The sequence below is a fragment of the Dermacentor variabilis genome, chromosome 2 (genome assembly GCF_050947875.1).
Source record: "Dermacentor variabilis isolate Ectoservices chromosome 2, ASM5094787v1, whole genome shotgun sequence".
In the NCBI taxonomy this organism is placed as follows: domain Eukaryota; kingdom Metazoa; phylum Arthropoda; class Arachnida; order Ixodida; family Ixodidae; genus Dermacentor; species Dermacentor variabilis.
Window position 1 is genome coordinate 188,113,891 of NC_134569.1, and position 144,179 is coordinate 188,258,069.

Here is a 144,179-nt window from a genome sequence, read left to right on the forward strand (position 1 = left end):
GTGACACAAGGAGGATGTAGCCATCAAATATGTTGAAGCTACAGCACCCCATCTGCAACGGACACCTCCGTGTCCAGCCCACCCACTTAATGGATTGCAATGTAGTTGCAGCCAGCATACTAGAGATAGGGGAGGTTGCAAAGCTATCGCCGACTTTTTATAAGTCATCGTTGGTAGTTTCTGCCACAATTTCTTCACTTATTCACACACTGCGGCAATCCTGCACAGAATTACAGCAGGTGCTTAACAGTCGAAGAAAGCGGCACAACTCTCTTCAATACAGGGCGAAAAGTCACTGAAGAATTCCGACTAAAACTATCATTTCCCACTAAAGCACATGCACTTTGTTGGCATGTTGTGGTATGGCACAACATGTGGTGCACAACATACCACATGGCCTTCAAAATTTACACAGCTGCAATTTTTGTATAAAGCTGCTCTTGTGACAAGCATAGTTGAAACTTCACTAGGGAAAATTACACAACACAGCATTGCTTAAAACAAATGATGCAGGTATGTGGCAAAAATTGCATTACCTTATGAGCCATGAGCTGCACGCACAAGGCCACTCACAAGATAATCATAAATGACAAATAATTACATCAATTTTATGAGTCCCACAGTCACAAAGGAATTGGGAATTTTTTTTTTTTTAATTGCTTCCACTTCAGGGGAAGTCCCCACTATTATGGTCATAGCACAATTTTGTAAACACGTTAAACAGGCATTTTCCATGCACAGTGGCGTATGCATTGAATTTTTGCAGAGTTCAACCAAAGCACAAAACAGATGCCAACTAGAACGAACTGAAGTGCTTGGACATGGCAGCATTTCATGGCCCTTGATTTGATCTGCACTCAAGCATGCTTGCACATGCCTGTGTAACAGAGATCAATACGTAAAAAGCAGACCTCACCTCCCAGACATTCCAAGTGCAACTGCTTTTTCCCAGAGGGTCACAGCTGTAGCAGCAACGGAAATGTGCATTAGAGCTAAATCCAGTTCACTTTTTCACTTATATTTATGCACATCCTGTACATGTGGCTAGCTACAACCAACTGACCCTGCTTCAATGCAACATTGATGTGTTTAAAGCACAATGCCGACACTTCAGAGTCATGGCAATGTCAGCCATTGGAGATTTCCCGACAAAAATTTTTGTAAGCATGCACATACACAAGTGTGGCAGAGCATGGCAATTTGCAACAGCGCATGCACAATAAGTGCAGCATGGACATTTTGAATGAAGTAAATGAAATGTGTGGCAATTTCAGTGCCAAAGAGAAGCAACATGCAATAATTGCTTAAGGCAGTAACAAACACCTTTAGTCACATCATTCAAAGCATGCCAATGGCACCAACAGCTTACTTGTTTGCGAAAACACAAAAACTACTTTTCCCAAATCAGCAGATATTCTAGTAAAACAGAAAGCAAAAATACACCTTTAGCTTTGCAGAATGCATTCACTGATGGGCCAGTCAGTGCAAATTTACAATAAGGCTTACGGCGAACACGACACAAGGCATCAACAGGACAAGATGCCGTGTCCCATCTCCTTGTGTAGTGTTTGCACTAAGCCTTCTTATGAACCTACAGTTGTATCATGCTAGCCTACAATGTCTCACTGCCACATGAATTGCATGTGATGGATGCCTGTGTATTCGTGGCTCATACCACCTTGGCGTGAGTTTGCCAAGCGTGCCTCATGAGGTGTCTCAATTCCTAGCCAACTCTTAAACAGACCTTACCTTCACTTAACACTGCTTTTTCTCTCCTCCATGCACCAAGAAACAGAATGCGCTAACAAAGCACATGCAACATGCAAAGTGGCACCTAGAGGTGCGAATGCCGGCAGGCTATGTTGCACATGTCTAGAGGAGGAGGGCAATGTGCTCTCTTGACTTCATGCTCAGCGTAAGCAGATGCATGCAGCGTTATCAACGATTTATTCGCTTGTCAGTCAGTCATAAAAGAACTTTTCCCAAAATACAACATAGCAAATGATAAAGTCTTTGCATCGTAGTGTGAAGACTGCCACATGATGCTGATGAACATTTAAACACTGGTGATTCAGATAACCTTGACGACAGCATATCACAGCTATTGTCTCCTCACCAATGGTTGCGATGGCCACCACCCCAACTGCCACCTCCGCCGCCTCCTCTCCGGGAACCACCGCCTCGGCCACCACGGTCCATGCCAAAGCTACGCTCTTCCTCGGCACGGCGTTCCTTCCAAGCATCAAAGCGCTCAGCCATTGAATAGAGCTCAGTGGGGACATCTTGGCTGGCTTCCTCCAAGATGCTGATAAGCTCGCGAGCCTGCCTCCAGTTGCCACGAGTTATAAGCGTGATGGCTGTGCCTGTACGCCCAGCTCGACCCGTGCGACCCACGCGATGGACATACTCTTCCACGTTGCGAGGGAAATCGTAGTTGAAGATGTGTGTCACATCTTTGATGTCCAACCCTCGTGCGGCAACGTCGGTGGCAATCAAGATGCGCACCTTGCCATCCCGTAGATCGTCGAGTGCTTGCTCACGGTCGCACTGCTCTCTGGATCCGTGGATGGAATCGCAGTTGATGCCAGCCAGGACAAAGTCGCTTGCCAGGTGGTCCACAGTGGCCTTCCTGTCGACAAAGACAATCACTTTGTCTTGGGGCTGCATGGAGTCGAAGAAGGCCAGAAGCTGCTCCCTTTTCTCCTCTTCCTCGCACAGGATGACCTTCTGCGTCACTGTGTGCACTGCGGCAAGGTCCAAGGAGCCGATGAACACCTGGAATGGGTTCGTCATGTACTGCTGGGAAAGGCGACGCACACAGTCTGGCCAAGTGGCACTTGTCATGACTGTCTGCCGGTCAGGCCTTATGTCCAGCATCACCTTCCGGATCTGTATCTCAAAGCCCATGTCCAGCATGCGATCTGCTTCATCCAGGACCAAGAAAGTAACAAAGTTAAGGTCGATTATCCTGTTCATGACGAGGTCGTTCAGGCGGCCGGGCGTCGCGATGACGATTTCCACGCCAAGGTTGACGGTCTGTATCTGCTCTCGCCGACTGCCACCGCCGTAGATGCACACACACTTTATCCCTCGGTAGTGGTATTTCTTTGCTTCCCGCTCAATCTGCTGAGCAAGCTCGCGCGTCGGAGCGAGAATCAGGCACGAAGGACCTTTCCTCTCCTCTCTCGGAACAGGCTGGCTGTCGATGTGAATCAAGGCTGGTAGCAGGAATGTCAGAGTCTTCCCTGTACCTGTCTGTGCGATTCCAATGAGGTCTTGACCTTGCAGTAGGATTGGCCAGGCCTGGCTTTGTATTGGAGACGGCTTCGTGAACTTGTTTTTGTAGATCTCGTCCAAGATTTCTGGATAGTTTGAAAACGCCTGCTCGAATGTCTCCACAGGGTTTGTTGCTACGTCTGGTGGCGGCTCATGTTCTGGGCCTAAGTACTTGACAACTATATTATTGTTGGCTGCCCTGAAGGACGCCGCGTCCCCTGCAGACATGGACGCAACTTGACGATCTTCAACGTAAAAATTTTTAATTATCGGCGCGAGGGAGGCCCAGCGCTTCTTCGTCTCTTCGTCGCTCTTGGCAAGCAGCTTGGCCCAGTCAAGCAAAGGCGGCGGTTCTTCGCTTTTGCTGGTGCATGCTGGCTCTTCCGGCGGATGGACGATCGCGTCGATGAGCTCGCGAGCTTTGCGACGCGCCTCTTCAGCGCCCGAGAGTTCGATTTTGGTTTCAAAGTAATCTCCGTCGTCTTTCTTGACCCAGATGTGCGCACCACTTGAATCCTGAAGCTCGCGGATCCGGGAACCACCTTTGCCGATGATCCTGGCAACATCCTTTACTGGCACCGCGATCACTTCGGAATCCGGGCGAGGCGCATTGGGTCGCTCATAGTTATACTGGCCACGGCCCCTACCAGACGTCACGCCGGGGTTGCCTCCTTCGCCGTAACGCCTGGGTCCTGAAGTCGGCTGCGAAGGCGGAGGAACGTATTCGTCCTCAATCCACTCGTAATCTCCATTCTTCGAAGCGGCGTCCATAACAGGGGATACAGCGTTCTCTGGACGAACGACGGTCGTTGTGCGAGGCCCGTCAGATGTACGCCTCGTGGGCACTGGCCGCTGCCAGCAAGATACAATAGGCCCACTCAATATAAAACAGACCTGGTGACAACGAAATGTTTCCAGGAAAAAAAATTTGCTCAACAACAGCGAGCAGGTCGACACAGACGCATTCGCATAAATGAATGGAACGTGGTTTCACGAGAGCGCCGTCCGGCGCAGCACGTGCTGAGAGCGCGGGTCCGCGCCGACAAAAGGCCACCAAGAAAAAGTGGTATTCATCCGCCCGTCTAATCACCTTCGTCAGCACCTTATACGTAACATGTAGTACGCAATCATCCAGCGGACGGACTACTTTCAACACAACGACAGGTGCCTAAAGAATGGATAGTAGACCAATGTCATTGACATCAATTCACAAAATATGGGCACTTGCAGTTGTGCGCGCCGCCACCAATATGTCTTCACCAGCTCTAAATCGAAACACAAATGAGAGATTAGTTTATTTGCGTACGACAGGTGGCGTTACAATTTTTTATTTGCAATTTCTTTTTTTTTTCTCACACATGTGACAATTTGTTTCGCAACGTAGACGTTGGGCCCGCTTGCCGTTTCGCGGCTCGCATGCTCGTCTGCTACGCTGTGCGCGTCTCGAAGTGAAATAAATCATAATTCAACCCGAGGTTTCTTTCCTAATTTGTTCCGGCTACCACAGCCTCCTCCTCGAGACCGAGTATTGTGACGGAGTATCTTGGTAAAATATCTTGGGTGACTCGAGCGTCCGCTACCGGCCAGCCATTTCTCACGAACAGTGGTGAGCCGTTCAGCGTTTATTCTTCGTTGCACCATAGGTGTTGGACTCGTGGACAGTAGAGTGGAGAACGGACTCGTTGAGACAGTTTCCTGTAAGTATACATGTGCAAAATTGACGTTAAAATAAACATGTCGAAATGTGGCATGAGCTCGCAAGCAAGGAATGGATGCGCTTACTTTTGTGCTTCATAACCTCCGTGAAACTGTCGCCTGACGTGTGCCCTGCGGCATTTTCCTCTCGCCTTGTGGGCGTGCATGAACTTGCACTCCAACGTATCCCAGTTAACAGCTTTTAGTGTTCGATCTTCACATACACGCCACAGTCAAGTAGTAGCGTTGCCGCAGGAGTTTGCAATTGGCGCGCAGATTCATTTGTTTTGTTTGCTTTCTCGTTGCGTTGTAGGATGACGCCTGTCCCTGCATATGTGCATCCTTCTGTTCTGTTCGCAGTTCGAATAGCCGTTGGTAAATGCAAATGTCCACGTAGGCATGAAGCGGACTGGTGCAAGCGGTCGTAGCATTCGAAATAGATCTATAAACGATGGTTGTGTCCGGCTGTACCGGCGTCCATGTGGCGTCGACTGCCCGGGAAATTTAAAACTGCCACTTGTCTTGAGCGTGATCGATCAGTATGTTGCGGTTTCACCAAGCGCTTTGCGTATCGTATTGTAGTACGTTCTTTCTTTGAAAGTGTTCTACGCTAAAAAATAAAATCGGGGCTCTTACGTGCGCATGGGTCAAAACCACGACCTGATCATGAGACTTGCCGTAGTGAAGGGAGATTTTGACCACCTGGTGTTTCTTAGCGGGCACCTAAATCAAAGTACACGAGTGCGTTCGCATTTCTCTCTCAGTGAAATGCGGCCGCTGGGGCCGGGATCCAACCCGCGTCCTCGGACGCAGCGGCGCAAAGCCGTATCATAGAACCACGACCTACTGGAACTCCAGACCTGCACAGATATCGGGCTTCTATGGGAGCCACTTGCGCCCGCTGTCATTCAACCGTTGGCCGTTGGTGTCGCTTTTATAACCTGATCGTCTTGTTTAACTGAGGCGGGGGTGCCCTTTATCCCCGCTGTTGTTTATGATGTACATGGTGAGGATGGAGAGGGCGCTAGAAGGAAGTAATATCGGGTTTAATCACTCTTACAAACAGGCAGGTACAGTAATATAGCAGCAACTCCCAGGTTTATTTTATGCGGACGACATGGTGTTGCTCGCTAACAAGCAAAGTGATTTGCAACGTCTGTCTAATATCTGTGGACAGGAAGGCAACAATTTAGGTATGAAATTTAGTGTTAGAAAATCAGGTGTTATGGTATTCAATGAAAACAGTGAACAGACTGTGGAGAAACAGGGCCAAGAAATACCTCGGGTAACAGAATATAAATACCTTGGTATATGGATAAACGAAGGCAATGGATATATGGAAACACACGAAAAAACCATAACAGTCAAGGGGAAGAGAAGTGCAGCCATAATGAAGCACAGAGCGCTATGGGGATACAATAGGTACGAGGTCCTCCGAGGTATGTGGAAAGGGGTAATGGTTCCAGGACTTACTTTGGGAAATGCGGTTGTTTGCTTTAAATCCGGGGTACAATCAGGACTCGACGGGAACCAAAGGTCAGTGGGTCGCCTCGCATTGGGTGCTCGCGCGAAGACTACAAATGAAGCTGTGCAGAGTGATATGGGCTACACTAGTTTTGAAGTGGGGGAAGCTCGCAGTAAAATTTAGTATGAAGAATGGCTGAGGAATATGGAAGAAGGTAGATGGGCTGGGAGAGTGTTCAGGTATCTGTACACGCAAAACATTGATTCACACTGGAGGAAAAGAACTAGGAAGCTTACCAGCAAGTATGCGGCCTGTGGGGTGGGCAACACAGCAACAAAGAAGGTCAAGCGGAAAGTCAGAGAGGCTGAATTAATCTCATGGGTGGCGGCAATAGAAAAGAAACCTGCCATGAGTAACTACTTAAGAGGAAAAAACGAAATCAGGAAAGAAACTATTTATGATAACTCAAAGGAAAGCTCATTACTTTTCGAAGCGAGATCGGGATGCCTTAGAACACGCACCTATAAAGCGAGATAAAAGAAGGAAGAAGAAGCATGTGCTCGCTGCGGTAAAGCTAGGGAAACGACGGAGCACATTTTATTAGAATGTGAAGACGTCTACCCAGTGGTCAATTTAGGCACCACTGGCCTCCTTGAAGCCCTTGGGTTCAGTGGGAGCAGTGGTAAAGCAAACAGGTCCGCAATAGACATTAGTAAGAGGCGATTGGAGGATTGGTGGAAGAAAAGTACAAGATGTACAAACGCACAGTTCGCAATAGGGGATCAGAAAATTTAGACGTGGTAGTTCATAGTGTTTTTTTTTTTTTCTTTTTTCACTAGTTAACCTAGGTAGGATATTAGGCAGCATAGTAGCGAGAGCTTGGTGACGCAACCCACCGCCCCGTTCCAAAGGGGACGCTCATAACATCCATCCATCCATCATCTTGTTTAACCTAGGTAGTGCATTAGGCAGTATAATAGCAAGAGCTTGGTGACGCAACCCACCGCCCCGTTCCAAAGGGGACGCTCGTAACATCCATCCACCCATCGGTCTGCTACTCTACGGTTGATTGGTGCGACATTGTAATTAGTACGGCGGCTGTTGTGTTGTGACGAACTGCTTGCCGATTTTTGCGAACACAGTGACGGCGATGTCTCAAGGCGTTGATCGGTTACTTGGCTCCGAAATTGACTGCCCGAACCTGAAAAATGGCGGTGCACGCAGTCCACTGCTCTCTAATGTAGCGTTAAATAGCCACTCCTATTGTCTTTTTCAGGCAGTAGGAAACTGCACAGATCTTGCACATTATTATAAGTCACATTGTTTATAGAGTTTGTAAAGTACGCAACAGATTCATTGTATACATTGTAAAGTTCACTTCTGCACTCTTTAGAAATTGGGTACCACCATAACGTTCGACAATAACACGATTACCACTGATTTCAACTATTAAAAGTTATCCATGAATGCATCGAGAGTTCAAAAAGAGAATTACGCATACAGCTTCACTATGTATGTTTCTTTCGCACCACCGTTATGCTGCCGCCGTACCACGCAGAAAAACTAGCTTTGCAGTTTGAAAAGAGTTCTGAGTTTGAAAAGGCCTGCAGTGCAGCACGTTTTAAAGCACTGGGATCGCTTTTGCAAGCTTTTTACTGTGCTAGACATCCAACAAGATTAAAGACAAGCTATGCTCACCTTTCCTTGAAGCAGACTATATCAACGTATTGCACATATCGGGCACAGAACTTACTTGTGAATACTTTTGCTAGATCATCTGCCTTTCACTAAGGCACGCAGCAGTAAATACTAATGTCATCTATGACATTAAGCTATTTGTAACCAACTTAAAGAAGCTAGATCATCCTATGAATCTTTTAAAACAATTTTCCAGTCTCTTACAGTGGCTAGGAAAGGGAAATTTATGTTGTCTAGCATTGCAGCTGCCACTAACCTTACTTGCACCGCTCCTCCTCCTCTGATTTCGATATTCAAATGCAACGCGCTCACAAATTTTTGTTTTCTTTCTGTATTTGTGAATTTATTCATTTACAACCAATACAAGCGCTTTGTGCCTGCCGAAATGGCAGCACAAGTGCGAAACAGATCACAGAGGCAGACAACAGCGAACAGGTTACAACTAGTGCCACTGTGCTCGTGCGCTCTGTCCCTGGCAGCAAAAGGGGCGAATTAGACCAGGCATGCTGGAGCAGGCAGATCTATGCAGGTCTGGAGTTATCATGCAAAGAACACCTATGGGCTCCTGACACTGCTCAGGCGACACGTCGGATGGATGGATAGATGCATGGATGCTATGAGCGTCCCCTTTGGAATAGGCCAGTGGTTGCGCCACCAAGCTCTTGTTATTATATTGCCTGATGTCCTACCTATGCTAAAAAGAAAAGAAAAACCCCACAAAGAATACCCACCGCCAACTTTCTGAACCCCCTATTGGGAACTTTGTTTTTGTACGCCTCCGTTGTTTCCCATTTCTCTGCTTTTCTTTCACTAGTCGTCCTATCACCTCTTACTAATCTCTACTGCGGACATGTTTACTTTCCCCCTGCTCTCGCTGAACCCAAGGACCTAAGGACACCAGAGTTTTCTAAATCGACCGCTGGGCAGATATCTTCGCATTCTAATAAAACATGCTCCATCATTTCTCTAGCTTTACTGCAGCAAGCGCATGCTTCTTTTTCCTTCAAAACGTTTATTTAACTGCGCGAACAAGTGATCACTGAAAGAGCAGACAAGGACAGGTGCAGTCCTTGTCTGCTCTCTCTGAGATCATTTGTTTGTACAGTTAAATAAATGTTTGCCAATATGCACCAACTCACCCAACAACAAGTTCTTCTAAACTTTATTTCTTCTTCCTCGTATCTCGCTGTATAAGTTTGTGTTCTAAGGCATCCTGAGCTCTCTTCAAAAACTAATGAGCTTCCCTTTGAGTTATCATAAATTGTTTCTTTCCTGATTTCGTTTTTTCCTCTTAAGTAGTTACTCATGCCAGGTTTCTTTTCCATTGCCGCCACCCTTGATATTATCACGGCCTCTCTACTTTCAGCTTGACATTCTTTGTTGCTGCGTTGCTCACCATACAGGCCGCATACTTGCTGGTGAGCTTCCTAGTTCTTTTCCTCCACTGTGAATCAATGTTATTCCTGTACAAATACCTGAACACTCTCCTAGCCCATTTACTTTCTTCCATATTCCTCACTCATTCTTCATAATTAATTTTACTGTAAGCTTCCCTCACTTCAAAACTTGTCCAGCCCATATCACCGTGCACAGCTTCATTTGTAGTCTTTCCATGAGAGCCCCATGCGAGGCGTCCAACAGATTTTTCCTGGGACCCTATGAACGACTGCATCATGCGCCACTTCTGCAGCCCCTTCTGCAGCCGCTTCTGCAACCTGCAGCTCTTCAAAAAGCTTGCAGTGAGTAAGACTGTCGGCTTGATAAAGGCTAGATAGAGGCTTGATAAACTAGAAAAGAGCAAGAAAGAAGACTTGTGGCGATGTTATATTGAAGTTCTCGCATCAGCTTGCCGTGCTGTCATGTATTTTGAGAGCCTCAGCATGAGCCAAGTTAATTTTTTATTGATAATGATGGGCTACATTGCATTATAAGGAGTCTGAACTTGGCTAGTGTCAAAAAATTTTAATTGGCCACAGTGGCGCAAATAAGAAAAACTACTTTGATACCCATTATGTCAAACTGACATACTGGCACAGGGGCTAATTTCAGCACAAAATTTGAAAAATAGAAAAATGGAACTTCAATCTTCATTTTTTCTTGTAACTATCAATATATTATGTACCGTGAAATTAGCAAAAATAGAGTTCTGAAACAATGCTTTAGTCAATCGAAACAGATTTAGTGTGTCTCTTTAGTGTCCCTTTAACATAAAAAGAAAGTGATATATTATGGTTGATATATTGTTATTGCAGTGCCCACAGAAGGAGACACCATGAGCTACAAACCAAGCAATTCGCAGCTTTGTATATGCTGGTTTCAGACATCAACAGAAGAATGCTTCAAAGTAATTAAATATATTCAGCCATAAGCATAGGGCATTAAGGAACACGCCACGTGTTTTATCATTAAATGAGGGCCCACACTTACTCCATCTCAACTGGCACAGAAACCAAACTTTAAAAGAATCTTGAGTATAATGTCTCAAAAACACTTATCTGATTATCAGTTCTCTGCCTGAGCATGAAACTTGTCGAGCTGCTCTGCAAAATAAATGGTAAATATAATAGTGACCACTACGGCTGTGTTTGCACATGCGAAATAAATTGAGAAGACCCTTTGTGCTGTATGGAACTTGCGCTGTATGCCTGCAATTGGTTTGCAATTGTAAAGCTTGTGGGAACTAATGCTCATTCAGGCAGTGGGCATAGAAGCAGCAGCGACATCACAGCCAGGAACAAGGTAGAAGTGCAAGACAGTACTGGCCACGGACAAATTCTCCTGTGCTCAGGCCCAAGTTATCTCCACATTGAAGCCCAATGGGACACCCCAGCTAGCTTCAGAATCAATCCACAAGGCCTCCAGCGCAAAGCTGTTGGAACATCTGCTAGGGACATGGCCACGGACACTCGAGCACGGTGCGTTGCGAATCGCCAACACCAGCAGCTGCTGCTTCATTCAAGGTATTCGTGTGTCTCTTACGGAGGCCAGTGGGTGCTGCCATCTGCAGAATCACAAGGAACCACTGCTCTCCATAGACTATGGAGTTTGTTGTGCAGCTAATGTCCAACTATTTTTATTTCTTTTTGAAATGGCCAAAGTAGGGAGTGCACCAAAAATCTCCCAATTCAGCATGGCATCACATAGAAAACGTGTACTATTTATGCATTTGTTTTCTACTAACTGGCAGAAAATTTGGAATTTGCAATTTTTGTTTAATTTCAAAAAACAACACTACTCAAAAAATAAATAAAGCAAATAGTTTACATCAGATAAGTGTCAATATTGAGATTATGAAATTGAACATGCACTTGAAACTGAAGAAATGCAAGCTTTGAACATGTGGGAAGACCTGTAGCGCTGTGTGTAGGCATACGCACAGTGCATGCAGAGCCACATGCAGTGTACGTAGCCACGTGGGTATATACAAGAGTAGATTATCTGAATATTTAAGGAAAGTTGAAAGAAGCACCTCGGAAGGAGGAAATGTTGAAGGAGAAGAAAAAGATGAGCCAGAAATAGCTGGCGACTAGGCGAGGCAGAATAGTCTTATGTGGTGTTTTAAAGGAGCTTTCGTAAGAAAATCAAAGCATAAATTTATGCTAATCTCGCACTGTCTGCTAGCACAGTCAATCCCGATGGCAAAGTATTTCTAACGCAGTTACAGTGAGCGCTATGCGGGTGTATCTGCGAGACATTTTGTGTACCTCTCAAGGATGACGTCTTTAATGTATAGTGCACCCTAAGTAATTAAGCTTTGCTATGGGCACCCTCCTACAAATTTCCATTTTTTGCTAGCGCTGTTCCATTCATCTAAAGGCGCTTGGTGCCTTTTTGCTTTTTTGACAATTAGTAATTGTTTGCCATATCATGCCCCCCCCCCCCCCCCCCTTTTCTCTGCCCAGCTGCTACCCCTGAGCTCTGCACCCAAGGCAGTTCCCCCCTGCTGATGCCACTGTTGCTATTGGCTGGTAGCTCAATCAAGAAGGGTGTTTGGATCAGTGCTCTTCTTCTTACTATTACTGTGTATATTTATTGACGCATTTTATTAAACAGGCTGAAGGAAGTGAAAATTTACATTAGGATTTCGATAAGAATTGTGCACTTCCGGAAGTACAACTGCTACGCCATCCCTGGCTGTCGTTTGCCAACGCTCAGCCGTGCCCGCACATGTGGGAATGAAAATTTGGCCACACTGCTTATCAGTGTCGTAGCCATCGGTTCTCGCTAATTTCTATTAGTTTTGGACACTCAACTAGCCTCAAACCACACAAAACTTAAGGTCAGAACATGCATACGCTTGCCAGCGCACGATCACTTCTGGCCGCTCCTTGCTAGATAGCTTTGCAGACTTCATTTCGTTTTGAGCCATTGATGGCACTTCAAAATATGCAATTTGGATGAGGCTACTATCCGTTGGTCAAGCTGGTGCAGGACAAAGCCGGTACATACCATGTAGCACGACCAGATCGGAGCACATGAGCGCAAACACGCACTCCAACCCTGTCATGCAGATAATAAACATTACACTATACTAGCTATACGCATTATAGTTGCATGTAGCTGCATCTGCAGCGTGGAATACGTACCACGGCCACTGCAGCCCGCTTGCTGAGATTGGTACGACTCGCTGAGGACAACCGTGTTCAGTGAAATCTCAATATAACAAACTTCATGGTACGCCTGCAAGTTGTTCGTTATTCTGAAAGGTTACTATAGTGAAAGCCCGAAAATTAATAATTTTGCCCATCGACCTCTCAGTTCTCACTAAATGAGCTATCCCCGAAAGCGTCGCTGTTGGCTCTTGGCCTGTGCTGTTGCTATTTTCCATACATTCCGCCATCACGCATCATGGCTCAAGCAAAAAGATGCTGATGCCGAGAAAAACATGACAAAGAAGCAGCTCCATGTCGCCTATAAGGCGTTATGCTGTCTTCTTTTTTCCACATTCCTTGCCATGGACACTACAGCTGTCTTGCTTGAGGTGGCCACGGATAACAGCTATTCCAAAATGCAAGTGCGTGTAAACAACACCGTCCAGAAAGTGTGACTGTTTGGCAGCACCGCGTGCACAGAAGTTACATTACTCTGTGCGCTTAGCTGGGACAACCGAAGAAAAGGATGAGAGAAGGAAGACACACGCCTCTGTTGCTAGGTGGCACTTGTTTGGGTGGAGCATGCACTTGCAAAACCTGATACATCGTTGCCTCCGTAATAGAAAAAAAGTCCTCTTTGGACATCTTTTTCTTCTGCCGTCCTGTCGAGTTCTCCGAACCGACGCGCCACGACGTCTGCTTTCTGCACCTTGTCTTATGCTAGCCTACTGTTCCGGCTGCCATGAAGTATACACAGAATATTAGTATGTAGTACTGAGGGGTTGCTAACGTGACAGGGAAGGTAAACAGCAATCGTTATTCTGAAGTTCGTAGTACTGAAATATTTTTACATCGAAGCTATAAGCAGTCAATAGGAGATTCTGAAAAGTTTGTTAATCTGAAAATTTAGTTATTGTGGTGTTTGTAGTAAAGACAGATATCTTTGGGTGATGCGACTCCAGGCATGTGGCGAGCCGGCATGAGCACCAACATCATATGAACAGGTTGTCTACTTACCAGTGTGCACATCCTAAATGTGCCTTGACATCATGATCGAAGCTCGTTAATCTAGGAATCCTTTCAACGCAAGTACAAAATCCAGCATCCATCGATTAGCCGATGTACATGCTGCCAGTGTACTCACACGAGCAAACTTAAAGATCACATTTGTTCAACCCTCGGAAATTGTGTGATTGCTTTAGAGATAAGTGCAAAAAAAATGTGTTACACTTGGTGCAACAATACACAGCTGCGCACAGCTATCTAGTACATTGTTGCACAGCAATGTGATGAGACACCACGAACGCCGTGAACTCAACCATACGCTCAGGAACAGCTGCTGAATAGTTTGGCATGTTGTAGGCACCAAAATCAGATGTAGTGGTGCCTACTTGAAAATTCAGAATCATATCTGAACTGCATGCCACAGTGGCATTCAGCAGGCTTAAAATTGTGGGCACTGCCCCCCCCCCCCCACCATAGCCTTCACAGTGCAACCCATTAAAGAAGGAGTGGAAGCACCATGAAGGAGTTCAAAGGCGTTGTCTGATTGCCAATAACTCAACTTCTGCTTAACACGCACAGTCAAAAGCCTGTACTGCGAAATGACCTGTATAACAGTGAATTAATGATGTCCTGGCTAAATTCCTATCTTTAATGTGTTGTGAACTTCTAGAACAAAGACCTCTAAAACGAATTTGCCTGTGCAATGAAGAAAGTTAGGCCTCCCCTGCCGCTGGTTTGTTGCTTTGTAATGAATGCCACATAGCAGTGCCGCCACTGCTTTTTACAGATGCCACCAAGGTGCGCTTGCGCTGGTGGACGCATTAGTGATGCACCTGAGTGTTCCAGTTTCCTGCTGCACTGCTACACAAATTGTTCAACTCATACACTGATTGTTTTAGCGCATCAGTGGCCACCACATGTGACAAATGCGTCACAGCTGATCACATTGTGATGATCTCATCACGATTGACTGTGTCTTGAATGCCAGCTAGGGTGGAAACTACACAACACTCAACGAAGGCAACAGGTAAAAAGACCCTCTAATACACCAAGAATTTAGACGTCAAGGGAGACATTAGTGGCATTCAATGGTCTGTAGCTTTACATTGCGTAGCTCCTGTGTTTCAATGTCGAACAACCATATATACTATGCAATATGGTTGGCTGCAGTCGCACATTCTGTCAGAGAAGCTGTGCACAAAAAAAAATTAACGACTTATTTCAGTAAGTCTCTCTTGAATTCATGTTAAATAAATGTTTTCTTTTCTTGAATGTGCTTTGCCTGCTCTAGTGCAAGCGGTATGGTGCGCCACCTTTACAACAAAGTGACCTGTAGAACGAAAAATTTTGGAGGGCCTGATAACTTCTTTGTAAAGCCGTTTGACTATATTTATAGAATAGTGTATTTCAATGTCAAGTGCCTTTGTCGACTTCAATAAAATGTTGTTCAGGGCCTCTTTAAACATGGTAGGGCTGTGTGGGAATGCTTACCCGTCCAAGCAGCAGGTAGAACAGCTAGAGTGGAGTCCGAAAGAGGAGTCCCACTGCAGTACACACCTCCTACATGACTCGTTTTGACGGTCCCAATACGTTGTATCACTTTATTGATTCCGTGCTAACGCATTACCGTCGACAGCCATCGTAAGATGGGTCCTGCCGCAACTTTTTTCTCTCTCTCTCTGTTCCCTTTTTGTGTAGCCGTCATTTTCTGTGCTGATAAAAAGAATGCATCAATTTCAACTCCACCAGCTTTCCACCTTGGTGGTAATATTAACGCGGAATGCCTGTTTATTTTTTTACATGCACACCGAATAGTATTATGATCTTGTTAATATTAAATATTATTGGTCTTGTTTTTGGGGGTGACAGTCTTTGTAAGGGAATCTACCACGGCATTTGCAGCTGAAGCTTTCTGTTAAGTTTAACTCTACGTGAATTACAGAATGGTGATAGACCGCCGAGAGCTGATGCCTCTGTTGTTACTGTGGAGAAAGATGCAACTTTCCAGAATAGCCTTGGTTCACAAACAAATAAGCAAGCAGGCCAGAGATTGAGGAGACAGTGTACCGTGCCATTTCAAGCATGCTTTAATTTTCTATTATTTTGAGAATGTCCACCGCCTTTTTGCTGGTTTATTTGTTCTCCTGATTCGACTAGCACATGCCTTGCAGATCTCAAAAAAGTTCAGTGAAGTCAGCGTAATACAAATGTGCATGATATAGTGAGACAGGGATTGTTAACGCTTTTGATGTGTTATGTCTGAGAACCAATCCATAGGTCTAACCCCTGGATGAACTAATGTATATGGCACCAAGAAAGAAAGCGAAGGCGATATGCATGCATGATGTCTGGGGTTAACAGTTATTCTGCTATCTACATGTTGGCTACTACACTATACTTCCTGTTCACATAAATGTAATGCTAATGTGTCCAAATAAAACAGTTAGTTTGCCCTCTTGCATGTGTCCTGTTCTTTGTTTTACATTATAAAACAGTGCTATAACTAAGACCATACAGCATTCTGTAAACTTGTTGGTATGCTTTACATAAAACCTGTCAGGTCTTGCAGTTCAACTGTTATTTCTTTCTCTGCACGATGGTGCATATATCTTTCCCAACTTATTGTCGTAAACACAGCATCCTATTTTCACAAACGTCCATTTGACAGAATTTAGAAAAGAATTTGACGGAAAAGTATTCCAATGACTATCTTCTTACTCTCAGTGGCTTCTATAACTGTGAGTGAAATGGAAGTCACGATGTGCCTCTTCATGCATTCTGAAAGTGTGGCTATGGCAACCCAAGGAAAACATGGTTTGAATGAAAATGTAACCTGCATACTGAAGCTGATGGCTACATTGTGTACACAGAATTTGGTGAGGCCAGATTTACCTCTCTAGAGAGCGGTAGGAGGAAAGCAGAGGAGAGTATGGCGAAAGCGGGAGAAGAAAAGCGTAGTGTCGCACCAGACGGGCTTTAAGCCTCCCCCATGAGCAAGCAGCAACAGCTCAGAAGACTTGCTCAAGAGAGGCGACGATGGCTACGAGATGGCGCCAGAGTAGCAGGCGTCGTCCACCAGATCTGTCGGCTGCGGCTGCTCTAAATCGCGCCCACGCGTCACCCACGCGCTGCCTCTGGCGATCTCCGGATTAGCGAGGCAGTCGCGCTACACTTCGCTCCGTTGCAACGTGCCGCACGAGACAGATTATCTGCACCAGCCAATATATCGCGCAACGGAAAAACGTTAAAAACTGCGCTCAAATTTCGCATTAGGGAGTATCGCAATAGTCGGTGAATTTCTTCGTGAACAGCCTAATTGCCTTTCCATCCGTAGCTACGGAAGAACAAGAAATCGCTCACGTGCTATCTGGTATATCGCGCTGTCGTCTTTGTGTCGTCTGCTACGCACAGGTGATCCAGTCAACGGCTGCTGGAAGAAGTACGTCACGCAGAATCCCGGTCGAATCCGCGGATTTCGGCGAAGCGGTCTGGTATTCTCCGCCATTGGTTCTGCAGACCACGGGGCGATCTCGGGTCGAGATCAGCCAGCTCTTCATCTCTGTCATTGGAATGATTGCAACAGGCGTTTCGCGCTCCCAATCTGTCATAGGAACAGACTTGCCCCCAAAAGAACATAAAAATATGATCCGGGAGCCCTCCAGATCTGCATATTGGAATTCAGCATTATCACAACTATTCTAGCCATCATATCACAACCATACGAATAGGCAATGTAGCCAGAGAAAGCATCGGGAAAGTAAAGGGTGTGGAGGCTAAGCATCGAGGTGTCAACAATGATTACTGTGGTGTATATCTCTAAATTTACCAACAGGACATGAAAGATGTAACACGAAAACGACTATACTTCTGGGCAGTTAAAATTATGCGCCAAAAATCTCAGATGCAGTTTGCGGCGATCAGATGGCGCTACCGATTTTTTAACTTCACGCAGTGGAGTTTGCTGAGGCTCTGAGAAGGCAGTGGACTAGTAGTGCTTGCTATCCAGTAGTGCTTGCTAGCTGCGGCGCACATGGCTGGCACGGCTAATAAAAGTGTTTTGTTAGTTTCTCGATTTTCTCGTGTGTTGCGGTGCACGCTTTTCGTTAGTTCAACTATGTAGCGCCTCTAGCCCGCGTCTGAACGCGCCGTGACCGACGGTAAGCAAACCTGCAGCAATGTTGCTGAACAGTTTGAGAATCGGTGGCAGGTTGTGTTGGAAACTGGCCCGCGGTGCGTCGGCGGCGGCTCCGTCAAGGGTAACAGGGACATCTCCGACGGGTCGCTCTTCCTCGTCCAAGGCACGGCTTGCCTCCAAAAAACGCGAAACGAAGTCGCTACATGAGCAGCCCTATTCGTTGTTGCTGTCCCTCGACGATCGAGACGACGATGACTTCAACCTGATCGAGGAGCCCGAGGGCAGCCCAAGCGAGCAGTCGCGCGCCCGCATCCAGCTTTTGACAGAATCGCTCGGATGCTCTCTCGCGAGCGCCACGAGCATCGTAATGGGCAACCGAAAGATCCTCAGTATACGACGCGAGACCTTGCTGAAGAACATTGGCATGCTCAAGTCGCTGTTTCCGGTGCGTGAAATCATGCGCCACCCGGAGATCTTCAGCTTCCAGTTCGGCGCGGCTGAGCAGCGCTACCGGAACCTTGAGGAGTGCGGCATCAAAAAGGTTACGCCCGCCAGAGTCATCAGGTGAGCCTTGTTGCCTTGACTAACACCGGCGCAGGTATTGCATTCGCGTTTGTGTGCGGTGAATGGTCGGCGGTTGTCAGCCGCTGTTATGGCGCCTGTTCATCGCTGAGCGTGCGCACACGCGCACGGACACGCACGTAGACATTTACGAAACATTTATCACAGCGCGTTCTCACTAATGACTCAAGTTTTACCTCTTCAGTCGTGGGCAGTTTAGTGGATGACCCTCCCTCACACCCTCAACAACTACTTTTGCTCTCTTGTCAGGCCATTTATAAATGTGCTTCTACAACCGCCAGCGTGGAAACCTTGTTTTAAGACGACTATGCGAAGCGAGCATAGATCCACCTTATTTAACTTGTAAGGATATTTGTTTCTTTTTTCTCTTGCAACTAGATGTTTGGATAAGCAAAGAAAGCTTGAGCCACAAACATGGTTTCTTCATGGCATGCTTTTGTACACAACCTTCATTTGCACAGGACAATTGCTGACGTGCAGAACAAAAACATTGACCTCAGGTGTCATGTAGGGAGTCCGGAAGAATACATTAAGTATGCGAGCAGTTGACCAAAGGAATCATGTCCATTTGCTCCATGCACTGTTTGTTCCTGTTTGGAACTGCTTGAAAAGCCTGGCTTTACTGGCCGCTCATTCCTTGTTCTGCAAGGTTTAATGATGGTGAGTGAGCTCTTGACCAAGGACAAGCTGGTGAGAGTAGCATCAGCAGGGATGAGGCTTGTTGTGGTTGGTTCAGTTGTGCGTAGCCTACAATTGGCTTTGCCTAGGGTTTGCTGGCCAGTGTTCTATGCACAACATGCATCAGATTGCTTACATGCTTTTAACAAGTGTGTGCGTATAAGCACTTGTGTTATGTGTGTGTGCACACCTTTCAAAGTGAAGCTTTCTTTGCTTCCCTATGGTTTGGCGTTCCTCATAGTTTCCTAGCCAGATATATTTGTGGATATATATAGACAACTTGAGCCGCTCAGTCTGTGCTGGGTGCTGTCTTGTCGAGTAGATAGCTTTGGCACTGGGTATGTGAGCATTCTCGGCCAATCGCCCAGAATAGATGTGCCACTGGGCCGCTTCAGTTATCCATCCACGGCAGCCCTGGACTGCCCAAGGCGGTGCTTTCAGCCAATGAGCGTTGCAGTACAGCATCTCAGGCAGCCATAGAGAGTCCAGCATGACAAATAGAAGAGGCCCACTGTGATGCAAGGTTTACAAAGCCTTAAACATATTTACATGTGTGCCGTACCTCTCTGTGCATACACCTCTCATCAACATTCTTCCTTCAACAAGCATCGTACATCACCTTCGTCTTCGTGATGCAAACAGCTACACGCAGTGAGGCTCTGCCCATGTCATCCGCTATTGCTGCTACTTCACTAAGCTAAGCCCGAAGCAGTGGCGTAGCCAGAAATTTCGTTTGGGGGAGGGGGAGGGGAGGCATTAACGTTGCAGCTCGGCCTCCTCCTTATAGAATTTGTCGAGGGATCAAATACATGAATAATAACTGAATTGCCATTGCCAAAGATGCTGTAAATGAATTTTTGAAAACTATGCACTGTCAAGACATGTAAAATATGTATTTTTTCACAAAAGAATATATTTGCATGCCCCAAAAATTGTGCCAGAAATAACTGATATCAATGCTTCCATGTTTATTTGTCTATTTAATAAGTAAAGAAGATATCACACCAACTTTAGAACTATATCATTTCAATACCAGCAAAGCAGTGCATGCCACTGATATAAAAAACTTAAAGGCCATGAAAAGAACAAGTTGAGGACAAATATTTCAATGAAACATTGTCATTGTAAATATGGAATGGCCAGGGAAAAATCTCCATGATGCTGTCCTTCGTTGCAATGTATTGCACAGGAGCAGCTGTCATCGGTCGTATATGGTAAGTAATTGCACCGAAATTGTAGTCGCAACAGAGAGCACATATAAAAAGCAGTTCTGCAATATATAGATTAGAAATGTAAAAACAGTGGAATACACAAATGCGAAGATACAGCTTGATAAAGAGCAAAAAAGTGTCACTGGAAACAAAGTTCACTGCATGTATACACAATACCTCGCAACAAGATAGTTAAATATATGCATAAGTCTCCAGTAAATCTATGTATCTAAGCAAAAGTCACTGTATATAATACGTCAAACAAGGCAAATGACCATGTTGCACAATCAGAAATCACAGAATTTTAAGACCAGCCCACCCTCCACTCCCCTCGATACATCACGCGTGACGGAAGGTGGCACACTTCCTCCCCGCTTTTATCCTTTACGCATACAAGACTGAGCCACCATCGTCGGCCCACCCATCACATACCTCCCCCCATTATGCTTTCACTCGCACATATGACATACAGTGCGTGGTGGCAATGTTACTGTCCTTGGACTTCATACAGAACATGACGGGGACGGCAGGAATGCACCTGAAGTGTCCCTATAATTGCTATCGCAATAATATGATAAAAGTATCCGGCAACTGAAGAGTCCCATGGTGCATTACTTCCAGAAAAAAGTAGTACCAAAATCTAACTTTAACCATGGGACAATTTGCTGCGCCACAACAATGTCTTTTCTTCTTTTGTGGGACGGGGCCACCGATATAAAAAGAAATGCAAAGGAAAGCATGTTGGCCACAATCGAATGCCTACTTTGGGCACCTAATGTGGCAACCGAAGGAACGTCGAAGGAAACTTGAGACACTTGGTCCGCAAAGAACCTTATGTATACTGCTCATATCCTACACCAGCGAGACAAAAGGCTCTCCGGAGAGGTTGCGATAACATCAAAGTTAAGGTGATTCCCTCAAATGAACGCACTGCAATCCATCGAGTCCCCACAGTGATGGCGGCGAGCAACCATTGTTTCTTTTTCTCCTCTGCTAGCCAGAAAGCATCCAAAACTCTGCCAGACCAAAATCCACTCGGCCAGAGAAAAATTAATGTGCACCGAAGTGCACTGTGTGGTGGTCGGGGCAACACAACAAAAACGCATGCGCTCTGGCTGGCTCTGGCAGCCTGCGAGTAGCGAGAAGAAAATAAAAGAGGCTCAATGTGTCCTCGTGAATAAAAGTCAAAGGAGAAAAAATAAATAAGCACGTAGTTACCTTTGCTGGCTTTAGTGTCTTGACATGGATTTAGTGTCTTTGGCACATGCACATGCTTTGGCATGAGTGAAAAAAATGTTGATGTTCTTTTCTGTGCCATGACGGCACAAATGAACCACCATAACGCTTCGTCTCATCAGAACTCGCTGCATGCTTTGTCTACTTGTCTGATAGTGAGTTGATTTGGCTTGTCTCGTTGTATGGTCCGATGTACGACTTTAGAAAAGTCAATGCACCGCTGGTGTCAAATGTTTATAAGAACATTAAACTCAAAGTTTCGGAATAGAAAATTTCAAGCACGACTTTGGAAATGTTAATGCACCTTTCGCATCTAAAGTATATGAGAACTTTATACCCTTAAGGATTTGGAATTGAAATCCATGCGCTCCGTAGATTCTGCGGCCTCGCAAGATGCCGTGACAAGCCGGCTCACCATCAAAATGCCTTGAAACTTTGTGATCAGGTGGGGCTCATTGGGCACTATGTGACTCCAGATGCATGGGGGTTGCCATGAAATCCAGCCAGAGTTTGCAATGATTGTGCCAAAATGTCTTTTCGAGTGTGAAAAAGACATTCTAGACAAAACCTGGAATGATTTTCGGTGCCGGGAGTTGTTTTGGTTGGTAGTGCATGAAAGCACGAAAAAGTATGTGGGGGGGGGGGAGACCCATAAGACCCCTCCACGCCATTTGCTACGCCCCTGGCCCAAAGGCGCGGATTCGAATTCCGGCCACCACTGCTGCATTTTGACGGGGCAAAAATGCCTATGTAGCGTGCATTGGGCGCACATTAAAGAACCCCAGGTGGTCGAAAATAATCCGGATTTCCCGCCACGGTGTGCCTCATAATTATATTGTGGCTTAGGGACATGAACCTCCAGAATTGATTTTTTTTTACCTCAATAACTCAAAAAACCCTTGCGTCATGTAGATTCTAACATTGCATTGGATCTGTATTTTTTTCTTGTAAAAAGTTTTCAGCACGCTACTACTCCTGTTTTGGTGCCACGATGTTTGACAGTGCAAACATAAACAAAGGACAACTAAAGATGCGGCAAACGAAGACAAGTGTTTGTCTTTGTCTACGTTCACGCTGTCAAACATCGTGGATCAATGCCAACTAGCCCGCTCACATACCTTACTGTTGCCACTATAGTTTCCGCTACCTGCCAACTTTGCACATTCTAGAAAGGCCACACTATTGATATAAAATTGTTAACCGAATAACCTTGGTTTGATGCCAGCACTTGGTAAGTCCTTTTCTTCTTTAAGTACACATCCTTCTTTACGCTGTTTATTTATCATCATGCAAACTTACCACATTTATCACGGTAGTGTATATAATTTTGTTGTGAATGAATGAGTGATTGAATGAATGAATGAATGAATGAATGAATGAATGAATGAATGAATGAATGAATGAATGAATGGTGGGATTTTACATGCCAAAACCATGATTTGATTATGAAGTATGCTGGGGCCGTATTCTGAAATGTTCACCTTCTGCGATAGTCACGTTCAATAGATCAAGCGATTGCTTAACCGTGACACCAGCATGCACTACCAACACGCGCTGTCGAACGCTTCACATCGCATGAGAAAGTGCACCGTGCGAGTGCAGAGTGGCTCGGGTGTGTTGTTTTCGAGTGTAGTGGCCGCAGTACGGGCTCAGCGCACTGACTGCGGTTGGTTACGGCTGCTTTAGGTAAAATAAATAGCAAAAGGAAGTCTGAAATGTTTTATTTTAAATTAATCAAGAAATATCGCCGTGAAACAATGCGTGTAAGACGACACCAAAAACTACCACAATCTTATCTCTAGTACACTCCACCACCAACCGAACGCCAAAAGACGCCAAAGGATGTGTTCGTTTATTCAGTATATGTCGAGAGCACCCATCGACACCATGATGTTAAAATGACGTAGGCCGGAACTACTAGATGGCGTGTTTTATTTTCCGGTTTTGCTAAAACAACCAATCACTGTTGGTGGCAGCGTGGCCAAGGCAATAGTCTCGCGGAAGGCAAACGTTTCAGAATACGGGCCCTGTAGCGAGATACTCCGGATTATTTTCAATCACCTGGGGTTCTTTAATGTGCACCGAATGCACGGTACACAGGTGCTTTTTCATTCTGTCCCCATCGAAATGCAGTGGTGGCAACCAAGATGCGATCCTGTGCTTAGCAGCACAACACCATAGCCGCTAAGACACCGCAGCAGTTGTCATTTCATTGTAGCAGTATTATTGTGCACATCTGTTGTCTGTTTCATGAATACTAACACCTGATTGCTTAACTTTTCTGCTGAGCTGTTTCTTGTGGATGCTTTTAGTTCACCTATGTAGCCAACGTATGCGAGCATAAAATTGGACTGATATCCAGCTGTACAGCTAACAATCCAGATATATTATGGCGTTAGAGTGGTACTGAAAATTGGAAGAAGTGTGCTTAATCTGATTTGAGTCACTAAAGGGGAAAAGAGCCCAGGGTAAATGGAGTGTATATTCATTGCATGGGAACATTAGGGCTATTTTAAAATTTTCACTATAGTTTGAGAGGAGATGAACGTAGAAGAAAGGATGGCACCAAACATGTGGTAGGCACCAAAGCTTCAGCTTCTCCTTATTGCACTGCATCTAGCCATCCTGTTGGATGTCGCTGTTAATGCCCTTCATTTGTACTTCTTTTGCAGGCCATGTAAACAGCATTGCACTTTTTAACTCGAAGCTTTCTTTATTTTTTGATGCTGTGGTCGGTGGTTCAGCTTGGGAAGGAACACGCAGTATTGAGGAGGCCGTGTTGCACATGCTTGCATGCACAAGCATGCATGCCATCGTCCATTGCATCATAGAGTAGACTTGTGTGACCAGTTGGCAGCAGAAAAAATGTGCTTGGTGCTGCATGTTCCATAACACTCATATAGGCAAGCTGTGTGTTCGAAAATGAGAACCCTATGATGTCATTAGTGCACAGGCACCTGTGCAGAAAGAAAGACAAATCTCCTGTTATTCCTGGTCAGGCCACTTCAATTCGTGGCTGCTATAATCTGCAGATTAGTCATTGTATATATACGATGATAAAGTGCTCATAACCAACAGAATCCTGCAGGCCTGCCAAAACCAGCATGTGCAAGGTAGGCATGCTAGGCACCCAGCTGTACAGTGTCATGGCTTTGGGGAGGTCGACACACAACCAAAGCGAGACAGAGGTGTTTCCCAAACATTCCAGAATGCAGACAATGGAGTGGCCTATTATCTTGCAAGGAGTGACGCAGCATGCGAAGCCGCTTAAGCCAAAAGACTTGATTCACTTGCTTTGACGACCATCTTCGATGCAAATTTTTTGTTTTGCTTTCTGCTTATATAGATACGTGGAGCTGATGACTAAGCCCGCCTACTCCCTGAAGCTGCAAGGTGAGGTGGCGATTGGGACTGACCCTGCAGCTCACATGCTTTCCTACCTGGACTGTCCCGCCAGGGTGCGTGCTGACATTCTGTCAGAGCTGCCACTCCACTATCCGTTCACCCTGAGCATAGCAGAGGTGAAGCAGGCTGTGCTGCGTGCATATCTGGCCTGGCGGCTTGGATGCTCCCGTGAACAAGTGCGTGTTGCTGGATTTTTCTCTTGGATGTGTGTTATGGGCACTTGATGTGGTTCTAATTGTGTGCCTGGCTTTGTTATCCTGCAAAGATCCTATTCCATGTGCTACTATATTGGTATTACTTTGAAAGACACTGCTATAAAGAAACACCAAGTCAATTTAGACTGGTATATTATCCTTTCAAAACCATCATTTGCTTTTCTTTGATGGCAAAAGGTTCACCATTCGTGGAGGAAATGAACATGAAATTTCATCCCATTTTTCTTTTGTGCTTGAAAAAGGTGGATCACTATAAAAGAAAATGAACCCCGACTTCCTTTATTATATTGCCCGCATAAGCAGCAGATCTGATGATGTCAACGTAACACCTAGTGTGCTGAGTAATGGACACTGATCGCCTCATGACTTTTGATATCCCGTAGTGCACATACAGATGGCTGGGAAAGATGTTCAACAGGACTGTCACATGCCTTGGTGAACTAGCACACCAAATGAGAAAACAAGCCCCACATTCCTTTATGTGGCAGTTCAGGCGGTTTAGTGGCTTTAACTTGAAAGAGATAGGAGTAGACATACAAGTAATAAAGACAGAAGTAAAAAAAAGAGAGAGTGAGAAAGGGAGATCGGGGGCTATGCAGAAGACATTACATATGTCTTGCACTTTCAATTTATTTCTCAAATATATATGCTTATACGTATTTTTTTAGCTCTTTGATCCTGCTTGTGTCTGAAAGTCAACATTAATTCTGGGCTAACATTTTAAAAGTGACACTTGCGAGGCATGCATTTACTTATTTTTCTGATGTTATGCCCAGTGGCAGCGACAACAGCCATGTTTCACTAGACAGCAATCAGGTATAAATCAATCACTCAAAGAGAACTTTATTAGACACATTTATCTTTAAATATGCAGAAGTAAAGCTGGATCAATTGCATGTTTGCCTTAAGAGTAGTCCAACATGACTTTTAGGTTAGCCACAAAAACTTGCAAATGTATGGATTTGAAACAGCAACATTTTTTAGCCGAATGAGAGCATACAAATGTAGCACATAAGGAAGAACAATAAGTAGGTACCATGTTATTTTATTACTACTTCTATTCTTAACTGATCATACCAGAAGCACTTCATCAGTGCCACAATGGTTCTTTAGAGCAAGCAAGTGTTCTGAAACTAAGCTAGCTCCAATATGTGTAATGAAGCCTGTTATCTCCCTTATGGCATGTTCACACTGGTGAATTCGGCGTCTACAGCAAACGGAATTATCCTGCTGCCGAAATTCGTGTCGTGCACACTGCTTGCCCACCGCGCCGCCAGAACGCGATACAGAGCCATTTGTCATGTAGGACACTCACCTTCAAGCAAGTGCGGAATATCCCGGATGTTCCCGCAGCACGAAACTAGAGGGTACTGGAATTGGGGAAGTGGGTCCAGCGGATGGTTTGGCAAGCGCCGAGGGTGTTGCAAAAAACGCTGAAATTGCGGCAGTGCAGCTGTCACCTTCTCCTGAAGTTCAGCCTGTTTCGGCAGCGCCCATTGGCTAACTAAGGCGTGCTTACGGGCTGAGTCGCTGTCGTCTGCTCAACGTACCATCATTGTCGTGTCGTTAGCATTGTTTCCGTCGGCGGAGAAGAAAATCACTGTTTCCGTCACCAAGTGTCAGAACTAGATGCAGCAGAGTGAAACGCCTGTCAAAGCTCCACGCAGCTGCGGTAGGGTCTCGGATGCGACAAGCGTCCGACCGGCTTGCGGAGCCCCTCATTCATGTGAAGGCAACGGTGGTGCCACTAATTTTTCAATAAAAAAATCCTCAGCAGAGAGTCCGCCGTGGACCCACTCCCCCTTTCTAGTACGCCGTACCGAAACTGCGCAGTTATCTCCGCTTGTGTAGAGTTTGTGTGTTATTATTTTGGCTGCTTCATCACTGCTTACAATGACAATAATAAACCCTGAGCAAGAAGAGGCAGCACTGCTGGGCCTGCTGGTAAGCACCTTTCTGGCGATGCATGACGCGCAGAAGCATTTGCTGAAGAAACAACGTCAGCGGCGTTGGTGGTTCCTACTGCTTTGCAAGAGCGCAAGAAGCTTGGTCACAACGCCTTGTCAGGTCGCTTAGTCTTCGTGCCTCACGTGGTACTTGCCAAAAGGGATAATGTGGTTACGCACCAATTCGATGAGCATTTCCTATGTTGCGACGTGTTCGAAGACGGCGATATGACGAGCATGTTGGGCTTGGCCGCCATCTTTCAAATTGCTGAATTGTGCTCCGATTGGTGCGCAGTGAGGGAATTCGGTGGCAGCTGCCGCAAAAGTCAGTCTGGGAGCTACGACGCAGAAGGAACTATTCCGGCAGATCTTGCTGCCGCCAAAGTGGGTTCCGCACTGCTCCAGACACCGAATGCCTCAGTGTGAACGGGCCATTAGAGCCTGCTTGATTTCTAAGTACTGCGTTAATGCTGTCACGAGTGACTTCATGCCTGTCAGAGCATTCTGGAATGACCATCAAAAGTGCCATATGATGGTACTGCTTTTATATGCAGACTTACGTAAACAGGAATGCCAGGTATGCATTAATGCTCTTGCTAAACCACTGGCTTGTTTGGCCTCAAATCGTGCATAGAGGTGGCCTTTTGCTATTGTGGATGCATTTTAATCAGACTATAAATGAGCCTTTACAATGAGAGACTTTTTCATTCTTGAAAATTCTGCATCTTATCCTTGGTATCACAGTAGGCAATGCCTACTTCCAATTTACAGTAGAACCTCATTGATACATTCCCATTACATACGTCTACCGGAGCCAACATTCGCTATCGAGAACACAAAAAATGACCCAGTAGAGTTACGCTAATGTTTTACCGGTTCATACGTTCCCGGAAAACACGATTTTTCGGCACCTATCTTCTGTACGTTGTCAAACTGCCATCGTATGATATGTTTTCTGGCCGCTAGATCTCGTGTAAAAAAGAGAATGCGCTGGGCACGCGGGATCGAGAACAGTGTATAGCTGCCCGCCGCCACAGCTTCACCGCGATACTTGCCAGCCCCTCTCACATGAAAACGCCAGCGTGCACTCAGTTTATCATTTTATTACCAGCAAATCTTCTCCGGAGTCGTCGCATGCGGCATTGACAGCTATCACCACCAATCCTATTGCGATAACCCGCCGTGGTTGCTCAGTGGCTATGGTGTTGGGCTGCTGAGCACGAGGTCGCGGGATCGAATCCCAGCCACGGCGGCCGCATTTTGGTGGGGGCGAAATGCGAAAACACCCGTGTGCTTAGATTTAGGTGCACGTTAAAGAACCCCAGGTGGTCGAAATTTCCGGAGTCCTCCACTACGGCGTGCCTCATAATCAGAAAGTGGTTTTGGCACGTAAAACCCCAAATATTATTATTAATCCTATTGCGATAAGTATCTTCGCCTATCTGTTTCACGGCACATGGTGCCGTCAAAAGCGTACCGCATGCTTTTAATAGGCGATAACTGAAGCGCACCGCCGCTTCCTGCTGCAGACTGTGATCGATCGTATACGTTTTCCACCCGCTAGATTCCATGTGAACAAGAAAAGGCGCAAGGCGCGCGCTATCGAGAACAGTGTATACCGTAAAAACCGGACTATAGGTCGGACTGGAATATAGGTCGATCACCCCCCCCCCCCCCTAACGAATTCTAAAAATGAAAAAAATCTTTTTCTACAGCAAAAGTACCAAAAGACACCCTTACCTTGAAACAAATGCGACTCAGCCGGTTGCACAATGGTGACAGTATTTATTTAAACGCTGCTCACTTGTGCACCTGGCCAAGGTCTTAACAGTGTCGCGCAACCCTTGACCCGCATGCTTGTCAGCACCTTATTGACAGCGCTGAGTGGCGAAACAAACGAGATACACGCATGTGTACACATGCGCTTACTTTCGCTATTTCGCCACTCCGTGCCGTGATGACAAGGTGCTGACAAACACGCGGGTCGGTGGTTGTGCGATACTGTTATAAATTGGCCGGGTGTACAGTGCACAGAAGGGCACGAAGTGCGCAAGCGCTACTCCGAATCAGAGCAATGCCTTTGGTCAGAGTCGTCTGAACTAGAGTCGGATGATGAGTGCTTCTCGCTGCCCAGTGCATAGGCGTGCGCAATCTCTACCACTTTCAAACGGATGCATTCGGCAGTCATAGGCAGCCATCTTACACGCAGCTCCCAGACGAACTCCGCAACTTTGTCTTCCAGTTCTGCGGTCCGCGCTGCGATCTGCCCAAGAAATGACATTTTATTTTGGTTGCTGCAAGTTGTAATACGTTGCTTTTGCCTCCACCACTACCGAATGCTCTTTTCGGATATTCCAAACTCGCGCTGTGCCCCCAGGTTGCCGTGGGCTTCCACATACTCAATCGCCTTTTTCTTGAAGGCGACGGTGAATTGACGTCGGCTTCTGCTCATTTTGAAACAATATGTGAAAAAGCAGCCTTTAACCAATATAACTGTGACAATGGAAACGCAAAATGTCGGTGCCACAATGTCGCCACGCCGAACTGCTGCTGATGGCAATAGCGAAGGCAGCTGTTTACTTCATCCGCCCATTGTTGCAAGACTTCCATAGTTTTTCCGCCAATGTCCGATATATAAGACGAGGGTCAACTTTTCGCAATGGTTTTTTGAAAAAAAGTTAGACTTACATTCCAGTTTTTACGGTAGCCACCCGTCTCACATGAAAACGGCGGCATGCACAGCTTCTTATTCCGGTACCTGCAAACCTCCACTCAGGTAGTCACATGTCGCATTCACAGCTATTGCCGCCAAACCTATTGCGATAAGCATCTTTACCTATCTGTTTTGCAGCGTGTGGTGTGAAGTGCCATTGTTAGCATGCTGCAGGCGTCGCGATGCAGGTATCATGTTTTGCTTCGGCAGCATCCGGGGTTGCCCACCAGCTAGATTTCGTTTCGGCTTCCCGTCGCCCTCTTAACACCACACAATAGGAAAACAACAAAATGCATCTCGGGCCGCAGGAGCATCACCAGCTCAACGTGTGTCGGGTGTCTTGTGCAGCAACGATCCGCGCGACGCTTCGCATTATGCAGATGCCAACAATAGCTGAGTCTGTTGAAATTTCTTAGTTACTTCGGATCGTGCGTTTTCCTGGTTAGTATGCCTTTCTCGCAGTTTTTTCCAGAACAAGGTTCTGCTGTACTTTGGACGAAATAGGCAGGTAATGCACCTAAACATGATATTCAAATGGAACCACCGTGAAATGCCACCTGTGGGTAAACCTTGAGTGGGAAAGAGCTGGCTATTTAGACTCTCATGTAATATCTACCGTATTTACTTGCATAATTGAATTTTGTCGTCAGAGTTCGATTTTTTTCCATTCCCGTATAATGATCGCACTCCGAACTTGCCACATCGATATGTCATGTGCCAAGTGTAGCTAACGAAGATCGCTCTTACCATCTGTCGAATGCTATGTGAACGACTCTTCAAGACAAACCAAGCGGTCTGCATGCACCAAACATTCTTAAGCAGATGCCCCATTTCATTCCTTTTATCACTTTCCGCACTTCCATGAAAAAAAAAGCTACAACCAAACTTGCCTTGGCTTTATTATTTGTAGGCTTTATAATGGTTGTGGTCAACAGCAACAAAAAAAGCGTTTTTCGATTCTTCTCGTCTGCCCTTGTGGGCACGCAACAAATCGCGAGCGGCAACGATAGTGGCCACATTTACACTGATACATTAGATGTGTACCCTATTCATACGCTGACACTTGTAACACAGCTAAGATATTCGCCCACCCAAAGCGGAAGCGTGCCGTATTAGGATAGTAGTGAACGCAAACGCCGCAGTTTCCGCAATGTGCCCGCAATGTTTTTCCATGTCACTGGCAGCTAAGCACACCCATCTCTGTTTCTGTCCCCTCAAAGTTGTCATGGCTACGTTATTGCTGCAAAGCTGCCGATAGTAACGATATTATTGATTACTGATGCGGAAGGAACTGTTTCAATGCCGGTAATGTGTTTACGAGAAGAAACAAATCATGTTCGGCTTGCTCCACCGGCTGCCATTTTCGTTTTGGTGTCCCGCACTGTTATAGCGGCAGCCGCCTATTTGTTGACCTGTTGTCATCCCGCAGCGAACACAGGAAGAAAAAAAGTTTTGTTTTCACAGGAAATTTAACCCACGTGCTGATCGCACCCCTGAGTTTGCTTCAATTTTTTTTGACAAAAAAGCATTCATTATGTGAGTAAATACAGTATCTGCCTTGTAGCTTTTGGTACATGGCATTAAGTATTCTGTAAAGTGGTGTTTGTAGTCCAGACATTTCATGGGCAGGGCGGTGATTTGTCTTGTTCTTGCATGCCCTGTTGCCAGATAGCCTTGCTGGTGCGAAAGTATCCATCTGTGGAAAATCGGAGCCTGCAGTTCCTCCGGCACACCATAGAGCTGCTGACCAACCACTTCCACATGCCCACTGACAAGGCAAGCTTTTTATTCCTTGAGCGGCTGGTGGTGTCTTGCATATTCTAGCTACACGGTAAAGTAGTTTAACCATACCAGGCAGCACAACCACGCATATTCTGATGTACTGTTTGCTTGAGCTTTAACTGGAGTCGAAGCACAGATAGTAGTATTATCGGTCCTTTTTTCTTGTTTTTGTTGCATCTTCTGGATGTTAATGTATTTGAACACCAATCCCAATATTACGAACTTCAGTATAACGAAATTCTCAATATAATAAAGTATCTAACTTTTATAACTTCTTTTCCATAGACGATCAATTATTTAGAAACTTAATGTAACAAAGTGCATCTATACATGATTTCAATGTAACGAAAATTTACTGCTGCTGTGAAGAAATACCAGGACAATAATAACGACTTCTGCAGATGCAGGGGATCAACTAGTTGAATTACAAGTGGCTGCTTGCAAATGCACCTCTCAAATTGCGCACTGCACGACCAATAGCGACCGCCAAAGCGGAGCAGTGTCATGTTCCACGTAAAAGTGGAATAAGGTCCTGTCACACCCCACACACTGTATGCTTTGTGTGCAAGGGAAAGTGCGTGAGGGCGAGCTGAGAACGATGGTAGCTTGGATGAGTTCAGTTGGCTCGCACGAGCAAGAGGGAAAGGGGGAGCGAGCTCGTGGCAACGTAATAAAGTAATGGGAGGAAGGGGTCAGGTTGGCGTGGGCCACCTTTTGTATAATGAATGCGCATGGTTGTCACTGTGGCGGAGTGCATATGCCACCGCTCACCCTAATTTAGAGGTAATCTGCCACATGTGCTAAGAGTGGGCCAACCCTTTTCGAGATAATGTCGTGCCACTGGGGAGCACGATCTGCCATGGGGGACAGAGTAGACGTGGAAGCACAGCTTGCTTCGCTTCGTACCGCAGAGGTGAAGATATTGTCGGCACTGCCATGGAACCATACCCTTCATCGCCGACTCGCAAATTGAAGGAACAAAATTTTTTTCTCATTCCGATTTGCTTTCTTTAATTGGCCAGTAATTCAAAAAAATTTGCGGCTCCTTCCATGTAAGAAAAAGCTACTGATGACTCTACTTATTTACATAAAAGGTCAAATTTTAATATAACAATATTTCTATATAACGAAGCAAAGTGACAATTTTGCCGACTGTTATGTCGAAGTGTAACTATACTTGCATGATACCTTTGCTTTGTTCATACTTGTGCAATTGTTGGTCCATCCCTGTCTTGTCCTGTCTACTTCGTTTCTTTTTTACGTGCATGTCTTCTTCAATTTTGCACTACAAATATTAATGCATTCCTGATGTCGTGATTTGTTCCCTGTGGTGTTTCGCTGTATTAAAGAACTCTAATGGTAAACACATTGACAGTCATTTCTGTGAACCGGCACAGTACTTCTAGTGCCTGGTCTGTGCATTAGAAAACTTGGGCATTGTATTGACTAGAACTCGACATCACTAATAAATAACAAAATATATCTGTAAGTCAATCAGTCATCAACAGTGGGTCAACAAGGGAAGCCTCGGGCTGGAGCCTACATTTTGACAAGCTTGAAACTTACCTTGTTCGTGCACCGTTGAATACATCAACTCTTCATCTTCCTGTAAACCCTTAGCTTTGTATGAATCAATCAGTCAGAGGAACCACCCTATCAGCTACAGCGACATAAACCCTTGGCATGCCTCCATGTGCAGATACTGCGCAACGGCTTTGTACTTCTGGCGCATCCGGGCAACCTGGAGAGCCAGCTGTCGCAGGTCCGTCACCTGGCGGGGCTGGAGATGCGCGAGCTGGCGGTGCTCTGCCCCCGCCTGCTGACTGTGCCGGCAGAGAACCTGATCCGTGTCGAGCGGCTGCTACAGGCGCACGGCATCACACCGGCTCAAGTGCAACGCTGCATCAGGATATACAGTCTCAGCCCGGAGACCATAGAAAAGCGCCTAAAGGAGATCACCAGGGTGCGCATGGTTTTCCTTTTCACGTGTAAACTGTGTGTTGGGGGACATCGTGGCTGATGTGCTGGCAGTCAGTAGCCAGAAAGTACCTCTGCCTGTGTCTGCGAAAGATTTAATGTGAAGCATTCATTGCCTTAGTCTTACTCTTTGCACATAGGTACCTTTTCTTGTGTTTATTCTCAGTGCACTGCCTTCTACATTATGAGACATTCATTTGAGGGATTGCCATCCATTTGTGTGCAGGCGCCAGTAAGAGTGGGTGCGAGAGAGAAAATCTGGGGCTTTTGCTCCTTGAATATATGATTCTGCCTAAGCACTATGGAGGACGTTTCTTAGCTCGTGTTGTAGGCGTTTGTCCCTAGGCGTGCCGGCATTGCAGAGTGGAGTCGAGTTTGTTTACGCTCAGACGCTGCTGCCAGCGCGGTAAAATAGATGAAGCAGTGAGCACTGACGCCCGATTTGGCGACCGCTGTGTCGGACAGACTGTCTTGCACCTGTGGCGCTCATGCTAAGTCAGTTGTGTCAGATCATAGCTTTCTGGCGCCTTACAGCGATGTACCTTGTAAGTAACATCACAGATGTTTCTCTGGGAGCAGTAGCGACCGTAGTAGAGCCCGGGCCGCATATGTTGAAAATGTAGAAGCCAGCGCCTTGGCAAGAAGCCGCGGTAGAACGCAAGTGGCTGAAAGGCTGCCAGTGACAATGACTGACTCAGCACCAGCGCCGCAGGCACGAGAAAGTCTTTCCAACTTACCTTCAGAGCCAAAGTTCTGACTGGTGCTGCAGAAGTCGCGGGGCATGGTAGTGCTGAACTTAGCGTCTGAACTTAGCATCACAAGTTGGCAGCTGGAAGTAGTTATATTTATTCAATCGTGTTTTTAACTAATTGAAACAACCTGTCATAATTTCGCATTATTGGCAGCACCTCCAGAACACCAAAGCAGCAACGTGGACACCAAAGCTAGAACCCAGACTGGTCCATCGGTTGGGGCTCGCCAAGGCCTGCGAGCAGGCCTTGGCGAGCCCCAACCAAGGGGCGTCACCAAGGGGCGTCCGCACCCACTGCCTCACCGCACGGGCAACCAGCGGCAGAGCGTACTATCGCGGACAGACAATTTTTTATGCGAACACCTCCTGGCACGCTTCAGCCTCCACGGCCCCATCCCACAGGCCGCCCTGCTTCCACCTTTGATCCTCCCACTACCCCTTGGGTACCCTGGAGATCCTGCACCGCCTGCTTTATTATAACCTCAGGTGCTCTCCTGAGTGCTCCGTTTGCCGGTTACATGTGCCGTCCTGGAGCAGTGCTTGTAAGAGATTCAATCTATCGTCGCGACGAAAAAAACTGACCCGCGACTCACACAACACCAGTCGGAACCTCGCCCCTTCAGACACAGCGATCACCAAGGGGCGTCCACGCCCACTGCCTCACCGCACGGGCAACCAGCGGCGGAGCGTAAATTAACTCAACCGCCCTCTGCAATGCAGGCATGCATAGGGTACAAATTCATACAACACGCGCTAAGAAACCTCCTCTGTAGTGTCTAGGCAGAGTCATATGTTCAAGGAGCAAAAGTCCCCAGATTTGCTCTCTCATGCATGCTCTTACTCGTGCCTGTGCATAAACAGCTGGTGATCCCTCAAATGAACGTCTCGTTTCAAGATTGGTTTCCACCATGCTGCCTTTAACGTTAAGAGACAGGAAGGCAGTGGTGCAGATTAGGGAGCAAAGGTGGTGGTGGGTATTCTCGTTGACATTAAAGGCTAAACCCCATGAGAGCGATTTTATGCATGACGGCGACGAGTGACGGCTTTGAGCGACAAAACAGGCAGTCGCTTGAACAGATCGCTCATTCTAGTAACTCGATCGCTCGGTTCTAGAAACGTAGAATTCGTCGCCCGTCGCCCGGAAGTGCTATGAGCGACTAGCCAATAGCACGAAGCTGGAACTGGATGCACATCACTGAAATTCTACTGATTGTCGCACGGAAGGAGCAAATGATTGAATTTTTATACGTGCAAGGATAAGAACGTACTGCAAGACCCTCAGAAATGTTCTATGCGGCTTTTTATAGTAAAATACATCAACTTAAATTAATAAAAAGCACACGTCACGCTAGTTTTGGCACGTAGATTGCTGCCCTCATGCCAGCAACACCAGGAAGACGATGCTTAAAATCTTCGCTCGCATGGGGTACGACTTGTAGGCGACGAGCAAATGCGACAGCCATCTCCATCGCATCGCTTGTCGCTGTCGCGCTCAAGATCGCTCACATGAGGGTCATGACCTTACCTGTCAGTGGTGACCGAATGTTTGAAATAAATGTGCCTTCGGGTTGCGAAGCGCCAGCTAGCATTGTATCAGAGGTGGTTCTGCAACCTTCTGTGACTCCTAAAAAAAGAATTCTTATTGGGCTGCCGCCCCTCAGCTTTCACCAAAACTGATCTTTTGCTTTGCGCTATGGGGGCTGGCACTACAGTAGTTTGGGAGTACAGTTAAACCTCTATGTAACGGAAGTGCATAAAATCAGCAATTTGTTTCGTTATATTGAAATTTCGTTGTATTGAAATTCAACCTTTTATGCACTCAAGTACAGTGACTGATCGATTTTTCATACACAGAAAGGGGCTGCAGCATTTTCCTAATCGTTGGGCAATCGAAAAAAGCAAATTTGAAGGAAAAAGCAATTCATTTCGATCAATTTGGGGAGTCGGCAAAGAATGACCCGGTTTCATACCACGTCGACGATATCTTCACATCAGCGGTATGAATTAAGCGAAGCCAGTCATGCTTTCGCATGCACTCCGCCCCCGCAGCAGATAGCATCGCCCGCAGTGGGACGACGCTATGAGGAAAGGCGCTGAGAGCGGGGAGCGAATGCTTTTGTCTGCCTCTCACTCCAGCGAGTCACCGAAACTCGAGATTACACAACCTCCAATACTAAACACGTGGGAAGACAGCTTACATAATGCCACACCATCTCAGCACGCCCACTCTTTGCACACGTGGCAGATTACCTCTAAATTAGGGTGTGTGGTAACGTATGCGCTCAACTGCGCTTACAACCATGCACAGCCAGGGCCGAGGTGCCTGCCAGAAGTCGTTAACAAGTCAACATACCCCTCTCACCCCCCCCCCCCTCAACCCCTCATGCTTGCTCGATCGTGTTACTGCGAGCTCGCGCCTTTCCCCCTCTTTCTCTTTGCTCATGTGGAAAGGCGTCACTTGTAAAGCCACCATATTTCTTGTCTCGCCTTCGTTCACTTTCACTGACACCTGTAGCACAAGTGCGCGGGACGCAATAGGACCTTATCGCACTTGAACTTTATACAGAACATGATGCGACTCCATTTTGGCGGTCGTTCTTGATGCAGGGCGCGCGATTTCAGAGGTGCGTTTGCAAGCAGCTGCTTGTAATTAATTCGTTTGACCATCTGCATCTGTAGAAGTTTCCATTTATTGTCTCAGCACTCCTTTGCGGTAGAAGTGAAATTTCGTTACATTGAAATCACACACACACACACACACTTCGTTATACAGTTAAACCTCGATATAACGAACTTCACGGTAACGAAATTCTCGATATAACAAAGTATTTAACTTTTCATAACCTCTTGTCCATAGAACACCATGTAATTAGAACCTCAGTATGATGAAGTGTGTTTGTATATAATTTCAATATCACGAAATTTGGCTTCCGCAGCAAAGGAATGTCGAGACAAATGGAAACTTCCGCAGACACAGATGGTCAAATGATTGAATTACAAGCTTCTGCTTGTGAATGCACCTCTCAGATCGTGCGCGGCGCCACCAGAGTGACCGCCAAAGTGAAGCCGCATCATGTCGCATATATAAATTCCAAGGGCGATAGAATCCTATTGTACCCCTCACACTTTGTCCTTTACGTGCGAGTGAAAGTGTGCGAGGGTAACAAAGAAATATAGTGGCGTCGTTCACGATTGTGAGCAAGCAAAGGAAAAGAGGGGGAGGGGAGCTCACTTGCGGTAACACGATCAAGTGCGTGCTAAGAGCAAGAGGGTAAGTTGGTGTGTGTCGCAATTTCTGGCATGCGTCTCAGCTGTGGCTGCGCATAGATGTAAGCACGGCTGAGCGCATACACAGCTTTTCACCCTGCTTGAGAGGTAATCTGCCGCGTGGGCAAAGAGTGGGCATGCCGATGCGCCGTAGCATCATGTAAGCTGTCTTCCCAAGCATCTAATATTGAAAGTTGCGTAATCTTGAATTTCGGTGACCCGTTGTAGCAAGAGGCACATGAAGCATTCGCTCCCTGCTGTCGGTGCTTTTCATGATAGTGTCGTCCCGTTGCGGGCAACGCTATCAGCCGCAGGGGCGGAGTGCACGCGAAAGCGTGGCTGGCTTAGCTTAATTCGTACCACCTATGTGAAAATATTGTCGACGTGGCCTGAAAGCGTATCCTTTGTCGCCGACTCCCAAATTCATCAAAATAAGTATTTTTCTCATTCAAATTTGCTTTTTATTCTTATTGCCCGATAATTTGGAAAATTCTGCAGCTTCTTCCCATGTAAGAAAAAAATCTATCGGCGACTGTACTTATTTGCATAAAAGGTTGAATTTCAATACAACTAAATGTCAATATAACGAAGCAAATTGCCGATTTTCCTACTCTGTTATATCGAGGTTTAACTGTATATCATAAGGAGCTAACAAACAAATACACCAAGGACAACATAGGGGAAATTACTTGTACTTACTGATGTACTCCCACCTGCAGCCAGTTCTTCTTTCATACACTTTCATTTCTATTAATTTTTCTTTTTTGTCGCATTTGTGAAGCTGCAGGGCAAGTCATGACATTCTTGCCTTCTCAGCTTGACTATTTATGAATGGCTAAATGGCTAAATAGATTTCGTTCCGGCCGCGAAGGTCTCTACATCTCAGTAAGGTGCCTCGCGGTGGTCTCGTGCTGAAGATGCCCTCTCGGTGAGCGCATATTTCCCCCCTCATCTTTTAAGAGATTGAATACATACAAGCATTTGTCTCGCAAACCAGATTTATTTCAAGGGAATTTCCCACGTCTCAATAATTTCTCTCGTCGTATACGAGTGCTGATTGCCGTGTTATAGTTTGTTAACGAAGCTTCCCCTCAAGTCTAAATATTTTAAGGCAGTTTTCCTAGTCTATAAAGCCGCTCGAGTTCACGCTGCTCCTCTGGCGGCCATTTTTCAAAGAAATTATGCCTTCCAACCACTCAGAATGCCGGTGACAACTTCACGTTTGATCAATTCTGGATATTGTAAATAGTAAACAGCTACTTTTGCTTACATGATCGGCCATGACATTGAAATTGCTGATACAACGGAAAGCATTGCACCGGATGCACGTATATAGAACTGTGTATGTTGAGCGAGATAAGAGCTGCACTATAGGCATCGCAGGCAGTTTTAATTGGAGGCAAACTTGGCAAGTGCGCCTCGAATGATAAATTGTTTTGTCTAAACCGAAACAGCGCGAATTGGTAGGCTGCATGAAAGAGAGACATTCTTATTGAATGACAGGAAGTTATTCGGCATATATCTGGCGATCACTCAGGAAATGGTTGTTGTGGAACGACGAGTCGGTTCTGAAGTACTTCGCTATAAAAACGCGCGAGATAGTGTCGAGCAGCCTATATTGGCTTTTGTGTGTGTATATATATATCAATTCTAAATATTGTAAGGCAGTTTGTCGTGTGCGTATCATGGACACGCATGCTTATATCGCCTTCCGTTTCCCTACCACGGTTGCGCTTTAAAACCAACAGCGCGCGCATGCGATCCCATAGATGAGATGAATACATATATATAGAAAAGTATCAGTCATAGCTCTCGTAGTATAGCCTTCTGAGCCGTTTCCCTTTTCTTTTTCTTCTCTTTTTTTTTTCGTTGAAGGAAGTCCTATTAGGGTTATTATAATTACACGAAGGTATTTCGCCCTCGCCAGCAGCAGTACTTGAGATAGCTATTCCGGCGGCTAGCTTCCCACGCTATGCGTGCCGCCCCCGCACCTGTTTAAGCTTTTTCCTAGACGCTAGAGCTATACAATATCCGCGCAACCTTGAGCGATCGGAAAGCGCGTTTTCCACCCTGGGCCGGCGGAGAGGGGAGATTTCGTTCCGGCCGCGAAGCTCTCTACATCTCAGTAAGGTGCCTCGCGGTGGTCTCGTGCTGAAGATGCCCTCTCGGTGAGCGCATATTTCCCCCCTCATCTTTTAAGAGATTGAATACATACAAGCATTTGTCTCGCAAACCAGATTTATTTCAAGGGAATTTCCCACGTCTCAATAATTTCTCTCGTCGTATACGAGTGCTGATTGCAGTGTTATAGTTTGTTAACGAAGCTTCCCCTCAAGTCTAAATATTTTAAGGCAGTTTTCCTAGTCTATAAAGCCGCTCGAGTTCACGCTGCTCCTCTGGCGGCCATTTTTCAAAGAAATTATGCCTTCCAACCACTCAGAATCAGCAAAAATCGACTGCCGCGGACAACATCAGTCCCTTTCCACATAAGTATGAGGCTCGGAGCAGGAGCTTTGGCGCTTGAAAGTAACCGTTGGCTTGACGAACCAACCGACTGAGCTACCTTTCCAGGCAACATTGAAGGATCACGAGTTCAAATCACATGTTATGTTCCTTTTTTTTTCCTTTTTTTTTCTTTTAATGTATTTTCCTTCCTTTTATCACTGTACGGAAACCCTCCTAAAAAAAAAAAATTATATATCCTCAATTATGTGTGGCCACACATGTGCAGGTCATAAATACCAGGTTCTCTAGCCGAGTGCCATCCATGCGGTATAACCGAGCTCAGATTGGTCCACCTTGACTGATCAAATAGGGCACCACTGTAGGTTAAATGAGGCGTACAACTCCTGCGGGACCCGCCGTGGTTGCTCAGTGATCATGGTGTTAGACTGCTGAGCACGAGGTCGGGGGATCGGACCCCGGCCACGGCGGCAGCATTTCGATGGGGGCGAAATGCGAAAACACCCGTGTACTTAGAATTAGGTGCACGTTAAAGAACCCCAGGTGGTCGAAATTTTCGGAGTCCTCCACTACGGCGTGCATAATCAGAAAGTGGTTTTGTCACGCAAAACACCATAATTCAATTTTTAATTTAACTCCTGCGGGGACGGTAGAGTATCCGTCTCCAGTGCAAGAGGACCGTGATTCAAATCCCGGTGCCGCGCAATTCTCCACCGGGAAATACAAAAAAAAAAAAAACCGTGTGTTGAGAAAATTGCACAAACAGGCCTCGAGTGCGGCCTGATCCCGGTGACCAGAACCGGTAACGCACTCTCTCACCAGAGCAGGATTGGCCACCCTGGTGCAGTACTTGGCCACAACCTCCTATATGAATACAACAATCAAACCCCGGCCCTCAGTCCCCAGCAGCCGCGAAGCAACTGACCACGGCGGCGGTCAGATCTGTAACGCTGCAGAGGGTGCTAAGAATACCTGGCTCCGGACAGGCCGCCATTGGAATCTGAACCTGGCAACGTTTAACGTTAGAACGCTATCTAGTGAGGCGAGTCTAGCAGTGTTATTGGAGGAATTAGAGGGTAGTAAATGGTATATAATAGGGCTCAGTGAGGTTAGGAGGACAAAAGAAGCATATACAGTGCTAAAAAGCGGGCATGTACTGTGTTACCGGGGCTTAGCGGAGAGACGAGAACTAGGAGTCGGATTCCTGATTAATAAGGAAATAGCTGGTAACATACAGGAATTCTATAGCATTAACGAGAGGGTGGCAGGTCTTGTTGTGAAACTTAATAAGAGGTACAAATTGAAGGTGGTACAAGTCTATGCCCCTACATGCAGTCATGATGACCAGGAAGTCGAAAGCTTTTATGAAGACGTGGAATCGGCGATGGGTAAAGTCAAAACAAAATACACTATACTGATGGGCGACATCAATGCCAGGGTAGGCAAGAAGCAGGCTGGAGACAAGTCAGTGGGGGAGTATGGCATAGGCTCTAGGAATAGCAGAGGAGAATTATTAGTAGAGTTTGCAGAACAGAATAATATGCGGATAATGAACACCTTTTTCCGCAAGCGGGTTAGTCGAAAGTGGACGTGGAGGAGCCCGAATGGTGAGACTAGAAATGAAATCGACTTCATACTCTGCGCGAACCCTGGCATCATACAAGATGTAGACGTACTCGGCAAGGTACACTGCAGTGACCATAGGATGGTAAGAACTCGAATTAGCCTAGACTTGAGGAGGGAACGGCAGAAACTGGTACACAAGAAGCCAATCAATGAGTTAGCGGTAAGAGGGAAACTAGAGGAATTCCGGATCAAGCTACAGAACAGGTATTCGGCTTTAACTCAGGAAGAGAACCTTAGTGTTGAAGCAATGAACGACTATCTCATGGGAACCATTAAGGAGTGCGCAATAGAAGTCGGTGGTAACTCCGTTAGACAGGAAACCAGTAAGCTATCGCAGGAGACGAAATATCTGATCAAGAAACGCCAATGTATGAAAGCCTCTAACCCTACAGCTAGAATAGAACTGGCAGAACTTTCTAAGTTAATCAACAAGCGTAAGACAGCGGACATCAGGAACTATAATATGGATAGAATTGAACAGGCTCTCAGGAACGGAGGAAGCCTAAAAACAGTGAAGAAGAAACTAGGAATAGGCAAGAATCAGATGTGTGCGTTAAGAGACAAAGCCGGCAATATCGTTACTAATATGGATGAGATAGTTCAAGTGGCTGAGGAGTTCTATAGAGATTTATACAGTACCAATGGCACCCACGACGATAGTGGAAGAGAGAATAGCCTAGAGGAATTCGAAATCCCACAGGTAACGCCAGAAGAAGTAAAGAAAGCCTTAGGAGCTATGCAAAGGGGGAAGGCAGCTGGGGAGGATCAGGTGACAGCAGATTTGTTGAAGGATGGTGGTCAGATTGTTCTAGAGAAACTGGCCACCCTGTATACGCAATGCCTCATAACCTCGAGCGTACCGGAATCTTGGAAGAACGCTAACATAATCCTAATCCATAAGAAAGGGGACGCCAAAGACTTGAAAAATTATAGACCGATCAGCTTACTGTCCGTTGCCTACAAAGTATTTACTAAGGTAATCGCAAATAGAATCAGGAACACCTTACACTTCTGTCAACAAAAGGACCAGGCAGGATTCCGTAAAGGCTACTCAACAATAGACCATATTCACACTATCAATCAAGTGATAGAGAAATGTGCAGAATATAACCAACCGTTATATATAGCTTTCATTGATTACGAGAAAGCGTTTGATTCAGTCGAAACCTCAGCAGTCATGGAGGCATTACGGAATCAGGGTGTAGATGAGCCATATGTAAAGATACTGGAAGATATCTATAGCGGCTCCACAGCCACCGTAGTCCTCCACAAAGAAAGCAACAAAATCCCTATAAAGAAAGGCGTCAGACAGGGAGATACAATATCTCCAATGCTATTCACAGCATGTTTACAGGAGGTATTCAGAGGCCTGGAGTGGGAAGAATTGGGGATAAAAGTTGATGGAGAATACCTTAGCAACTTGCGATTCGCTGATGATATTGCCTTGCTTAGTAACTCAGGGGATCAATTGCAATGCATGCTCACTGACCTGGAGAGGCAAAGCAGAAGAGTGGGTCCGAAAATTAATCTGCAGAAAACTAAAGTAATGTTTAACAGGCTCGGAAGAGAACAGCAGTTTACGATAGGTAGCGAAGCACTGGAAGGGGTAAGGGACTACATCTACTTAGGGCAGGTAGTGACCACGGATCCGGATCATGAGGCTGAAATAACCAGAAGAATAAGAATGGGCTAGGGTGCGTTTGGCAGGCATTCTCAAATCATGAACAGCAGGATGCCACTATCCCTCAAAAGGAAAGTGTATAACAGCTGTGTGTTACCAGTGCTCACATATGGGGCAGAAACCTGGAGACTTACGAAAAGGGTTCTGCTGAAATTGAGGACGACGCAACGAGCTATGGAAAGAAGAATGATGGGTGTGACATTAAGGGATAAGAAAAGAGCAGATTGGGTGAGGCAACAAACGCGGGTAAACGACATCTTAGTTGAAATCAAGAAAAAGAAATGGGCATGGGCCGGACATGTAATGAGGAGCGAAGATAACCGATGGTCACTAAGGGTTACGGACTGGATTCCAAGGGAAGGGATGCGTAGCAGGGGGCGGCAGAAAGTTAGGTGGGCGGATGACATTAAGACGTTTGCAGGGACAACATGGCCACAATTAGTACATGACCGGGGTAGTTGGAGAAGTATGGGAGAGGCCTTTGCCCTGCAGTGGGCGTAACTAGGCTGATGATGATGATGATGAATTGTTCATGCCCAGAGTGTGCCCGACAGGAAGGTGACATATAAAATGAAAGCTGAAAATTTTTGTGTATGAATATTACGACTTTCAACATAAATTTTATTTTGACTGCAATATTCATCGAAGCTTTTACTGCAATTCTAAACTCTACAGGCCCTCCACAAAGTTTAATTAACCAAAAGGTTACGCAATAAAATAGCTCTCAAGATGTCAGTTTGATATTTTATGAAAGCATCAGGGAAGAATCCCTAACGTGTGTGCCAGTTTTCGTAGACAACCATCAAGGAGCAAAGAAGTCGGTTTGCCACGTACCCCTTCAAAGAGATGAAATTTCAGATGCTTCTCTCGTGACAGTGAAGCACTCCTCGTCAGGAAGAAATCCCTCTTTGTCTTAAGTTTCTGGTTTGAATTTTTCAACTGTGTTGGTATGCTCAATCTTCCTAGTCATCGCCTTCCAGAAGATATGCATGCCTCAGGGGAGGTGTAGAACCAGGTGAAATGTCAGTTCAGACATTGCGTTTCGCCATTGTGCAACTGATCAAGTGAAGCTGTAGTCTTGTGATAATATTTTTTCAAGTCATTCATTGAATGAAGGTCCATAGTTCACACATGCTGCGGCATTTCATTTCACAGGTGGCCGAGTTCGAGGTGCGTCGCGAGTGTCCCCGCCTGCTGAACCTGGTCTACTACGCGTCCAAGGCGCGACATCGGCTCGAGCTGCTCTCGCAGTTGGGGCACCCCGCCAGCGGGGTATCCATCAACGTGCTCAGCATGGCCGCCTCTGACTTTGCTCGAGTGTTCTACAGCGGTAGCGACCGTGGCCGACCCCGTGAGACTGCTGAATACCTTGCGCACCTGCTTAGGAAGCCGGAGGCTGAGGTGAGGAAAATGATAGGTCGTCTTGAAAGAGGATGTCTGTGTACTTTGGATCGGTTCTGTTTTGCTCTGCAGGTCAATTCTTGTCCAGCAGGTGCATGTTCTCATTGGGGTGTGACTGCTGTGCTAACTGCGCCAAGCTGCACACCAAGAGCTGAAACTTGCTGCTACATTTGTGCAAAAATTGTGTTTCATGCTGCGTGTGCACCAAGATGACAATTTTGCTGTATGTCAGCCGAAAAAGACAGTGAGCGTTTGAGATCCCTCATTTAGTCCACCACGACTCTAGTGCCATTGTAAGGGGGGACGCAGCTTTCGCATTGTGAAAAATGGGCAAAAAAATTATTTTTTAGAAATTTTGTTTTGAGTTTCTGTACCTCTTTTTTCTAATTCCAAAATATCATCACTGTAAATCACGTAGAAGTGCTCCAAAAATTTTGTTTCATCAGCCAAGGTTGCGAAACATTTCGCAACCTTGGCGAAATCAAGAAGCCTTTCGCAAAATCAAGGAAGAACAACGTTTTTCAAGTGACAATATCTCCATAATGGCGCAACCGAGCGCCGCCATCTTGGTCTCATTAGAAAACGCATTTCTCCACCTTCAAATTTGCCGCTTCAGCTATCTCCTCCAAAAAGAAACAAGCACACAAGGAGCAAATGATTGAAGGCTGTGCCAGAGTCTGCGATTGGCCACGCCCTCCACGTGGCTCCAGCGCGGTTCGCCATTGGTCCGGCACTCGCGTCGTCTGCTCGGCTCTTTGCACCTCGCGAGTCTGGATGTCTCCACTCACCGTAATCTTGATGTGTGAAAACGGGCGCAACGCGGACGTTGCAGTAGCGTGACCATTCCCTACGTTTGTGGACATCTCAGACCCGTGGCTAAGCATTCCAAGCATCTGTGAAGTGGACTTCGCAACCAAGATTCGCGTGCGAAATCCTCGGACATGCAGCTAAGCCTTTCAGCACTCTATATTTCAGAATTCGTGACCATGCACATCACGCATGCAATCCTCGGACCCGTGGCTAAGCATTTCGTGCATAGGAGTCTCCGGCGATCAAGCACATTGCGCACGGGCGTATCGGACCCTCGCCCAAGCATTTTGTGCATCGGCACCTCCGACTGTGCAACTAAGTGCATTGAGCGTCGACTCCTTGAGCCCACATCTAGGCATTTTGCGCATTGGCACCAGAAACTGCGCGACTAAGCATATCGAGTGTTGACTCCTTGAGCCCGCGTCTAGGCATTTCGTGCGTTGGCACCTCGGACTGCACAAATAAGCACATCAAGCGTCAACTCCTCGAGCACGAGACTAGGTATTTCGCGCGTCAGCACCTCGGACCAGCAGCTAAGCATATTGTGCATTCACTCTGTTATCATATTGTCACGCTAGCTTGTAACAATATCTATCATACCACCCCTTCATGAAGAGAACCTCATCATGAGATCTGTTCACTAGGCCCCTCAATTGGGCTGGCACAGACACCTGGCTGCAGAAGTGATCGCGGCATCATACAAAAGTACAATTCTGGAAAGCACCTAGCAGCTGTATATCTATCACTGGCTCTCTGATCCTAAGTTTCACAGCCACTGTCTGGTGAAGATTACTTGGAAAGCTACTGACACTCAGAGCTTTCATTCAGTAACATGGTCAATTATAAACAAAAGAAAAAGAATGCCTCACTGATTGTACTGGAGACTGCTATCAATAAGGCAACCTGCAGGTACAACACTGGAAGTACATTCATGCCCACACATAGTTCTGCACCTCTCTTGGTTAGAAATCCAGGCACCATGCTCTTTGTAAGGCAGCAGCAAAGAATGTCGTACAAAAAGGGGGATGGGAGGGGGAACGAAGGCACACCAGACCAGAGGCCACATCACAAAATGCCCCAAAGACTACAAATTTGGTGCCCTTTAGAGAACTGAAGAGAAGGTTAAACTTTGAGAGCCGTTTTCTCAAAACTATTTTTTTTTCTTTTTTTGCCTTTCTGCTCAGTTTCTGGAGCTGATTTCTTTGTTACCGTTTAACATATTCTGACACCGTCCTTTTTTTTTTTTTTTTTTTTTTTTTTTGTCACGTTTCTTGGGCTACAGTGCAGCTCGTGACATCCTTGCTTTCTTGACCTTTTGTAAGTTTACGATATGGCTCTTCGTCTACCCCGAAAGTGTGCTTGATGTGAAGGTAACAAAAAAAATGACACTCCAAAACATTTGTGTTGTGAAAAAAAAAAAAAGAGCGAGGATGTCACGACCTTCAGCACATATTTAGCTATGCAGTCAGTACTTAACAAGCCTTCTATGACGTTTTTTAAATTCCCCAGGCTCTCCAGAAAGTTCGAGGGAGAACAATTCTGCTCAATAAGATTCAGTAAAATGTTCTCAAGATATTGCTCTGAAACTTCTATGGAAACATCAGGGAGACATTCTAAACATTTGTGCCAATTTTCATCAAAATCTACGAAGAAATAAGGAAGGTGATTTTCAAAGCCACGTCCCCCCTTAAGTGGTTTGAGGGTTAAAAAAAGGAGGAAACAGTAAAGGCCGTGGACCACTAACGGACCAAACACAGTCTTCACTGTCCCTGGAAATGTGCGGCACAGTGACAACCAAGTACCTGAAAAACTACTTTCATTGATTTCGTGATACATTCGAATCCACTTATAACGATCTATTGGTTGTAGCGACCACACTTTAGTGCATTTACGATTTTCCGATCCTGATATTGAATCTGCTTCCAAATGTAATGATCGTTTATTACTGTGCCTTACTGTTACAAAGAAGGCTTCAAACCCAGTCACAGTAATAAGGGAGCACACACAAAGTACCTAAGCACAGAAGCCCAATCAACCAAACTGGGCGTGTGGCAATGCTTGCCCTGCTCCGATTCAATCGCGACAACGACATGGCCTTCGGGATGAGCAACTGACCACCGTGCATGGATTTTGGAAGCCGCGAAGAGGGTCATCATACGTGGTCACACACTTTCAGGGCACGCCTCCAGGGCGGAGGCATGCCTTGGAGACATTACACGAGAATGCTGCACCACGTGCTGCTGCCGCACAATGTTGCAAAGGATCAGCGGGTACTACAGTCGAACCCGACTATATTGAACTCGTTTACATCGAATTATCCCGTATGTCGAACAATTTCTGAACACCGTAATGTTACAATAAAAATATATAGCAAAAAGTACGGTTAAATTGAACAAAAAAAGCAACCACACTCTGTATATTGAACTTCAAGCACCGTAAAATTGCCCCAGAAGGTGACTTTCCCGTGCGGCAGCCGAGCCAGCTGCCAACACGTCCCTCCCAGACAAAGTGGTTTAGCCGAACTGCGCGTGTCTGGCACTGCTCTCGCTCCCTCAGACAGCCACCCCCCTAGAAAAAGTGGTTCGACACGCCTCTCGCTCTCTCACAGCCACATGCGCCTCAACTGCCTCAGTGTTCAGTTGGTTCAGTTGCAAGATTGTGTGCGGAACGCTGTGCTTGTCTGCTCCGTTAAGGGATGGCTGCCGTGAAACCGCAAATATCCGCAAAGATAGAGATGATTGGAAGAGTTGAACACGAAGAAAAGAAGTTGGATGTTGCCACAGCGTACAACATCCCAAGAAGCACGCTGGGTACGGTATTAAAAAATAAGCCGAACGTTAGGGCTAAGACGGACAAGAAGCCTGGTGCTACCAGTGCCCAACGAGTACGCATGGCTGCATATTAACACGTGGAGGCAGCAGTGTATAAGTGGTTTCATCATGTTAAGTCATGAAACATCCCTGTTTCTGGCCCCATAATTGAGCAGAGAGCGAAGGATCTCACTTTCATTCTCAACAGACCCGACTTCAAAGGTGATTCAAGTTGGCCGTACCATTTCAAAGAGCGCCACAGCAGGCTGGGCTGTCACCGGTGAAAGCCGTGCAGTGGACGCAGCAGCGTGCACAAACGGATTGAAGAAAATTGGAATGACATCACGACAAGGATGATATATTTATTATTTTTATATATTTAATTCTAATGAGACAGGTTTGTTATGGCAAATGCTCCCAAACAAAATGCTGTCGTGTTGTGATGACAAATCCCACAGCGGGAAAGTTAATGAAGCCCAGATATCGGTGTTGCTCGCCACCGACATTGATGGGCCAACCAAGCTTCGACCACTCCTGAATCGAAAGAGCAAATCACCGCGGTTCCTAAAAAATGCACTCTCTGTCCCGGTGACCTACAGGTCCAACGGAAAAGCTTGGACGAAAAGCAAACTTTTTGACAAGTGGCTGAAATCCTGGAACGCCGACCTGCTAAGCAAAGGTAGAAAGGTCTGCTTTCTCGTTGATAATTGTTCTGCTCACCACTGTAAGGTCAGCGTCAGCAACATCAAGCTTCGCTTCCTGCCACCGAACACAATGTCGGTGGTGCAGCCTTTAGACCAAGCTGTGATTCATGCATTGAAGGCAGGCTACAGAAAGTGCCTTGTGCAACGGCTATTGCTAAACCTTCACAATAACCGGGAGTTGAAAATTAATCTCCTGGGTGCAATAACGATGTCGAATTCATTGTGAAATGATGTCAAAAAAGAAACAATTCAAAATTGTTTCCATCATTGTAGACTCAGTGTTTCCGGCGAGGCTGGCACCAGCTCATCTGAAAATAGCCATGAACCTCTCGACATTGATGAACCACTAGAGGAACTTGACAATTTGTTAAGCCAGCTGTCTGAGTTCTCGGGTGCCATTTGTGATGGGACTGCAGCTACAGACTACAGACAGCTACAGTCTCCATTGACGACCACGTTAAGACTACCGGAGAGCTCGCTGACGAAGACATTGTTGCCAATCTGGCTAGGGATCTCGCCAGCGAAAGTAACTCCAAGGAACCAATGAGTTCCGACCCGCTCACATGTTCCAAAGCACTTTATGTGCTGAGCGTTGTTCACTGCCACTGCACGTCCATAGAAGGCTGTGGGCTCAGCTGTTCTTAGTCACTCGACAGCGTTAAAAAGTTTATGCCAAACAATGCTTTCAAAGTGAAAAAGCAGAAGAAGATCGGATACTGTTTTTCATGCCAATGTGCCCGCAGTACATCTATTTAGAAAGTAAAGAACATTTTTTAATGAGGTGCGTTTAGTACATTGTCAATTTCTTTAAAAGTTCTATATCGAATTACACAATATAACAAACTAATTCCAGTTTCTTTGCGAGTTCGATATATGTGAGTTTGACTGTATGTGTTATCAGGAGATCACGGTTTTGCAGTGCTTCGTTTGTGCGTTGCCGATTGCTGATAACAGTTCGTGATGGTGTTTTTATGTTTGAAACGTCGCTTTTCTTTCTTTCTTTTTCTGCCTTAAGGGCCCTTCACCAGGTCTGGCAATTTTGAGCTGATAAGCGCAGAGCATAAAATGTGCTAACAATCGTGTTTGCAAAAAATTGCATCGCTACATGCCGTGGAAAGGTGTGAAATTTCAGTCCAAATGCCATTTTCCCTTTACCTCGCGGCGGCTGCGCGCCAAGCCAAACAGTGACGTCCTCGTGTCCCTGCACCTACGTACTTGTGTCCATAGTGTGACGTCGCACATGGTGACACGTGACTTCGAGAATTATTCAAGGCAACATCCGTTATTTCTGTGATCTGTTGCTTGAATTGACGAATTGATGTTTAGAGAAATAATAAAACACACAAGCTGAATGTCAGCATTTTTTTTTTTTACTTCGAACCAAAGCAAGAGAGATGTACTTCCGTATCCTCTGCGTATTCCCATTGTCGTGCAGTCATGTGCGCAGGTACCAAAACTATGCCATATTGTACTGTGTTCCAGCGCGTGATCATGCTCTGCGATTTGCTTGTTCTGCCTCAGTATTCGTGTAGCACTGAATTATAGCATTAGTTATGTGTCCTCGTGCACAGTGTGCAAAATCGTGTGCTGCACGAATTGAGACAATAACCGCTTGCGTGCAACGCCGTCAGTGGGAAAGCGCAGTGCCACGGGGGGGGGGGGGGGGGGGGAGGTAGAAAAAAAGGGAAAAAGTGAGGAGAAAAAAAATGAAGGCGGGGCCCGTGACGTATGTGTCACGCAATCCTCGAGGTCCTGTATGGGAGAATGCAGGGAAGGAATTTCACTTGCGGAGGCTGGACGGGGCGAGTGGAGCGAGTGTCTTGCTATGCAGTGGAGCTCGCCTCCTGAAATCATGGGTTCGCGGCACTGAAATATTTCTATCTCGGCTATTAATAAGCCGATTTGAAAAACTTTTGCAGCAGAACTCTCCCTACGGGACACTTAACAACTTCCAGCGTATAACCAAAATTTGCTGTGGGGCCTGGTGAGGGGCCCTTTAAGCGATATAGATAACAATATATTATGGCTCTTGTGAGGCTGACGCACAGTCATAATGCTGTGGCCACGATGTTCGAGACCTTCACAGAATAGCACATGCCACTCTAGTTTCCGAAGTTTATGCTTCCAGCCAACTAGAACGCTTCGCTCGCTTGTGCACTATACAGGCATGTCCCGCTGATAGTAGAGTATATCACAAGGTCTCGAATAAGAAATGGCAGCTGTCCTTCCAGTTTAGAAATGACAGGTGATCAGAACCAGGCGCCGTTTCGAAACAGCTTAATGACAATGCATTTCATTCTTTAGATGGACGTCTCTAATCAAAGTTTGCAGCTAGGTGCAGGAACGCACTGGGAACACAAATGACGTTGAAAATCTGGTTTTCGTACCAAAGTGCTGCCGAATTGTAACTGCTGACACCAGCTTCAGTGTGGTTCATTTTTAAAGGTGAGCCCACACATAACAAAGTGGTGATATAATGACCACTTTATTCAGAAGTTGCGAGGTCATTATAAACTGGTTCAGCTGTTATAGGTTGATTTTTAGAAGAGAAAATGGAGGTCATTCACTTTTGAATTTCATGACAAAACCCTTGGGCCAGACGTCAGTGTGATGTCACGGATTGCAAAGCATTCCTTTGCATTTCGGCCGTTGTAGTTTGTTAAAAGTTTTTGAAACTGTCAAGTTCAATCCTTCATTCTTATAGAATACGATGTAGTAAATTTTTTCCAATAAATGTTTAACTAGACCTGAGCAGATGGCACTAAAAAACCGATGTCACGGCAAGCTGGTGCGGGAATTTCAGTGTGGCGGCATCACCCATGTTTTGTTTTTGCATTTCTTTCTGGCGTACCAAGTGGCTTCTACTGCCAAGAGTGGCTTTCTTTGGTATTATGGAAGGCTAATTTATTAACACCGCTGAAATAATTTTTCCATTCAACGTCTAAATACAAGGGGGACCCAAAGATAACCAGTATTTCCTGATAAAAAGCATGGACATTTTTTTTTTTTTTTTTTTTCAAATACAACTTTAGTCACCCTCAAAGTAGTCTTCATTAGTACTAATGCACTTGTCCAAACGTTCTATCCATTGTTGGAAGCACCTTGCAAATTTGGCCTCTTTTATAGCTGCTAGTGACGTCGTGACATTACATGTGTTTGATTTCATCGACATTGGCAAAACGCTTGGCTTTCAAGTCCTTTTTCATCTGTCAGAACAGGAAGAAATCTGCGGGAGCCAAATCTAGCGAATGGGGTGTGCGGGTCAAGGTAGTCATCTGCGTTGAGGTCAAAGACCAGCGAACACTGAGAGCAGTGTGCGCGGGAGCATTGTCAAGCTGCAGGAATCACTCACAAGAATTCCACAAGGCCAGACGTTTTTGCTCCACTTCTGCGTAGCTCTTTCAACATTTCAAAATAAAATTGTTGGTTAGCTGTCTGGTTTTGAGGGACGAATTCTGAGTGTACGATGCCTTTAAAAGGCAGAACAGCATCATCTTCAAATTCAATTTAACTTTACAAGCTTTTTTTGGATGAGGCAAGCCAAGTTACTACCATTGACCTCTTGTTTACTTGCGGGACCGCACCCAAACCACCATGACTAGTCGCCTTGATGATTTTGTTGAGAAACTCTGGATCATCTGTGACTGCATCTTTCATTGCACGACAGGCTTCCACACGAAGTGATCGCGGCATCATACAAAAGTACAATTTTGGAAAGCACCTAGCAGCTGTATATCTATCACTGGCTCTCTGATCCTAAGTTTCACAGCCACTGTCTGGTGAAGATTACTTGGAAAGCTACTGACACTCAGAGCTTTCATTCAGTAACATGGTCAATTATAAACAAAAGAAAAAGAATGCCTCACTGATTGTACTGGAGACTGCTATCAATAAGGCAACCTGCAGGTACAACACTGGAAGTACATTCATGCCCACACATAGTTCTGCACCTCTCTTGGTTAGAAATCCAGGCACCATGCTCTTTGTAAGGCAGCAGCAAAGAATGTCGTACAAAAAGGGGGATGGGAGGAGGAACGAAGGCACACCAGACCAGAGGCCACATCACAAAATGCCCCAAAGACTACAAATTTGGTGCCCTTTAGAGAACTGAAGAGAAGGTTAAACTTTGAGAGCCGTTTTCTCAAAACTATTTTTTTTTCTTTTTTTGCCTTTCTGCTCAGTTTCTGGAGCTGATTTCTTTGTTACCGTTTAACATATTCTGACACCGTCCTTTTTTTTTTTTTTTTTTTTTTTGTCACGTTTCTTGGGCTACAGTGCAGCTCGTGACATCCTTGCTTTCTTGACCTTTTGTAAGTTTACGATATGGCTCTTCGTCTACCCCGAAAGTGTGCTTGATGTGAAGGTAACAAAAAAAATGACACTCCAAAACATTTGTGTTGTGAAAAAAAAAAAAAGAGCGAGGATGTCACGACCTTCAGCATATATTTAGCTATGCAGTCAGTACTTAACAAGCCTTCTATGGCGTTTTTTAAATTCCCCAGGCTCTCCAGAAAGTTCGAGGGAGAACAATTCTGCTCAATAAGATTCAGTAAAATGTTCTCAAGATATTGCTCTGAAACTTCTATGGAAACATCAGGGAGACATTCTAAACATTTGTGCCAATTTTCATCAAAATCTACGAAGAAATAAGGAAGTTGATTTTCAAAGCCACGTCCCCCCTTAAGTGGTTTGAGGGTTAAAAAAGGAGGAAACAGTAAAGGCCGTGGACCACTAACGGACCAAACACAGTCTTCACTGTCCCTGGAAATGTGCGGCACAGTGACAACCAAGTACCTGAAAAACTACTTTCATTGATTTCGTGACACATTCGAATCCACCTATAACGATCTATTGGTTGTAGCGACCACATTTTAGTGCATTTATGATTTTCCGATCCCGATATTGAATCTGCTTCCAAATCTATTGATCATTTATTACTGTGCCGTACTGTTACAAAGAACGCTTCAAACCCAGTCACAGTAATAAGGGAGCACACACAAAGTACCTAAGCACAGAAGCGCAACCAAACTGAGCGTGTAGCGATGCTTGCCCTGCTCCAATTCAATCTCGATAGCGATATGGCCTTCGAGATGAGCGACTGACCACCGTGCATGGATTTTGGAAGCCGTGAAGAGGGTCATACGTGGTCACACACTTTCAGGGCACGCCTCCAGGGCGGAGGCATGCCTTGGAGACATTACACGAGAATGCTGCACCACGTGCTGCTGCCGCACAATGTTGCAAAGGATCAGCGGGTACTACAGTCGAACCCGACTATATTGAACTCGTTTACATCGAATTATCCCGTATGTCGAACAATTTCTGAACACCGTAATGTTACAATGAGAATATATAGCAAAAAGTACGGTTAAATTGAACAAATATAGCAACCGCACTCTGTATATTGAACTTCAAGCACCGTAAAATTGCCCCAGAAGGTGACTTTCCCGTGCGGCAGCCGAGCCAGCTGCCAACACGTCCCTCCCAGACAAAGTGGTTTAGCCGAACTGCGCGTGTCTGGCACTGCTCTCGCTCCCTCAGACAGCCACCCCCCTAGAAAAAGTGGTTCGACACGCCTCTCGCTCTCTCTCACAGCCACATGCGCCTCAACTGCCTCAGTGTTCAGTTGGTTCAGTTGCAAGATTGTGTGCGGAATGCTGTGCTTGTCCGCTCCGTTAAGGGATGGCTGCCATGAAACCGCAAATATCCGCAAAGATAGAGATGATTGGAAGAGTTGAACACGAAGAAATGAAGTTGGATGTTGCCACAGCGTACAACATCCCAAGAAGCACGCTGGGTACTGTATTAAAAAATAAGCCAAACATTAGGGCTAAGACGGACAAGAAGCCTGGTGCTACCAGTGCCCAACGAGTACGCATGGCTGCATATGAACACGTGGAGGCAGCAGTGTATAAGTGGTTTCATCATGTTAAGTCATGAAACATCCCTGTTTCTGGCCCCATAATTGAGCAGAGAGCGAAGGATCTCACTTTCATTCTCAACAGACCCGACTTCAAAGGTGATTCAAGTTGGCCGTAGCATTTCAAAGAGCGCCACAGCAGGCTGGGCTGTCACCGGTGAAAGCCGTGCAGTGGACGCAGCAGCGTGCACAAACGGATTGAAGAAAATTGGAATGACATCACGGCAAGGATGATATATTTATTATTTTTATATATTTAATTCTAATGAGACAGGTTTGTTATGGCAAATGCTCCCAAACAAAATGCCGTCGTGTTGTGATGACAAATCACAGCGGGAAAGTTAATGAAGCCCAGATATCGGTGTTGCTCGCCACCGACATTGATGGGCCAACCAAGCTTCGACCACTCCTGAATCGAAAGAGCAAATCGCCGCGGTTCCTAAAAAATGCACTCTCTGTCCCGGTGACCTACAGGTCCAATGGAAAAGCTTGGATGAAAAGCAAACTTTTTGACAAGTGGCTGAAATCCTGGAACGCCGACCTGCTAAGCAAAGGTAGAAAGGTCTGCTTTCTCGTTGATAATTGTTCTCCTCACCACTGTAAGGTCAGCGTCAGCAACATCGAGCTTCGCTTCCTGCCACCGAACACAACGTCGGTGGTGCAGCCTTTAGACCAAGCTGTGATTCATGCATTGAAGGCAGGCTACAGAAAGTGCCTTGTGCAACGGCTATTGCTAAACCTTCACAATAACCGGGAGTTGAAAATTAATCTCCTGGGTGCAATAACGATGTCGAATGCATTGTGAAATGATGTCAAAAAAGAAACAATTCAAAGTTGTTTCCGTCATTGTAGACTCAGTGTTTCCGGCGAGGCTGGCACCAGCTCATCTGAAAATCGCGATGAACCTCTCGACATTGATGAACCACTAGAGGAACTTGACAATTTGTTAAGCCAGCTGTCTGAGTTCTCGGATGCCATTTGTGATGGGACTGCAGCTACAGACTACAGACAGCTACTGTCTCCATTGACGACCACGTTAAGACTACCGGAGAGCTCGTTGACGAAGACATTGTTGCTGATCTGGCTAGGGATCTCGCCAGCGAAAGTAACACCAAGGAACCAATGAGTTCCGACCCGCTCACATGTTCCAAAGCACTTCATGCGTTGAGCGTTGTTCACTGCCACTGCACGTCCATAGAAGGCTGTGGGCTCAGCTGTTCTTAGTCACTCGACAGCGTTAAAAAGTTCATGCCAAACAATGCTTTCAAAGTGAAAAAGCAGAAGAAGATCGGATACTGTTTCTCGCGCCAATGTGCCAGCAGTACATCTATTTAGAAAGTAAAGAACATTTTTAATGAGGTGCGTTTTGTACATTGTCAATTTCTTTAAAAGTTCTATATCGAATTACACGATATAACAAACTAATTCCAGTTTCTTTGCGAGTTCGATATATGTGAGTTTGACTGTACGTGTTATCAGGAGATCACGGATCAAAAAAAAGAAAAAGTGAGGAGAAAAAAAATGAAGGCGGGGCCCGTGACGTATGTGTTACGCAATCCTCGAGGTCCTGTATGGGAGAACGCAGGGAAGGAATTTCACTTGCGGAGGCTGGACGGGGCGAGTGGAGCGAGTGTCTCGCTATGCAGTGGAGCTCGCCTCCTGAAATCATGGGTTCGCGGCACTGAAATATTTCTATCTCGGCTATTAATAAGCCGATTTAAAAAACTTTTGCAGCAGAACTCTCCCTACGGGACACTTAACTTCCAGCGTATAACCAAAATTTGCTGTGGGGCCTGGTGAGGGGCCCTTTAAGCGACATAGATAACAATATATTATGGCTCTTGTGAGGCTGACGCACAGTCATAATGCTGTGGCCATGATGTTCGAGACCTTCACAGAATAGCACATGCCACTCTAGTTTCTGAAGTTTATGCTTCTAGCCAACTAGAACACTTCGCTCGCTTGTGCACTATACAGGCATGTCCCACTGGTAGTAGAGTATATCACAAGGTCTCGAATAAGAAATGGCAGCTGTCCTTCGAGTTTAGAAATGACAGGTGATCGGAACCAGGCGCCGTTTCGAAACAGCTTAATGACAATGCATTTAATTCTTTAGATGGACGTCTCTAATCAAAGTTTGCAGCTAGGTGCAGGAACGCACTGGGAACACAAATGACGTTGAAAATCTGGTTTTCATACCAAAGTGCTGCCGAATTGTAACTGCTGACACCAGCTTCAGTGTGGTTCATTTTTAAGGGTGAGCCCACACATAACAAAGTGGTGATATAATGACCACTTTATTCAGAAGTTGCGAGGTCATTATGAACTGGTTCAGCTGTTATAGGTTGATTTTTAGAAGAGAAAATGGAGGTCAAAGATTCACTTTTGAATTTCATGCCAAAACCCTTGGGCCGGACGTCAGTGTGATGTCACAGATTGCAAAGCATTCCTTTGCATTTCAGCCGTTGTAGTTTGTTAAAAGCTCTTGAAACTGTCAAGTTCAATCCTTGATTCTTTTATAATACGATGTAGTAAATTTTTTCCAATAAATGTTTAACTAGACCTGAGCAGGTGGCGCTAAAAAACCGATGTCACGGCAAGCTGGTGCGGGAATTTCAATGTGGGGGCATCACCCATGTTTTGTTTTTGCATTTCTTTCTGCTGTACCAAGTGGCTTCTACTGCCAAGAGTGGCTTTCTTTGGTATTATGGAAGGCTAATTTATTAACACCGCTGAAATAATTTTTCCCTTCAATATCTAAATATAAGGGGGACCCAAAAATAACCAGTATTTCCTGATAAAAAGCATGGACTTTTTTTTTTTTTTTTTCAAATACAACTTTAGTCACCCTCAAAGTATTCTTCATTAGTACTAATGCACTTGTCCAAACGTTCTATCCATTGTTGGAAACACCTTGCAAATTTGGCCTCTTTTATAGCTGCTAGTGACGTCGTGACATTACATGTGTTTGATTTCATCGACATTGGCAAAACGCTTGGCTTTCAAGTCCTTTTTCATCTGTCAGAACAGGAAGAAATCTGCGGGAACCAAATCTAGCAAATGGGGTGTACGGGTCAAGGTAGTCATCTGCGTTGAGGTCAAAGACCAGCGAACACTGAGAGCTGTATGCGCGGGAGCATTGTCAAGCTGCAGGAATCACTCACAAGAATTCCACAAGGCCAGACGTTTTTGCTCCACTTCTCCATAGCTCTTTCAACATTTCAAAATAAAATTGTTGGCTAGTGGTCTGGTTTTAAGGGACGAATTCTGAGTTTACGATGCCTTTAAAAGGCAGATCAGCATGATCTTCAAATTCAATTTAATTTACGAGCTTTTTTTGGATGAGGCAAGCCAGGTTACTACCATTGAATTCTCTTGTTTACTTGCGGAACCGCACCCAAACCACCATGACTATTCACCTTGATGATTTTGTTGAGAAACTCTGGATCATCTGTGACTGCATCTTTCATTGCACGACTGGCTTCCACGCGACGATCCCTTTGCTCTTCGGTGAGAAGTCTTGGCACAAACTTAGCAGTCGCTCGTCGCATTTCCGAATCATGCAAAATGCGCTTAGTGGAGCTCCAGGATAGCCCAGAGAAGTCTTAGAGTTGGTCGATTGTTCTGCATCGATTTTCTGTGGTGAGACCACAGATTTTGGCTGTGTCGTCGGTAGTTCGCGCTCTTCAAGGACAACAGTAACGTGACTGATCTTCATTGGTCATTTCCCCCCTTTTACACCAAGCAAACTACTCATGCACTTTCCTTTTACTGAGAGCATGTTCTTTCTAAGCTGTTTGCATCATCACAACAGTTCCTGCTGCATTCTTGTCAATTAAAAACTAAGCTTCAGAGCTGCATGTTATTGGTGAGAATCTGCCATTTCTTTGTGTTGGGAACGCACTACAGGCAGACACACAGAAATACCAAAGAAACCACACACATGGTTGTCGGTTGATGCCACTTCCCATACTGACTCAGGAGGGGTCCTCCCGCAGTGCCCAAGTGGTGCAACGTCATACTAATGTGCACAATGTGAAGGAGTACGACTCCGGTTATTTTTGGGTCCCCCCTCACATGGCACAAGTTTGATTACATACAGCAGTGTTAGATCATGACCACTGATGTATCCGTTGTGCAAAGCCAGAGACTGAGGCTGTGTACGTACCATAACAGCTTGCTTATATATTTCGAGGGAATCCATTTATATTCTACTGAAAATACATGTAAAAAATTATTTTGAACAGACAAGGCAATGAAAGTGTGGGACGGCGTGATAAATACTCTCCAAATGATTACAGATGATTTTTCTTGCACTCGCGCGGCGGTGTTGTTGTGGGAGTTTTACACTGGTGCATGAGACAAAACCGAATTGGCTTTTGCTTTGCTTTTGAATGGTTTCCACAGTGTTTGTCACATGTTCCTTCTTTTTTTTAATGATATTAGTCTGGGTTCCGTATGTATGTGACAGGTGCTTTTGAGTTGCACCTACATATTTTGTTGTATTCTGTGATCACAGGGCTTGTCTTAAAGGGACACTAAAGGCACATATTAATTGAAGCTAAAATGATAGATTAGTGCTTGAGAATCTCTAAAGCATCAACACTATCGTGAACTGAGCCTTAATAATCGAGAAATTGAGGTAAATGCAGGACATGATTAGAGACTCACCCGGAACATTCAAGTACTTGCCCGATGAAAAAAGCACTCCTCAGTTAAATTCTGTCACTAGTACTCAACCACTCGTTCTACAAAACATCGTTGTATTGTACCATAAGACGAAATTAAATTCTACTTGTCCAGTTCTGTGCCACTTTTAGAAAAAAGAATCCATTGAAATTTCCCTCGACAACGACGCGGGCGGTCGAAAGGTTTCGTTTTCGCTCTACTCTGCGCTGCGTACGCTTTCGCGTTTCAGTAGTTATTGCGTAGTGCTGCACTGGTTTTGCTGGCTCGCGAAACTCTGACAAACTGCAAGTAGCAGAGAATTCAACTTCCATGCAATGTCGTGGGATGCCCGAAAGGTCTGCGCCACTTGACCGAATAGAAGCTGCAGCGGGGAATCCGCTGCTCTGTCGTGGCTCGGTGCCGCCGTCTGTCGGGCGACGTTTCACTCACCGACGGCAGCAAAGGGCGGCAATGGCGTATGCAACGTCACCACTCCCCTGATTGGGTGGTGGGAGATTTGAATTTCGAAAAAGGTATTCGAACCCTTCAGATGCAATTTTCTCGTAAACTAAATCTCTTCTTTGCAAGAAACAAGCGTTGCGGGGTTTCTGGAGTAATGCTCAAACAGTCCGCGTCGACTTAGTATTCGCCTTTAGTGTCCCTTTAACGGGTGCACGACCATATATCCTTCCACGTAAATCAATGCTTAAACCATGCTAGGAATAAAAGGGGTGGGTGAATATGAGGAGTTCTAATTACAGTTAAACCTGCCTATAACGAACCTCCATACAACAAATTCCTCGATATTCTGAAGTTTTTCTTTCCCCACCGTTACTTCATAGAAGCACACGTATTTGTGTCCTCTATGTAACAAAGTGGCAGCAGGAGACACCTTTGTAATAACAAATTCCCTGCACTGACCACCTAGTGATTTTGCCTCCAATTTTTTTGTTTTAACGCGAGCACCCACTGCATGCATCTCCTGTGGTTGTCCTGCCGCCGCCGACATGCGACCTGCTGCTCTGCAATTTTTTATATGTGGACGACTGCTCCATCATTACTGAAGAGATGTCGGATGAGGCGCTGGTTGAAAGTGTCCAATGTCACAGGGACCACGATGGATCTTCGGAGGTTTATTCATCATCTGCCTTGCCCCCTGCGCAAGGAAGTGCTGGGTACCAGTGATGTTTTGCGTCACATTGCAGGCTCGCTAAATGATGATGAGCAGTGTTGTGTTCATTGATGTCTTAACGTTCAATGTTGCCGTCCTTCACGACCAAGCAACAGAGCAAAATAAGTTTTTTGCCACTAAATAAACATGTTTTGGCTGAGGTCGACCTCCAGTTCCTCCTTTGTTTAATTCGTGCATTTCTTTTTTGGATTTTCATGTTGAAACTGCATATACCGAAAACCTCTTTGTAATGAAAATTTTCGAGCACTTGGCAACCTTCTTATATCCAGGTTTAACGGTATTTCTCTTACTGTATCAATTTTGCAGCTTTATGCACACTGTGAATGTAGTAATTATGGGAAGCGGGGAAAAAATGCAACGAAGAAATTATACTGCGAGTTCTTTTTGACAAATCAAGATAAATGTAGGCTTTTAATTAATATGTTCTGAGACGTGTAGTATTATTCCATCACCTAGCAATCATTATGTTCTGAAACACAATGCTCAGCGAGTGTAATGGAGGAAAGGAAAATCCTTGAAATTTCATTGAGTGAAATAATTTTTTATAACTGCCGAACACTTATAAATTAGCTTAGCTTTTTCTCCTCTAGTAATCGGCATCTTGTAAGTTCAGCACTGTAACAGCATGAAACTTCTGATGGTTAGCCGTTAGATGATGTTTCAGTACCTGTATTGGCCTGCACAAGCCATAGATATTACTGTTGACATAGCAAGGTAATACTGTGATGGTGCACGTCTGCAGTTGCTGCTCCGTCATGTTGTGGTGGTCTACTGAGCATTGTCTTGACAACAAGCAGACTGTTTGTGAGGGTGCTGCTATTTGGCAGCACCAGTAAAGAGAACAGTCGCTGTGTGGTGTGTGACTGTTCGTGTTGCTGCCACTTAGAGAACGTAAACATACACCATTCACCATGAAGAAGAAAGAAGAATACAATGTTTTCTTCCTTTTTTTTTTTCTCACTGCTGATAGGAGCAGTTAAACATTGAAGGCACTCTCTTGAGTGATATCCGGAAGAGGCAAATCATTGGCTGCTTCTGTTGGCACTTACGAAACAAGTGACTGATCTGGTGAAGGCTATGGTGAAGGTGGTCCACAAGAGCTGTACTATCAGTGTGCCACGTGGCGCCTGAGAGTTGCTATGCAAGGTGTTTCAGTTATTAGAGAAGAAGAGACAAGTCGTAGAAGGCACATATTTGTGTGACTGTCACCTTTTTAGGTGATCCACATCGAGATTGCTGACCAGTGACCGTACCTTGACATTTGCAGGTGCGCCAGCGGCTGGCCAGCCATCCATCAGCCAAGCGGATTTCCCTGCTGAACACCCGCCGTGTTGTTGACTGGCTGTTGCCACGAGGAGTCACCCATGAGCAACTTTGGTACGGACTTCAGGTGAGCACAGCTTGCACTGGCCATCTTTTAGAAGTTTACAAGTCTCATGTATCACAGTAAGTGCCAAGTTGACACTGATAGCTTGAATGATATAACATTAACACTGGGAACTGGGCTGCATGCTGCAAACTGGCAAGTGGTTTAGGAAGGTTACAAAATACATCCAGAATGTAAATTTGAATTAGAGTTAGAGAACAAATGTGGAAATTTATTTTGTTCGCTTGTCTGTGGAATCAACACACACTGTCCATGGCTGGTTGTCTGCATCCTGTCTTGTCCACATTATTTTGCTTTGTCATGTCAATTCTGCTGAGTAAGGTTGCGTGGAGTTGTGTGGGCCTCAGTGTCAAGCTAGCATGCTGTTTGGGTTTCATGCCTGCAATAAACGACTCTTTTGTCTGCTGACATGCTAAGGCCTCACACTTGCAAAAAATTCCCAAAGGTTTACGTTGGGCATACATGCGCTAGATGCTTGTACAGTCGGACCGACTCCTTACAATACCCGTTTTAGCAATATATAGGTAGGTTATAACAATGAAAACCTGCTGCACCATCAACTTTTGTATGTTTTCTACGGGGAAATAACCCGCTTACTACAATGTCCCCATGCGACATAATCGGTTATAACGATGCAGTCTGGCTGCGGAGTGTCCGTGCCGAAAGGTAATGGAATGCAAAATCCTTGAAAAGAAAAAAGAAGTGAAATGCAAGCCGCTGCACGATTGCCCGCCACGCCAACTGCTGCCGCACGCTTCTCTCTACGAGAGATACAGGCCAGCGTCGCGCGCATCTCTCTCGTCGCCCTGCCACCTGTCCAAACACAAATGGGCTGTGCCCGTAGCTCAGCGCCGCGCCGCCCTTCGAAACACGAGTGGACTGCACCAACTACTCTGACAATGCTACGGGCTCTGCTCCCAGATTGCTCGCTGGGCCCTCACAGTTGGTTCCTTATTCTATGGCCTTTATTCTGCGCAATTCTGCTAACAGATGAAATCGCTCGTGCTCATCTTTCTTGGTTGCGTCGAAGTCGTTCTTGGCCACATTGTTTGTCAGCCTTGTTTGACTCTCCGCCAAAACGGAAGATGACTGATCCGCCCACTGACCATTAGTGATACACAATGTTGCCAGTGAAAAGAAAGCGCACTGCTATAGATTTGAAAACTAAGTGCTTCTAACTGATCAAGCAAACGTTGCAAATGTGCTTGCATCGGATAATGACAGCAGCAATGACACGGTAGGGTAGGCTGCCTCAACGTTGTCCTTGAAGGAGTTCCTCATGGCCTTGTTTTTGTGACGGACCTTCCGCTTCACTACGTGAAGCACCCGGATGCCTTGGAGAAGCTATGCTCTCCAAGGCATCCAGAACAGCTATGCCATCCCCTATTTAAATTTTTTTTTTTCATGCAACCCGGTTATAACAATGGAACATTTGTGGCACTTGAATATTGTTATAAATTGGTTCCACTGTATGTACTGAACACAAAACTGCACAAGTTTGATGTGCACATTCCAGGCACTATTGTCTTGGGGTCACTGGCATCTTTGGCAGCTGTAGTATGTGGCCTAGCAATTTAATTTTCATACTTCTGACCTGTGGGTGTTGGAGACAAGAGTGATATTAGCAACAATGCCAATAACAGCACTCTCGAAGGGGACATTATTGGTGATGGCAGTACAAAAGTGGGAAGGCAGCGGCAGTCACTAATAGTTTGTGGGATAAAATATTCAGAATAGCACTAGTGTGACATGTGGTAATATAGTGGAATTCTGTTGATACATTCCTCGTAGTTGCGTTTTCCCGGCTGCTACACAGAATTTTTGTGGTGCCCACCAGAATCCCATTGACTCCCATGTATTATATTCCCATTTGATATGTTGCCCTTTCTGCAATGTTCCCACATCTTGCGTTGCATTTGACTCCAGCGCAGAGGCGAATTCGCTCTCACATGTTGCTATGAAGACGATAAATGTATGAGTTGCAACAAACGACCAGTACGTTGCATCTAGCAACCAAAATAGCACAAGCATATTGGGAGAAAGTGTGTGCAGAGCGGTTGGCAAAGCACCTGAAGTAGTGTGCATCCATTAAAGCCTAACGAGAACCACACACGCCAGGCCAATCCCACTGAGCGTAGGGCGACATTTTTTGGCACCTGGAAACGTCTAATATGCATTGCATCAAGGCATAACCACATACATGTGATTATCGAGCAGCATGTGACGGCAACGAGCGACAGGCTTTGTCTATGGAGAGTGATCTATCGTTTTAAGTTATCGCATTGTCAGTTTTCTGCCATTCAAAAAATTTTGCTTGTCAAGCCCGCACGGCAACTTCCACCAGGGAAAGCATGATTGCACAAAAAATGGCAGCAACCAGACTGCCCACATTGATCTGAATTCGTTCTTGCAATTTACTCTCTTCTGTGACATTAAAAAAAAATAGTAAAATCAGCCATTGCTATGCTGATCCGAAGCTGCAGACACAGTATGAGCGTCATCTTCTCGTTATTTAGATCAGTTGTTTGTGTTGACCCTGTTAGGCCTGAGATGCCACTGAGAGCCAAGAAAGTTTTACAGTTTTGCTCACCAGATGGCACAAATCTTGAAGTGATGATTATGCCAGAATAAAACATAAGGTGGAGTAAGCAAAAGGTTGTTTCGTTTGATCACAAGAGTGCTAATCACTATGGGTTTGGGCTTCTTGAGCCGCAGGTATGCTCAAACCGCAAATGACGCTGAGCGCTGCGTCACAAGAAACATAGTGTTGCTGTAACTTAATGAAAACAGGTTCATTTGCCTCTGGCAACCCTAAAAACTGCACCAACACCCAGTTACAGAGCGCGCAGAAAGGTAAGAGGTCCCCTCGCAAAAGAGAGAAGGGTCGTTGCCAGCACATCACTGCAGGAGGGTGGCACCTTATGACATGCTGCTAAGGGAAAAGCGTCCCTTTGGGTATGCCGCACACTATCGCGCTGACCAATGGGCCAATTCATGAGAACGTAGGGTAGTCTTTATCAGCTTGAGCTTCCAGTAAAAGCGACTTGGCATTGTATGACCATGCACGAGCATCGGGCACCGCTACTTTGGCTTAGTACTTGAAAAAGGAGCAGCACAAGGTACACGCTCATTCTAGGTGCAAGCCACCATAGTTTAGCTCAAGTGCAAGTGATAAGTAGAGGAGCTGGTGGACGAGAGGAGAAACGTGCATACACCTTATGCTGTCCTGGCAAGGTCTCTGTTTGTGCTCTGCCAGTTGCACCACCGCGGCTGCAAGTGCAACGCACATCTTAGACTACTTATAAGCAGAGGCATGTGAATATGAAATATCACTGCATCGAATCGAATAGGGAGCATCAGAATAATTTGGCTCGTGAATCGAATGTCTGCTATACGATATTTCGAGTATTCAGTATAGGAACTCGTGCAGTACCGCATGTCACGTGTGCCCCGGGAACCCCTGTGCGGACTGGCATGGATCTATTCAGAGCAGACGTGCGACATTCGGAAAGCCGACCAACCGCCTCGCAAACGAAAGCGAGTGCACAGGATGGCAACAAAGTTTTTAACGCGCACTTTTTTTTTTTTTTTTTTTTTTGTAGCTTCAAGCAGTCGTCACAAGACTAGCTTTGGGTTTACATGGCAGGCTTGAAAGTGTATATGCATACCACTTATAGTGCAGCTGCGCAATATGCAAGGCTGCTTACAATGCAGCTTCCGCGGAAAACTCCCGCACTCAAGCGCAGTAGTGAGCGTGCTTCTCGATGAGGTGTGTCAGCTGATGAGAGCACAGAGCGACGAAGATGATGTGGAGGAGCAGAAGGAGGCGACGCAGGCCAGACAAGCAAGAAACGAAAAAGAAAGAACGATGGCTGCGTGATGTGGGTGTGTGGCACTTGCCTATATACCAGCACGCCGCTTGTCGGTGGCGTGCCTTCTTCAGTGACGGCCTGTGCGCTGTTGCTATTTTGCTCTTTAGTTTTTGTGTGGTCATGACGCTGCACATCATCGTAAAGTGCAGATATCGCATGTGTGACCTTAACTGCTGTCAGCTTAAGAGGTGCTCCGCAAATTTAGTTATGAGCTTTTAGGCTTTGTGCCCCCAGGCAAGCTTCCGCCGTTCCTACCAGTACATGCACAAACTTGGTATATGTTCTTAGTAGTTGCTACGGCTTATTGCCTGAGAAACTAAACTCCGCATCACATGCGCTGCTGTCAGTTCGGCCTGTACACGTGATCGCATGCCCAATCTTCTACGGCTACGAACGTATCAAGGGCAAGCTTCCCATGACGGCATGCTGCCCAGCACCGCCGCTGGCTACAGCGTGCCATATTGAGAGTAGTGGACCAAAGTTGCGGTTTCGCACCAAGTCAATGAAATGCATCGCAGTGACTGTACGGCGCTTGGAAAGGGGAGAAACCACTTCAACAATGTAAGTAGGGGCACAGACGCAGCATGGGCAACACTCAAATGGCTGCATCTTGGTTTGCGATCTCCATGTTTTTGACACTGCGGATCGTGGCAAGCAGATCCATTCGAGAAGTCGAATGAGACACTGTACGACATCGAAAATTTCAGTTGCTGTTTTAGACTAGTTTTGTGGAGTTGGTGGTGGTGCCATATGAAATTTCAAATCAGCAAGCGGGTCTAAAAAGTTTTTCAGCGACTTACTTTCCTCTATGAAGTCCTTTCTTTAATTTCTGTGTTACTTTGTCTGCTTCATGTGAGAACCGCAGGTTCCCGGACTTTCAACTTTTGTAAACTTAAATGGATGCAAACATCCCAGTTGCTTGCTTCTATTCTCAGATACGCGCGGCTGCTTGGTCTACATGTTTTGCACGTGTGCAGCCATTGAAAAATGTTTCGGTTATAGTGCCCTACCGCTTATAGTGCAGATATTCGTGATGCCGGTGACCATGCTGTAAGTGTTCTATGCTGTATTTTGGACAACCAGTCAGTGAAAAACTACTTATTGGATCATTCTGTGGCGGAGCAGCAGGTGAGTAACAGCCCAGTTGTTGCTTTGTCTTGTTCAACGTGTAAAAGGCAGAGGTGCAGGGACGGTAGGAAGCAGCCACACGCAAATGCCCATGCAAAGGTAATGGGGCGCTGGATGGGGCGAGGAAGTGCTGGCGGGGCATTTCCTAAGTAAATATGAATCTCTTGCATCATTGTCTGTGATTGCAGAGCTCAAGATGTTGTTGTTGCAAGCTATGAGAATGAGTTTGTTTCTTGTAGAGATGGCTCACTGGACCACAACTTGAGTGCGACCATTCACTAGTAGTTGGGGTGGATATTTTCAGAAACTAACTTGGCTCAACTGCCATTTCATGCAGGTGGTACTGTACGACTCGGAGCTGGTGGCATCCCATTTCTTGCGCCTCCCAGAGCGAGACGAGCTGCAGCCGTACTCGGAGTGGCGTGACTGTCCCGAGCTCCTTGAGGTGTTGCTGTACTACATAGAGCGAGAGGCACGTTTCACGGGGCACACCCAGCTGGGCTTGTTCAGCAAGGTGGAGGCCTCGGACAGCACCAGCCACGAGAAGGCCAACCAGGCAGCTTCGCTGCAGAACCCTTACTTCCACCCAGCCACTCTTCCAGCTGTGCAAAAGGAAGAGGAGCAGACGGAGGAGGATGACTCGTCATCATCGTGACCCATCCGAGCCGGCAGAGTGTAACGCTAGTACTGTTGAATGCTCAGTGTCTCAGAAGTTTTTAGCACCCTGTTGATACTGGTTGCAGCACTGTTGACTTGTGGTGCTAACTTGTAGCACTGCCGTATGAGACGAAGAGGAAAGAAGCAAATTGGAGAAGTCCTGTTCTGGCTCACCACTTCCTACACGCAACATATGCAGCACTACCAGCATGCAGGGCCCCGAGCACCTTGTGTATTGAGTTGTATTGAAAAGGCTGTTTTGGTGAGGCTCTGGTGCTGTTACAAAGGAAAAAGGTCAGGCAGACCCATCGTGACGGCCGACTGCACTAATACAACGATGCGACATCGAAGGTGCCTCGGAGATTGACGCAACCTAGTCATTGACACTGTGACACAGAAAAGGCATGTGCAGGCTTGTCCTGACACAGCCGTGATGGTGGAATATGACGTTATCACTTAGTGCTCCAAGTGCCTTAGTAGTGTGATTCAGCTCTGCTGGTGACACAGTGGTGCTGTAAGTACGCAGGCCTTGCTTCGTTCAGGGCTCGGAAGTGGTGTGGGAATGCCAGTGTATTTATGGCACTGAAAGACACTCAAACTGGACCTTGTGCAGCAGGAGTACAAATGTGAAGTGACCAATGTGAAGTGGCATCTTCAAGCAAGGCTGCACCATACATCCTGCTCATACATAATCTACTGTGCAGTACTCTAAAAAAAGTAACTGAAAACAGGACCTACATTAGCAGCTGTGGGCAGGACAGTGCAGATTTGTTTGTGATAAAGGCACCCTTTTTAAATAATGGAAATAGTTGCTTGCTGTGAAGACAGAACATTTTAATGTGCAATGTGCAATAATTTAATGGTGGTTCTGGCATGTATTCATAAGAAAAGCCTATGAACTTTTGTAACATTGGCAGGGAAAGCCACTTTGCAGTTCTTGAAATGACAATGCCTGGAATTGTAGTCACTATTTGTTACCAGAATATGGACAACTCTTCTGAAGAAGTAAAGTGCTGCTTGATAGCAGTAGCACACACCTGTGTACCGTGCATTCAGTGGATGTTAACTTTATCAGTACAGCGCCACGGGCCATCAAACACGGAGTTCCAATGACTGAATCTCCCACAAAATTTAATACTGGTGCATTACGGATAGCTAGTGCCATCTGGCTTACTCACTGAGAACTCTTCTTTAGGTTTTGTTTTTCTTTTCTCTTTTTGTATTTATTTTTTTTTTTTTGCGTGTGGAGGCGTCGCCACAAGTGAAATTTCAACCGAAAGTGCTTTCGAGTTTGGCGAGAATGCTGTCCCTTTGGTGCCGCGCGCCGCTACAGCTGACTCCTGTAGCAAGCACTTCGGCCCCTTCAACCCAAGCAGCAGTGATGGCTCAAGTAACAATGTAAGATCATTAGATTTTAGTTCTGACGGAGATGGCTCAAGTGTCTCATACGTCAACAGGTGCATGCAGGTAAGTTTCGTTTTTAACTTCGCGCTGTATTTATAGAAAAACGTGCTTCTTATTTGGTGATTGCAGCTTTATTTTTGTGTTTAGGGTTTCAACAACCTACAACCAGGATATTTAGCCAAATACACCGTGCCGTATCCAGTTTTCCTCCACGAGACAGCCCGGTGCCCATTTCGGAGCAGCGCTGTGGAGCAACGCACATCGATTTTCAAGAGTGCTGGATTTCTTTGTTTTGTGTTTTACTGCCGAAGTGATAAAGACTTTGTGTATGAACACAAATAAATAAGCCTGCATGCGTATCTTGGACTGACAGGCATAGATGTGATGGCTCCTGGGAGGAAGTCTCTCCACTGAAGATGCTGAGGCTTATTAGGATCATTATCTACATGGGAGTTGTCGAAGTGCCGCAACTGCACTTATACTGGCGAACAGGAATATTCAGTGGTCATCTCCCAGGAAATATTATGTCGAGGGACCCTTCTTTTTCACACTGCTGGCGTTCCTAAGTGTAGGGGGTCCGGAAGACTTGGCGACGGCAGCTTCTGTTGGCAAAACTTGGAGGGTATCCTGGCTTATGAACCACATCAGTCAAGAGCCTAAATTTGTTACAATCACAGCGCGACCTTGCCATTGGCGAACGCATGGTAAAATCTAAAGCCCGATCAGGAACAAGACAATACATCCGAGACAAGGTGACAAAACTTGAATGTAAACTCTGGGTGCTGGTAGATTCAAGAACTGGATACGCCCTTCAATTTTCTGTGTACACTGGCAGGCGTGAGGCATCAGGACCACATGGTATAGCCTATGACGTGGTCAACAAGCTTTGCACAGAATGCCTTGATCAAGGGTACGAAATCTACGTGGGTAACTTCTACACTTCAAAAAACTTCTCAAACACCTCCTCGAGCACAAGGCTCTTGCATGTAGGACAACTCGCAAAGATTGTAGCTGCTTTACGGATAAGTTGAAAGACTCTTTATGGAAAAGAACTGGTTCAACAGATATTTGAGTATGATGAAGGCGCACAAAGTCATGCTCCCTTCTCACCCGCCTTTTCACCCCTGGACTGTGTTCAGCACCAACTAAAGAGAATGGAGAATAGGAGAAATTGCAAGGTCTGCTATTAAAAAGACAAAGGCACATAACAGGACAAATGTCTTCTGCTCCACTTGCAAAATGTTGCCTTCATGTGACTGCTTTGCGGAGTGGCATAGCCGCCAAGGCAGTAGATTGACGGGCCCCAACAAATCCAAAACGTGGTCTATAGTTTGGATATTTCAGAATTCTGAAAATAATTTTTGGCTAACTACAGTTACCTGTTTCTCTTTGTTTATACTTTCCTGTGAATATTTTTATTTATTTGACAAATAATATCTGAATAATTGTAACTTTTGCAGTACTGCCCTTTTTTCTATGAAAAGCCACACCAATAAACTACAATTTGATGTACACCACCACGTTAACTGCATTTAGTTCAAGAAAAATAAATTGTTTTCTTGAAGCACTCTAAATTAGCCATTTTTCTGCAGTAATGAAAGAGTTAAAGAACCCCAGGGGATCAAAATTAATCCGTAGTCCCCCCCCCCCCCCCACTACACGTGCCTCATAATTGTATCGTGGTTTTTCACATAAAATCACATAATTTAATTTTAATGTTTAGCATTCTTTGGCTAGGTGCCCGGGGTGATCTTATGCTCCATTCCATTCGTCCATCTGGTTTCATGTCCCAGAAAACCCGTAGCGCCCTGGGCTTGAATAGGTGAATACACAATCTTCTGTACGCTTACCGCCACCTACTTGCAGGCGTACGAACATCTGACGCAAAATTTTGTCAGACAGCCGCCGACACACATCCACGCAAAGCATGTAGAAGGGTCGACATTTGGGCGAGTTGGTACTGGCTGAACTTCTTGAAGGGGCAGCGCAATGAGATGAAGGTAGAATCCGAAGACACAGACAGAATCCTGTGTGTGCCTGCCCTCTGTCTTCGTCTCATTGCGCTGCCCCTTCAAGAAGTTCCACGCAAAGCATATAGCGTAGTGTTTTATACAATAAATACTAGTGGGAACTCTGGCACTAATGTCTGCGGGAGCTGAAAGCAGGGCCTTTCAGCCAGCATAGAAATGATGGGATAGTACATGGATTTGCCTAAACTTCGTCAGTCTGGCTTGAAATTCGTTTGGTGACTTTGTGAACTCGTCATTTTAAACAATGTACTTTCTTATAAGTAATTAATTAAATGGCATTAAAATTGTCCAACAGCAGGATTCGAACACGGGACGTTTGGCAATGGAGCCCGATATCGAAATCATTGCACCACGGGCGCATGGATCGACACGCGACGTAGAACATCCTTATGAATTTCTCACAGGCAAGCGAGCGCATTTCAATTTGGCCACCTCAGCAGGCTTAACCGCTGCAATTAGTAATGATTACGCGTGTTCGTAGGGTCCTCTACATTTGTGCAAGTATAGATTGCTTTGAAATTTGGGACAATGAAGGCAGATAAAAAACAATAAATGAAGCCACAAGAATGTCTGGAGCCACAGGCAGGAAGACAAGCCCATGTACAAACCATCATTCTCATGGTTGTTGAACGATCACAGCGCCACAGTTCCCTCTAATAATTATTGTAAGAGACTCTCTCGCCCAAACTAATGTTAAAATTTCCTCGACTCACGACCGGCACACTCAGATTCAGATTCAGATTTATTGGCTCCAAAAAAACGAAGTAATTACATGACAAGTATACAGACGAGGGTCCCAAAGTGAAAGAACTGTAGTGGGACCCTCGGTTAATTATAACAACATTGATGGTGATATCAATAGCCAGCAAATTAGCGTATTATAAACAACATCTACAGATAAAATACATCATTAGACATGTCACTTACAATGAAACACGAAAAAGCACGTTATAAAAGAAAGTCTGAAAAAAGCATGGATGAAATACAAGAAATGACATGTGAAATAAAAGTCAAAGGTACACCGCCTGATCGTAGTTAAGTTATCTTAGGAAATGATGCTTAAGGTGATATTTAAAAATTGCAAGAGAAGTACAGGATTTTATGGTTGATGGTAATTCATTCCAAAGAGAAATTGCAGCGAAGGAAGATGTTTTTTTGCTGTAATTGGTGTGAACCATTGGCAACAAGAAATTGTTGTTAGCCGCAAATCTGGTCATATTTTTATTCTGCAAAAGGTCAGTCGCAATGAACGGAAACGTAAGGTTATTATGAAGCAACTTTTGAAGTAAGACGAGTATGTTAAACTGGAACAAATTATTAATAGGCAAGATATTATACGCGCGAAGTAATAAAGAGGCATCGGATTGCATGGAGCTAGAAGTGATAATGCGCATTGACTGATTTTGGATATGTTGAATTGATGATAAGTGACAAGCGTACGTGTTGCCCCATGAAACAATGCCGTAATTAATGTGACTATGAATGAACGCATAATACAACACTAGCAGAGCCTCACGAGAAAAAAAAGGGCGAGCTTTAATTAATGCACGTATACCAAACGCAGTCTTGTGCTTGAGATTTGGAAGTGAGAGCGAAATGTAAGGTTAGGGTCAAGATGTATGCCAAGAAAAGTGACGTCGGTGCTAACGGGAATTGAATGAATTCCAAGCTTTACTTCAGGAATAGAAGTTAAGGCCCTTTGAGCACTTTTGAATAACATAAATTTAGTTTTTAAAGGATTAAGAAATAAGTAATTGTTGCTACGCCATTTTATAATGTTACCTAATGCAATATTTAACTTAGAAGTAAGAGTAGTAACAGATTTGTCAGATGAAGATATGGTTGTGTCATCTGCGTATAAAATGCAATGAACACAGTTGGTGGAGTTAAGAGAATCCGGAAGGTCATTAATATATAAAAGGAAAAGCAAAGGGCCCAGAACTGATCCCTGTGGTACACCTTGGTTAATACATTTAGTTACTGAGAAAGTATTTGCTGCATGTACTGTGTATGGCCGGTCAAGTAAATAATTTTTTAAGAATGTTAGCGCAGGACCGGTTACACCATAAAAGTCAAGTTTATTAAACAGGACTTGATGGTTAACTGTGTCATAAGCTTTACTGAAGTCTAAAAATACAGATCCGACTTAGTTTCCCGAGTCAATACATTTTTTTATGTAGTCAGCTAGAGAAAGAACAGCTAGATTCGTGGAACTTCCTGGGCGGAAACCAAATTGATTGTTCTTTAGCAATTTAAACTTTGTTGAGTAGTTATTAAGACGTTTAACAAATAATTTCTCAATGAGTTTACTAAGACAGGAAAGAATTGCAATTGATCGGTAATTATTAATTGTGTGTTTGTCGCCTTTTTTAAAAACAGGAATAATCTTGGCATTTTTTAAAAATGAAGGGAATGCACCTTCTTTGAACATAAGGTTGATAATATTACAGAGCGTATCGCAAACTAAATGCGCAACCAGTTTTAAATGTCTGACACAAATATTGTCTAAGCCAGGCCCTGTATTCTTAAGGTTAGCAATCGTGGAGCATACTTCATTTGGTGTAGCTGGTAACAAGAAGAATGATTGTGTCGTACGGCTCAAAGTATTATGCAACTGCGCATGTATGTTGTTATTAGTGTAAACAGAAGAAAAGTAGTCCGAAAAAGCATTAGCAATTTCGTTGGGCTCAGAAACAGTGAGACCATTGTAATTTATTTTGGTTATAGAGGCATCAACAGATGATTTGTTAAGAAAAGAGTTTAATAACTGCCATTGCTTTTTGGGGTTGTCCTTATTCTGATCAAATTTATTTTCGTTGTACTTCTTTTTGGCCTGTTCAAGTAAAACATTCAGTAATTTACAGTACCTACTATAGCGTCTAGCTAGTCTAGTATTAAAGGGCTGACGTTTAGTTTTCTTGTACATGTTTTCCTTCTTTCTTAAACTTTCTAGAAGACCGTTCGTCATCCGTGGGTTGCGCGGATAATTATACTTTTTCCCACATTTAACATTGCGTGTGTTCATCGAAACGGCCAATAAAAATAAAGTGCAGAATTTGTTTAGTGCTTCTTCGGGATCAGACATAGAATTAATTGGCGACCAATCAGTTTAACTGATTGCTTCAATAAAGCTATCTGCACTAAATACGGAAGTAAAGTAGCTATTATCGTTCTCATGTATTTCATTGTTAAATGTAAGAAAAACAGGATAATGATCGGTTATGTCAGTATTAATAACCCCGGAGCAAGGCGATGGTGATATGTTAGATAACACGTGATCAATAAGCGTACTGCTCCCACGAGAGGCTACCCTAGTTGGGCAGTCAATGAGTGATTCAAAACCGAATCCAGCAAAACAATCTGTGTAAGTTGTGTACAAGGTAGCTCCAGTGTCAAGTAAGTTAATATTAATATCACCTACAATCACCACACTCTTATTTTCAAAAGCTAGCTTGGACAATACTGCATCAAGAGAGAGCAAGAAATCGTTAAGGGAAGATGACGGTGAGCGATAAATGCAACCAAGGATCAAGTTCTTATTGTTATTAAGGAATGACCGGAATCCACACTGACTCACAATGATGCACGTTAACTGCCAGATCAAATCTGCGAGCGTAGGTGACAGCTTGTGAAACAAAAATGGCGGCGCCACCATGATTGTTAGTTGGACGATGACAATACTCCGGTTGATAAGATGGAAAACCGCTCATGTTGTTGTCAGAATCAGAAAGCCAAGTCTCCGATATGCAGATAAAAGTGAAGACATGGTGAAGTGGGGCAATGAAGTTATTAATTCCATCTATGTTCTTACGAAGGCTACGAGCATTGAAGTGAATGAGTGATCGTTTATTTGCGGTAAGACAAGATTTTACATCAACGGGGTAGAGCAAGGCCATGGAAAAAAGGGGAAAAGAAATATTTACAGTGAATCACGTGAAGATTCGAAGGTCGGACTCAGTGAAAATGCAATAGACCCTGCTATCATCAGTTTTGCGGGCTTTTATCTGGCAGTTTTCTGTCCATAAGTATTTCCACTTATTTTCTTTTTTGAGTGCCAGCGCCTTCGAGAACATCTTCTTGTTATCAATGGTCAAGTGGTCATTTACGTAGACAGGCGTGCTAGTGCCAGCTGTGAAACCAATGTTGTCAGTGCGAAGCCTAGCTCTTCTTGCCTTCCTGATGAACTCGTTTTTCTTATCGCGTGAGCAGAAGCGAGCATTGATGCTCTTCTCATTTGACTTAGAGGCCACACGGTGAGCCGTGTCGATATCACTGGGTAAGAGAGGGTACTCGATAGCATCACCAATTCGCTTCAGAATGACTCCGCAGTCTTCACCCTGCTATATAGGGATTCCCTTAATTTCCACATTATTCATTCTCGAATATTGCTCTAAATCAGCCACTATTCTTTCGAGTGCTTCGTTACGCGACAAGAGCGCCTTGTTTGAGGTTACGAGTTCTTCCTGTTTTAGTTTTATTGTGTCTAGTTCCTTGTTCATGAACTGAACACTTTTACATAGGGAAGCGTGCTCACCTAGTCCCACATTCTGTAGCTTGATGTTAATTCGTGACACTAAATCATCGATCAGTGTATCCAACTTCTCGTTCAGCAGTGCTTCAAGAGATGCAATTTTTTTCGCCAGTTCCACTTTGGTAGGCATAGTGAAGTATTTACAACTATGAACAGTGAAACAAGAAGTTTGGGCAGCAGTTGTGGCAGAATTAATTTTAAATAGTGTACAGAAGTAATAAACCAACCTGTTGGCAAGAAGAATTTTCTTAGAAGGAGGACATGCCGCTGCAACTGCTGCCGCCAAATTGAATTAGTGCCGTTGTGTGCGTCCTTATATGGTCCTTGTTGCAGTCCGCGCAGACGCAGCAGGCAGAACTGGGCTCCGACGCTTGAAAGCACTCGCAGCGAGTGCAAGCGCACGTGGAAATGAAACCACGGTGGCCACAGACGACGCAGGAACCAAGGACGAGCAGGAACACAGGCCACTGGTCAACCTGTTGGCAAGAAGAATTTTCTTAGAAGGAGGACATGCCGCCACAACTGCTGCCGCCAAATGCTGCCGTCTCGACATTGGGAAACCTGCGCCGCATCATAGACCAAAAAATAACAATTTTTTTACGAGATCATTGCTTGTTTTACATAGAATACGACAATGCTACAACTATTCAGCGCCCTAAGAAACTGCTCAGCAACAAGGAACAGAGTTGTCGGAATGCGCCGAGGAAATGTATAAGAAACGCAGCCCTTATAATGCAGGCGAGAGCTTGTGCAGGCAAGGTATGCATGGAAAATGCTAATAATGAGAGAATTCTCTGCTACAACAGAGAGAAGCTTGTAAAGAGGACACGCTTTAATGCACACCAGTGGAAAAGTTGTGCAAGAAAAAGCACAACATTTCTTTCATTTGCCAAACACAAGATACGTGGTAAAAACGACTTTACTGCGGAGATTGTCGTGGTGCGCATGGTAATCTTTGGCGTTGCTTACCTCTTACAATACAGCAGTCTTGATTTCAAGGCTTGAGTATGAGCCGAGGAATGTCGCACACTATATGACAATTCCCCAGTGGGGCGTTTCTCCCCCAATTTTTCTTTCTTTTAATAGGGTGGCTTACTGTTGTGCTCGTTGCACGTGTAACATTACAAGCAAGAACACACCACATGAAATGGGCATTACGCTTATCGAGCTAAATTTTAAAAAGCAGCAGAACAGGCTCTTTAATGGTTTGGTAATGCATGCTTAATTGGCTATGCAATGCTGGAAACAGAACACAGAAACAAATGCATAGAGAAATAAGTGCTGTGTGTTACTTGCTTCTTTGTCCCATTTTCTGCTCTGTCTACCCATGTACGAAATGTTTATGAAGGACTCCATTGTGAGAAAACGAGGCTAGTGGGTGTGCAGAATCATTGCGAGAAGTGCTAGATGCATGCCCTTTGAAGTAGTCAATGAGGGCGCAGCTACAAATCGTCGTATTGTTGGTCAGGCAAATCAAATTTTGACATGACGGAAAGAAAAGCGGCGTCCTCTTCAAGATGTCTGGAATTTGGGGGTGGGGGGGTTGAACGATGGTGACATCAAATTCTTGCAAGCAAAGACTCCATTGTCCTAACTGGCCTCAAGGATCTTAGACTTAAGAGCCAACTGAGCGAATAGTGGTTGCTTACCACTCTAAATGGGCAGCTGTACAAGTATGGTTGAAACTTCATTATTGACCAGACAATTGCTAAGCATTCTTTTACTGTAGCAGAATAATTTTTCTGAGCAAATGATGTAGTAAAGTTTGCATAGGCAATGACACGCTCAATGCCCTCTTTTCACTTTACGAACACGGAACCAAGACTAACGTAGCTGGCATGTGTGTATGATTCCGTCTCGACATCCTCGTCAAAATGACCGACTACAGTTAGAACCAGCAGGCACTTTCAGTGTTCCTTGACCCAAACAAAAATTGCACCCTCTCTCGTAAGCTAGTTGTCAGTTATTCAGCGATTTTTGAAAAGTTATAGACGAAGCACCTTGGAAAAGGGCTTGTTGCTGGCAAGTTGGTGCCATTTACTGTACATTGTTTTGAACGGCATGAAGAGCAGACACCACACAGAGAATAATGCATGTGTATGTTGCATTCTCTGCATGGCAACTGGTTTTTGAGCCGTTAAAAAGAATGCATGGTGAAAAGCCTGTAGTATGCGTAGAGCATGGCTTCCGAGATGGAGCGCGCTGGCATGTTTAACTCCAGCCATCCTATTCAGACGGGGACAGTGCTAGTTCTGTGGTGGGTGTGGCCGGCTCATTCTCTGCACCACAGTGTGCAGAACTGAGGTCTTTTCATGCATCAGGGAGGCTTTTAGGCACTCCAGCACTGTTGCTGTGGCTTGGATAAGTAGAGAAAACGTTTTTGTGCTGCTATGTGATCCCTCTCTGTAATTTGTCAGTGACGGCCGACAGCGCAATAGGGGCAGAGTGCATGCTGTCGCCTATTCTGAAGTGCATATATATGGAGACTCCGGGCGCATTGCTGCTGTCAGCATCACTGTGAGGCTCTGTGTAAAGCCCATGGGCGATAAAATCGTCGCTGTACACCGTATGCTGTATGTGCGAGGGTGAGCCGGTGACAGCGGCTCAATCTCACGCACGCAACGAACGAAAGCGGGGAGGAAGCACGCCGCCTTCCGTCGTGCGCAAGGCTTCGGGGAGAGGTTAGGGAAGGGGGCGCGCTCTACTCTGGGAAGCCCGTGCGGCCGCACATGCCCGGCCAGGTGTCTGTATCTTGAAAGCCATCTGCGACGAGTAGGGAGATTGTGGTGCGCTGTGTTTTCGTGACTTAGTTCGCGTTGATGCGAGTAGGTGCATGTACGTCAATTCACTCATTGCTGCTGCCGCGTTTCCTCACTGCAGCGTCTTGACAGTCAGTTTCTGCAGTCATTGAGTGAGATGTATTCATGTTTGCTTGTGTGTACATGACACCATGCTTGTTGACTTATTTAGTATGCCGATGGTTACAAGTTCATACAGCCAATAAAACTATCTTTACGTCATCTAACTAGCTGTCCATTAAATTGCTATCGCAATCGATGCTTCACCTTTCGCACGAAACTGCAACATCTTATTTTTACACACACATACTCCCACTACATTCATGTTGGCATGTAGAAGTGTAATATATCAGCAAGAGTTCGTTGTGCCGGAAATGCACTATACTTGACGATCTGAGAGTTTATATATATATATATATATGTAGTTTTGTGATATGGTTTCAATTTTTTAATCAGTCGCACGCTGGTGTACGCACTTGCTTTTGTCAGTGCATTTCGCCGTTGTAATAGGGCGTGAAGCAGGACGCACCATGATCCACCCACAGAAGCATGGTGCAATCGCTCGAGTACTTAAATTTAAGTGACGTTAGAGAACTACCGGTGGTTAAAATTAATTCAGAGCTTCACATTATGGCGTGCCTTCATAATTGTGTAGCGCTTTTGGCACGTACACCCCAGAATGATTTAATTTAATTTTATTTTATTTTATTTTTATTTTTCCTATTTTTTTTGCTGCAATCGCCATAGTTGCACATCATTTTGCTAAGTCACCAACTGAAAAAGAGGTCACTGTGCCATTTGATTCAGAAATTTCTAATCTTGTTTACTGGCAGGAACCAGTGTTGTGCATATTGACATGTATCAACTCACAAACTGAATCATTCAAAATTATTTTATACGATAGTGCAGAAAGAGAAACATTTACGTGTTCTACGTATCTTGTGTTGCCTTTGTCAGGAATCAGGCAAACCTATGTCGCAGGATTATACAAGTCCAAAGGCAACTATTCAAGGTGAAGTATCACTGAAATGTGCGAACGCACCAATAATGTTTCAGGTAAGGCACAGCAAGCTTTAAAAAAGCTTTTTCTTTTTCTTTTTTTTTCTGATTGAAGAAAGCTCGTGTGTTCTGCTGGGTGAGTTTGTGTGTCATTACCTGCTGTGTACTGCAGTCTTGAGGCTCGATGGAACAATAAATTGTGCACCAAGTGTGAAATGATAAATTATGCAAATATATGCTCATTTATTAGTATATGTAGTTGCCAACCGAGCAAGTATATTACCATAAGTAAAAGCAATGATTAAAACATTAATTACACTGAATACAGACATACTAGTCGCGTTTCTGTGTGTGCTTACAGCTTGTTTATTTAATTTCTTTTTAAATATATTTCATTATAAAGCATCACATAAGAAACTCATTATTTGCGCAACACAATAGCAAACAGCATCAAACTAAAAGAAAAAAAGTGCGCACGGCAAGATACAAGCAATTATTACATGAACATCATCGAATTACAGTGTAGGTGTACCGATACGAAAATTGCTGTGTCTTCTGCTGGATCACTGCAATACAAAGTGGGGGAAAAAAAAAAGCTAGACAGACAACAATTAAACTCTGCCATCAACGATGAGCTACCAGTTCAGAGACAATGAATGGCGTGTGAACCTGCACATGATTTGTTCAGAAAAATAAGTTAATAAACATAAGTATGCAATATAGATACTTCAAAGTCAGTGGATTAGATATAGAAAGGACTAAACACTTTAGATGGCAAAATGTTTGAGGCAGAGCTGAAAAATTGCCTGAGGTACGTCCTGTGAAAAGCTGCAACAAGTGAAAAAAGAGGCAATGCGAATGTTGAGATCTTCCATGGTCTGCCTTCTACGGGAGCCACAGCGAGCACCTCAAGGCAAACGAGACAGCCTGAGCAAAACCTGCCAGTGCATGCAATTTTGGAGGCTATGCACAGAGTTCCAGAAATTGGCGTACTTAGCCCTTGTTGGTCTAGAAGCACTGCCTGTTGGGTGTGTTGCTAATCCATACTCAAGGAAGAATGGCACCGATGAACAAGGGTGAGATAGCAAGCACGGACGAGCGTAGTTTGTGTTTTCTATCTCATCCCTGTTCGTTTGCACCATTCTTCCTTGAACCTTGTTGGTTGGTGTTGGAAATGTGGCAATAGCTGTGATTTTGTCCATGTCTGGGCAAATACCGGAAGTGGCATTGCACATTATGTGACCAAGGAAGTTCTCCGTACCCAAAGTGGCATTTCTCCGACTTCAGAGAAAGTCCAACAATTCGGATGACTTGAAGAACTGGCTGGAGGCACTGGATGTGCTCCTCGAACACATCAGAAAAGACCACCACATTGTCTAAGCATGCCAGACATGATTGCCATTTAAAATCACAGCAGAACAGTGTCCATTGCTCTTAGAAATACATATAGCTGGCACTGAACACAAGCCGAAAGGAAGAACCTTAAACATCAGAGTAATAGACTGTTTTCTTGCGGTCGTGTTCATCTACTACTATTTGTCAGTAACCACTGTGCAAATCTATGGAAGTAAAGTACCAGACCTGTCGAATATCATTCAAGGAGTCATCTGCTCATGATGAAGGATTAACATCTTTCTTGGTGATATTGTTTAGATTCCAATAGTCCATGCGTAAGTGCAAAGTGCCATCTTCATTTTTCATTAATACAACCAGTGAAGCTAAGGCTGGATAACATCGTCTTTAATAAGCATTTGTTGAATATGGTGATGAATAGCGTCAAGATTTCTCTTTCCATGACACCCTATGGGCATGTTGGCAGTTGGGTCCTTTGGTGGGCTCCATTATAATTCAATGTTTCGCAGTGTCTGGTTGACCTTGCTCATCTTGGCAAATTAATCTCTGATGGTAGGCTCAAGTTGACATCCCTATTTAACACTTTGGTGGGATGATCAGGCAACGAAAGCACGGGTGATGTTGAGGGGCTTGGATAATCTGCAGTCTCCCTAAAGTAGGTGATGGCAGTGTGTTTTTTGAGATGCCAGTATTCCTCACTGAAGCTGATGACCAATAGGTACGTTTGCCTCTTGCCAAGCTGAACAACCCTTCAGGCAGTATGAATGTTGTAGAGCGATGCATTTTGGTGTGACAGCATAATTCGTAGCCACGTGATGCTCATTAGAGGTATAAGTTCACATATAGGCAAGTCATACAGGCATCATGGAGGTTAGTTTGACCCTCAGTCTGAGCAGTTGAACCCATCTATTCTCTTCAGCAGGGGCTTTATACATTTGGCTTGGTAAACGAACAGTTGAAGCTTAGATATGCTTAAAATGTGTGCATCTCTAGTCTCCTGTACGAGAGAAGGTTCATTGGAAATCGCCAAAGCAAAGCACCCATTGCTAGCTTTATTGCCAAGGTACCTTCAAAGTGTTTGGTGTTGAGTAAAACAATCACGGTACTTTCATTATTAATACACTTGCTCTTCACGCATGTGTAAGTGTGCTAAAGGACTTACTAAAAGGGCATATTAAACCTACAGTTTTAACTTTTGCGAGAGACTGAAGCTTTCTTCTGTCTTGTGCTTGCTTGCATTGTAAAACTACATGTACAAACATTAATGTGAGAAATGTAATTGTACAGTGCAGTGTTTACCTTGACATGAAATAAACTGCATGTGTTCAGTGAATGAAGACTGCAGAAAGTACTCGTCTGTTTTACCTTGGAACCAGCAGTGGAACCAGCAGTGTTGAGCTGGGTAATAATAAACACAGAAAAAACACGAACATTGTGAGGCAAGGGTGTTCTTTCTTTGACACTTTTTTTTTCACTTTAGTTATCTTGAGCCGGGACTCATTATAATGCAAAAAGTCCTGTGGTCAACTTTAATCCACCGTAGGACGAAGGTGTCCCAGAAAATCTCCAGTCACCATTGTCTTTCATTCACCTAGTGCATTGTAAACCTGAGCAAATTTTCTGATCTTATCTTTTTGTTGTGCAATGCTTCCTGAGTCCTTGAATAGCACCCTGCTGAGGGACAGCAAGGCTGTTCAGGATGATCTAAAAGTTTATGATGAAGTTTTTACTTTTACTATTAGTGTACACAGTGGCACATTCTGGTTTCCACAGAAGGAAGGTACTGCGGAATTTTTTTCTTCTAGTATCAAAAATTTCATTTGCCACCAAGAAGTGGTAAATGCGACTCTGTTCACTAACTTGTACAGCGATGTTACAGTGCTACTTGTCATTGACACAGGCAACTGTTCATTTCCTTTAGTAAAGGAAAAACATGGCTTTCTTATTTCTATAAGAACTGCACCACTGTCTATATTCTTTGAATTAGATTATTACATTGTCACATTTAGATCACCCCATATGCGTTGCAGTACTATACAGAGGCTTTCAGTGTTTCAGAAAAAAAAAAAAAACTGCTTTCGCACTACAAGATGTAGCCTGTTAGAGATGAATGGCAGAGAGGATCTTTGTCCACCATACACTGTAGTTAGTCTGCTTATTCAGCCACTAGCTAAGTCGACTGCAAAGTTTTGGTGCCAGTTGTAGCTCTTGTAAACAAACTAAGAGGAAGGCAGCACAAAAAGGAGAAAAGTGGACGGGACACAGAACTAGACTTCATCTGATGCTTTGCAGCAAAAATACATGCTTGAACCACAGATGTGCTAGTAAACTGTCACTGGAAGTGGCAAGAGAAGAGATTGTGTATCTTGAAAAAAAAATAAAGCATAGGCTACGATGCTTCATTGAAGCTCGTAACTTTAGCAAAAAGTGTTGGTAGTTCATGTATACTATGCTTGTCACACATGTTTTAGGTATAGCGCCAATGAAAGTTTATAGTGTTGTTTTGTCCACTTCGTTCCCATCCTTCTCGTTTTCTTTTCCAGCTTATTTGGTGCCAGGTACAATATCATCATCTTCTTCACATTTTATGTCTACTGCAGGACTAAAGCTCACTGTAGAAAGACGAATGCTTCTCCCAATTTTTTCCAGTTTCCTTATCTCGATACTGTATGAATCGATCCTATGCCTGCAAATTTCTTCATTTCATCACGCTACCTAATTCTCTGCTGTCCTTGACTGCACTTCCCTTTCCTTAGCACTCCTGTAACTCTAATAGAGCACCGGTTGTGTGCTCTACGTATTACATACAAACACCAAATCAGGCAAACGCACAGTGTTAGATGTCGATGCAGCAATGTCACAAAGGACAGAGGCAATGTATGATGCTTTTCTAGGAATGGTGATGACAGGCATGTGCACAGAGAAGTATGGCACATGTCTAGCTACAGTACTGTTGTTTAAGGATTGTGACGCACGTGTCATAGCGGCACATACCCATCCTGGAGGCTTGGTCAAGAATGGGTGCATACACACCGTAGTGAATGACTAAATAAAATCAAGCAAATCAAAACTTCCGGTGCATACATCACACTATTCCTGCACCTCCAAACTTCTTTTTTTATTTCTGGGGTAGATGTTGATGAAACTTGTTTATGAGTTTATGTATTTCCATACATTCAGTTTTCTTGCAGAGTAAATAATGTACTAGAAATTTTAAATATTCAGTAAGTACTTGCTTGGAGGTGGGCTATTGACTAATTACTGGCATGGTGTTATAAAGAATGACATGTAAAAATGATGTCGAACGACCAGAGTATGCAGTGCTACAAGAATGACTGTTCTAGAATGATTTGTCAAACTTTCTAAAGTATGAACCCATAGTAACACCCAGGACAAAGTATTACTTTTTAAAAACTTATATTTGTTTATACTATGGGCCTACTGCACTATACAATTATCTTCCTTTTAGACAAAAAGTAATTACAGTTAAACCTCGACATAACGAAGTCGGTAAAATCGGCAATTACCTTCGTTATATCGAAATTTTGTTGTATTGAAATTCGACCTTTTATGCAAATAAGTACTGTCGCCGATCGATTTTTCTTACACGGAAAGGGGCAGCAGAATATTCCGAATTATCGGGCAATCGAAAAAAAAAGCAAATTTGAGAAAAAAGTTCATTTTGATTAATTCAGGAGTCGGCGACGAATGATACGTACGTTTTCATGCCACGTCAACAATATTTTCACATGGACGGCACGAATTAAGCGAAGCCAGCCACGCTTTCGCGTGCACTCTTTTTCGCGTGCACGCAAAAGCGTCTCGTGAAAAGCACCGGCAGCGGGGCCCGAATGCTTCGTCTGCTTCTCGCTCCAACAGGTCACCGAAACTCGAGATCACGCAACTTTCAATACTAAACGCGCGGGAAGATTGCTTACGCGTTGCCACGCCGTCTCGGCATGCCCACTCTTCGCACACGCGGCAGCCTGTAAAGCAGGGTGTGCGGCTGCGTATACGCTCAGCCGCGCTGACAGCCATGCGCGGTCGAGACGCGCGCCAGAAATCGCGACGCGTGCCAACTTATCACCCCGCCCTGCCCCTGGCGCGCGCTTGATCGCGTTACCGCGAGCTCACCCACATCCCCCTCTTTCCCTTTGCTGGCGCCGGGAGGCGGCACTCGCGCGTGAAGCCCCCGTCCTTCTTTCTCACCCTCGCACGCTTTCGCTCGCACCTAAAGCACAAAGTGCGCGAGGAGCGATAGGATCTTATCGCACTTGGACTTTACATGGAGCGTGATGCGGCTTCACTTCGGCGATCGCTCTTGTCGCGCCGCGCGCGATTTGAGAGGCGCGTTTGCAAGCAGCCGCCTGTAATTCAGTCATTCGACCATTCCCGTCCGCGGAAGTTTACATTTATTGCCTCGGCATTTCTTAGCTGCGGAAGCAAAATTTCGTTATATTGAAATCGCATACAAGCACATTGCCTTATATTGAGATTCTAATTATTCTAATTAGAATTCTAGATTCTAATTATGGACAAGGTTTGAAAAGTTAAATACTTCTTATATCGAGCATTTCGTTATATTGAAGTTCGTTATATCGAGGTTTAACTGTAATGCAATAGTATAAGGAGAAGCAGAGATACCACTTCAAGAAACGGTCACGCAGCCATAAATGCAGTTTTGGAAAAACAAGGAAAAAGAAGTTGACAGTCACTTTAGCATGTGCTAAGAGGATGAATGCGAAAGCCTGCACACTCATGAGACATACATTACTTGATATTTTCATTCGAATGTGTTGTCACTACCTATTACTGGTTTTCTCCCACCAAAGGTCGTGTGTTCGAGTGCCTTAAATGACTCTGCCTTAACTTTGCCGTAACACCAAAGGTCATGGGTTCGTCCCCCACCAAAGACTGTGGGTACAAGTGCCTTAATTAACTATCCGTTAATTAACGGTACCTTAATTAACACCAAAGGTCGTGGGTTCGACTCTTGACTTTCGCGATATGAATCGGAATCAAACTTGGAGATATGGCTGGTTGGCCCATATCTTGGAGCTTGGAGTCAACTTGGAGCTTGAATTTTGGAGCCATACCTCCGGGCGACAGATTTTTTTTACCCATGAGTCATCTAAGGTTTTTGCCTTAATACAATATGTCACAACATGTTCATGGTTATTACGGTAAAGGCTAAATCAGTCAAGGATGATGCAGAGCAAGATGCTTTGCTGAGCTAGTTGTCGTGTAGGCATGATGGAAAGTAATACAAGAAATGAAGAAAACAAGGGCAATAGGACAGAGCGCTTTGTCTTACAGCGGCCTCCTTTCCTATGCAACTTCTGGCCGATATAGGACAAAGCACTCTGTCCTATTGCCTCCATTTTCTTCATTTCTTGCGCTACTTTCTATCGTGATACAGGAATACAATCAAGCAAGAATCAACGCACTACACCAACCCGGAGCAAAGGAATGAGAAAAGATGTTCGGGCCAATTTTCATTTCCAAAAAGCAGAGTCTCCCGTTCTGTTAAGTGCTCAGTGTGCTTCACGGATACTTATGAGCCGACATTATATATGTTCAGGTTTTATGTAGGATTCTTTTTATTATTACACAGGACAGAGGTGCATTTCTCGGCATTACTTTGTCAGTCAGCACACAGGGAAGAGGATAGAAAAAGCTGGTTGGGGTTGGTATGGGTTTGTGGCTTAGTGGGTAGGATGCCTGGCTTGGCTGTGGGAGGTTCATGGTTCGATTCCCACCACTAGACAACCGCCGGTTTATGAGGCAGGTGCAAGCAGCCTCCTGGCTAGGTGTCTGGATTTCTGGGGCTGCATTGCTTTGGAAGTATCTGCACAGACCACTACACTTCCTGTAAAAGAACAAAGTGAAATAAAAACCACAGCACACACTAAAATAAACAATTGAGCAGTACCAGATTGTGTGAGCCTGCATTCTGTGAGCCTGCTGGAAAAATTTAGTTTCTTTTTTTTAGATTACACAAGTTGGCAAGTCTGGCAGCACACTGCTTTTGATTGCTTTGTAACAGCTTTTCTTTATTCCATTTATTTATTGCATAATAACTTATCCAACCATGATCCTGTGTCATGTTTCATTGCCGCACATGCCCAGTTGAAGTGTATACTTGTTTCTTTGATAAATTTTTCAATTGATAGTCAGCACTTGTGTTATGTTGACAACTTTGTTTTTAATGTGCTGTTGTTATTAGCCAAGCCCAGTTGTTTGTATTTGGGTTCAGCACACATATAACCTTTGTATTATGGGAGCACTGGAATGACGAGTGGCATCCAAGCTAGCTGTGGAAGACGACGAACGCACGAGCAGTGGGTGCGAGCGGTGGCGTGAGACGCGGCAGGGCGCTCTTGGCTGCGGCTGGCCAGAACTGGGCCCTACTGGCGTGGGCTGTGGGACTGCGCTGTTCCCACAGTATATAGTACCTATATTATATATTAGTACTTAACAAATATATCCATCGAGATAGATACTCACTGACCCAGCAGCAGCAGCTATGCGAAACCCCAAGAGATTGGGCAAAGAAAGCTTCGCTGTAAAAGAATAGGCAGGCTCCAGCAATTTCTTTGGCTCTGAAGTGATTCACTCCAACATTAGTGGGCTGCTATCATAGGGAACACCACCACCTTGACGTCGAGTGCTCTCAAGATAAATTTATTTGCAGTGCACACGACATCATGTTTGTCCGACACAGTGCTGCTTGATGTAGACTCTGAAATACACTATCAAAAAAGGCATTTTACTTTGTTATATCGAAATTTCATTATATTGAAATTCAACCTTTATGCTATTCCAATGGGTTTTTCCTGTACGAAAGGGGCCATAACATTTTCCAAGTTATGGGGCAATCAGGAAAGACTAACTTCAATGAGAAACAAAATTATTTTGTTGAATGTGAGAGTCGGCAACCAAAGATTCGGTTTCATATGCGGTGTCGACGAAGCCTTCACATAAACGGTACGAAGCGAAGCCTGCGGAGCTTTTGTGTCCACTCTGCCGCTGCGAATGATGGAGTCGCCCAAGCATGATAAGTGCAGGCATAGGGTAGCAAACACTTTGTCTGCTTCTCGCTTCAATGCATATGCAAAACTCGAGATTACGTGACCTCCAGCGCTAAACACGCTCGGGAAGACAGCGCACATAATGCCATGGCCATCTTGGCTGGCCCAGCTTTTGCATCCACTGCAGATTACCTCCAACAGAGGCCTCGCCATCCGCGTACTGTGTCAACAGCCATGTGGCTAGTCTAGAAGAGACTAAAGCTCACCTGCCATTTTCCCTTTAGCGTGCACTTGACCATGTTAGCCTGTGCGTTTGTCCCTTCCCCTTACCTGCTCGCACAGAAAGACGGTGCGCATCAAACCACTAGCGTTTTCGGCTCACCCTCGCACCCAGAGGATACGGTGCGCAATACTAGATCTTAATGCAAGGCGAGAGGGACTTCTCAGCATCAGCACTCCCTGTCGTGCAGCACTCTATTTGAAGGTGCATTCGCAAGCGGCCGCAACATTTCACCATCTGCGTCCACGGCATTTGCCTCGGTGTACCTTATACCTTACTGTCTCGGCATACCTTCTTGGCGGCAGTGAGATCTCGTTATATTGAAATCATGTATAAACATGTAAACACACTTCATTATAACTGAAGTTAAAAATACATCTTGTCCTATTAACAAGAAATTATAAAGGGTAGAATATTTGGTCATATTGAAGTTCGTTATATCAAAGTTTAACTGAACATACACCCATGCCACAACTGTCGATCCGAGTCTGCAGTGTGCACAAAACAATGCACACGTTTACAAGCGCCAAATCTGAGGGATGGTGCTGCAGTTAGCTAATCCAGCTCCCAACTGCACAATGCCAAAGATGCAGGAGTGTAAACTCTATACTCCATTTCATACATATGGAAATAGATAGGTCAATGAAAGTGTGACTCTGCACATTTCGCAGTTGTTGTTCTTGGCCTGTCGCTCTTTCTAGAAAATAGCTACTTCACACATTACAACTACAACTTATGGATGTAAGGTTACGTTTAATCACATGTTATTTGTGAACCTTTGTGCTTCCAATTTTACACATACAACTATGTTTTGGTCGTGAACACAAATAGTGCCCTGTGTGCAGTGCTCGTAGATACATGTCACTCTGCTCGTTAGGTGGTAAATAGGCTCAAATCTGCGACATAACCCATGCTATAAATTACTTCACATTTTGTGACTTAAGAGTATGAGACCTAACATAACGTCATATTACAAGGCACACACCTAAATCCTTTTGTATGAAGCTCATTTTTGTATGTAGTGCACTAGCCTTCCTGGTGTCGTCTGCTATGCATGAAACAGTTAATTTTCCGCATCCTATGCTGAAGGTGAAGCTGAAGATGTCAAGGTAGAACGAGCCCAAATTCGTAAACATTAACAAAAGTTTGGAAGAGTTGTCGGGTCATGGCAATGACCAGAGTTGACAGCGACAGAAGTTGCAACTGTCAGCACAATGAGAACGACGGATAGACAGACACATTACTAATTCCTGTCTCGAGCTCTCCATTTGCTGTCGCAGCAAAATAAGATCAGCACATGCAGCCGAAAGACTTGTCTTTTTAAGCGCTCACAGTCCATTCAATGATGTTGAAATGTCTTTATTCAGTATTTACATGGGGCCATGTGGATGGAAAGAGAGTGATGCCTGGCTGCCTCTGCTGCTAGATGAGGGTCGACAGACGAGGGAACGCACTTTGCTTGCTGACAACCAGCTTCTGGTGCTGCAGCGAGATGTAACCCTTTATCTTGCCCTGCGAAGTGGCAGTGAAGCAAAAAACGAAAACTGAATTACAAGTTCAGCACAATCCAAGCATGCCTACAACTTCACTCCACCAGTGAAGTGCATGATGAAGTAACAACAATGTCTCTTTGCAAAGGACGCGTAGACACAAGCACATCAGTAATGCTTTCAGCTGCTTCTCATAGGGCAATGCAACCTTCATGTTCTGCATCATTGTGGCCCATGTTAGCATTAGCAGTTCAACAGTTCCAGGCTTAGAAAATCTGTAGAAAATCACATACATAATGCAACCTGCGACAAAGATTCTCAACCTGACAGCTCATGCACAATCAAGGATGAAAATCTGTTGGGACAAAATTGTGAAAAGTAAAAGCATTTTCTGACGCACAACTTGCAGGCATCGCAGAGCACAAATAAGTTTGTGGCCGTGCACCTAAGAAACAAGAAATCATGCAGAAGTATACACATTTAGGTTGGTTGGTTGATTGGTTGGTTCATTGAGCTGGTTGTTGGACACAGTACAAAAGAATGAGATATAAGAAAGGGACAGGAAATGGCACTGACTAAAAAGCAAATGTTTGTTCTTTTAAGCAGCGTATATAGCACACCACTCAACAAGAAAAGACTGAACAGGGGAGGTATTCTGTAAGAGTCCACCCAGTGGACATGCCCATTTCGTCTGCTGTTGTAGTTCTGATTGGCTGTGGCACCTGGCTGCTGCAGACACGCAGAGCAGCCAATCAGAACTTCAACAGCAGACGAAATGGACATGTCCACTGGGTGGACTCTTACAGAATAACCCCCCAGGAGCGTGCGTGGAACAAATATGGAATGAAATCATTCCGATAGGAATGATGTCTCCTTTGGAACGAGTGAAATGGAAGGGTAGCTTACACGTGCATCGACACTTTGGAGGTGGAAGGCTCCGGATATCAGTTGTGCGCACTCATTGTGATATTTTGATATTATGGTGCAATCTTTAAAAAGTGGTTCGCAGCCACAATATGATTATGAGGCAAACCGTAGTGGGGAACTCCAGATTACATTTGACCAACTGGGGTTCTTTAACATGCTAGCTTGCTTACCTACCTTGAGTGCTTGATTCACACTCTTTTAAGATTTAGACACAAAGCTATATTTTTGCTCTATTAGGGAAGAAAAGCTGGTAGTACTCTCCCTGCATGCTAACAGCACTTTAGCTTTTTTTTTTTACAGTTCTAGCGGCTGAGTGTATTTGCTACATGGCCAATTATATGTAGCAGGACTTCGCAGAGAAGACAAGGTCAAATTTATGGCTGTCTTTAGACATAAGGAAGAAAGATCAAGAGGAAGCCACAAGTAGAGTCTGTTCTGCCACCTGTTTGCAAACAGTTTAGAATGATAAAGCATTCATTCAAAGCTATATTCATGCACCCTGTGGAAAATATTGTTTTTTCACTGAAACCTTAGCACCAGTAAGCGTGTTTGACACCTCGGATTTCTAATTATCTTCTTGTATTTTGGTGGTTTTCGAGCAAGAGATGGTTATTACCGTATATAATCACGTAATTAATGCACTTTTTTTACCAGAAGAACTGAAGCAATGTTGAGGGGTGCATTTATTATGACGGATAAATTTTATGGGAACTTTTTCGAAACAGCAAAAATTGAAAAGTAAGACGGTAATGATTTGAAAATGCATTAGATAACTTACTTTTGCAGTAAAATACATGTATACTACTTGCAAACTGTAACAATGTGCTTGTTACACTTCACTCCGAACCGAAACCACCATAACTGTCATCGTCCGCTTCCATCTACATCGTGTTTCGATAACAGCTCATCCTCACAGCCGCTTCCAGCCGTCTGCTGTTAACCACATGCATTACGTTGAAGCGCTGCTTTCCAGAATCTGTTCTTTTGATGAGCACTCTGTGTGCATCTTTTTCCTCCACTGTCCTGCTCATTGGCATGCCAAAGTTTATCCATGTCTGATCAGCATTTCCGTTTTGTGAGCAGGTAAACTCTTTGTCCCGCAACAGGCGTATAGCTCGACTTAGGGCCAATTGCATCCAGCGAAACCAAACACGAACAGAAAAGCGAGAAACAGACGTACGAATTCGACACTACGCCCGACGATGTCCACTATGCCAACGAAGCACCAGCCAACCCTTGCGCCTTGCCCAGCCATGCATCGTGCCTGTGTGCTGTCCTATAATGTTAGAGTATAGTTGCTGTTGCAGAGAGCAGTCGCGCATTTTTTGCTCTCTCGAGTCTGCCAGGTCCCTCTGTGCTGGCACTGGCATCAAACATGCGGTAAGAGCAAGCCGAGCGTTATCGCGATCGCTTTTTCTGTAAGGTACCGAGCAACTGTGATAACGCACAGCCTGTTGTTGCCACATGCTTGCCGCTAGTGTTATCTTGTCATGGCTTGCTGTGAGTTTTTCCATCATCAAACCTACCACCCCTGCCAGTATGCCGCCATGGCATTTCTGGTGCTAGTGTGGATGTTCAGTCTACATAAGTTAGATGTAGAATTTTGTTTACGTGATGTCGACGTTTCTCAAATGACATTGCTAATTATTTCCAACGCAGAGACTGGCATTGAGATTAAAGGGACACTAAAGGCAAATAAGTCGATGTGGACTGTTTAAATTCCATTCCAGAAAGCTCGCAACGCTTCTTTTGTGCAAAAAAAAAAGACTTAGCTTTTCTTTCCTTTTTCCTTTTTCGAAATTCAAATCTCCCACCACCCAACTGGGGTTTGCACAGTTACAGGTTTGTAAAGGGTGCAGCACCTCCACCATACGTTGGGAGGCCATTCAGGTTTTATGAAGTTCCCAAATAGCAGAGCACCATAGTAAGAGCTCGCACAGCTCAGACAATTCAGGCACAAGACTTCAACCAACTCATTCTTGTCTTCTTCCTTAAATCGATGCACACTGCTCCTTCTTCTTGAGCACACTACTTATTAATAGATGCGGAGTTCTCAGAGCGAGGGGGTGTGGGCAGGCTCTCTTTCGCCACCACGGGGAAAACTTGGATGAACTGCAAGTTGTGTGCTTGCTTTGTTGCCAAGAAACACAAACGCAGTGTAGCTATTGAGAAATGTTGCATAGACCTGCCAAATGCCTCAGATCAGGTGCAACTTCGCACTTGGTAAATAAGCGGGCAAATTTTGTTCTGCATGCCAACAAGGACATCCATGGAGTGGCTAGGCAGAGTATCTAATCCAGATTATGAAGCCAGATTTCCTGGATTACAGTGAATGAGAGAGCACTATCGGGACTGCCCTTCATTCAATCCGTAAAACGTAGGTTCCTGCGTCCCACAACAAGTGACGTATGTCGAGGCTGTGCTCCCCTGAGCTACAATGTAGACTGAGAACAGAAATATTACCTGCCATGAATGTTTGTACTCAGTGAGGCCTACTGAAGTTTCACATGAATTACCTGAATGCACTCTTTATTTTACTCAGTGAATTGAGACCCTTAGTTTTTATGTTTTTTATGCCTAGAGAAAGATCAGAAAACAAGATTCAGTTTTATTCCGAGCCTTCATCTCTCTAACTATCAACCATGCACAGATGAGCACACCCCTTCTTGAAACCAACGTGTGTGCTTACTGAATGGAACTGGAGTTCTGCTTACTTCGTAGATAAGATTGGCAATGATGCAGTGCAATTCATCCATGTCCACTTCGTCTACCTGAAAAAGTGACGAATGGTCAGCAAACAGCGTTGAGCAGAAGCTGTTTTAAGTTAATCCCACACCACACGTACGCTTGCAGATGCGTGCAAGCTTGCATTTGCGTGCCCACGCATGCAAAGACGGTGCGGCATGGCTCGTACGCGTCGAAACGCGGCGTGATCTCGAGGAAGAGCTCCTCCCTGTTATCGCACGCTTGGGTTGCCTCGTGTCAGTGCGCCTGGCTACGCAGCTAAGGTGCGGAACGTTCAACTCTCAGCAAAGCAGATTAATATCATGCAAGAAAGTGCTTCTTCTTTCCTTTATGTGCTGATTTAACAGCTATAAAAATATAACAATTACGTTTATATGTATCGAAGCATTTTGAAACACTGTCAATAACAAAGTACGAAGTGGTGTCTGCCAAGGTGTCTGTGAGTGAGCCCAGTGAGCGCGCGCTGTCGCGTGTCTTTGTGGATGCAAACTTGCAAACTAGCATTCCTCGCGAGGCGCGGCAGGCGCTAGATGCGAGCTTGCACGCATCTGCAAGTGTACGTGTGCTCTCGGCTTTAGTGCTAGTTTCTTCAGGGGAACCATCAGATTACACATGAATGCAGGCACATGACGAGTGGTACCTAAAGGAATCTGCTACACGACACTTTAGCACTGAAATTTTTCATCTCGCAATGCTCTTAGCATGGCAAATGACCAATCTGTGATAGTTTCGTCAGATGACCTAGTTTTAACAAAACAATATTATTAAACTGTGGCCATCTGGGCAGCCTGCCAACTTTTGAGCAATGCCGATTGGTGTCGTAAATGACAATGCACTGCTTGTCATTTGCTGTAGTTGATTGTTCAGCTTTGTTCATACCGCTTTGATGACAAGGTCACCATTTGCCACTTGGTATCGAATGCAAGCACTTAGTTGAAAATCAGACGTGTAAACTTAGTGAAGCCTGCAAATTCACTGATGTGTTTAGCCTCATGTAGTTCAAAGAGACAACGTTGAGTGTGAGTGGCCAAATTTGATGACAGTCAAAGCATAGTACACAAGCCTTTATGGCAACATTTATTAGCATGTATTGCAGACATGCTAGCAGGCTGCCGTTTGTGGCACCAAACACAGAATGTCAACGCGGTCGATGCTCTTGATGAGTTAATGCTAGGTTAACGGAATCATAAGCGTTTTTCTGTTAAGTAAAGCCAATACATTAACTGACCACATCAACCTCCCCATAAATGTTAGTCTAAGCAAGAAAGTTCTGTGAAAATCTTACTGGAAGTACTATAAAATGGGTATTACACTGAAAGTACCATATAAACAGAGTGCAACAGCTAACTGCATATTCATCCTGATCTACTTTGTCTTGAACTCTCGCAGAGCCAGTTGACTAGATTTCTGTATATACAGTCAACTTCTGATAATTTGACACTGCTGGAACCGCCGAAATTGTCTAATTATCCAACTGTACGAATTAATAAAGAGGCAGAAAAAACATAAGAACACACCACTCATTCATTTGGCAGTATATTCCCTAATTCCAACATGCCCCTGAAGTGAACACCCCCCACGTGTTATGGGTTTAAAGTAGAAAGCCAACATAAAAATGACTTTTTAGATCCTAAATGAAGTAGAAATTGAGCATGCCTTCGATTCTGGCAATAAGAAAAAGACAAAACCAACAAGCTTCACCTTCACAGAATGGAAACTTATTTGCTTAATGTCCATCATCACCACTCCCGGATAGCCCTTTATCTCTATGTATAAAGAACCACAACCTGTCATCCTCTGTACAAGTCGCAGCACGTTTGATATGCATTTATTAAACAATTCTGCAACAATCACAAATGGGATGGCGGCTCACGGCTACACTTAACAAGTTCACTAGTTCATTCTGTGGCGCATTCCATTCTCCAGAAAGCCAAGAACATGTGACGTGACTTGTTGCTGCTAACTTAAATTGTAAAACAATGTATTGTTTGAATGTGCATTTCTAATCAAGACTGAAAGCGGTGGGTTGTCTTCGTCATGCTATGCGAGAATTCATTCTGTGGCATGGAGGAAGTTCTGTAACCATTCATGGTTGCTATCTTGAGATGGCCATGGCGATGACGCTGGCTAGGCTGACTCCGATACGGACTGCACCACCTAAGCAATTCTTGAATATTCTTCGCCAAAAAAATATCCATGCATTAGAATAGGGTAAATATTGCTATAATTGATTGTGAGCTACCATTCTCATTTTGAAATCTTCCTGGGGCAGGCCGAAAAAATACTCTTTTTCAATCGGAGATGACATGTAATCGAAACATTTACGGTACCCTAAGCATCGCCAAGATGGACACTGCTGCAAGTGGAGTCACCACTGCGGTCACCATTGAGGCTGGGTGTGTGTGTGTGATGACCAGCCAAGTTCAATTTATCCAGGCAACGCTAATTCCAGGATGGAAATAAACTTTGGTCCCCTAGAGATGCATGGTCGCCGGCCTGGACTTTTGTTCGGGATCAAATTAACTGAAAAATCGAATTAACTGGAGTCAAATTAACGAAAGTCTACTGCAGTATAGCATTATGGAGCACTGAATGAGTAAATGCGACAAGAAAATAACCATAAAAAAATCCAAATACATACACCAATAAATTGCTATGCTTCAATGTTCTATGACATTTCACTAGATGCAGCGGTATGCAGTGGCCGAATACCTTCACATGAAACATGTGAACGCCTTTTTTCTTTTGTGCATGGTAGCATTTTTTAAGGTCAGACCAACCAACCAAACAAAGCAAGGCGCTGTGCCAAGCCCTGCTTGCAAACTGTGAAAAGTATCTAGCCATTAAGATAAAGTAAAAGATAAAGGATAAATTAAAAAAAAATGGAGGGTGCGATTTTAAAATGAAGCCGCACCTTCATGAACTTCATTGCCGCCAGGAACGCCTCCACAGGGATCTGGTGTGTCTTCAGCAGCAGATACCTGTGCAAGATGGAAATGGGTAGCACAGATCAACAACACAGATATGTATTGTTCTGGCTAACTGCAGGGAAGCGGCAATCGCAACGAAATCCAGCTGTATCTGACCATCATGCTCTGTAAACATCGTGATGTCTGGAACACTCACAAAAATCGACCTGCGATTACCAGGATGAACAAGCATATAATGCAAGTAAACCATGAGTTAAGTACAACGTAACATCATTGCTGCTATCACGTTTTATACTTCAGTTCTAACTGTCGAGTGCTCTGCACTTTTATTCTGATGTCCCCATCAGGCATTCTCAATGCCTGATGCTGTGCCTGCAACATGTTTTTCAAACAAACAAACAAACAAATAAATAAATGGCAATAATACACAATCACTTTTATAGAGGTATATTAGAGGTTATTATATATAAATTATATGGACATCTCAGTGCAAAGGCTAAGAGAACTATGAAATAATTTTGCCCAGCAGGAGATACCGCTGGTTACTGCTTCCAGAGATTGATACACAAGCCGTTTTGCATTTCATCGCCACTGGCATGTGACCGCCACAGCTGCGAACCAAGTCTGTTATGTCGTACTCAGCAGCAAAGTACTACAACCACTGAGCTGCTGTGACCGGCATACAGCTTGGGGATATGCTTACAAAAGAGAATTTTCGTTTAATCAATAAAAGGCTGTAAGGGTGCCAATGAATACTAAGCATGAGTAAACATTATACACTAAGAGGACGCAAAAACCAAGCAGAGTACTCAGCCAAATTCGGTGCAGTCTCATTCTTTGGACTCTCTAGGGGCCACAAAAACACCAGAAAAATTCAATGCATGCTTTCTACTGCCCCCAATCGAGGGCTCAAATCATCACAGGCACGTCCGAAATAGGTCTGAATGCCTGCCAGCACAATTATTAGGTGTATTTGTGCTCATACAGTGACAGGAGAAAGCGGATGCATGCGCATATAATTACATAATACATACTGTGTCCTGCAACAGTGGACTCTTTTGGTTCGCCGTATAACACAGCTGTATTGTGGTAAAGCTGACTTTTTAAAATTGGCATTAAACAGTGCTTTATGTATTTATATATAAAAGAAGGAAAGCTACTAAGGGGCTTTATTTTTGTTAATCATGACCATATAAAGCCAACAGACCATATACAGACAGACATTATATGGTCATATATAGAGTGTCCCACGTAACTTGAGCCAAACCTTAAAATATGCAAATATTTGACGCCGCTTGGAGATTCCGTCTTATTACACAATTAGCTTCAATTGGTTAATCAGCTTCTAAATTAGTATAATTATATGATATCATGAGAAGCCAACAAACACTGCCACCAAGGACAACATAGGGTAAATTACTTGCACTTAATAAATGAAATAAAGAAACGATATATTAATGGAAATTAAAGTGGATGAAAAAACAACTTGCCGCAGGTGGGAACCGAACCCACAACCTTCGCATTTCGCGTGCGATGCTCTACCAATTGAGCTACCACGGCACTGTTTCCCCATCCACTTTCTCGGGTATTTATGTGTTCTGGTAGAAATGCGAAGGTTGTGGGTTCGGTTCCCACCTGCGGCAAGTTGTTTTTTCATCCACTTTAATTTCCATTAATTTATCGTTTCTTTATTTTATTTATGAAGCACAAGTAATCTCCCCTATGTTGTCCTTGGTGTCAGTGTTTGTTGGCTTCTCATGATATGACTAATAATAATCGGGACCCTCGGTTAACCCCTTCTCTTCTCGATAATTAGATGAAATTAGACGAAAAGTGAAATACACAATAAACTGCCGCGTGATTGGCCGCTCGAGGCACTTTGCATATATATTCGTGGGCTTCTCTCATGCTTGGAGAAACACTTTTATGTAGCACGTATTGAGTAAGTGAAAGCTGTATCGAGAGCATTTCACGTTGCTCTACAATTTCCTGATCGACACTTTTCACACACAGACACAATAACAGATAACACTATAACACGACACAAATACCAGATGGTGCCTTGAATAATTCTCAAAGTCACGTGTCACTATGAGCAACGTCGCACTGTGGACTCGAGTACGTAGGCGCAGGGACGCGAGTAGTACATCATCCTCCGGCTTGGAGAAAGCTGGCCGCGAGGAGAAGGAAAAACGGCGTTCGGTTTGAAATTTCAGATCTTTCAGCGGCACGTAGCGATATAATACTTTGCAAACATGATCGTTATCACGCAATGTATGCTCTGCGTTTGTCAGCTCAAAATGGCCAGACCTGGAGAGGGGCCCTTTAAAAGGAACCTGAAACACTTTTTGAACGTACATAGTAGGAAAACGATGCTGATCTGTGGAATAGGCTCCTGTGAACATTCGAGCTAATTACTACTGCACTGCATGCTACAGGAAATTTACTATCTCTTGCCAAAACAGCGAGAAATTGCTTGCTCTTGACTTTGCAGTGTTTTCATCGCAAGCAGTGAAGCCCGCCAACAGCTATTGGTCGATTTAGTGATCGCGAGAAAATGTTCCCTATGCTATCACTGCTAATTTTGAAATAAATAAATGAAAAATATGTCTGCAATCTTGAAAAGAAGGAAAAACCATTTCATCTTTGCAGTACCGGTCTACATGCGACAGTTCCTTGCAGCTGCGTGGCCTTTAGATAGCAGTGAGGTACTGCGTGGCGTATATGTTGCAGCCGCTACGGGGTGCCGTGTCAAGCCTTGCCCCTTTGCCAGCTTCCCTGTGCAGCTTCCAGTGCACTAGTGGAGTCAAAAAAAGAAAGCTGCTCATCGATGCAATAGCCACGTTTAACTCCACTTATACTTGAAGTACCTAAAAAATTTAACAATGAGGCGATTCTATTATAGTTAGAAAGGTGTTTCAGGGGCTCTTCAATATAAAGAGGTGGAAGGGACGTACACTTTTTTGAACAGGTTCCGGTACGTGATGACCTTGAGCCGCTCCAGGATGAGATAGATACCACTCTTGATGAAGAAGTCCTCGTTGGCTGCCAGCGCTTTGTCTAAGCGCGTAAGGTTGCCCTGCCTGTATCGTGGCAACGAGACACGGCAACAGTCACAATGACCATTATTAAATCACCTCGATTTACAGACCTAGAATTAAATTTTTCTCCTGGAATTGTCATGAAATCGACTATGGATATGACATCAATCAGTGGTGGAATGACCGCCTGACCTTTAGGCACATGTCCTGGCGCAAGCAAAATGCTGATTTGGTCCAGCGAAAAGCATTTCTGGCGCAGTGGTGAACGTACATCTATACAAAAGATTGTCTCCATTTTGACTGAAATAGTCAATAGATATAACGAAGCCCGCTTCATGCGGATCAAAGAGGCATTTGAAATAAGAATTACCATCCTAGTTTCTATAATATGTAATTGAGTTAATTTCCCTGTGTGTATATCAGGGTATAAAGTTGCTTGTGCCATGTTTACTAGCAATAGGCGTTTGCATATTTGCGCCGCTTTTCTTCTTTAAAGAACATTGTGGAGGAATTAGTGCATGTAAGGAAGACGATGCCCTTTGGTGTGCGCTACTAAACCAAAGTTATAGTTAAGATGGTTTTCTTCAAACCTAACATTCAAAATCTCTTCCATGGTGTAAGCTGTTCAAAGTACAACCATGGAATCTGCTCTTCTGATCAAGCAGGGTTGGAAGAAAAGTGGCTGAAGAAAATATGCAAATTATGTGTCAGCAGTTGAGCATGCGTACTACGAGGTATTCATAAAGTGACACCACATCAACAACTATGCTAAACAATGCGTGACCGGACATTATCCGAGGCTTCTTTCCGATCCAGCGACCTTCTTCAGCGAGCTCCATGCCATGCTAGTACAAGCAGTACCCACCCAACTGCATCACAAAGGCACAAGTTACAACCTAATAGCGGCAGTGCATTGCAAGCTGTGCTGAAGCTAAACGCAACAAAAAAGCGAAAAGTTGGCAAAACAGCAAATGGAAGAACGACATCGGCTATATCCAGTGGCTATGACCACTTCACTGACTTCCAAGATGATGATGATAGCATACTTTAGGACTTTAGGTTTTGATTTCAGTTCTACCAGTACAACAGGATCAATAGAAAGAGTCCTTTGTTATATGCTTTCTTTGACACAGGCTCGGTGGAATTTTCCACTAAAATGCCATTTTGGAGCAGGATCCACTAAATGCTGTCTTGGCACTATTTGGCACAATTGGTGCAGCTGTTCTGCTACTGTATCAATTCTTCATGGTTTATACAAGCATCGTATAAACTGAGCATTAAACCAAAAAGTTTTCGGGTTCAGTTCGGCTTCAGGTTTTAGCATATTTTTCCGGTTTGGTCCAGGTTCAGCTCTGAAACACTAACGGTTCGAACTGGTTCACTGAAGTTCATAATGCTTCTAAGTTAAGGAGGATGGAAAGTTTTAGAAACTATTTCAGCCGCATCTACAAACTTATTTGAGTGAATTTATTTGCTGTGACACTGAATCAATGGCGAGCCGATGGCTCACTGATTCAGTAGGTCTGTTGACCATGTGGTCAGCATCGCCATTACAACTATTCGTGTGTACTTTTATTTTGTGGGCATAAATTTGCCCAGCAGTCTCTATATTTGAAGTTCATCCTAGCCTGACTGCCTGCTTGCACACACCACTTTCTTACGATATTGTGAACAGGTCCCTTGATATTTTCCTGCTTCATTTTTCTCAAAATGCAGAAGGTACTAAAATGTGCATGCACCTCAGGATGCTAATATACATGTATACCGTTCAACTTAAACAGAAGTTATATTCAAAACAAAGTCAATAAAGGTTATTACAAAAGAATTTAAGAAGTAAGGGTGTACGAGTACCGTATAAGAGATTTCAAATCAAATATAGAATCGAATAAACAAAAAACGCCGAATATCGAACTGAATATCAAATGTCAGAAAATTTAATGCAAGTTTTTATGCTTCCAATTCTTGTGAAAAAACACAGCTGCACACTATCACGAGGCTACCCCCTTACATAACAAGAATCTTGCTTGCTATCAATAACTTTGATACCTATGAATAAAGATGCATAGTATGCTGCACTCTTAATAAAGGGAACACAAAATTAGCATGCCAGCACTGATAACAACTCAGTTCGTATACAAATGTCTGGAAAATATTTTTTATCAATGGAATGTCTGTCAAATAGAACTAGGTGCTTTCTTCCCACTGAAACTGAAGAAAAAATCCTAAATAACAATGGTGTTTTCATCAGTTTAATAGTGGGCATACTGTGCATAAGGCAATCCTCTATTGCTTAGAAAGTGTTGCTTTCCAGTTTTCTTCAAGAAAACAGGAGGGCTTTTCCATATTTATGGCAGGTGGTTTCTGTGGGTTATTGTCTGCTCGTTGTAGGGCAAATCTGTGTGACAGACATAAGTGGGGAATGCACATCATGTCACTCTGCACCGTTCCGCGCAGTCGGCGTTGATGGTAAAGAGTTGTCGGATCGGGAGGCCCATGACAAGTTTGCGAGACGTCGCCACCTCCCCCTCCCCTTTTTTGTCCGCATCCATCAGCCGTCCGTATAAATGTGTCTGAGAGCCGTGCTGTCGCATGATATTTCTGAGCCCACCATGCAAATCCAAAGCTAGTATTGTGAAGGGCTGCTCGTAGCTACGAAAAGAGACTGTTGCGCGCCTACGAATAACGTTTGTAACAAAGGTCCACCATACGGTATTTTGCAAAGATGGCAGCCATGAAGATGCAACAGTCATACTGTGCATCCACTCTTGTTGGTGAGGCATTTGTTGGCTTTCTGGGGGTCGTGCAACCACTGAGACAAGATCTGCGTTTATTTGGTAACTTTAGTAACCAACAACCGGCGACACAGCTCCAATTAGGCCTAACGTATTAATGGTGTGACGATGACAAAAATTCACCACCGGCTGATGTGATCATGGGCTGCAAACTGTCACAGAAAGCTCCCCGCAAATATGTTTCTACGGGCGGCTCATCAGTGATCGATGGCGAAATCACACGTGCGGGTTTGACTGACGGCCGCTGAAGAGGCGTTAGGGTCTGCGGCCAACCGGCCGGCAACTGCAGCGAGCACGCTTGCCAAGTTCACCTCTGTGCTCTGATTTGGGTAGAAAGCTCCCAGCTGCATGAATCTGCATGTGTGAACACTGAACTCGCCTATTCGATGCGGTCAGCGCGCCTTCTGGTGGCTAATCAGACCGATCTTGGCACAAGCTCTCGTGCTTCTCGCATGTGCTGTTCTTGTAGTTTCCTATGTCTGCACCACGTTAATCGTTTTGATCATTATCGTTGACCTGGATGAACCTTGTGCCAATAGAGATTGTGCGCCGTAGGAACGCTGCACGCATCAAGGCCAGGTCATGGCCAGGTCATTCACCAAAGGTACAATATTAAAAATATTGAATATTACATATATGATGCACAAATCAAATTATTCGAATGATCACTATTCGATTTGAAATGGAATAATTGTGTACTTGCACACTCCTATGAAAAACGCGTCCTTGCAAGCAACCAAAGCAACTATGCAGTCCACTCTCTCACTTTGAGTCCTGTGATAGCATACAATATTTTTCTGCAGTGCTTGCAAAGCACACAAACCTATTCGCTATTTGTTGTTGTCAACCGTAGACTGCCTGCAGCCTTCTGCCCTCACCACCAGGCGAAAATTTGCAAGTAACCTACGTCGATTCATCGACAAAACTGACGGTGCAAAGTGGTGAACAGCTGCTGTGCATGCACTGTTGTAAAACTTCTGGGAATGCTTAGCTGGAATGCGGCATTCAGAATATTTTACACAAGATCCTGCTACTGAAGACAGTGTATGTATAAGAAACTTATTTCTGTCATTTGGTGTTGATTCAACCGAAATCACTGCACTTTTAGTCCTAGTGGAAAACAGCATTCCGAAAGCTGGGAAATTTCTCTACCAGGAAAAACATAGCCAGTTATGTTCTTTACCCTACATAGTGGTATACAGACTGTAGTGCATGCAAATTTTGTAAAAAAAAAAAGTATTACACGAGAAGCCCTGCAGTGTCAAAACTTTATGTTGCCTATACACACTGGCCAAGGGGCGAGGCTCTTCTTAAAAGGCCGAAAAATGGCACAAAATCACATTTTTAGTATTGCCATTTATGCATATCCAACACTTTGAAGTTTCATAAGATTCATTCTATAATATTCCAAAACCCTTCATTTCCACAGGAATTTATAAATTAGGTCCCAGTAAAGATGCTTCGAAATATTTTCCCTTGATTTCTCAAAACAACAATTTTGACAGGTTTGCAATTTTGGAGAGAAAATAGCTTCCATTCTATCTTAGCTATTGTAGTAATTCTTTCTTTACTGAAAAGATAAATGCATGTAGTGTGCACTAAGTCCAATTGTAGCATAATAATTTCTTCAGAAGACTTTTCGTTAATCACATGCTTCGCATGTCACCATCACATTTTTATTTTTCAGGCAACTTTGATGGGCTCCAACTGTAGTTAAAATTGATCTGTGATATTGGTTTATACCTTAGCGCACAACTTAGACGTTCTAGATTATTTCTATACTTTAACCACTGTGTTTGGTTTCTTTGTCTATATGCTAATCTTCCTCCAAACGAAAACACTGTTTCTATGATACGTCAGGCATAACTTGCCCTAGGACAAACATGATCACATTTTTGGTATCAGCATGCCAAAATACTCGAGGTGTGCAAATTTGGTTAAGATTTATCCAGAAATAACAAAGTTGGCATCCTCCACGTAGCCTCCTCCCTTAAGAGCTTCTGCATAAAGAATAACAACTGAGATTGTAAAAAATCCATGTCAGAAAAATCAGTCAGCTACTGCAAAGCATTCCTGGCAACACCAGGAAACGGAGGAAAGTGCTGCAAACAGGCAGCGTGACTCACGTGACGGCGGACACCACCTCTGCAAACTGCATCAAGTCGTACTTGCGCAGCAGGGCCTCGCTTGGCATGTGACCCTGCACACAAGGTGCGCCAGCAGCAGCTAAGACAGCCACACGTGCTTGTACACGTAGGTACACGCACACTCAAGGAAGCCAAGCGTTTCCAACAGGAGTGCACGCATAAAGGCCAGCCTTTATGGAGTGAATGTTGGGCCTCAAAGCGGTGACATTTGCCCTGTGGCAAAAACCACATGCCTGGCTTTGAAAAAGTTGGCGCCGCCCACCGATCTATCCTGACATATTTTTGTCAGGTGGACACCGCTGCTGGAAGCGACAAGCGCGCAGTGGAACATGTAAGCCAATCAGGAGCCGCCTGACAGGAATAGCTGCCCCCGACGCTTCTCCGACTTCACTCCCATGGTGTCGTTTTTCGTACTGTCACAGGCTGTCACCTACATTTTATCATCTGATGTTCCATCTGTGAGATGGCGCATACCGAACCAGGAATGAGCGCCAAACAGGTCTAAAGGCAGCAAGCACAAGGGCGAAAGAAGCGGTCAGTGAAGGCCGCATGTCCAGATCACATAAAGCAGTGATCTCTGGCATGCAGCTGGTGCTTTGGCCGATGTGAAACAGGCTTACTGATTGAAGGTACACATAAATAAACATTATATGTGACAGTGTTTCACACGTACGTTTAACACTACTCAGCCAACTGTCAACCAAGCTATTCAGCTGTGCATACAAGCAAGCATTTACAAGATGTGTGCTGCTGCACTTCTTTTCGACCACAAACATCAACACAGTGATCACCCGCAGTTTTGAAAAGAAAGGAGCTTTCAGCACTGACCACAGGTCATGCATTTGTTCGGGAGCCAATTTTTTTGCATAATTTGCCAGGAATGGTAGTGCAAAAATGTTTTAACAAGCCGAGTATCAAAGCGTCCGTGAGAACACTGCTAACCCAGCCTGTGCTTTTAGTGCAGCAGTACCATCTTCACCTCCCGCATGAAAGGCTTAAGTTGGACATTAAATTCTATTTTTCTATTTTTTTCTTTATTCTAGACTAGAGGAAACATTATACATAGCCCGTTTCACCGCATTATATTGAACTAGGCGTGCTGAAAGTTAGCAGCACCTTTAGCTTAGCCATACAGATGGCAGCACTTGCTTTTTCCTGCTTTAAGCACAACTTTACTATACTAATGAACTTGTACAGATATTGTTTTCTAGTACAACAGGCACAAACCTTTTTCTGATTATTTTCCAAAACCATGAAAGTCCCACCTCACGCCTAGCAACAATTACAGCGGCGTGACGATGTTCGCTGACAAAATGTCACATTAGGGGCGATGCAGCAAAAATATGGTGGCATGTAGGGTGAGATTTTCTTATGTAAGAACTTTCGCTCCATGAGGGCCTGCCTTAACAAGAACTGTTAGTTATGGACAGAGAACCTTTTAATCTGGACAATGCACCGTGGCTAGTACCTGTATAGAAGGCTTCTGGGATGGGTGAAAGGACACTAAATAAAGATTTCATGTCAAGCTAAAATGACATATCAGTTCTCAAATAAGTCCAAAGTGTTACTTTGTAAACAATACAGCCTTTGTTGGTAAGAAAATGAGAAATACAGGACAGCACTAGTACTGCCACTGGGTACAACACCAACTCTTATGACGTAACATGAACAGCTTGTTTATGATTGCCAAATGGCAGCCAATCGCTGACAAGAAAAAAATGAAGCTGCATTTCAACTTGAAAAAAAGAAAAGAGAAAGAAAAGTCTAGCCATTTTCATTCGATTTTCATGCAGAAGAACTCTTCTGATTCTTTACAACGCTCTCCTGTGGCTCTTTACAGGAATTCCCTGCCTTCTCTGCACTTGACGGAGTGTGACCGCAGAGGTCACAGGTGCAGCTACATAAAGAAGCCTGTTTGTTGTGGGCGGTTTTAATTGTGAAAGAATCGCCCGGCCTTGCAAGGTCACCAGAACTGCAGATCACATCCTGGCACGAAACAAATGTTGCAAGGGAAACTTGGTTTTCACTGACTGTTTACCTCGTGCGCCCCTTAAGGCTGAACACACTTTTACCGTACTTTCGCCTCACATGGAACCTGTTATGTATTCACTGCATTGAAGATGTCATTTCCTTAAAGAAAAAGCCCCAATGATCAGGAAATCATCTCCCTTGGTGCTCACACGAGAGAGAAGAAGGGCATAACAGACACAGGTGCTGCTTCCAACTACATTTCATTAAAAAACTTCAATGGAAGTACAGTCGCCGACCAACAATTCGGACTGAGTGGGGATGGCCTAAATGTCTAAAAATAATTTGGAGGCCGAAATAGTGGATTTGCAAGAAAAGCTTCTGAATGCACTGATGCACGAACATGTGCTTGCGTGCAACCTGGTCGTCTTGTATTTCAACCGCTAATATGTTGTCACTACAATTGAATCCACTTATAACAATAGCAGTTTTAACAATATATCGGTTATAACAATGAGAAGCTGCTGCACCGTCAACTTTTGTATGTTTTCCATGGTGAAATAACCCGCTTAGTGCAATGCCCCAATGCCGCATTATCGGTTATAACGACTAAGTCTGGCTGCTGGGTGTCCGAGCCAAAAGGTTCAATTCATTCCCTCCCTCAGGGGTTTCGTTTTCATGAGGGACCTTCTGTGGAGCACCCAGATGGCTTGGAGAAGAATGTTGGCAAGCTTCGCACAAAGCAAGCATGGCTGACAGACATAGGGTTTTCTCGTGTAAGCCAGTGAGAAGTATGTGGCGAGATGCTTGTGGCAATCTCATCTCAGCGTTTCTTCTGATTTCTAAAATTGACAGGCTGCCGTGGCAACCTCCTCGCATTTTTTTAAAACGCCCTTTTTGGGGCCACCAAAGCAATGTCTTGGTGGAGCTCACATATCGCTTGCTGCCTGTGAGCCCTCTTTGCAGTTGTTATAGCAGCGCCATTCTGTAACACTGACAGCCACGGCTTGCTACACACGATCAGAGCGCCCAGGAAGCAGTTAAACGAGTGAACATGTTCAGCAGCCAGATGGAGGAAGGTGGTGGGGAGGGGCACTGGCCTCCCAGCCGTTAGTTTTCTCCGCCATCCCTCTATTTTGATTTTTTCATGCAACCTGGTTATAACGATTATCGGTTATAACAATCGAATTTTCGTGGTACTTGAATATTGTTATAAGTGGGTTAGACTGCATAGATAAATGAAAGTACAGTAAAAGCATGCAACAATTTCCATCTCCAGGCAAATTAAAGAAAGCCCATTCATGCTTCAATAGCTGAATGATTCCGGTTTCTTTGCAACAGCCATTGTCCAGCACGAACCTCACTTATTTTGCCGCTCTCGTTGATACAGACACTGCGAGTGGAGTTGGCACTGCCTGAAGCTGCTTGACAATTCCGTGCGACAAGAATTTGTAATACAGTCGATCCCAGATATATAAAACTTGAATATATCAAATGACTGTTTATATTGAACAGTTGTAAAATCCGCTTGGAAATCCCACGCAAAAGTATAGCGATGTACTACATGTATATTGAACTCCTGTTTACAGCCACATTTGATATATCGAACACCCCACCCCTACAAGTGCGTTTCTCCTAAAGGCATAATCACTGTTGTGTCGTCGGAAATATTTAATGCAGACGAATTTGAAACAGCACCCTCTCGGCTGCTGCTGTTAAACAGGATATTGAGTCCAAAAGGCAGTACATGCCACGAAGGAAAAATTAGCAGGGTGCTCTCAGCTTTGGTCGCTGTGCATATGGAAGCATGGCTTGTGCAAACTGTGGCTATTCATTATTGGCAAGAGCACATTTCCAGTCTGCCTCAAGAACGTGAAAGACATCCCATTCCGAAACACGCTTCTCAAGAAAACACACATGACACTTTATTTTTTTCATTGAGTGAGGCTGGGTATGGGACGTCTGTGTCGTCAGGTTTGTCTTATTGTAGACAAAAGATTTCCGCAGAGAGCATTTTGGGGTCCCACGAGCGGCCAACACGAATACAACTGCAACTACCACTTGGACGCATCTTTACATTACAGTGCGAATTTAACCACTGCACGCCACATCCACACTTTGTGGAAAAACCATTGTGGCATCAACGTGTGACGACTCATCGCTGTGTGATTTGTGGGTCCATGCTGAACGTATTTCATTTGTACTTGCACGGTTACACATGAGTGGGAATGGATTCAAATGTTCTGCAAACTGAAGGCTGCTTGTGTGGGCAGTCACCGACACAGCGGCTGGAGGGGAATGGCCGAGAACAAAGGGATCGCGAGGCGTCGGAGTGCGGATCAGCACACAAGAAGAGACGCATGGACTTTTTAGGGTGGAGCGACTGTTTACAACAGGAAGGTGGTTCCAAAATTTGGCACAACAGTCTACCTGGATCATTGCCCACGTATGACGATCGGCCGATTAAATGGCATATTTTTGGTCTTGTAATGGACAAGCAGCCGGGCATGTTCCTGCCCGATTCACGGTACAAGTGCACTGATGGCGGCAAAGCACATATCCAGAGAGGCTGGTTTACTTCTGTGGTGCGTCCATTTTTAAATTATCTTGAATAAAAAAATGCAAGCACTTCGACACGTGCCAGGCGCATTGTACTCATGCGTCCATGTAATGCAGGCTTTTAGGATTATAGAATTGCAATCAGTACCATTGAAAACCATTCTACAGCGCGAGTGACTTGCAACATTTGTGAGTAAAAATAACTTGACTTTTGTGGATTCAACACAGCCTTGGGAAGTAAAATGGTCATGTACTGCTTTTCATAATCTCGAGAAACTGTCCAAGATGTGCAGATGTCTAAGATAAGCTTCAGATAGGCGTATTTTATATTTCGAATTATCAATATATTGAACAATTTCGCAATCACTTTCAAGTTCAATACATTCAAAGTCAACTGTAACAGTCAAGGAAGTCACCCGTGATCATGTCATTATTTAACATGTCAAGAAACAAAAAATACACACACAACCGAAACAGCATAACGCAAATGCAGCCTTTACTAAGCGCCTTGCCTTGTCCGGTAGTTTGAGCATGCTGTCAATGCTAGATCAACTACTGGACTGTTGTGGAGCTAATTATCTTAATTATCAGTCCGCTACTGCATTTTGTATTAAACAAACAGAAATCACAAGGGACCCAAGCGCTTACCAGGAGCATTTTGACAGGAATGAGGTAGATCAGGATGAGCCGCTTGTTGTGCACAGAGTCCTTGTCACATCGCAGGAAGGCAAATGTCAGGTACTCCTCAGCTGCGCCAACACAGAAAGTAATGAAAACATTCAGAAATGCATAAGCTAGCACCATGGCATTGACAAAAACTTTTGCCCAATACAGTTCAAGTTTGTGCTTGTCTCCCTCAAACTGTAATTGATGCTGCAGTGTAAAAGTCGCTTCTAATACAGGAAAATATTGCAAGCTAAAAGGGGGTTCACCCTGCATCAGTTTCTGCACATGAGACAGCCACATGAAATTTGTTGCAACACAAGAATTTCTTCCAGCTTTTGGTATCTTTTTCTGGTAGGTTTCAATCGATGCTCACTACACTGGATGCTTTCATTAACCACTCCATGCATGTTTTCTCCTAATATGCTTGGCCAACTTCGGTTGCTCATTGCAACAAATACATTTATCGTGTTCATAGCAATGTGCGAGAGAAAATTTGCCTGTGAACTGCTAAATTTACATGACCGCCACATTCAAATGTAACGTAAGATGGAAACATTACAAAATGGTGACACATCAAATGATAAATGGTACATGAGAGTCCATAGGATTTAGGTCAGGACTGCAAGAACCCTATGTAGCAGTCAGGAAAACACACCAGCAAGGACTTTATCAACAGGGCCCCACCACTCCACACAGAGAAACACCATGGCAACCAAATGCCATGTGACCTTTTGCCATATGACCAAATACTCTTTCATTTGTGCAAATCTGTTGCAACGTGCATTTTCCCCCCTTAAATAACAATGTGCCAGGCATCATGCCTGTTTTTTCCATTACATTCCCAGCAGTTCATTTACTGCAGTGTCACAGCTTTGATAGAGAGAGAGAGAGAGAGAGAGAGAGAGAGAGAGAGAGAGAGAGAGAGAGAGAGAGAGAGAGAGAGAGAGAGAGAGAGACTCTTTATTAGAAAAACAGAGAATTTTGCCGGCGCGTATATAACCACAGCCATGCTACTCTGTATATGGATGGGGAATGGGATTAAATGATTCCAGAAAAGAGTGGGAGAAAAACAGGATAAAAAGAAATATGAAATGTCCGAGTTGACCTGTAACTAATATTTACAGGTGACATGGCGGGTAAATTTAGGCTTTTGTATAGGAAGGATGCAATTTTTAAAGCTTTCCTATTTGACCAATTTCTGTCAGGTATTTGAACAATAAATCCAAAACCCGTCGCTGTTTTGAAGGGCCGGGCATTGGACCTAAGATGCTCGGTAACGTTAACGGTTCGTGGCAAATCATGTCCATTTGGTGCTCAAAAAATTGTCTCTCGTCGCGGTACGCGGGGCCACAGGGCTAAGATTGCTGGGCATTGCATAAAGTTCCAGTGGATACCTGGCCATGCCGGCATGTCGGGAAATGAAAGAGCGGACAAAGCTGCCAGAAATGGACTCCAATACCGCAAGTTCAAAATAACATATTTTACAAAAGCCGAAGCTTCAAACATGGCAAAAAAATATGCCTATCAAGAAAAAGACCGCATCTTGAATCTGCCGCTTCACCAAGATAACTTCCTACGTTACATTGACCCAGAAATGAGACCGAAAATTCCACGACCACTTCCTCGACACTTAGAGACATTGTACCATCGTCTTCGACTGAACGTGGCGTACACGAACAATTATCTGTACCGCATAGGATTCACCACTAACCCATACTGTGATAACTGTCGCAACTTAGAGACAATTGAGCACATATTACAGCTTTGATCATCTCCATTCAGTGGGTATGTTATACACACTGGGGCCTTTTTGTACATGGCCTGAGGAGCAACACACCTTTTCTTGATGCTAGGATAAATTTTCATGCTCAAATCAGCACCGACTTATAGCTCCAACAAAGACATCTGTCTTTATTCAGGCTGCTTGATTGAGTGCAGCAGGATTTCACTGTTGTGTTCTCTGAACAAGAACACAAAACTGTCATTCTTGTCGCAATCGAGGTGCCTTCCCGCGCCTTGTCCCCCAGCCTGTGCATTTTAGCTCGATCTCGGGGAAACGCCGCACCAGCGGCAAAAAGGTGAAAATGGCTCCATACCTAATTTCTTGTGCAAAGCATGCTTCGCCCTCCCGGAATCGAGTCATCGCGCAAACATACATCACCAGGACATGCCCTGATTGACCTCCCGAGTGGCGGCCCTCTTCACCCGAGCTTTCTTACACTGAGCAGTTCATCGCCGAGGCAGTGTTCACAGGCCCGCAACGAGTCGGTTACGTGGCACCTTTGCTCTCGCCACTTGTTATTCTCACGCTTGGTGGACTGCTACCCAGTTAGCCCAAGCACAGTGGGCGTGCATAGTTGATCGATCTTGTGGTGAGCCTTTGCCCGTAAATGCCGTGACTATAGCATTGTGTTGCAACTTGGGTTAATAAATGCATGTTTGTTGGTGATCTGGCTCGGAGCTATCTCTGCACCATGTCAGAGAGTTGACAAACCCTACCATGGCGTCTTTGTGCAATGTGGAGTGAAGGAGCGTCGTACCCTTTCCTGATCATCGCTCATAGGGTGAGCCTTGTGCAAACTCATCTCCACATGCCGAAGAGGTTCTGCATACATTCTCAAAAGCCCATGTATTTTCCTTGTTGCTTGTATAGAGATAAAAAAAAATGTTGTGTCCGTTCTGCATCTTTTCAGTACGAACAATACAGAAACAGAAAATTATGTCACTGCATACAGATTTTTTAAATTGGGTGGGCTAAGACCTACCTAGTCTACAAGCTATTTAAAAGTTGGAGCACAGACATGTGAAAAAGTTTAGAAATGGAGTGCTGGGAGGTGAGCTCACCATTCTTGAAGTCACTGTCAAACATTGCTTTCTGCCCTACATAGTATCTGAAAGACAAATAAGTAAGTGAATAATTAAATAAAGCAAATGCAAGGCAAGGCAGAAGTAGTGTAGAAGGTAGAAGTAGTGTGTTGGTGGTATCAGCACAGAAGTGAGAGTGCTCATTACCATTGTGCCCTGCACCATAAGATACGGTTTCCTTCCACCAGTGATCACGGCACGTCTTTAATAACTGCAGTCTAACAAACTAATAATGGCACATTTTTATACAGATTATGACAGTCCCTTGTACTTGGCATAACCACGGGTGAAAAAAATGTATGACGAGTAAGAGTGAAGGAAAAATTTCCGCAGAAACCATGTTAGAGTGACTGCCGACATTAATGCGGTTAGCAGTGAAGCAATGTACCAGCGACACACCATATTACCGCTACTCAAATTCGTCATGTATGATGTGTATATGTGTGTGTGAGGGGGGGGGGGGGGTGTACGGCAGCCGAGCTCCTCTTGTGCTTCCCTCTAGACATGCCGTGCCATCTAGCCGATGTGCGAGCATATATTCAGACAAGACTGTCTGAACATACAGACAGTCATATTGAGGGCGCTGCCATTTTACGATCACAGCGCCATCTATAGTCCAGCGCCATGCTGGTACCTGAGATTGTGCTGGAGCATGCGTGGCAAACGTGCTATTGATACCGAGTGGCAAGTTTTCGTGTTTTCCTTAGAGGTGTCAACAAGCTTTTGCGATAGGGAAACTTCTGAGCATGTTGTTACTAAGCTTTGAGCTTCAATATAGTAGCCACAATATCAAGCAGCGACAAGCTTAGAGGTGCTGCCACAGCCCTGCCCACAATCGAAATTTGTCGAGTCAGGTCTGAACATTGATGATACGTAACATAGGTTCAACATGTTATCATTGTATGTCTAGCCTTGAACTGTATTAAGGTATCACCCAGGTGGCAACAATCAGAGATGTCTCCATGTGCTATGCGGTGTGCCACACCAGCGTACATCACAATCCAAGTAACTGGCGAAGCTCTGAGGAAAGACATTGCGCTAGCTTTCGTGCTCCTAAAATTTTCACTGTATGATTTTTTAAGCATTGTCTACCTGGCACCCGGTCATCAAGTCTTAAAAAATAAAGAACTGTAAAATAACTCGAATGGAAGGGCCGTACTCAACAAAACGTCCTCGTGATAGCGGCCACAAATATGCCACGATCAACCAGATGCACGCAACACATTGAAAGAATATGTGCATTCCTAGGTATCGAGTGGCGCCTGTATGCAGGTTCTTTTCTTTAATTGTTGCAGACGGTTCCCTGAGGCGGGGCCTCCTAGAACTCAATTGAGGACAAAGCCGTTCCTTCCAAAATGGACACAAAGCTTTTAATGTAACTAACAAAAATAGAAACACATAATATAAACACTTAATGAAAACTCATAACCAGAAATAAAATACAGTAAGAACTATAACAGTCACCACAGCACTCAAATTAGGGGCAGACTATGAGTGTGAGCGTGCACGCAACAGTTCGACGCAGAGGGACGGAGACGAGGTGGCGAAAGCAGTGGTGTTGGTCTCACCACAATGTCGATGTAGTTGATTGATGAGCCAACGACCACAGTGCAGTTCGGGGTTGGAGAAAGGACACAGGTGGCTTGGTGGCCTGGGCAGATGGAGGCGGCGTCTTGGCCAGGCAGCTGGGTGCAAACTCGGGCCCGTAGCCTGACTGCTCACACTCTGCCTGTGGGCACAGACATTCACCAACCTCGGGTAACAGATCGTGCGTCGGTTGAAAACCTGGAGTCTCGGGTCCGGAACCCGACGGCCCGTCTTCAGCTCCCGGTCTGGTGGCCGATCTTCACCCTTGCATCGCTTCTTCAAGCTCCCTTTCTCTTCCACCAGCGCGCCTTGTTTTTCTGCCACTCTGGCTGATTTGTCCTTTCCTGACTGGCCCCTGTCAACTCCATGCACTTTTCCGATTGAGTCATTTTCCTTTTTGTTTTCTCTTGCTTCGTCGCATGTGCTTGACGCTCCTTGACGTCGTCGTCTTTCATTCAGCACTGAATTCACCTCTGCGCAAGCAGTCTGTTGTCCTCTTCTTTCTCTTCTTTCACCACGGCACTGTTTCATGCACTTCACACATCACACTGTGCAAGGACACACTGCTGAATCAAGAGAGCTGAAAAATGAACTGCTCTTTGCAACAGCAATTTTGTTTTCTGAAGTAACACAGCGCTAGAAGCGTGGCGTCGGCTAGACAGCTTGCTGGTGAGATTGGGAAGCACAGTAGGCATGGATCTTGTCACAGAACAAAAATTAACATGCCTTTATTTTCTTAGTCAGCACGTACGTACTGTTTTCATAATACGTCCTCGGTCAACTTCCACCAGAATGTTGGTTGCCAAGCATGATAATCTTAGAACATATTTGAACAGAATAACTTTAATGAGCGGCCATGCAGAGATAATTGATTTTATCCATTTTCAATAGTTGACCTACTTGAATCTATGCCTTTTGTTCACATCCCAGTCTGATGATGGGTGCTGAGTTCGTTGCCGTGTGCACACTGGAAACAAAATCTTTGGAACATACACGCGATGAATCTGTTGCCATCAAGTCCTTTTGCTTATGCTGGCAATCCAACGCGGATGCTTGCTTGCAAGTGCAACGAAGGAGTACACGGAGTCGTCGCGGCTAAAGATGCACTTCACATTCACTTAAAGTTATTTTCGCAACTGAATACATCACAGTGGTAGTCCATTGACCTCGAGTCATCTGGCATCGAAGCAATCACAGAAGGAACACATTAGAATCACACTAATTTGCAATGAGACCGCTACTATTCCAAGTTGCCACTGGGAGAAACGGCAATCCGCACATACCAGTGTGAGAAGGAGAGCAACGCGCTGGTTCGAGGCTATGTTCCCCCTCGCCCATAAAACAATCTATATGACAGGGGTTTGATTCCATTCAGAACAAAAGAAATTTTAAAAGATTTCATTTGTCACTGAAGAATGGCACGTACTTATTGAGCCAAGTTGGCATCAAAGAGGTTAGATACAAACATATATACCACGAACTGGGTGATGTTCCCAAAGAATTTTAATCGTATTGAAATTAATTTTACTTGTACTAGTAGTATGTGCATAACGTAATGAACCTTTTATACAACATAGCGAGAAATTCACTGTGCCAACATGTACGCATGCAGAAGTGCTTTGACTGGGGCTAGTTGGCACTTTAGTACTTTTGCCAGTACTATAAAGCTGCTGCGTGAAAGTGCTGACAGCACCGACAATGGTTGTCTGCAGGGTACGGCCCTTATCTGGCAAAACATGACGGCAGGTGCCACAAGATATGAAGAGGGCTTTCTTAGATGTTGCACTGTTCATTACTTACCTAACATTTGCCAAAGGAGCATTCATACACACACAGTATGGCTCTGGACTTCAAACTAATCCTATCTAACCAGGTTTCCAAGTTATTTAGATATTAAGTCCATAATCTGACTTTAGGAGAACCACTGCAAAGGCACGTGCTTAATATGCATTGCAGGGCCACATCAGGGAAGGCCACTGCTTATGCGTAAACACTTCAACTCCTCTAAATCTAATACAATATATGAGCATGCCACACGAACAGCTGCCACATTCGAAGTAACAGATAACGGCTTCTCTTGTGATCATTAATCGTGATTGCGAAAGAAGTATTAAGTTTCAGTAGACTGCTTTCAATAGACAGCTTCAGCCGAGAGTTGCTTACGGTCTGCTCCGCCCACATTTCATGCACTCACGCACTGCAGAGACCTGTCATTTGGATAAGCGCGCCCCCCAGAGATGCGAGCAATGTGCAGTCATCTTGGCTGCAAAACAACAAAGCCAAGTGTTCACTTTGTGGCAGTGAACTGAAGGCTGTGTTCTGCCTTCTGGAGTTGGCATGAAGAATGAGTCCAAGTTCACAAGCATTCACACAGAGTAGATGCGCACCATTTGTAGGGATACACAGGTCTGAGTGGAGCAAGCAGTAAGCGTCAAGCTAAAGCTGTCTAATTCGCGCCACTGCTCTAGACCTCTCGGCCTAATGCCTCAGCTCCGTTTTCCTGCTGAAATGCCCCAGAAGCTGCCTTTCGCACAATGCCCCTTTCTCACTGACTCACGCACCCCAGTGGCCATTGTCCTTACCTGTATGTGACCAGCTGGGATATGCTGAAATGGTCCTTCAGTGCTGAACTCTCGATGGCCCGGATCAGGGGTTTGCACAGGTGTAGCTTGTTGATCTGGAGGCGTGTGTGCAAGACTGTCACTACATTTCTGTCATTTCACTTCTTGATACTCAACAAGCGCACACCAAGAAGCGCGAGGAAACTAGTTTCGTGATCGCATACAGGTATGGCACAGGAAAGTATGCAGGGGCTGCTTTAGTAAACATTCTTATCTTTTTTTGAGTATCTTACGATTCATCTCACTGAGTGGTTGATTCCAGTGATAGCGAGGGCATGGCTTCAAGCAAGCCAATGACGATCAAAAACAACAAAATATTTAAAGAATAGTTACAGAGTATGGCCATTTCTTCCATTTAACTTCTTCATACTCGTGAACAAAGTGAGCTGATGAAAAATACATAAGGAGAAATAATATCCATGGCATCAGTTTCACACACCACTTTTGCAAGTGGATAGGCGTGGTACATACAATAACAGTACAATGTCTGAAGGATTTCGAGAAAGAAAAGTTAGAATTAATGCATGAAAAAAAAATGTCCATCAGGCATAAACTTTCGAAGTCCCAGTGGAAGGCAGTGCTTCCTATTGAAGTAAATAAAAAATAAAAATGAATTCATGAATTTGCTCACTTGCATTTGGCTGCTGCTGCACTTTGGTGTGAAGTGGTGTGGAATGTTTTCTACTAGATATTTCAGCAAGAGAAATGCATGGTCTTGACCATGGCCTCCAACAACAGGCCGCATGCAATCCTAGAGGCCATACACCGACAAGCAAACTAAAGAAACGACAGGTTCCATCTCTTGATCTTTTTTTTATCCCTGAAGGGAAAGTTTGTGGAAACAAACAGTTTTAAGTTAAAATAACACTCACTTACCGTATTTACTCGCATAATGATCACACTTGCGTAATGATGGCACCCCTGCATTTTGCCAAAATTCAATTTTTTTTTCTTTCCCGTGTAATGATTGCACCCTGAACTTGTCGCAGCGATATCTTGTGTGCCCAGTCTAGTTAATGATGATCGCACTTACCATCTGTCCAATGCTACGTGGAAAACTCTTGAAGACATACCAAGCAGTCTGCATGCACCCAATACTCTTAAGCAGATGCCCCATTTCATTCCTTTCATCACTTTCCGCACTTCCACGAATAAAAAAGCTACAACCAAATTTGCCTCGGCTTTATTACTTGTAGGCTTCATAATGGTTTTAGTCAACAACATAAAGGGCACCTTTCGATTCTTGTCGTCTGAACTCGTGGGCACGCAACAAATCGGGAGCGGCAACAATAGTGGCCACATTTACATTGAAACGTTAGAAGTGTACCCTATTCATACGCCGATGCTTGTAACGCAGCTAAGATATTCGCCCACCCTTAGCGGAAATGTGCCGTATTAGGATAGCAGTGAAGACGAATGCCGCAGTTTCCGCAGCATGCCCGCCATGTGTTTCTATGTCACTGGCAGCTAAGCACACCTATCTCTGTTTCTATCCCCTCAAAGTGGACATGGCTACAATATTGTTGCAAGCTTGCCGATATTAACGATATTATTCATTACTGATATGGAAGAAACTGCTTCAATGCATGTAATGTACTCACGAGAAGAAAAGTAATCACATTCGGCGCCTTCGGCTTGCTCCGCCGGCCGCCATTTTTTTTTTTTTATGTCTCGCACTGACAGCGGCAGCTGCCTGCTTGTCATCCCGCAGCAAATGTGGGATGAAAAAAGAAAATGTTTCTTTTCGTGGGATATTTAACCCGCATAACGATCGCACCCCTGAATTTGCGTCAATTTTTCGACAAAAGAAGTGTGATCATTATGCGAGTAAATACGGTAATCTATTTTGGTGGTTTCTTCCCTGTTACTTTCGTTTCTTTGGTTGCACAAAAAAAAAAAATTAAACAGGTTCCAACTGTATCAAATTCTCAAATCAAACACTTTGATTCGGTACAAAAGTATTGAGTTCATATTAAAGTATTCTGACAGCCTTCCCAAAAACACTTACCCAGTCATTTACAAACTCAGCCATTTTGAGCTCACCTTGAAGTAGATCTTGAACAGCTGGTTGACTAAGTTGAGCATGCCACGCCGTTTGGAGTTCTCCAAGGATGACCGGCTAGGATGAGGAGGAACTGGTTAAGAACTACCACCTTGATTTCATACATAGATTAGAAAAGCAGGCATTAAGTACATATAACAATGCATTCAAGAAACGATAATATATATTACCATTACATCTCTAGTGTCACTTAATAATAGCTTTTAACATAAGTAGAGTCATGGGGTTCAATAGCGATTTTCATGTAAGCATATTCTGGCGTTCATCTCAAACAGCTAGAAGAAGGAACTATCCCAACCACACCTTTTCTCCAATCTACAAAGTGTAAATTGAGTGTTGGTTCACAACTACTGGACAAATAGTAAGGAACAATATATACCTCAGCATTAAAACAGCAACAGGTGAGTTTAATTGTGATAACATGACTTTGCTCACTATTGTTTTCTTGCATAATGTTGCCTCATTTCACACCCCTCGTCGTCTTTCAGTCAATCACTCATACTTGTTCTTTATAGCACATATCTTTTTCTTATAACGCATAGTTTTCTTATAAAATGTAGTTTCTGGTCTTTATAACCTTGCAAAAGGATAGAAAGTTGGGCGAGTCGGTACAGTAACATGATCTTGGATTGTAGCGCGAAGTGACACAGACACAACACTCGTCCTGTCTGCTTCTAGTCTGTGTCCGTGTCACTTTGCGCTACAATCCAAGATCATGTTACTTTATAACCTTGTTGCCACTGTTTGCGTATTCAGTTGTCCTGCTTGAATTTATTACTCCGGAGCTAGTACAAGTCACTGGCTATGAGTTCAAAAATTGTTTGGACGTGCTTTTATGACTTCCAGAAGACAAGCAAAGTTCACACTTAAGCAGTGCTCAAAAAATGACACTGCAAGACCATGACCTCATTGCAAGCTGACAGCCTGCCTTGGCAAGGAAAGGACGGCACAAAAAAAGCATACCTGCTCTTGTCAGGTAGATAAGCACCAACCAAGGCAATAATGTACCAGCGTGCACAAACCAATCGGTGTGCCTTACTACGGTTCCTTCCGGCTTCCCGCTATTGTTGCCACCCCTCCCTCCCTACTCACCGCCCGCACTTTCCTCTGCCCAAGTCGAACCACCACATCAACCACATCCCCGTGAAGCCAACAGACAATGAAGCCAAGGAAAGCATAGGGGGGAAACGAACTGTGGTTTCTAATTGAAATTTAGAAATTATAAAGAAAGGGACAAGTTGCGGGATCTGTACCCACATCTTTTGCAATATGTGTGCGATGCTCTACCAATTGCGCTACAGCTGTGGCTATCGTCCCGTACGCTTTCTTCAATGTTTGTGTATGTAGGAGTGGTAGCCAGCATCCCCCACGGTCATGGTAGCAGATGTAGCACATTAACTACAGGTGTCATGTAGTCTGTGAACGTTACACACAGGCGGCTTACCAATAGACCCTCGTATGCTACCCTGAAGGCATCAAAGCTGCTCAAGTCGAGATCCTCGTGATGTGTAAATGAGAAAAGGGGAACAAAAAGCACTAAAACCTGTATAGCACCACAAAAAAAGCTTCACATAAATATAGTAAACAGGACTTGCAAGGAAAATGTCTGGCTAGCATTCCAGAATAACATTCCTGACATAATGCTGCAATGTAATAAAGCTGTGACTCATGTTCAGCTATTCACATAACAAACATAATTGAATGTCAGTGATACGATCACTGTTGATGCAGATTATGGCATACAGGGACATGCCTATTTCGCTTAAAATGTTCGGAAAAAGATTTAGCGCTTACTGCGGCACTGTTCATGCTCAAATTTCGCAGAAAGATCAAATTTTGGATTCTTCGTCATTTAATAGAACTCCTGGCACAATTAATTGCCTCATTTTAAAGAAAAATGAGCAAAGTTTCCTTCGTTTATGGGGATGACAGCTGCCGCTGCCATGACAGCACAAGCGTAAACTTGTATCACTGCCTGTGGGCACTGCAGAAAAACCTACGTGAAATGCTACGGAAAGCAGTGTTTCAGGGAGGGTTGCCGTGTGTTTCAGAGGAGCAGGCAACACGCGGTAACTCTCTCTAACCAGCTGCCTTGTGGAGCTGCCAGCAGGTGGCGACACAAGTATACTTCTGCCACCACAGCAGCAGTTTGCGTCCCTATAAACAGGGCAACTTTGCACTTTCTTCTTAAGAACCAGGCAATTAACTGTGCCAAGTGCTGCACTGAACAATGTAGACTCCGGAATGCAATCTTTCTGCAAAATTCGAGCAAGAACTGTGCAGCAGTAAGTGCAAAATATTTTTTCGAACACTTTACGCGATACATGCACTTCCTTGTGCGAATTTGTACTGTTTCTTGGCAATGGCATTGTGTACGAGATTTGAAGTTTTTGGTGACTTGTACATTGTTGCACATGATTGTGGATGTCAAAAATCAACTCGCCACAACATGTTCAGAGGTACACTCCAAAACGTACTCAGTCTGTCCTTTCATTGTTGCTGAAGTGCTCAAAACCCCTTGAGTAAGGCTGGTGCTTTAACTGCACAGCCTGGCCAACTTTCCAGCTCGGTGGTTTGGTGAGTGATTTGTCTTGATTAACCTTGGAAACACACTGGAAACGTTGACTGCCATTCAAACATTCCGCATTGAGTTGCAAAAGCCTCTATGCTTCTGGCACACCCGCTGGTGTGTCAGAGAGACAGTGGCGGCTTACGCCACCACTCCTCACAACTTAATGACCTTTCCTTGCTGCACGTCATTCATCCCAATGCTCTTAGCAGAGTGACAGTAAGCTCAAGTATACTTAATATATGCTGCTGTGAAACGAGTCGTGGTTACTAAAACACAAAAACTGCTCCCAGGCAAGTCCACGCAGGGACGTGTCTGTATGGCAGGCTTACTGGGCTCACGTGACTTCAACCAACTGACCAGTACAGGCTTGTTGCAATTGTAGATAAATAAATTGCCCCGTCAAGCTTACCAAGTGCTGGGTAACTAAGGCAGTGATTTCTAAATGGCTGTTTCAGCAAAACCACTGGCTCATTCACACTCAGACTTTGCGCCAGAGGTGGCATTTCACATATGTATATACACGGTAGTCTATCTTGTTTCACCCAGAGTAAGCCACAAATGTAAGTCACAAATGCAAGCCATCTGCTGTGACATGGCAATGGACGAGCAACTTCCTTTATGATAGGTATGGCGGAGCCATCCATGACTGTTACACAGCATAGCTTGCCATGTTTCACTGCAACATCGACAGATGGCCACTGCCAAGAAGAACTGCACTTCTTGTGGGGCATCACCGTGGATGAAGCATACTTTCGGTTCATTCTTGACGAAACTCAAGATTACTGTGTCCGAAAATGGCATTAAACACACTGCTCAGCAAAATTACACCTCTGCCCAAATTTCAGTGAAAACAAGCCAGAGGCCAGTATGAAAGAGCTGTTCATACAGGGCTCCTTTATATGTGCAACAGATTATCTAATCATTTTGTAGCTTTAGCTTGCTGTTTGAAAATCTTTAGCATCCATGGAAGAATGACTGAACAGCCCACGCATGCACAGAATGCGGCTGCAACTTTCACTGACTTGTCACTGGCGCAGACTCTGAAGCAGCCCATCAGGAATTCTGCTGCCTTCTCCAACGTCTCCCCAGGTTTGCCTTTGCTCTTTTTGGACAGCTGCATGTCGGCCTGGAGAAAGTAATATACAGTGGAGTTTGCAATTAATTAATGAGTGAATGTATTTTTGAATGAAGGTTAGAATTATTTATTTTCCGTACAGCGAAAAGATGAGATCAATTATTCACAACTGACTTTTTTTTTTGCTGTTTGTAGAGGTATATTTCTTTCTGGACAAAAGGTACTGTTTTTACAATTCAGTAAGGTTGCTTTATTTTCCAAACTGTGTTAAATATAAATTTGAAGACCTCTGCATCACACTGACATGTTATGGAACAGCACGTTGTGGGGCTCGATACACTATGAAAAACCAAAGTACCAGAAGAGAAATTAGAGGGTCTCTTAAGATCTCTCTTAAGAGGTGAATGGCAAAAGCCTACTCTTCCTCCTCTTATCATTCACCTCTTTTTCTTTGTCTCTTCTCTTTCTTCTTTTAGTCATTACTGCTCACTACTAAGCCTTTTTAGTCAGTTGTAATAAATTGTGGTCATTACAAGCCGTCGTTAGACATGTTGGTCATATCAGTCATTAGTAGTCATTACAAGTCATTTCAATCATTATTAGTCATTACTGGTCATTACTAAGCATTCTTAGTCATTTCTAATCAATTGTAGTCGTTACAATTTGTCGTTAGTCATATTGCTCATTACTGCTCACTAGTAAGCATTTTTAGTAATTTGTAATCAATTGCAGTTATTACAAGCTGCCGTTAGACATATTGGACATTTCTTGGTCATTAGTAGTTATTACAAGTCATTAGCAGTCGTTACTACTCATTACTAGACATTTCGAGTCATTTCTGATCAGTTGTGGTCATTACAAGCCGTCGTTAAACATATTGGTCATTTCGGAGTCATTAGTAGTCATTACTAGACATTATAAACCTCTACCAATCTCTATTATAATATTATCATTCACTAACTGTCACTATCAATCACTTTTCATTCTTCAATCTGTCTTTAATCTGTCTTCATATGGCGTGATGACGCTTTGGCAGATACTGCCATAGGTCAGGTCTGCTGACACAAACTTCACCATGAGCCTAGAAAGACTTTTGCCTGGATATCTAAAAAAAAAGCAAAACACATGTACATGAACAGTGGCTATTTTTCTGCAGCTCTGAAGGCACAGTTAGTCGGTGGCGGAAATGCTCACACGCAGCAACGGGAACCTCCGGTCGATCTACAGAATTGTCATTAGAGTTTTCAGAGAAGAACAAATCACTTTCTCTTTCCAAGCGAAGCTCTACATAGCTGTCTTCTGATGAGCAGTCATCAAAATACTTCTTTTCCCGCACCCTTTTATTCCCATGTGGCAGCAAGGCTGCCGTGCTCTCCGAGCAGGCGCCAGAAGGACATGCCAATGAAGACGAAGGTGCGACACAATGACACAACATGGCAGGTGCAGCCATCCAGTGTCAAAAATTGCAACTAGATGCATTTTGATAACTATATTCACCGGATGGCCGTCGTAATGCACCAATGGCGTGCTGGCAAACACCGCCACGAACGGCAGCAGTGAAAGCAATGGCACGTGAAGCAGACAACGGGGTGAAGGCACACACAGAGCTTCCCGATTTCACACTGTGGTTTTTAAGATTTGACATACAGGTGAACCCATTTTCCTTGTGTTTGCTCTTGATAAACGTTGCTGCTTGTACAAGGCTGGTCACATTTATCGCATCAGGTAGAATATAAAGTAAAGAAAAACGAGTGCAAATTGCGATGAAAATGCAACCCACAAACAGAGCTCATCGCGGCAAGCTAAGACAAGGAAAGCAGCTGCTTTCCAGATGTTATTCTGATAGGCATGCTAACATTGTCATGTATTTAATCATATAAAGTGGCGAAGAAGCAAAAAAATTATGAAAAAAAAAAGGTGACATAAGCTTTCCTTTTTTTGTGCCCTGCGCTGCTTCGCTGAATACAGATGTGTTGTTATGTTTCCTCTCTTTGTCTATTGTGATTGTTTTCTTTGAGATGCTTCGCCAATCTTAACATCTGCAATACTAGGCCAATCTTCAATCTGGTCTATTTCACACAGCTTAGCACAACGAGGGCCATCAGTGGCTGCTGGTACGTGTGTAAGGCTGGCATTGATGGCGAGTGTGAAGGCACCGCTGCGTTTCTGTTCGCCATCGATGCACAGCAAACAGTCATGTGCCAGATGCAACCAGAATTTGGAAGTGCAAGGAAGGAATATATACCTAAAAAAAACAAAACGACTGAGCCGCTGAGAGGATCGCAAAATAACAACTACAAATTGTTGTTTAGAAGTGCCTGCTTGCAAAATGTGACGAGAGTCGTACAAGTTATCATTGCATCTACATCTGTGGACATGGCAATGAATTAGCACTGTCAACTGCATTAGAAAAAGCAGTCATCTTGCTGGTGAAGATGCTGCATAAAAAAATCTTTCACAGTTCTTTTGCATGGGCTTCGGCTTATCGAGTGGCGACTTGCTGCCTGCATCACATGCCTCCTCGCTTCCTGAATAGGCAATGTTACCGTATATCGCCAATTATAAGTCGATATTTTTTCATAAAATTACCTTCCAAAGTTTGGGGGTCGACCTATAAGTGGAGTCAACCTATATGCGGAATCATAAGGTCGACTTCTGTTGGGTCGAAAGTAGTTTCAATCGAGCTGCGAGTAGTATCACACGCCGTGAACACATAATTCCCCAATAACTATCAGACACTGTGCAAGGGTGGGCTGATTAAAGAACAGGAATTTGTCTTACGATACGCCTTAAAGTTTTGTTTTCCGTACGATAGAAATGCTTTGTTGACAAACTGTGGGCATTCCACGGAAAAGCTGGCAACGCTTCGCAGGGAACTAAACCACGTGTCTAGTCACCTGCACCCACAAGTGTCTTTGTGCGTTTTTCAAGCGATGGGTCAACGATGCCTGGTATGGACTGCCAACCGACAATTGTCGGTGTGGTGTTTTCCACATGCGGCATCTCGATACTGCCAGCACCACTTCCAACGGCGAGCAGAAGCAGTGGCTCCCATGATGGCAATGACTGCAACGGCGTCCTTCTGTCAAGTGATGACGAGTCGTAAGCGATGTCTCATGGACAAATAAATGTTTCTTTGCATGACTCGCACTTCTGAAAAACTTATTGGTGAGCTAGGGCGGTAGCTTGAGGCTGTGCTCAGAGTCAACTTTTTTTGCCTAGAAGGGGTTGCAAGTTGTGGGGCTCAACTTGTTATCGGAGCCGACTTATAATCGGCAATATACAGTAACCATAAACGCGGGCACTGGTTATTACAATACAATGGATATGCGAATCATAAGAAGCCAACAAACACTGACACCAAAGAAAACAAAGGGGAAATTCCTTGTGCTTAATAAATGAAACAAAGAAACGATAAATTAATGGAAATTAAAGTGGATGAAAAAACAACTTGCCGCAGGTGGAAACCGAACCCACAACCTTCGCATTTCGCGTGCGATGCTCTACCAATTGAGCTACAGCGGCGCCGTTTCCCCATCCACTTTCTTGGGTATTTATGTGCCCTAGTAGAACCCTGGGAGTGTTAGCCAGCGCCAGAGAAATGCGAAGGTTGTGGGTTCGGTTCCCACCTGTGGCAAGTTGTTTTTTCATCCACTTTAATTTCCATTAACTTATCGTTTCTTTATTTCATTTATTAAGCACAAGGAATTTCCCCTATGTTTTCCTTGGTGTCAGTGTTTGTTGGCTTCTTATGATATGACTAATAAAAATCGGGCCCGTCCGTTAACCCCCTTTCTTCTCAATGGATATGCAAAGTAATTTTCAGCTCTCCCTTCAACTTCGTTATATTGATGATTCACTGCACTCAATTGTACCATATGATCTCCCAACCATTTTTCATGCTAAAGCAGTGGCCAATTCATGTTCTGGCAAGGGTTAACTAGAGAGTGCTGGGAAATGCTTTTGTAGCGGTACAAACATCAGCTGCATGGTGCCCGAGAAGACAATGGTGAAGAACTCAGAGCCAGGCTTAAGCCTTGGTGCCATGTTCAGCTCACAGTACAGTGGACATTAGATAGGCTGATAACGATGAATGACAGGCAAATGTTCATACCTGAGAGGCAAATAACCGGAGGTCAAGGCAGACTGTGTACATGATGGGCAGGGCCCAGTTTTCTTCCTTGAGGGACTGGAAGATCTTGGTGAAAAGCTTACGGCCAGAGAGAGCAGGCTGCAGTCAAGGGCAATCTACGCAATCAGGAGCATCTGCTTGCTTGGCAGCTCAAGCCATCTATATGATTATACATGTATAAAAGCTGTAAATGTGCAAGCTACCTAAAGGAAACATGTATTTCCAACCCTTTAACCCACAAGCTTGAGAGACGCAGCCGTAAGAAGTTTGCGCTGCTGTTGATAAAGGTGAACCCTACTGTGTCTTGCAAGTTCTACTCGCTCACAGCATACTTTGCTTTTTTCTGTGGTAATGAGTCACACATGTCAGTTTGTTTTGCTGATAACTGCTGGCTTTTTATCGCTCATGCACATCATGTAGGCAGTTCACATTTGTTTTGCTGACATGAGTGCTGAGAATATCATCGCAGACATTTATGTACTATGAGAAAAATTCTGTGGTGATGTCTTACTCAATGTTCTTTTTGCAAAAAAATTGAAAGATTATACAACATATTATAAATTTGAATGTCCTGTGAAACAAAATTGGCAAAGTAAAACAATTTTGGAATGTCATGCACTTCTTCAGGAAAGAGATAGAGGGTTAATTAGCTTTGAGCTTTACTGTTTGCTTTATTAGTACATCACATATTTTATTTTATCTAATGCACAGGCTCAAGTTTTTAAGGTTTCTTTCATTGTAGTGGGGCTTCAGATAGCCTAGGCTGTAACACAACCAAAAGCTTACAGTACTGACGAAGAGGAAGTTGTTTTTATGGGATTTGTAACGTGTATTTGCTGACCATGAGAAATATTTTATCAATAAAAGAACTAAGCGCGACTCTAGATGCATGTGCCCATTTTCTCATTAAAAGGCTATTTCTACAGCCCTGCCCATACGCTGCATTTTACAGTTTCTGATATTCTGCATACAAAAGGAAGAAATTGTTGTTGTTGTTATTTCTCAGCATCACCTGAACTTTTCCAATTTGTTTCTTGTAATAGAAACCAACCTCCCAATGGCTGTGAATGACAACACTGTAAGGTTTCACAGGTCAGTAGAAGGCAAGCACACACAATCATAAGTGGTTTGACTGCAATACGTTTGAACACCTGTTCTGATTTTCTTTGCAGATCACAGCCGAACTTTCACACGAGGCCATTTTTTTTTCACCCTGGTTTCAAGATTCCCACACATTTCTTTAGGAATGTGTATCCAACCAGGATATACGACATGAATGCCCACAAACGGAAAAGGCACAGCTTACATTGTTCTAACACGCTGTCTTTACAAACATGCAAGAATACTACAAAATATGAAGCAAGACGTCAAGGAAGGAACAGCACTAGCATAGGCCATTGCCTTTATGCGTCCACACACAGTAACAGGAGCAGTCAAAAACCAATCGATTTTTTAAAAACTATTGTAGCCTTTCAGCAAGATCGCCTGTGGCAGCCTGCACAATGCTGTCACTTGTGCTGGCTTACAGAAAGAGGTGACAAACATGTACTTGTGAGACAAATGAAAATGTGCAATTAGACAGTAAAACTACACTAATTCATAGCAATTACTTTAACGCACATGTTAGACTATATTGACCTTAAGCCTGCTCAGAGGCGTGTCGTTTTTGGTAGGCATTCCATGACCAACACCAGTTTCCGAGATGCTGGTCTCGAAGCCAGTGCATCAACAGCCAATGAAATTGTGGCCCACGGTGCATTCACAATTAAACCTTCCTTACACAATATCAGCCTGCCAGGCAAGTAATAAAGGCAATGCCAATGGGTTTACTGAAACTTTAACAACAAATCTTTTGAAACTGGCAGAAACGTTTGAATTCCTACTTAAGTAAGCGCTGACTCACTTAAGTTCTGTAATTACAACATGGGTCCCAATCTAAATCGAACAAGTTAGTAAATATTTGTTAATTCATTAATTGTGATTCGTCCTTTAAGCGAAGTCAGCCTCTTCATGTAGCCCAAGTGGCCGAACTGCACTATCTTGAAAAGGTGATTTTTCAATATTCTCTTTAAAAAAGATTCTTACGTGTAGAAAGACACAAATGAAAGAGACTATTTACACTGTATTTACAAGAGTAGCGCAGCCAGACACCAATATGGTAAACAGCTCGTGCCAAGCCCAGATGCCAGTCTCGGTCTTCCTTTCCGCCATGTCTCAAAAGCGCCTGCTGTATTGCAACAATATGGTCGGACATAGGAGCCATTGGTCCACAAAGAGAAGGAAATATGGTATGCTTATCGCAGTGCTTTGTATGAAATGCTGTCCACATATTGTTACTGCAAGCACAATGTTTACGTTTGTTTTAATCACTTGTTGGACAGATGACTTGAGAAGGAAGTGCTTGTTCAGAAGAGTGCGCAACGACAAACAAACTGTGCTGAGCTTGTCGTTTTCTGTCACAGAAGTAACATATAAACTGTGAACAAATTTTAGAGCACAGTATATTAACTGCATTCTTTATAGCACAATGCCAGAAATGTTCACTATCACTCAAGAACGAATGAAAATTAGAAGCAAGAGAGAGAGACAGAGAGACAACAGGACTCTTCGGCTGCCCCACAGAAGTCACAGGTACTATAAGCAAAGGATATTGAACCAGGACAGCTTGCTCCTTGTAGGCATCCACGAAGTTGTAGTTGTTCATGTGGTACAAACACCTGAAGCAAGTGAACATGGATCACGCTCAAGTGAATACGGCTGGGAACAAGGACGATAACAAGAAACAACTGCACTAAAGCAAACAATTTCAAAAAAGTGTCTGCACTATACACAACAAAAGTGGCCATGGTTCCAGACACTGTCCATCATCAAGTTACCCGTTTGATTTCGACATATAATAAATTACATATCATAAATGAGTGAAATAGATCTGCAACCAAGCCCACATGTCCACTAGGCACAACACAAACACTTGTTGCTTAAATGGGTTTTAGCCAAAATGAGACAAGCTTAGAAGTGATGCAAGTGTTTTCTTCATGTTTCTGTTTTTGTTGATAATCGCGTCTATATATAAAATGATGTTGCCACCAGAAGGGCAACAAATTTCAGGCAGCTTTTATCTCAGGTCTATTATTGATCTTGTTAAATTAAGTTGTGGGCTGGAAATTCTCGGAACTGCACAGTGAGCTATGAGAGCTGTACAGAAGGGCTCTGGAATAATTTTAACCGCTTGGGTTTTTTTTAACGTGAGCCTAAATCTAAGTACACAAACATTTTTTGGTTTCTACCCCTACTAAAGTGGCTGCCTTCACCAGGAAGTGAACCCACGACTTCACACTTATCAGCAGAATGCCATAGTCTCTAAGCCACCGCTCACCTTGTTCAATATTTATTTGAGGTAGTTTCGCTTGTTTTCAAATGCTGCAGCAGGACTCCACTTTCGTGCTTCCTTACGAACACTTGTCGCCATCTAGCACTGCTGCCGTAAAGCCTGCGCGTGGCCTCCGAAATGCATTTGCATGCCAACGCGTGCAAATGCCGAGAAACGCATCTAGCGGCAACCGGACTCCTCTCTCGCACTTCTTTCCAGACATGCTTTGCCATCTAGTGGCACTGTGGCCTCCTAGACAAGAAGCTAGGTGTGCAGGTGCCTGCGAACGCTGAGAATTGTTCCCTCGCTTGCCGCAGACTCAGCAGCACATACTCAGTGACTTAGTTAGTGAGAGGTTCACTGAATAGTGGCAAATACCCAGAGCATTCATGGCACAGCGCGTTGAAGTGTTGGCATGAAAGGTGTTCATTGAAAAGCGGCACATACCCAATGCATCTAAGGCGCAGCCTGCTGATGCGTCGGTTTGCTGTCCTTGAGGAACCCTTATGACATGGGTTTGGTTCCGCTCAGCATAGGATAAATTTAAGGCAACTTTTTTGTCACTGTAGAGAGGCACATTCCCAGTGGCACATACATAGTTACCCAAGTTGGTGCTAAAGACGTTCATTGAATAGCGGCTCACACCTACCAGCACATACTCGGTGATGCAAGTTGGCATCGAAGAAATTCATTAAGGCTAGCACAGACTGAGTGGCCCATACACAGTACTCCAAGTCAGCGTCAAAAGGTTTCTTCGCACAGTGGCAGCTACCCAGTCTCGTGTCTACAGTGACCTATGTTAGCGTGAAAGAGGTTTATTAAAGAGTGGCACATATGTACACATTGCCACATACTAAGAGACGCAAGTTGGCCCAATGGTTGTCTTCGAACCCTGTTACTTCAGCACAGCAGCCCGATGGGCTACCCATCCGAACACTGAGTATCCAGTGACACAGGAAGGCGGGAAAGTGGCCAGACACAAACATACATTGACACAAATATGTATCAGAAAGATGTATCTAGAAAGTACCCTAACAATGCTAATGCACTAAAAACGAGTATACTCGCAAGTGGGATGGGGTGTGCGAGAGTCGGTCCCCAAGTTATCTAGAGATTGGCAGTCAAAGAGTCAAAGACGTGTCTAGGAGTTATGTGTTTCAGTTTCCCTAGGAAAAGGTACTTCATGTAGCTGCATACTCTGGCCATATTAAGGCAGGAGTTCACAGGGAGATCTTTATAGGGGTAGGCTCCGGGACTTAGCGACCCCTTTAGGAGAGGTTGCAGGCATTCGGACATTTCTCCAGCTGTTGAGGCAACTAGGTTGTGTGCAACCTAATTTCTTCCCCACTAGCGCCCCAAGTGTCCGTGTGTCCAGAGGACCCTAACTTCAATGTCATTCTTTTGTTGATTCGTAAGCATTTGTCAAATGCACTTAGTAGCAGCACCCTCTGTGAGTGGGTCCTCAATGCTTTGCAAGGCTTCAAAGGAGCCAACGACATCTTCAAACACATGGACATTGAAGTATGAAAATGGGACATTCTGGCTAACCCAGAGCACCTTATTACACTAGCCTGCTTTGATGTAGCCAGTGGCCTTGCATACTCCATATAGCGGGTGCCTGTTTAGCTTATACAATCCCCTCTTCAATCAGTGACTGCTTGTCATATAAAGGACTATATTATTAATATTATTTGAAGTAGTCCAGGGAAACTGAATGAATTCCTCTAATGCGGAATCATGTTTTATCATGTTTTGTATGCTGCTATATGCAGAAGTGAGCGTATTTGGGCTGGTTGGTTCATGATTACAAGCACTAAAAATAGCGCTAAACAACAGGACGAGGAGAGGGACACAGACAACAGTGCCGACTAACAACCAAGTGTCTTTATTCTTTCAGTCAGCATATATATACTCCGCCGCTATCTCAAAGCACAGGATCAACAGAATTCAGCATGCGCAGGGGAGAAAAATGTAATTAATGCGATAGCAATTTCTCTCCTTCCGAAGGAGATTGCCTTCCTATCGCATTAATTGCATTTTTCTCCCCTGCGCATGCTGAATTCTGTTGATTCTGTGCTTTGAGATAGCGGCGGTGTATATATGTGCTGACTGAAAGAATAAAGACACTTGGTTGTTAGCCGGCACTGTTGTCTGTATCCCTCTCCTCGTCCTGTTGTTTAGCGCTGTTTTTAGTGCTCGTACCATATGCATTTCTGTTTTGAGATAAGATGAACCAAATCTATGGACAGTAGTTCACAACCTTACAGAGTGCCTAAGTACCAACCTTAGGTGTTGACAAACCACTTCGTCCCATGGGGTGTCCATGACACGTTGTACTACAGGCTCAGGGTCTTCTACCTGGAGCCGAGAGCTTGCACTGTGCGCGTGCTTGCATGACAGCAACTCCTGAAAGGTGAACATGAACGCCATACTGCAATATTCGGGATGTCTTACCGTAGAACATGGACACACTGCAACATCGCACATTCCAGCCTTGTGCCATCAAATGGTACAGGAATAAGAGGTGCAGAAGTGTGTGCCAGTCCGGTCCCCCACGCGCTATGTATCACTGAGGCACTTGCAAGAATTCTTCACACATGGGTCATTTTTGCACCATATGTGCGAACCAGGAAGCTTATACGAGTGAAAGGTGCCTTAGAAGTCTCAAGTCATTCAGGGGTAATCTTCACATCCTTGTAGCACCAGAACGCACCAGAAAAGGCGATGCAAGCTCGGAACACCTTGGGGGAGCATTACATACTTACTAATATCACTGACAGGGATTCTACAGGTGTATTCACGACAGATAAGTGTTTATCTTTGTCTGCTGTTAGAGCCATTGTGTGTCCAATCGAAAATGTACGCGATAAACCAGGCACTGGGTAAGATTTAAAAGGTATACAGGGTGTCCATAAATGTTTACCCTGATTTCAAGATTAAATATTAATTATATTCATGGTGGTAATGCTTGTTTTATTACAGGTCTACAAGGGAAACCATGAAGTTTCTGTACAGCTGTGTCTCATCCGACACTTTTGGCACAATCACACCAGACATGTTGCAGAATGTGTGGCAAGAGATTGAATACCGGCTTGATATTTTGTGTGTTACCAGGGCAGCAGATGTTGAAGTGTATTACCTGTATTAAATGTTTATGTAAGGTTCAAAACATAATGAGTAGAGGCATGTGTGGTATAATGCATGTTTCATGTATCCAATAAAGAGATACATTGGTTTGTTATCAGGGTAAACATTTATGGACACCCTGTACATCTGCACGCTACGCCATCGAACACATAAATAGCCGGACCACATTGCGTTGCTTTTCACCGCAAGTAAGGAACCCACAGACATCTTTCATAATGCCGACAACCCTGTACGCACACTGGATTCCCGCCACCATCATGAATGATAGACGTGCAGGCAAGCACAGGATGTGCGTGGAAGTTTATAGGCTGAACAGGCTCTGCTACAAGTCTCACTGAGTTTGCTGCGGTGTTCTGACCTATACATAGCCTGTTTGCTGCGTAATGTGACTCTGCAATCACAAGCTTAGTTCCATGCAACAGGATATATCTTGGCATGTTCCAGCGCTTGTACCATGAAGGCGCTGTTGACTATACTACAATGCAAAAGCAGTGTTGGGAAGAAGCCCTATTTTACTGCTGGATTCCTGATTCCATATCAAAGCAAATTACACTGAAAAACTGAAACATACTGTGATATGGCGATATCTTATGCACTGGTGCAGCAATCCAGTGCCGCTATTTAGCATGGCAAAAGTGGCTTCACAAGTACTTGAGTATTCGGCCACATGATCGGGTCAGCTTGTCGCAGTCACAGTCACGCTTGTCCATCATATCAAGTGCGGTGGGGAAGTTTTTGGGAGAAAATGATTCTAACAGTTCAAAACTGCCTCAGGAAAACATTAGGAAAAGGATGCTTCAATTTTTAATATGTCGACATATTACGAACAGAGGTGGAGGCACTGATCAATTCTAGACCGCTCACTTCCATTTCTAATGATGCTGCCGAAGCTGAAACTTTTTGGGGTGTAGGCATCGTATTTCCTCAAGCTTAAGTTAGCGAGAACTCGGAAAGTAGCACAGTCACACTGGGTGCCTGGAGATGTAGACAATGAACTATCTTCGTCTCACGAGTTCTTGTAGAACAATGGATTGAATTCCAACTTTTTGTCCATTCACGGAATTTAAATGAAGTTTTGAAGCTGCTTCGCGGGTAATGGCAACTGCCGCCTGGAAGAGTGCTGAGCTCCTTATGGCCACTGCGAAGCTCAGATTGCAGTGAAGACTCTACTCTCCTGAGCCTTCGAGCGCTGCGAGTGACACACAAGGAGCGCCACTGAGCCCAATAACTGCTAACTTGAGCTGCAGCTTAGACTTTCGGCAAGGCATAACTGCAGAAGTTTCGTACTGCTGCTGCCCAAGTACGCACTTGGGCGCGCGTAGGTTCGGTTTTTCTGTCAACATTAGTATCGTAAGAACCACACTAAATCATCCTCGTGGCTCTACACAAGAACATTACAGCAGTCCACAGCGCTGCACCCACTTTAATATGTATGCTGACACAGCGCTTACGACCCCGTGCGTGCACGGACCACCAGTCGTCGAAAGTGTCACCACACGCTCACTTCATGCAGCTGGTAACGCTGGATGTAGCCGCAAGACTTACCGCTGCTTTCTTGCCCCTTCCCTGCTGCAAAGCTTCGTCGATCTGCGAGCAAATGCAGAGAGTCACACTCGCGCCTTATATTCAGACGCATAAATTACATATGCTGCCGCACAACGCCGATCACACACGCCACCACGCTTTGCCAAGTCGTATGAGCCCATGAGTCCACTCACCTGTTGCAGATACTGGTTCATCGTGGTGTGAGCCATGGCTATGGGACTGGAAACCAAATCGTGTCTAGTTATCTAAGTACACTGACTGTAAAACATTAAATAAAAGAACGCAAGCTTGGAAGACGTGTTTGTTTACAGCGAAAGCGCCGCCATTGATGGATTGGCTCGAATGTTTACTTGGATTGGATCGACGTTGTTTTTTTACGTGCTGCTACTCTACTGGAGTGGAGAGAGCGCCCATCAATGGATAAGTGGATGGATGTTATGAGCATCCGCTTTGGAACGGCGCGGTGGGTTGCGCCAACAAGCTCTTATTTTATGCTATAATGTCCTACCCATGTCCTTCATATGTTAAAAAAGAAAAGAAATAAAAAACCCATGATGAATTCCCATAGCCGGTTTCAGTATCTCTATTGCGATTTTTGTTCTTGAACGCCTCTCTCGTTTGTCGTTTCCCTACTTCCACCAATCTTCCAATTATAGTGGGCTGTGGGAAGGCTCCGCGGTGAAGAAGTTTATGCGCGCAGATATGGTGCACACTAAAACCCCTCCACACACGTTTCCGCCGACCAGGTGAAGTACCGCCAACCTACCCTCCTAGCGTCCACTACGCTCCTCTCCCACTCACCCCCTTATAGCTTCCGGCGTCAAGCGGAACTTACTTAGCTGCAGCTTCCTGTTCCGAGTGGAAGTGATGCTACGTTTTTTAACGTTGTTTACTTTCGCGTCGACGGAGAGGCTTTAATTGCACCAGTTGCGGGTTAAACTGTGAATGTGATTCCTTCCAAGAACCACCGCCTATTGTAATAAGCGATCTGGTCGTGTTCGCTGCTTCGCGTCAACCTGCGACGGGTTTTTCCACGAGACAACGTACAGTGGAATGTAGTGCCTGGGCGCTTGGAGACCACTGCCGTTTTTCGTGCATTTGGAAAACAGCGACCGCGAACTACTACTTCAGCGGAATACAACAGCTTGTCCCCTTTGCATTCTTATGGTGGCTGCCACAGCTCTGCTAAGCACGCGCTGGCGTCTCACCCTCGTCTAAACAGCAGTCAAAGTGGAAATTCCCGCAGCGCAACTCCAGGAAGCGGAAACGCCGGAACCGGAAATTTTGAAACCGGAAATGCCGGAAGTGGAAATGCCGGAACCGGATTTGGTGTGAGGGGAAAAGGCGGCGCAAAACAAAGGTTGTCGCTACTTAAGAAAGCGGCGGTGGCGCGTGGATGGAGGGACTTTAGTCGCGGGCAGCTCTTTTCGGATTCGTGATGCATCGATTTTCCTCTCAAGCTCAGGATGTTTTAGAACTATGCTCTACGTTTTCGTTATCGCAGTTAGCCACTCAAGCTACCAGAATCACGCCTTTCTCAGCCAACACCCTTGATCTAATCCTTACAACTAGACCTGACCTTGTTTCTAGTACTTCTTATTTACCAGGTATAAGCGACCACTCGTTACTTTCCTTTTCTATTGATGCGCACGTTCCCAAAACCAGCAAAATACGCAAAACGATTCGTGACTAAGCTAGAGCTAATTTTGAGGCAATCAACAATGAATTAGCGGATTTCATTAACACATTTCTGACTAACTTTGATGAACGTTCTATTCAACATAACTGGGACATGTTTTCAACAAAAGTAAACAAATTATTTGAAAAATACATGCCTCTTCGTATTATCACGTCTAATCCTCGAACACCATGGTATAACTCTCATATCAACCCGCCGTGGTTGCTCAGTGGCTATGGTGTTGGGCTGCTGAGCACGAGGTCGCGGGATCGAATCCCGGCCACGGCGGCCGCATTTCGATGGGGGCGAAATGCGAAAACACCCGTGTGCTTATATTTAGGCGCACGTTAAAGAACCCCAGGTAGTCGAAATTTCCGGAGTCCTCCACTACGGCGTGCCTCATAATCAGAAAGTTGTTTTGGCACGTAAAACACCATAATCTAACTCCCATATCAAACGGCTTTCTAATCGAAAGAAACATCTGGATCGCTTGGCCAAATTATCATCCGCAAACTCACGCTGGACGGCCTATAAATCTGCATCCGATGCAGATTTATTTACATTGCAGCATTGAAGGAAGCTAAAACTTCATGTCGAATCATCATCATCCTGGTTACGCCCACTGCAGGGCAAAGGCCTCTCCCATACTTCTCCAACTACCCCGGTCATGTACTAATTGTGGCCGTGTCGTTCCTAACTTTCTGCCGCCCTCTGCTACGCTTCCCTTCCCTTGGAATCTATTCTGTAACTCTTAATGACCATCGGTTATCTTCCCTCCTCATTACGCGTCCTGCCTATGCCCCCCCCCCCCCCATTTCCTTTTCTTGATTTCAACTAAGATATCATTAACTCGCGTTTGTTCCCTCACCCAATCTGCTCTTTTCTTATCCCTTAACGTTACACCTATCATTCTTCTTTCCATAGCTCGTTGCGTCGTCCTCAATTTAAGCAGAATCCTTTTAGTAAGCCTCCAGGTTTCTGCCCCGTACGTGAGTACTGGTAAGACACAGCTGTTATAAACTTTTCTCTTGAGGGATAATGGCAACCTGCTGTTCATGATCTGAGAATGCCTTCCAAACGCATCCCAGCCCATTCTTATTCTTCTGATTATTTCAGTCTCATGATCGGGATCCACAGTCACTACCTTCCTAAGTAGATGTATTCCCTTACCACTTCTAGTGCCTCACTACCTATCGTAAACTGCTGTTCTCTTCCGAGACTATTAAACATTACTTTAGTTTTCTGCAGATTATTTTTTAGACCCACCCTTCGGCTTTGCCTCTCCAGGTCAGTGAGCATGCATTGCAGTTGGTACCCTGAGTTACTAAGCAAGGCAATATCATCAGCGAATCGCAAGTTACTAACGTATTCTCCATTAACTCTTATCCCCAATTCTCCCCAATCCTTACCAATACCTTACCCCAACTTCTGAATTCTAATGTTCGAAAGTTTTGGCGTATGATTAACCCCTGTCTTGATAACTCCATTGCCTTGGTATACACAGCTGGCAATCCCGTCCCACCTAAGCAATGTGCTAATATTCTTAATGACACCTTCTCAAGAAATTTCACCATAGTTACAAATACTAATCTTCCAGACACTTTTCATTACAGTTACTCATTCATGCCTCCCATTATTGTTGACACGGCTGGAATTACGAAACTCATCAATAACTTAGAGCACCATTCCTCCCCTTGTTATGATTCCATTGATTGCAAATTGCTCAAAAATACTTGTGTCTACAGCTCAATCATACTAACAAAAATATTTCAGCAATCACTTGACACATCAACTCTTCCAACCCAATGGAATATTGGGAAGGTGATTCCAATCTTCAAATCGGGTAATAAACGTTCACCATGTAATTATCGACCCATTTCTATTACTAGCACACGTTGCAAACTCCTAGAACACATCATATACTCGAACTTTGTCGCCTTTGTTGAATCTAACTACTTTTTCTCACCAGCTCAACATGGCTTCCGGAAATCATTTTCCTGTGAAGCGCAGCTCATATTATTTACTCATAAACTGCACCGCATTCTTGATCGTTCTTCGTTAGCTGACTGTATTTACTTAGATTTTTCTAAAGCATTCGACAAGGTTTCCCACATACTTCTTTTTCATAAACTTAGTCAACTTAATATTGATAATAGTCTTTATTTGTGGATCAAAGATTTCCTTTCAAATCGTTCCGAATTTGTTATAGCCAACGAACTTTCCTCTAACCAATGTCCTGTTCAATCTGTAGTCCCACAAGGATCCGTATTAGGCCCCCTTCTTTTTCTCATTTTCATTAACGACCTTCCCTCTTTAGTTTCTTCTATTATTCAGCTTTTCGCTGACGACTGCGTTATTTTCCGTGAAATAGTTACTGATAACGATGCTAACATTCTCCAGTCAGATTTAAATTCTATATCTAACTGGTGCAATACTTGGCTAATGGAATTAAATATTAACAAGTGTAAAGTGATGCGTATCTCTCGCGCATCCAGTAGTCATGTTCCATATTACCTACACAACTCTCTTTTAGCCGCGGTTTCCTCCTATAACTATTTAGGCGTTCATATCACTTCTAATCTAAGTTGGTCTCTGCATATTGAGAAGATAATTAACAACGCTAACCGCATGTTAGGTTACTTACGCCGTAGCTTTTCTGCAGCCCCTTCGTCTTTAAAGCTCTTATTATATCAAACACTCATTCGATCTAAATTAGAATACGCCACTCCAGTATGGAAGAGAGAGTATTCTAGAGGAATTCGAAATCCCACAGGTAACGCCGGAAGAAGTAAAGAAAGCCTTGGGAGCTATGCAAAGGGGTAAGGTAGCTGGGGAGGATCAGGTAACAGCAGATTTGTTGAAGGATGGTGGGCAGATTGTTCTAGAGAAACTGGCCACCTTGTATACGCAATTCCTCATGACTTCGAGCGTACCGGAATCTTGAAAAAACGCTAACATAATCCTAATCCATAAGAAAGGGGACTCCAAAGACTTGAAAAATAATAGACCGATCAGCTTACTGTCCGTTGCCTACAAAGTATTTACTAAGGTAATTGCAAATAGAATCAAGAACACCTTAGACTTCCGTCAACCAAAGGACCAGGCAGGATTCCGTAAAGGCTACTCAACAATAGACCATATTCACACTATCAATCAGGTGATAGAAAAATGTGCGGAATATAACCAACCTTTATATGTAGCTTTCATTGATTACGAGAAAGCGTTTGATTCAGTCGAAACCTCAGCAGTCATGGAGGCATTGCGGAATCAGGGTGAAGACGAGCCGTATGTAAAAATAGCGGCTCCACAGCCACCGTAGTCCTCCATAAAGAAAGCAACAAAATCCCAATAAAGAAAGGCGTCAGGCAGGGAGATACAATCTCTCCAATGCTATTCACAGCGTGTTTACAGGAGGTATTCAGAGGCCTGGATTGGGAAGAATTGGGGATAAGAGTTAATGGAGAATACCTTAGTAACTTGCGATTCGCTGATGATATTGCCTTGCTTAGTAACTCAGGGGACCAACTGCAATGCATGCTCACTGACCTGGAGAGGCAAAGCCGAAGGATGGGTCTAAAAATTAATCTGCAGAAAACTAAAGTAATGTTTAACAGTCTCGGAAGAGAACAGCAGTTTACGATAGGTAGTGAGGCACTGGAAGTGGTAAGGGAATACATCTACTTAGGACAGATAGTGACTGCGGATCCGGATCATGAGACTGAAATAATTAGACGAATAAGAATGGGCTGGGGTGCGTTTGGCAGGCATTCTCAGATCATTAACAGCAGCTTGCCGTTATCCCTCAAGAGAAAAGTTTATAACAGCTGTCTTACCAGTACTCACGTACGGGGCAGAAACCTGGAGGCTTACGAAAAGGATTCTACTTAAATTGAGGACGACGCAATGAGCTATGGAAAGAATAATGATAGGTGTAACGTTAAGGTATAAGAAAAGAGCAGATTGGGTGAGGGAACAAACGCGAGTTAATGATATCGTAGTTGAAATCAAGAAAAAGAAATGGGCATGGGCAGGACACGTAATGAGGAGGGAAGATAACCGATGGTCATTAAGAGTTACGGAATGGATTCTAAGGGAAGGGAAGCGTAGCAGAGGCAGAAAGTTAGGTGGGCGGATGAGATTAAGAAGTTTGCAGGGACAACATGGCCACAATTAGTACATGACCGGGGTAGTTGGAGAAGTATGGGAGAGGCCTTTGCCCTGCAGTGGGCGTAACCAGGCTGATTATGATGATGATGACCCCAGTCTGGGATCCAAGCATTAACAGTTTGGTTGCGTCACTAGAAATTGTGCAGAATCGCTCTACTCGCTTCATCTGTTCTTGTTATAACCGCACTGCTAGTATAACTTCTATGAAATCTCATATATTTCTTCCATCCCTAGCATCCCGCCAAAAATATTCGCTTGAACTTTTTCCATCGGCTTTACTATCACCCTACCCTCCATGACGAATTCATTCTTCAGCCACATTATATATCTAACCGTGTTGACCATCGCTTTAAGGTTGGTATCGATGTCCTACTAAAACCTTTCTTTACTCTTTTTTACCTCGAACTTCACAAGATGGGAATCACGTTTCTTCCGACATTGTTTCCATGAATGATAATACCCGATTTAAACATGCCTTAGCTAACATTGTATAATTAGGATTTACCATACCTTACCATGCTTTGTAATATTATGTTTATTATGTTCACTATTATTTTGTTATTATTATGTTACTATGCACTGTGTTTATTCTCTACCCACTCCCCTCTGTAATGCTTCGGCACTGACGGTAAATAAATAAATAAATAAATAAATAAATAAAAATAAATATATACATTTCTTATCTAAGCTAAAATGACAGCGTTATAGGCGAGGTGAGTTACTGTAGCTCGTGGATTTGTACTAACGACGCTCTTTACGCAGCACCTTTGGGTTATGCGTGTTTGCGAACCGGAGTGAAGGGAAGGAGGGTAACACGCCTTCCCGAAATGAAACATTCGGAATAACCCTTTGTTCTGCGGTTGGACATATGCCAAGGGCCCACGACACAAACCACCTTTAGGTCGGTATCAGCTTGCAAAGGGGGGACTCAGATGAAACGTTTTCAAGTAGATAGGCTCTCTTAGCATTAGGATATTTTTTATTGAATTTTCCTTCCTCGTAATGAGGGGAACGAAGGAAGGAAGGAAAACTTTATTTGGTCCTGCGAGTAGTGATAATTAATCACTAAGCGGGCCGCTCCCACGTCGGGACCGGAAGGCCAAGCCTCACGGCCACGTCGTGAGCCTGCTGGACAGCCCAGAATTGTTCATCCAGGTCCGGGCTGCGAAGTGTAGCCTCCCACCTGGACGCATCCTTGATCGCTGAGTCTTCAATTCTTTCGCAAGACCAGAGCATGTGATCGAGCGTGGCTAAAGCACCACAATCTTGGCAATAAGGCTCTGTATACGTCTCTGGATAAAACATGTTCAGTCTCCGTGGGCAAGGATAAGTACCAGTCTGTAGTAAGCCTAATGTAAGTGCCTGAGCCCTGTTTAGTTTAGGATGCGGCACACTGTAAACCCTGCGATTAAGAAGGTAATACTTCGGGATTTTATTGTATGTGGAAGGGGAGTCTCTGTTCTCGGGGAGTACCGCCACGCCGTTGCGCGGGGCAGAGCGGAGGGTAAGATCTCGCGCTGCCTCATGAGCGGACTCATTGAGATTCGGAGGGGCTCCCTCGATCATCCCAAGGTGAGCAGGGAACCAACACAAGTAGTGTTGAGAGATCTCACATGTCTGCACAATTTTAAAAGCAACCTTAGCCACCGAGCCCTTCTCAAAGGCCCTAACGGCCGACTTTGAATTGCTATATACAAAAGGACTGCGCCTGTCAACCAAGGCGAGCGCAATAGCCGCTTGCTCCGCGACTTCTGGCCTATCAGTCCGAACGGTAGCAGCGTTAACGAGACTGCCCTCATTGTCCACGACAACTATGGTAAACACCTTTCTCTCCTCATTAAAAGAAGCATCGACGAAGCCAACCTTCTGATTCTTATCCCGAATGAGTCTCAGTAGGCAAGCTCCCCTGGCCTTTCTTCCACCAACATTTCGCTCCGGATGCATGTTCCTGGGAACAGGCTTGACGTGATACCGATTACGGATCTTCACGGGAATACCGACATGAAGCTGCGAAATCTTCTCCTGAGGAACACCTAACTCTCTCAGAATATGCCGACCCGTGCTAGTCGTAGAGAGACGCACCATCTGGGCCCTCTCCTGAGCCTCAGCTATCTCATCCAAGGTATTATGAATTCCCAGCTGGAGAAGTCGGTCGGTGCTGGTGCACATTGGCACTCCCAACACTTTCTTCGTGATCTTCCTAATCTGCCTGTCAAGCTTCTCCTTCTCCGATGGTTTCCACTTGTGCATGGCCGCCACATAAGTAAAGTGACACAATACAAATGCGTGCATAAGTCTAATGACACTATCCTCCTTGAACCCCGTCTGCCTGTTGGCCACCCTCTTCACTAGGCGTACCGCATTTTCTGTCTTGGCAATGATCTTCTGGATCGTCAGCGTGTTGGCGCCGTTCGACTCAATAATCATCCCCAGAACCCTGATCTTATCAACCCTAGGTATGAGATCGCCATTTCTTGTACGAAGCTGAATGCTCAGCTGGTCCACGGGGATCCATCCCCTTGGCTTGCGTCCCCTTCTAGTGGGACTGTACAGAAACAACTCCGACTTGGAGGGGGAGTACCTTAACCCCGTCGGGTCCAAATAATTCTCAATTACATCTACTGCCTCCTGCAGAACACTTTCGATACAGCCCTCACTACCACCGGGACACCATATGGTCACGTCATCTGCATACATGGGGGGAAAGCTGATTAATAAGCATTTAAGGTTTCTTTATTCTTAAGACCTCCTGTTAATATAAGGCTGCTATCTTTAACGACCTCTTAAATTAAGAAGTAAGTTACAAATAATAAATTGTTGCGTTAAATGTGTAAACGCACACGCAACAAAATCTTAGTCCATTCCCCAGTATTCAAACAGGAAAAATGTAGCACGTCTATACTGTCACGTTGTAGTGATGTGAAGAACAAAACACTTCTAAAACAGTGAGTTACGAATGTAACTTGTTATAAAGGACAGCATGCGTTGGAAAAAAAATCGCTCTCAAAGCCCGGTGTCTGCGCGTAAAGTAGTGCTTCATCTAAATCTGATCTACGGATCAAGGCATCGGTTCATCAGATTGGAATGCTCGTAGATTGCCGCGCAAGCTCGTGGGCTCAAATGTGATCGAGAATGCACTAGCGCAATCTGATTAGATAACGCTCCTTCGCTTTTGAATCCGTGACAACATTATGGCTATTTGAATAACACGCAGGCGCGTCTTGAGCAAAGCGATAACCTTGGAACAGTGGTTAGACGCTAAATAAAGCTCACCCAAAAAGAAGACACTAGTGTACCGTTGCTTCAAATATTAGCTGAAACTTAGTGCTCGTGTAAAAAGGGCCCCCAAGACTGCACAGTGGCGCTGACATGCCAAAAATTTAAGAACTAAACACTTTCCCATTACTGGTATTCATCAAAGCAGCATTTCGTGGTTTAATATAGCCCTGCAGTCAAGGGGCCTGCTGTTCCACCACAAGTACTGTCTCAGAGTTTATACTTCACGTGACTGTACGTACGTCAGCATTAATTGTCACAAAATGTTTCTCTTAAGATCGTAACGTTGGACTGCCAAAATATACGAATGAAAACCCTCATCTTAATATTTCAGTACTTTTTGTTCTAAAGTACATGTCCGCGCTGATCCAAATGTTACAAAGTACTGAAAATGTATCCAATGCCTTCCCCCAGGTAGCTGTTTTCATTCTTGGTGACGCTAG

At 44.4% G+C, this 144,179-nt stretch overlaps 3 protein-coding genes across 7 annotated transcripts; 1 reads left to right on the forward strand and 2 right to left on the reverse strand.

The window, feature by feature from the left end:
- Positions 1-1,928: 1,928 nt before the first annotated feature.
- LOC142573005 (putative ATP-dependent RNA helicase DDX43) lies at positions 1,929-4,348 on the reverse strand. Its single transcript, XM_075682491.1, has one exon. The coding sequence runs from the start codon at positions 4,045-4,047 to the stop codon at positions 2,113-2,115; it is 1,935 nt and encodes a 644-aa protein (XP_075538606.1). The 5' UTR covers positions 4,048-4,348; the 3' UTR covers positions 1,929-2,112.
- A 326-nt stretch (positions 4,349-4,674) lies between these two features.
- On the forward strand, positions 4,675-68,999 carry mTerf5 (mitochondrial transcription termination factor 5). Of its 4 annotated transcripts, none has more exons than XM_075682494.1 (8): positions 4,675-4,973; positions 10,387-11,094; positions 24,920-25,154; positions 31,521-31,628; positions 33,334-33,597; positions 44,555-44,800; positions 62,172-62,294; positions 67,629-68,999. In XM_075682494.1, the coding sequence occupies exons 2-8, from the start codon at positions 10,760-10,762 to the stop codon at positions 67,944-67,946; spliced, it is 1,629 nt and encodes a 542-aa protein (XP_075538609.1). In that variant the 5' UTR covers positions 4,675-4,973; positions 10,387-10,759; the 3' UTR covers positions 67,947-68,999. The 4 variants fall into 4 exon arrangements, with proteins under 4 accessions (XP_075538609.1, XP_075538610.1, XP_075538611.1 ...); XM_075682495.1 differs by having other exon boundaries at positions 10,830-11,094; XM_075682496.1 differs by having other exon boundaries at positions 10,923-11,094.
- A 17,625-nt stretch (positions 69,000-86,624) lies between these two features.
- PCID2 (PCI domain-containing protein 2) lies at positions 86,625-134,970 on the reverse strand. Of its 2 annotated transcripts, XM_075682497.1 has the most exons (16): positions 134,789-134,970; positions 134,616-134,657; positions 132,208-132,329; positions 129,205-129,270; positions 126,536-126,632; positions 122,369-122,472; positions 118,756-118,831; positions 116,674-116,768; positions 112,484-112,530; positions 109,622-109,722; positions 104,426-104,499; positions 99,424-99,549; positions 96,451-96,517; positions 93,506-93,562; positions 89,749-89,886; positions 86,625-86,932 (listed from the first exon to the last, which is right to left on the reverse strand). In XM_075682497.1, exons 1-15 carry the CDS (start codon positions 134,822-134,824, stop codon positions 89,797-89,799), a joined length of 1,200 nt encoding a protein of 399 aa, XP_075538612.1. In that variant the 5' UTR covers positions 134,825-134,970; the 3' UTR covers positions 86,625-86,932; positions 89,749-89,796. The 2 variants fall into 2 exon arrangements, with proteins under 2 accessions (XP_075538612.1, XP_075538613.1); XM_075682498.1 differs by lacking the exon at positions 86,625-86,932 and having other exon boundaries at positions 89,713-89,886.
- Positions 134,971-144,179: the final 9,209 nt, after the last annotated feature.

Bases quoted from the DNA above. Each gene is read 5' to 3' on its own strand.
- LOC142573005 (XM_075682491.1), bottom strand. From the start codon at position 4,047: ATGGACGCCGCTTCGAAGAATGGAGATTACGAGTGGATTGAGGACGAA.
- mTerf5 (XM_075682492.1), top strand. From the start codon at position 17,907: ATGTTGCTGAACAGTTTGAGAATCGGTGGCAGGTTGTGTTGGAAACTG. The intron at 25,155-31,520 runs GTGCGTGTTGCT...CCCTGTTGCCAG, and splicing joins TTGGATGCTCCCGTGAACAA to ATAGCCTTGCTGGTGCGAAA. The intron at 62,295-67,628 runs GTGAGCACAGCT...CATTTCATGCAG, and splicing joins AACTTTGGTACGGACTTCAG to GTGGTACTGTACGACTCGGA.
- PCID2 (XM_075682497.1), bottom strand. From the start codon at position 134,824: ATGGCTCACACCACGATGAACCAGTATCTGCAACAG. The intron at 122,473-126,535 runs GTATGAACATTT...TACTTTCTCCAG, and splicing joins TCCGGTTATTTGCCTCTCAG to GCCGACATGCAGCTGTCCAA. The intron at 116,769-118,755 runs GTGAGCTCAAAA...ACACGCCTCCAG, and splicing joins TGTTCAAGATCTACTTCAAG to ATCAACAAGCTACACCTGTG.